Below are 144,179 nucleotides of genomic sequence, written 5' to 3'. Positions count from 1 at the left end.
GGATAATTCTTATTGGGTGGGCGTCTACGTCCCTCCCTCTACATCACACATGATAGACATCACTGCAAGTACGACTTCTCATTGGTTCTATGATATATAGGACCCCAGATAACTTGGTCCATTGTGATTGGGCAGGTTACACCCCTAGACATACATTTCCACTTTTAATTAGCAGCATGCAGAATGGACACCCAGGTGCCTGGTGTCCCAATTTTCACTCTGCTTCCCTTCAATCAATCAGTATCTTGGGCTATGTGTCAATTAGTTGGCTGGGTATGGCCTCGAAACTGTAGCCTCTTATCAAGAAAAGTTATGGCATCCTCGGGTTCTGGGTGACATCAGGCGGTGGTACCTCTTCGCGCCTGGTTGATCACGTGCTAGTTCGCCATTAATCTGCTTCAGTTTCCAGCTTTTAGTGTATTTAATTCTGTTTCGGCCTTGCCACCTGCATGGGCCTCTCTTATCTTGACCTTCACGGGGCAGGCTGGTATGCTTTGAAGTTTGAGTCTTGTTAGCTGACGCTCTCCTCCCTTTCTCTGGATGACCTCGAGTTCCTGGGCATGAGCCGCTCTTTGTTGAGTTTCGATTCCGCTCCTTCTCTTGCCTTTGGCTGGGTTATGAAACTTGGCCTATTAGGCCTCTGGCAGCCTGGGTACATTTCTGCTTTTGCAAAATGGAGTCACACTTGTGTCATTTCCACTGGCCTTCCATTAAGGCTCTTTGGGTCTCTTCATGGACCGTCTGTAGGTACATTTCGTTTCGTATCAGCGGCTGGTACGGCTGTCTGATAGGGTACCGTGCTGCCCAGGGTTGTCTGGTTATGGGCCCAGATATTCAGGGGTGCAATCCGTGAGTGGAAATATCTTGGATTTGCAAAGGTTGATCGTAAACCCGGAAAACTATCCAATATGGACTGCATCCTGCAGTATGGCGTCTAAGTTAATGTGAGGGTCACAGACAAATAACAGAACGTCATCGGCATGACAGAGACACTATCTCCGGTTGGCCAGTCAGCCGGATCCTGCGCTGCCCTTGGCTCTCTCTGATAAAGTCTGCCATGGGCTCGATAGCCAGGGCAAACAAAATAGGGGAGAAGGGGCAGCCCTTGCCGGTGCCTCTACCCAGCTGAAACTGTTCAGATAAACAGGAGTTAACCACCACGCTAGCAACTGGTTGCGTATATAGTAACTGAATGTAACGTATCATGTCTGGGCCTATCACCATTTTCCTCAGGACCACCCAAAATATTCCCAGGACACCATGTCAAAGGCTTTTAATATTGAGTGATGTGGACCTCCCAGAGATTAACCCAGCTTGGTCAGGGTGAATTAGGTGTGGCATCAAGGAAAGTAGGCAGTTGGCAAGCACTATGGCAAATATTTTCGTGTCGCAATTCATGAGTGATAGGGGTCTGTAGGAGCCACACAGGTCGCTAATCTTATACTGTTTAAGGAGTACTGTAATCACAGCCTGCCGCAGTGAAGTGGGTAGCAGCCCTTCCCGCAGGGATTCCTCCCATACATCGTGTAGAATGGGGGCTAATGCTGATGCATATTCCCGGTAGGATTCAGCTGTTAGGCCGTCTGGACCCAAAGCCTTCCCCTTGGGCAAGTTCAATATTACCCCCATAATTTCTTCCAGTGTAATGGGGCCATCGAGTGCCTCTTTGCTCTGGGCATTAAGGCGTGACATCGGTATGCCCTCCAGAAGAGCATGTACAGCCTGGCAGTCTTGGAGTGGTCCCGCAGTATATAAGTCCCTGTAGAACTCCCGGAAAACCCCCACCACCATAGCATCCACCCACACAAGCTCCCCATTTCCCATTAGGAATAGAATCTATATGGGATCGCCCTCTTTACGTACAGTCTAGCCAGGGTCTAGCCAGGGTCCTCATAGGCCTGTCTCCTTCCCCGTATTTCCCTGTACTTTCTAGCTACCATAGGGTGGGCGAAGTAGCGGACCTCGCGCGTTGCATGTGATTCAAACGTTTCTAGTTCAAATTTGATTTGCTGCAGTAACTGGGGGTGGGGGAAAGGACATATTCTATCTAGAGTTTCTTGAGGGACTTTTCAGATTTCTCAAGATCTCTGCGTATGCATTTGAGTACCCCGACTTTCCTGGATATCGCCATCCCTCTAATGAACACCTTAAAGGCCTGCCATATTGTGCCGTGAGATGTATCGCCTGCCCCATTGCTAGCAAAGAAATTATCAATGTCTGCCTTAATGTCTGCAGGGAAGACTATGTCGTCTAAGGCCACCGACTTGAATCTCCAGGAACATCCCCTACGGCTGCCATCCATCTGCAGTGTCCGGGATATCGGGGAATAGTCGGATAGCGTGCGGGGTCTAATGTCTGTGTCCGTAACCCTGCCTATCAGTGAACCAGAGATCAAAAACATGTCAATTCGGGAAGACATATCGTGCACAGATGAGTAGAAGGTAAAGTTCCTAGTGAGTGGGTGCATGATGCGCCAAGGATCACAGAGATCGTTGCGATTTCATGAGAGAGTGTAGCTGGCGGACGGCTCTTGTTTGGGGTCTAAGGGATGTCTAGGACACTTTCCACTTTTCACTCAAAGGCCTACAGTACATGAAAAGAAACAGCAGGCAAGACACACAATGAAATGTCACTGGGAAGTGAGAAGGCAAACATTTTAACCAAAAACAGAGTACTAAAAAGTAATATAATATGATCTTTCTAGGATCACTGGGTCGCCAAATGGCAAAGGGAATACGAGCCTCATCACTTTGGTTCTGCTGTTATGAATTTGGCTAACTAATCTCCTCTATTGACCAGTGCATTATGGTCTACATTGGTGTAGTTGGCCAGTTCATGCAACACTCATTTGGATGAATTGGCTCTAAATCGGCTCTACTATTGTTAAGTTAATCTTTTAATCTAGCGCTACTGGTGCCGTAGCATTGTTTTGTTGCACAGTAGATGTTACTATTATGAAAGGTTATATATTCATGTTTATCAATATCCATCAATCTCAGATAGAGGAAAGGCTCAGTCTCCCATGCTTGCATTTGGCACTGCTATCTGGCACATTAGCATAGTTCTCTGGAAGAAGCCCTTAATACACTGAGCTATGGTATGATGTGGCATTTATAACGCGCCTGTACTCAAGTGTTTCTAGGCACAACAAAACAAGGGGGGGAAAACAAGGGAGGACAAAATAACAATCTTATTGGGGCTTGTGTCATTCAGATCACGCAGTTGCGGAGAAGAGGGAAGGGGAGAAGTGGCAGGGGGGAGAGGAAAGGGGAAGTGCAGTTAACTCACAAGTGCAGCCCACGGGTTGCTCATAAGTGCAGAGAGAAGGGACTGTAGGGTTGCAGATACAGACCCTTAAGTGCTGGAGAGCCTGGAGGCAGTGCGAAGACAACTGGACATATAGGAGCCTGGGCCTGAGTTCAGAGGGTGACCAGGTGACCATTGTGCAGAGCAGTCAGGTGCATCAGCAGGGGAGAGGAAGAGAGAATGCGGAAGTGAAAAGGAAGGTCTTGAGTTGCTTCCGGAACCAGAGGTGTTTCTGCTCAAGTTTGAGAGAAGTAGGGAGGCTGTTCCAGAGGGAGGCCCCAGCAGAGGAGATAGAAATGCCCCAACTCGTTCCTCAGAGACATGGAGGTGGATGAGCGGAGAGCTCGAAAAGGAAGATGTTTTTGAAACAAAAGTTGGAGTTAGAGCGTTCCCCGGAGAAGAAAGCCTTGTGGACAATGCAGAGTGTCTTGAAGTTGATCCTTGCAGCCACGGGAAGACAGTGAACAGATTTCAGAGCTGGAGAGATATGATCCCTGGGCTTCTGAATCATCATGGCGCCCAAACGTACTAATATGCATTTCAGAATCAGTTATTGCACGTGATCTCCAAAAAAGGTGAATATATTACACATGTTGTCGTATCGTATGCACACAAACTGCATGTACTAAAATGAAAAGGTGAACACATAATGCATTACAAGACTTATTGATCAGATAGGAAATCATTTGTCAATATCAGCCAGCCAACAGAGTCCGAGCATCTGTTGCAAATTGTACGGTATCATGTTGGGTGTTATTGTGTTTTGTAAAATATGTGCACTGACTTCTTTGCATCAGGCAGCCAAGTGTAGGCCCCTCCCAGTGTGGGGCATCAGCCCACGTTCCCCTTTAGCCCTTCAATATAGATATCCCTGTGATCGGATGTCCACCAAGTCTTGGGATGCTGCAGGGCTTGATGTACATTGTAAAGGGGATCCTAGAACTTTTAAATTTGAAATAATTCAGTAGAGAGGTTGCTGGTTTGAGCGGTGCAGTCATGCAGGAAGGCTTTTGTTTCCTGCAGCAGCATTGTGATATGGTAGCCTTTCAGTTGCCTATGGCATGTTTGCTTTCTTCTACACCGTTTTGTTTTGCACTTGTACCTTTGGCTTTCAAGGATCTGTTTTTCCTCTTGAAGAGAGAAAGCTGGGTGTCAAGCTAGTAATTCATATTTGAAGGAGGGTTGATCTGCTGATAACTGCAGTAAGGACATGCAAAGTAAGATCTGTTGAGTTCATTCTACAGGTTGGAACGAAGGACTTCAGGAGACCCTGATCACTAGCTTGTAGTGGTATTCTGGATGGTCTCTGGCTCAGAAGTAGGCCAGGGGATGAGTAACGTCTTTGATCTTACCAGACTTGTAAGTAGTACATAGGGGTCTGTCTAAGGCAAGGGACTGCCTTGCCTGCTTTATTGCATGATTTATTGGTATAGGTGGTGTGAAGACATCTGCTGCCTGCTTCTGAGTACAGATACCTGTTACGTAATTCGACAAGCTATGGGGTTATGGACCTGCAGGAAGTATAAGTTGGATCCCCTGGTTACCCCCACTTAGCACCTGCTGCGTGTCAGGAGAGAGTCACAAGGGCTGATCTGTGTGATCAATTCCAAAATAAAATTCTGGATACAAAAATACCGATTTGTGTTTTCAAACTCCACAGCCCCGCCCCCATACTCCCCTTGTATTACCCTAAACCCCCACCCCTACATATTATTGCAGGGAAATATGCTTTTCACAATTCAGTATTTTTGTATTTGGCATTTTCATTGCCGCAGTAATTGACTGATACCATGAGATCTTAGCCTTTTAAGGAAAATCACAAGAGCCTCTCGGGTGGCCCAAAAGCATCCATTCATTCAGCCCCACCAGTCCTATACCTTCATGGACAAGCAAGAACCCCCTTCTGTCAAACTATAGCTCTGAAACAGAGATATGTTGAACCCGTTCCCACTGTTACCAACAGCATGCAGTACAGAAAATCCCACCAACACGTCTTGAATTCCTGTGAGTGATTCAATGTTGCTAATTCATTGTTTGCACATACATTAGAGAGGGACCCAAACCGACCTAGAGATGGGATTTCCGATTATCGCATGTTATACTACATGTCAACCCTTATGGTCTTTTTAATTAAGGTAACACATCGTATGATGGATGGGATGGAGAATAACTCTCACACCAAACATGAAGACTGACTCAGGAAGTTGGCAAAATGTCTGTTTTATTCTCAATTGTCTAAAACAGGGAGTACAACGGACATCAACGGATGTCGCACAGCACGATTTCAATACATTTCATAAAAATTATACTTTTATAATAAAACCCTGTCATGCGTGACATCATACTACGTGGCAAACTACAAAAACCTATGCAGGGTTGTGATTGGTTCAAAGGGAGTATCTAAGTATACTTTCTATATGGGATAGGATTGTGATTGGGTGTCTACAGTCAGGTGGGCAACTTATGCTCTCCCTTAGTGCAAGTTATCTTCAACAGTTATTAGCTACATGGCACACCATTGGCTATTAAACTATAAGGCCCTTTGCTATATGGCCTTCTACAATTTTTTGGCTCACTTGTACCCTTCTGTAACATTCGATTCTCTAGCAGCACACAAGCTGGCACCCCAGGTGCTGGTAGGTGGACTTGACTGTACCTCCCCACCCAATTAGCACGCCATCTATCATCACTCATGCCTTCTGCCATTCAAATTGTCTTTGACCTTGGCCTTGTAGTTGTTTCTCATCTCTGGGAATATAAGGAAGTGTGAGCACGTTCTTATCAAGGTTCAGGCTTGCATGCCTACATCTATTTCCATCTTGGACTCACGTGACAGAAGACCGTGACTTGGCACCATTTTATAGCATTTAATTGTCTTAAATGAAGAAACATGGCCCTCATGGTGTTCTCCCCTAGCAACTTAACAAGGGATGCCTCAGCGTCTCACATTCATTGTTTTTCAGGGACTGATAACCATGTTTTGCTGCTCTTAGCCTTTGACACCAGGCCAAGCAGTCTTCCTTTGGTCCATCTTCGAGCTTCGGCTTATTCTTTGCTGTGACACACGAGCAGCTATCAATCCTTCTTCCTCCATGGCTTGAGCTTACTAAAATTGTGGCCTTGAATGTCCAGATTCTACATATATATATATATATATATATAGGCGGCACCGCCTGCAGTCTATTCACTACGTATACCCAGCCTTATGATTACTTAGTCTACTTGCTTTATGGCATCTGTACAGTTATAAAATGACTTGTATTTTCTGCAGTTTTTCTTCACACATGCAACCTTCATTCTGCACATGAACGTCCTCTCGATTCTTTACTTCGCCATCAGATTCTATATTGTCTGTGCATCCTCTTCCTTGGTCATCCTTCTCAGTGTGTCACTCTCATTTCTTGTGACGTCACAAGCCTCTCCTTTTCAAATCGTCACACTTCTTCAGGGATCTCCCTCAGGGGACCGTCATTTCTTCGGGGATACATCATGTAGGGTTTTCTCAGTGGATACCTTGTTTCAAATGCTCTTCGTGGTATAGGTATCATTACTGGCGTTGCACATGTCCCAACTTCCGGTTTCCAACATATTGACAGAACAGGGGTGGGACTTCCTGCAGAGGTATTCGGCTGCTTCTTTACACGTGCATAGAACAAAATAGATCACCCTTCGTTACACGCATCTTGGTTTGCATATTCAATTACTAAAACATTATTTATTTAATACATATGACATATAAAATCATTTTATATTAGCAGAGAAAGCAGGACAAATTTACAGTATGAGTATATATTTTCAATGTATGCTGATCATATTGACTGCTTGATAACTATCTTCTTTTTCGCAGAATCCAACAGAAAAAGAAATGAGTAAATACATTAAGTGTATCAATTACCACAAAACTATTAACCCAGTCAGACAATCAATTACTACACTTCCAAACCTGTACACTTAACACAATAAACAATGATAACTAAATTTCCATTTAGATTTATTTGGTGAACCTGTATGGCTCAAAATGTTTTACATCCCAATAGTCAGAACTTTCTTCAGGGGAATCTTATTCAGGGGCAAGTTACATAGGCTACTGTGCTTTGGCATTGTTCTTTTTGATTATTGCGCCATTTGCCATATTCTAGCATTGCCTCTTTGCTGCTTAAAATTAGATAACAATATGAGACTACTACTCGATCTGGAGATGATGCCATAGTTAACATTTTTCAATCATGAATTTAAGCTAATTTTAATAGGTCAGTTACCTTATAGTCTGGATTTCTTTATCGCTAAACACATTGTAAAATAAGGCCACTGCTCCTGAATATTAAAGGACGTAAACAAATGTAAGGGTGAAAAGATTTGAAAGAACCTTTTCAGAATCTCTAAAAGAGAATGTTTGTCTTACTTGTGAGAGAAATCCATGGGCAATGGGTCCATGCTCCCTTCTGCTTTTAGGAGCTGTGCAAAGAGACATAAAGTTTCAACGCGCATGGGTCCTATGGTGATGTGTTTAACTAAATTAATTAAACTGTTGCAATCACGGTAGAGTGATGCACTATCTAGAAAAAGATGGATTGTGGGATAATATTGATAACTTTGCGGTTGTGGCCCTCCAGGAAACCTGGGCTACAGTTTCCTTGATATGTGATGGTCATAATCATATTGAGTCCTTGGCAATGCTTTGCTCTAGCGGTAGACCAAGGGAGGTCTTCTGCTGAGTGTCTCAAATCAACTGGATATTTGTAAAGATGATCTTGACTCAAAATTGGTCTTAGCAGAGATCATCATGGGGCGGTTGTTGGGCAACTCTCATAGAGTCTTAATGATTAATATTTATGATCCCTTTGGGATGGGAAATGCTCAGGAAATCATGGAAACCAATGAATAGCTAGTGGAGGAGACTCCCTGGAAAGGCATCTTTCCCATAATTATTTTGGGGGACTTAAATGCAAAACACCTTTATCACATGCAAGTTGATACTGGACCCTCATAGGTATCCCCAATGCCCTACTCAAAGGCTGGAGATATAACGCCAAAGGTCATAAATGGTTTTTATTCTTGAAGACTCATGGAATAACCATGTTGAATGGGAGAGTTAGAGGAGACAGACCGGGAGGATACTCCAGGGTCTCGGACAGGAGTGTGTTGACTCTGAATCATAGCTCTATTCAATCCTGCTGTTACTCCCTTATTGCAGGTTTAGAAATACTAAGTAGGGAAGAAAAGAAAGTGATAATTTCCCATTACTTCTTAGGTACCATTCCAGCAATGAGATAGGTTTAAGATCATCCCCAAAAGAAGGAATTGTCAACTTAGATATTAACTTTGGTGGTAACCATACTATATGGAAACCACCTAAGATGGTCCAGGCGAATAATTACTTCTTGTTTGTAGCAGAAATTCTTATAAACCAGACTGAACCTAATAGACCATTGTGGGTTAATTACCATCAAAGAAGGGATGTTGGCAATTCACTAACCCCATAAGAGTTAACAGAGAATTATCAAACCACGGTTAGTACAGTTGTCAAATTTTCCTTTCCCTCAGTGCCCCGTACTAACAGGGCTCACTCAAACACACTTATTCAGAGAAAGTTTCATAAACATCATTTTGACAGGTCTATACATACATGTGCTCTGAGAAAATAAATAAGACAGGCAATTACACAAGGTAATGACCCTCTTTTGATTAGTACTCGTTGCAACTCACAATAACGTTGCTACCAGCATTGGCTATGTGCCCATCAAAATGAGTTAAAACTAGAGCGCTTGAGAAACCTCAATGAAATAGTAGGGTAAAGGCATGAGTGAGCATTTTGGAGGGTTGTTAATAATCAACCAAGCAACTCTAACTTATTAGTGGGGGCATCTAAGGATACGTGGGAAGCCCACATACTTAACACCTTGGGGATTACCTCAATTGAAGTAACACTTATTAACAGGGTGATTGATAAATTCGTTTTTAAAAATGGATCAGCACAGTTTGCTAATTAAAATGGACTTGATTAGCAAACACAAATATTTGATTAGCAAATTTGTACTAATATTTTAAATGCCACCAGAAGTTATTGGTATCCAAGACATAAATTAAGCAACAATAAAGCATATTTGTATACTGCTGAAGTAAGACATTAGTGAGATGAGTATCTCTAAAATGTAAACAATTAGCTGCATGAAGGAACAGAAATAAATAAATATGATAAAAAGGCTCTGAAAACAATGTCCAGTGCAAGGCTCTGTGCAGCTGGGCGCAGTGTTGCACATGGCAATGTGTATATCGTATGCTTGACCCATTATTTGTTGTGTAAGGAGAAGTTCAGAGGTTTCCTAAATCAAAAGGTTCACAATGTTAAAGCAAAGTTATAGCCTGCAACGTGCGTAGTATGGTTTTGCAGAAGGCAGGATAATTGTCAGCTTCAGGTGTACAGGATGGTCCTTGCCTGTCATTGATATCAACTGTCCTCAATGTAGTGTTAAGTACCACTTTCGGGGGAGGGGGGGTGGAGCAGTGCTGCTAACGGTCCTCAAACCCGAGTCAGGTAAACACAAGCACGGTATTCCAGACCTGTGCCATGAAAGTCGTATTTATTGCTAATAGCAGTCAGAGCTGCCATCTGGAGCACTGACACATTTGTGTGTTGTTAAGGGAACAAGACTTTGTGCAATTTCTGTTTCCCTTAAAAAAGAAATTACCCACATGTCCACAATTGAAAATGACTATTTGCAGGATATGCAGGTGAGCAAGGTGGTGTGAGGGCAGGGTTTTGAGGTGTGGCTCGCCAGTGGAGACTATGCCTGGAGCACCACCTCCAAGGACAGGGTGAAGGCTGGGCAAATTTGCAGCTGCCCGGTATGAAATACAGTTAGCTACTTGAAGATTTTGCTTGCATTCCCAGCCTCTGGATTGGCCAGCTCTCTCCCACTTGTGCTAATATATAATGCAATCATAATCATAGAGTAATGCAAGCTAAGGAGGCTAACTACAATGTATGGTACTGCAGTAGATTTCTAGATGTACCGATTGGATGAAACTATTGATCACAACTTTGCATAAACATCTAATTAGCTTTGTGTATTCATTATGTAAGAGGAAAGAAAGTAAGAGACTAATCAGAGTGGATGGCATAGCAAGCAGAGAACTGGGCAAACTAGGTGGAATAGTTTTGCAACCATCTCACTATCAGGGTATCTAGTATAAAGCAAAAGGGTGATAAGATAGAATGTCAAGTTTTTTGGGATAAGCTCATGGGTTTTGCGCCAGTTGCACAGATTTATGTAATCAGCATGTCATAGAACTAGGATTGATATCAAAAGCATTTGGCTGTGTGATTATGTACATTTTCAAAAGTGTTCACTCATCAACATAATGAATCTTCCCAACAAAATTAAATATAGCTTACACTATGAGATTTAGATAACTAACCTAAACTTTACTCACAAAACATGGAGACAATGCCGTGTTTTAAAGTCGCAAAAATGTAATTATGCATTATGTAATAACTAAAGTTTTTTAAATGGATTTGAACGACTGTCTTTTAAAAAAAGAAAGTTAACACATACTGGTCTTGGCCAGATAGGATATAGTTAGCTTATGAAAAGTATCATACCAATTATTTCTGGTTTGCAATTATTTCAAAAAGAAAGAACCTTTCTTCCCTGTCACTCCCACAGAGGGTTTTGGCGCTTTTAAGAATGGAGGAGATGATCACTGCTGCGTTCTCTCTCCATTAGCCCCTTTGTATTTGCAGTGAAGAGATTAAAGAAGGTGGAATGAGCCCTGAGGGTAAGAGAGGAATAAAGGGTGAGCTCTGCTTTCATTGAGCAATGACATTTAAATAGCTAGCTGTGCTACAAAACCGTCCTTTATTTAATAAAACTACAGAATTGCGTAGCAAATTACTATACAACACTGCTTATTTTATACTTTGCAGGGTATATGATAAATGGCAGTATAAATACAAAGTTGAAGACGTTGCCTCATTTATCCACCATTTTAAGAATTCGAGCACGCTGGGCCCAGATGGGGACTGTAATTCTCTTATGAAATTTAATCCAGCGAAATGGAGTGCCGTATTGCACCTCCTGTTTAAGTCTATGGGCCTCATTACAAGTCTGGCGGTGGTAGCCGTGCCATTAAAAATGGCACGGCTGCCGCCGGAGTCGCATTTTTTCCACCACCTGTGAATGGGAAAGAACCAGGTCATGCAGAGTTAGGCGGACCCGGTACTTGCCCATTTTCGGGTGCCGGAATCAAGGGCCTCCTCATCGCTATTCTACCCCATAGGGCTGTATGGGGATGGGGACGTGGATGCACCGGCACATGCAGAGTTGTGCCGGTGCATTCGACGTGCTGTGCTTGCGGGTGCCGGTCAGCCCACCAGGAAAAACCTGGCGGGCTGTCAGGCACCCACGAGCACAGCCTGTAGCATGGCGGCCCGGGAACTACGGTACTGGCATGCTTAATGGTACCGTAGTTCCCAGAACGCCATGCTTGTAATGAGGCCCTATCAGTTTTACTGGATAATTACCAAAAACATGGTTAACAGAGTATAGTGCTACCTGTATACAAGAGAGATCCCAATAACTGTGCCATCAACTACCGCATCTTAGCAATGCTGGATACGCCAGCTGAGATATTCGCTAGAGTATTGTTAGAAGAAATGACTATTGGCTCTAAAATGAATCAGGTACTACCCTATCAACCAGCTTGGCTTCCGGAAATATTGTTCTACCATTGATAAAATCCTGCAACTAACTACCATGATTGAGACCACATGGTGCTTTAGATAGCATCCTCTATATGTGGCTTATGTGGACTTTAGTGCTGCAACTGTCTGGTGGAAACTGGAAGCTTGGGGGATTCCTTTGGGGCTCCTTGATATGGTACGTAAGCCAAATGAAGATACCTTTGTGTCCGTTAGATTAAACATGAGGAGTGACCTTGCAGATAGCATAACGACTACCACTGGACTGAAGCAGGGGTGCATCCTGGCCGGTCTTTATTCAACCTTTACTTGTTATGTTATGTTAAAGGATATTTATACCTGACACTATCACCACCTGAGTGGTCCCCTTGCGCTCTGATGGATCTGAAAGGCAAAAGGGTAGGGTAAGTAAGTAGGACTGAACGGGGGAAAATACAAGAGAGCTGTGATGTGCTGTTGGCAGCTTCAGATCGGTTTACACCGTTCGCTGAGCGTTGATTGGTAGTCATCATGTGCTGTTGTGCGAGGCTATGTGTGGTGTGTTTCGTTGTTGCGGGGATTGGCTGATTTATCCAATTATTTGGATGTAGCAGAACCCTGTCCTCCTAAACTGGTTTATATTAAAATCGCCTGGCTTAGTTATACTGATGATCTCATCTTGATGAATTTTAATCCTAACGGCCTACCAGGTCTGCTTACTTAACTGTCCACCTTTGCAGGAACAGGAATTCCACCAAGAAATATGAATGATGGTTACAAGGTACCTCACTCAAACAAGTCCAACGATATAACTATTTGGGAGATACAATAGGCCCCCTGAATAAATTGAGAGACCCATCTTGAAAAACTAGTTGTTGAAAGCAAACAGCAAGTAGGTGCAATTAAGCACTTTGAAACCAGTTATTCAAGGTTCTCCCTCTCGTCCCTGATTAAGGTATAGAAATGAAAATCTTACCTAAATTGATATATGGGGCAGTAGTGTGGGAAAGGAGGAGAGCAGAAGACCTGCTGCATATGGAGAGCCGTTCTAATAAGACATTACTGAATTTACCTGCTAGTCTTCTAAAAGAGTACCCAATGAGTGAGTTTAACATTAAATCTTCCTTGACAATGGTTGGAGTCCAGAAAGCCAAGTGCTATTGGAACTTAGGTATACTATACTATAGGTATACTGATGCTATCACTATGAGGCGTGTCCTTGACAATGCAATACACACCAATAAAGTGCGCACACAACGGTATGCATATTTGCTAAGGTCCCTTAGCAACCATAATAACATAGCCCACCATGGCGTTGGATCTAGCGAGTATGTTAGTCACAGCATTGGTCATTCCGGTTGCCCTATATTTATAGGATACACTATTAAGAGTCATATGACTCTCAGAGAGAATGAATAATGCCCTTTACATCTCTGTGTGATGAATTTGGTTGTATTGACCACACCGTGTTCCCTAGGCAACGCACCTTTATGGAAGCTGCCTGTTACATGCACAACTGTATATATATATATATATATATATATATATATATATATATATATATATACAGTGCAGTGACATTTATCACTTATGCTCCCCCAGCTCTTATATCTTCGGCAATATGACCGGGCTGCTTATGGGCTGCTGGTACTCTAACCACTGACGGTTAAGGACTTTGTACCCTACTAAGCCTCATCTCATCGAGCCAAGTCATCTGTTACTCCTCTTACAGCCGCCATCAGCTGAATACTGTAGCCAAGTATCTTTAAGGCGAAGCAAGGTTAGTCAATTCAAGTTAATTTAAATGTATTATAATTTAGTGCTATTTGAGCCTAATAGGATCTATTGGTAAAACATATTCTCTATGTGTGGTCTACAGATACACATCTGGAGTTGGAAATTGAAATTATAGCAAGGCAGCATCAGCCCTGAAGAAGGATTTATTCCGAAACGCGTTGGCATCTTTTTTATAACATCTTTGATACAGCCTACATATTTGGATCAAGTTGAGGCAGGACCACATGATATCTGACAGTGTGGAATCGAGCACATTACTCTTTGATGTTATATTGAGATGTGATACACTGGACTCTGTTGATGAATCTGATTTAACCTGTATGAACAAACCATTCGTTCTTACATGCACTTTGGTGTTTTTTGGTTAATTCAGAGAACACTGCTAAGAAGTTGATCTATGACATTGTTTTTACGAACCTGTGTATGATTTGTAACAAAATATTTTTTTGCCTGAAAATCATTCTTTAAAATCATCCTTTTGAATTGAAAACTTTAGTCTCATGTTTGACTGATTTCATTTAAATGTATTGAAAGTTGAATTGCCCATTTGGGGCACTGATTGAAACACATTGTAATCCTAAGAACCTACGTGAAACAACACCTGCGATTTATATATATCCCTCACGAGTGCACATAGGGACCACCCTTCAGCATATGACAGGTCTTGTTTTATTTGGTTTCCCTTTTTTGTCTATAGTGGTCTTGAGACAAACTTTGTCCTTCTGCAGCTGAAATGTTTTTACACACTCAACATAAGATATTAATTTCATATTAAGAAATGCAGACCACAGCCAGAATACTATAACATTTTCTGAAAAGTTAGTGCCCCTCTCCCCCCCGTGATATTTTGCATCAACTTCAGGCAGGACACAGGAACCACTCCAGAGCCAGGTATGTAGAAAAGGTAAGTTGCTTTATTGTTACAGTATCAGATAGGGAGGTAAGTAAGGAGAGCAGGTCTCTAGCTTCTACTCCCATTGGCTCTCTCTCCATCTCTCCCCAACAGTCATCTCTAGAACCCTTATGTCCCCAGATTCCAGGCCTCACACCAACATTCCAAGCTCCACTATTCACACACACACACACTCACACACAGCTCATCCTGCCAGGTGCAAATCTAGGTGCTAGGCCACAACACATCTCCTTCCTCAAAAGAAGAAAACAGAAAACCCTCCACATGTGCACAAGGAAACTAACAAACCAAGGAACAATACTCCTTCTGCCCTGGTCTTACCCCCAGGACCTTAGGGCTGCCACCCACAAGTACAGCCTGCTCCCCATGAGCAATAGACTTCACTAACTCACATCAACCACCTATAAAGAACCTTGCTTGGTCCGTAAGAGCCTGCCATGGCCAAACCCTAGACTTGCCACGTCCAGGCACAACCTCACCCACAGTACAGAGCACCCAGTCTCTGCAGTGCGAGTCCCCACTCTATCATCCATATTCTTTAATGTTTCTTCTCAAAGAACTATATACAACACATGGAGGTTCACATGGAGGTCTAAACGTATCTAACCCCTTGGGTCTCAATGTATCTAACTCCTTATGTAAGACCAATAGCACCAACAACTCTCGCCACTAACAACACCTCGCCACTAACACCACCACCTCTCTCCAACACAGAACAGTAATGAAAATGTATAGGAAAGTGACTCCTTAAAAAAGAGCACAAAAAACACAATGACACAACCACAAAAGGCATGGTGCATAAGGTATGCACAGACAAATCCTATGCAAAGACTGCACCCAAGCACCAAAGATGAAAAAAATGAGTGCTCGCTAAAATAAATTCATTGCAGAATTTATAAATAAATATATAATCCACAAAATCACTTGCCAGTGTCTGAAGGTTCAACTTGTCACAACATGACCACAATGTAACATAACACAACTCAAATAAAGACACTCAACTACACTGGCCTCATTCTGTGTGCCAAAAACTTCCTTCAATTACATTTCTATTAAGGTGTGCCCAGGAATCATTATCTCACTACTCAAAATGCACAACATGGCAACACAGAGCTCAAGTAGGAGTTAGAACCATCACTCCTACAACAACACTATATCCAACAACTGACAATGGAGACAGATACAGGCACCTACCACACATCTTTCCTACTGCACGGGGCCCAACCCCAAACATGACATGTCAAAATACTCTTGATCAGTCTGAACGGCCTCTTGAACTTGAAGCTTCATTATTATTACCCAAATTGATTGTACACACACATGTTATCCAACTCCTAAAGATGAAATGCTGTGTCACCTCTGTTGGGTTTCCGCTCTATAACCTTCAAGTTACACACCCTGTAGCTGGCACACAGGGCTCATTATACACCTTCCACACGCTGCATTCAGAAACAGCTGGCACGCTGGCCAATTTTTCAACAGTGGAGATCGTTTTTGCAACATTTTCACCAACTAACTAGTGCAGGAATGGCATTTGCAACGACTGGTACAAAGATAACATTTTGCATGTGTGGGTCTTTGCAAATTGCTGCGAAATTGCCTGTCAAGGTGTTAGGGAGAATTCTCTCTTTAGGCTGAATTTCCTAACCTAGTGAGTCCCCCAGCAGCTTTGCTGGATTTCTGGAGTTTGTTTTTTTCCTCCTGCCAAGAGTGAGAATCTTTTTCTCCCACTCTTGGACATGATAAATGGTATTCCTTTGACTGGTAATGTGTTTTATGGGCTATGGGGTCCTTTACTCCATAGGGTCTCATGTGTGTTTACTGGTGTCCAGACATTTGGTCGACCTAAAACTGGTCGAATGACATTTGGTCGACGCAATTTGGTCGAAAACCAAATGGTCGAATGTTTTTTTTAAATTATATATTTATTTTTCGGGTTTTCGTTTTTTACAAAAATGGGTTTTTAGAAAAAAAAGGGGGTTGGGGGGGACCCCCCCAAAAAAAAAAAAAAGGGGTGAAAATAAAAAAATAAAAAATTCGACCATTTGGTTTTCGACCAAATTGGTTCGACCATTTGTCTGGTCGACCAATTTTTTTCGACCAAATGTCTGGTAACCGTGTTTACTATGTGTGTTACACAGCACCCTCCGTGCAGTAACACAGGGGCGTCATAGTGACCCCCCACCCTAGACTCCATACCCTGGGACTGACTACTGTCTCCCAGGGCATGTAAAGTCACCATTGGCTTTACTAGTCCCAAATTATTAACACAAACCAGTACAAACCATCATATTGAGGACGTACTGGTCGGGGCAATTCGATTGCCCTGGGGTCTGTTAGTCGAGGGGGCACGTCTCCGTCCCCCCTGATCGAGTTTTGGCTGGTGGCAGTGGAAACTACTTTTTACATTCAACCTCAAATATTCTCCTATGGGATCTTCCCATTGTTCGAGGCTACCAACTTTAATTATTTAATTCTCATAGCCTCGAATATACCGCTGGTTTATTTAATTAATATTAATTCTCCGGTTGGTATTTTTTGCCAAGACTCGATTCTAAAATGGCGTCTGTGTTCTCTTCTGTGACTCCAACCCAAGTCGAGCCCTTTGTTCCACTTTTTGGCGGGCTTCTCCACAGAAGCCTCCAAATGTGGTGCCACTCTGTCTGGGTACCATAGGGGTGTGGGAGGGGGTTTAGGCACCCTGGAGCGAGTTACCCTGGTAACTCAGGTCGCACTCTTGTGTGATTGGACCAAGTGGTGAGCCGGCCGGCTCACCACTTAGCATGTTTGATTGACAGCTAGGCTGAGTGAATGGGGGTATGCTGCATAAAAGCAGGGCTTTGGGGACTGGAACTTTAGAAGTCGCCACAGGACCTGAGAATCCGATGAGGGAGAAGCTGAGCCGACCTACCACGACGATACACCACCGGTGGAGCCCTGCAGAACCGACTCACCACTTCCCGATGACAGAGAAGATCTCCCGGCTGGAGAGGCTTCTTCCCCTGACTCGTGGGCACAACCAGTTTACCTTTCTTTCTTCGCACCCCAACCCGGTTTGTGGTCGAACTGCCGGTGCCAAGCACCCCGTAAGCCGGATAGCCACTCACCACTGAACCGCAAATCAACGGACCACTCCTTGTACCTGAGAAACTCCGTGGCTGGTTTCTTCCCTGGCAGTGCAACGGACTCCTGTCTTCCTCCCCGACGAGATCCTCTCTTCCCCCGGACGAAGCACTGACTTGCATCCGCTGCCAGGAACAACTGCCCCCGCTGGAGCGTTCTCACTACTTTAAGGTACCATGTCCGCCAGGCCTCCCTTTCTAAAGATTGCTACAAGGTAATAATAACTCCTTAACCTTATGGACTGGGCTGGCCGCCTTGACCCTCTAACTGGTCCCTTTCTGTGGTCCAACTCCTTTTTGAACCCTTACAAGACTTTTGTGCACTGCAACCGTGTGACCTTGGACACATTTCGTTTGGATCCTCTGAAAGTTGATCCGGCCTCTTGAACTCTAACTTCACGGTTTTACTTTGCCTTCCTCTCTTGTTGTGTTCGTGAAAAAGTGTTGGGATCTGTTTCAATTTGTTCTCTGCTTTTCTCTCCCTTTTTAAAACGAACTATTAGAGTGCCATCTACGTTAAGCGCTCACCGCTGTCTGAAAATAAGTGGGGCTTTACTTAAGACTTGTCTAATATTCTTTTAAGGGAGTGTATATCTTTTAGTGACCGTGTTTCTGAATTGCTTATTATTAGTGCCTGTGTCTTTTTCTAGATGTGGTTTTAAATAAATAATTATATCTCTTTTACACCAAGCCCTGGTCAGTGTTTACTTGTTGTATTGTGCGCTCTTGACCTATTGTGAATACTCTGTATACTGCCTAACTCTTCTTGAGGGAAGTCTGACTGCTCAGCCACAGCTACCAAGTGAATCTGTGTGGTACAGACTGCTACTAAGTGGGTTTACTGCCAAATACCTGTAGTCCTAAATCTTTTGCAGTGGTCCCAGAGGGAACTGCACAGGTTTCTGCCTAACACTGGTGTACGGCGGTGGGATCTGTATTGAGTATACACTTTAGAGTGCTTGTTGAACACTTTAGGACAACTAACCACAGAGCTTTGCACTAAAAAGCTGATTTTCTAACTATGTCTGCTATGGAGAGTTATACCCTAGAATCATTGTCTGCCAAAACTGCTGATTGCTTAAAAGTATTGTGTAGACATAAGAATCTCTCTGAGAAGGGCAAGAAAATGGAACTTATAGAAAGATTGTTAGAAAACCAAAGTCTGGGTGGTACAGAGGAATCTACCCCCCCCCACCAGCAAATGTAGAAAACAGTGATGGTATTGATCTAAATCAAAGTCTTGAGAATGAGTCAGAAGAGGAAAGTGAACCTAATGAAGTTAGCCACTCTGAGCCTCTGTCTGCCTTACCTACTGTACCTACTGGGCCTATACCAGGTCCCACATGTAACCCTGCGTATTTTGAACTTGAAAAGATGAAGCTTGAATTAGAGTACAAACGTTTTTTAGCTCAATCTGAAAGAAACCAAGAGCTAGAGTTCAGAAGAATGAATGCCCAGGCTGAGCAGAAGCAAGCTGAGTTAAGACTCAGAGAAATAGAGCTTAATCATGAGTTAGAAATGAAAAAGTTGTCTGTGGAAAATGCTTCTCTCTCCTCTGGTTCTTCTAGGAGTTCCAGTCCCAAAAGACCCCGGATGCCTAAGGAATTAGTGGGTATGTATGAACCTAGATTGGATGTGTTGGATTGGTTGAAAATGTTTGAGTATAATCATGGGCTCCAGGACATCACAGGGAATGAGTAACTTCCCTGGTTGTTCTCTAGGCTTCCCCCTGTTGCAACTGATGTGGCAATGGAGTTGTGGGAGGTGGATAAGACGGATTATGAATGTGTGAAGCTAGCTTTGATAGCTAGATTTGGGAAGACCCCTTCCCAGTACCTTAAGAGGTTTAGGATCCTCAAAAAGCATGATGGTACCCCTTGGGCTACCTGGGTGAGTGAAAGTTTGAAAAACTTAGATGGATGGATTAAGGGTTACAGAGTTACCACTTATGAAGGAATGAAGAATCTTGTAATGTTGAAGTCAATTTATGATGCCTGTTCTCCTGAGCTCAGACAGCACTTGACTGATTCAAAGGAATTAGATTCCAGGAAGTTAGCTAAGGCTGCTGACTTGTGGGTTGCCAACAGGGCCACTCACAAGGATTCTGGGGCTACTCAGAAAAAGGATGAGGGGAAACCGCCGAAAAAGGACTCCAAAGAGAATTCCAATAATTCCAATTCCAAAGAGGGCCCCAAACAGAACCAAAAGGGTAAGCCACCAGGGAAACCAAACCAGGCTAGTGTACCTCCTGGTGCCAAACCAGAAGGAGGTAAGAACAAGCCACCATTCCAGAAAGCATTTGGTAAATGCTTTGTTTGTGGCTCTACTGACCATGTGAAAGGAGATCCCAGATGTAAGGGTAAACCTTCAGGTGTCCAGCTTGTCTCCTTAGCCTTCGCTCCAGAGGAGGAAGTTCAAATGGCAAGTGGAAACTTTCTATTACTGGCTGATGAACCCATTGGAGTCTCAGCCAGTGTTTCTTTAGTGTCTCTGGGCCTGTGGGAACAACAGAACTTAGATGTCTATAATTCTATCCCAGATAATACTAAAGAGTATTATAAGGACAGTGTCCAGGTGAATGGTCAGGAGACCCCTGCCATCAGGGACACTGGGACCAGCATAACTGTGGTGGACAAATCTTTTTTCAGGCTGAGGATGTTGCTAAGGCACTCAAACGCCTCACCAAGTTAGCTGGAGGGCCTGTGCAGATGCTTCCCCAATTACCAGTTCTCATCCAGTGTAATGCCATGACTGTGAAGATACATGTCAGCATACAAAATTAGGTTTTATAGGAAGGGTTCTGCTGGGTAATGACTTGAAAACTCTTGGAGTAGTGTCACATACCCCCAGACCTCCTAGTAAAAGGTTACAGGAGCTCACCAGACCTGCAAGGGAGAGAACCATGAGAGTTACTCCCAAGGAGATGATGAAGAAAGAGATCACTCCTGCACCACTAGAGATGTCAGCTGCTGTCTCTAAGAAACCAGAAGCAAAGGGGAAACCTAAAACATCTAACCAGAAACCAGCAGTCAGCACTCCAGTGCAGCCAACAAGGACTTCCCCTAGGTTGTCCAAAGTTACACCTGTAACTCCCCCTCCAGCTGAGGCGGAGAGGGAGGTACAACCCTTTGTGGTTGAACTAGACTCTGAAGAAGAGCTAGTGGAAGGCCAGGAACGCATTGGAGATCTGGATCCTGTTGACCATCCTGAGCTGCAGTTTTTACTGGCAGAAGGTGGACCCAACAGGGCAGACTTCAGTAAGGGACAGAGAGAATGTCCAACTCTGGAAGTTCTTCGCCACCAGGCAGATGCTCAGGCTGAAGGGCAAGAGCCTGGAAAGTATAGGTTACACTGGGAAGATGGCCTCTTCTACAGTGAACCAACCGAGTCTGCACCTGGGGACCACAAACGACTTGTAGTACCCCAAGAGAACAGACCACAGTTCTTGCAGTTAGCCCATGAGATTCCTTTGGCTGGTCACTTGAGTTTCATGAATACTAAGGAAAGGCTCTCACTCTACTTCTATTGGGCAAAGATGGAGGCCGAAGTAGATAAATACTGCAGGAGCTGCCACACCTGCCAGACTTCTGGTAAGGTTTGCTCCAAGAATGTGGCACCTTTAGTGCCTCTCCCAGTTGTGGGAGTCCCATTTGAGAGAGTAGGGATTGACATTGTTGGTCCCCTTGATCCTCCAACTTCCTCAGGCAACAGGTTTATACTTGTTGTAGTAGACCATGCTAGAGGCAACTCCTATGAGGACTGTTACAGCCCCGGCTGTGGCTAAGGCCCTCCTTGGTATTTTTACCAGGGTTGGGTTTCCTAAGGAAGCAATCTCTGACAGGGGATCAAATTTTATCTCCCACTACATGAAAGCCATGTGGAAAACCTGTGGAGTTACTTTCAAGTTCTCAACCGCATACCACCCTCAGACAAATTGGTTGGAAGGTTCAACAGAACCATGAAGAGCATGATAGGTGCTTTAGAGGACCACCTTAAAAGAAAGTGGGACCTTCTACTGCCATGCCTTCTCTTTGCTTATAGAGAAGTCCCTAAGGAGGGAGTAGGTTATTCTCCCTTTGAACTTCTCTATGGTCATCCGGTCAGAGGTCCATTGGCCCTGATCAAGGAGGGGTTGGAGAGTGCTCCTTCCCCCAAGCCAGTCAGAGTGACTGACTATGTGATAGGTATCCGCAGGAGAATGTCACAGATGATGGCAGGAGCAAGTGATAACTTGAAAGCTGGACAAGCATTGGTCAAGCACTGGCACGACCAAAAGGCTAACATGGTTGAGTTTACTCAAGACCAGCTAGTTCGCGTTATGATTCCCACAAGGCAGAGGGCCTTGCAAGACAAATGGATGGGACACTTCAAAGTTGTGGGTAAATTTGGAGAGGTCAACTATCTGGTGGACTTGGGCAACCCCAATGTAACGCTCACCTGATTCCCACGGAGGTGCTGATCCCGGCTGGGCTGCTATAGTTTCTTCAATTGAGAAGCGTAGAGCTCGGACGACTCTCAGGACTGGGCTTCCTCTTATCGAATGTCTGACTTGCAGGGTAGGTTTTCTGCAGGTGGAAGAAAAAGGGTTAACCACCGTTTGATGGGATTCCTTCTCCCACCAATCGCCAGTTTCTCCCACAGCCTAGCTTTCTACTTGTCTCGGCGAGCTCTCACCTTAGGCGTATAAATGCTGAGCTCTCCATCCTGCGTCTGGTGCAGGGGTGCGTGGATTCCAGTTACGTCACTGGATGAGTTCAGTGTTGAGGCTCAAGTCTTTTGCGGCCTTAGTTGTGGCACTTGTGCTGGGATGCCGAAGAGCGATGCCGCCGTTACTGCACGAGCGGATGCCTGTAAGTATACTGTAGTCTTTAGGCTTTAAAAGATGGGCACCTCAATAATGTCCCTTTTCCTTTGTTTCAGGCCTCGGGATGCTGTGGGCGTAGTTTTCCGTTGCCGCTGCACGTGCCGATGCACGTAAGTATAATGATCGTTGGCTGCTTTTAATGGCACCTTAAATAATGTCTTTTTCCTGTTTTTCAGGTGCCGGGATGCTGAGGTTGATGCGGCCGCTACTGCGCGTGCAAAAACTGGTAAGTTAAGATGAATGCGACTGCCTTCACCCGAACCCCTTTTTAATTATGTCCTTTGCCTTTCAGGTGCAGAGAAGCTGCCGAAGAGAAGGCCGCGGTTAGCTCTGTTGCAATCACGGATGGATCAGGTAAGCGGGCGCGGCTGCGAGCGAGTTGCACTTTTCTAACCTTATGTTTATTCTTTGCAGGATTTGCTGGTGACTGGATTCCGGGATCTGGTAAGTATTGTTCTGTGTCTTTCTTCATCCACAGGTTGCTGCGCGGAAGCCGAAGATGACTCTGGACCTGGAATGCAGGAGCCGACTCGGTGAGCGTCCTGCTGCTGCTGCAGAATAACGCGAAGCACGTGTTTTCCATCGGGCGTGGTTTAAATAGCAGAGAAGTGCTTCCAGTGTGTGTTCTTCCACCGGTTCCACCCAGGTAATAAAAGAGTTCCTGTATGGAGGGAATAGTTCCTCCCAGCCCTGATGGCTGGGGACTTCAACCAGACTGGTTTGTTCTGGGTAAATATGCAGCATGGTCTGCCTCAGGTAAGTCCACCCAAGCATTATTACACTGTTTATCAATATGAGCCCGGCGCCTATGGCGCCGGGACTGAAACCCTTCATGAGCCTGGCGCCAAAAGGCGCCAGGACACGGTCCAAAGGGCCCCTGTAGGGGTCTGCTGGGTCCGGAGTAGTGGAAGACGGGTCTGCTTCCGAGGGCGCTGGGCCAGTCCTGGCCCCTCGGGAGTAGCGCCCATGACACCCAAGGAGGCTCCAACAGTCTTCCACACCAACAGACTAAAAACGTATGTCTCCAGACCTGAGGTAGGAGCTTTGCTTCTAGCATCATCAGAGGAAGAAGAAGAGAGTGAAGCTCTTCCTGATCTCCTCAGCGGCTTACCTTTGGACGAAAAGATTGAAGGAGTAAATCTCTCTTCAAATCTGACACCTGAGCAACAGGAAGAGTGCAAATCTATGTTGAATCAGTTTGCCTCCCTGTTCTCACTTTCACCAGGCTTGACCCCCTGGGGACAGCATGACATACTCACTAGTGACTGCCAGTCAAAAGCAGAGGATATCAAATGTCAGAAAATGTAAGAACCCACCTCAAAGGTGAGGTCAACAAGATGCTTGATCTCGGGGTAATAGAGCCCTCTACCAGTCTATGGTCTAGCCCAGTTGTGTTGGTACCAAAGGCAGGATCTAAAGAACTTAGATTCTGTGTGGTCTATAGAGCTCTTAATGCAATCACCAAGACTGATGCCCACCCTTTGCCAAGGACAGATGAGTTGGTGGATAGACTTGGTGCAGCCAGGTTCCTCAGCACATTTCACTTGACGTCAGGCAATTGGCAAATAGCCCTGACAGACCATGCCAAGGAGAAAACTGCATTTTCTACCCCAGTTGGCTTATACCAGTTTAAGGTTATGCCTTTTGGATTGAAAAATGCACCTGCTATGTTTCAAAGGATGGTAAACCAGGTTCTGAATGGGATGGAGGACTTCTGCATGGCATACTTGGATGACATAGCAGTGTTCAGCAATTCCTGGGAGGAACATGTGGACCACCTAAGATATGTTTTGCAGTCTCTTGGAAAGGCCAATCTGACCATAAAGGCAAGTAAATGTCAGATTGGACAGAGTAAAGTGGTCTGCCTTGGACATGAGGTAGGAGGTGGAGAAATAAGGCCTTTGCCCAGTAAGATTGAAGCTGTGCTAAATTGGACAACACCTACTACTCAGACCCAGGTGAGAGCCTTCTTAGGTCTCACTGGGTATTACAGGAATCTCATTGAGAACTATGGGTCCATAGCTTCTCCACTGAATGTAATCTCCTCTCCTAAATTCACTAAAAAGGTTAGATGGAATGAGGAATGCAATCAGGCCTTTCAAACCCTGAAAAAGGCTCTTTGCCAAGCCCCAGTACTCAGAGCTCCTGACTACCACCAAACTTTCATTGTGCAAACAGATGCTTCCAATTTAGGAATAGGTGCAGTCCTCAGTCAACTGGATGGGAAAGGTAGGGAGCACCCCATTTGCTTCATCAGCCGAAAGCTGAAGGATCCTGAGACAAGGTGGGCAACAATCGAAAGAGAATGCTTTGCTATTGTGTGGGTACTGAAGAAGTTTAGACCATACTTGTATGGATCTCTTTTGTCATTCAGACTGACCACCAACCCTTGAGATGGTTAATGCAAATGAAAGGGGAAAATCCAAAACTATTGAGACGGTCAATCTGCCTTCCGGGGTTTGATTTCACCATTGAGCACAGGTCAGGGTGTCACCATCAAAATGCTGATGGACTCTCTAGGATGTATGTCATCGACTAGAGGTATGAGGTTCATCCAGGAGTGGATTAAATCCTACTGTCCCTTAGTCTGGGGGGGTGAATGTTAGGGAGAATTCTCTCTTTAGGCTGAATTTCCTAACCTAGTGAGTCCCCCAGCACCTTTGCTGGATTTCTGGAGTTTTTTTTTTCCTCCTGCCAACAGTGAGACTCTTTTTCTCCCACTCTTGGACATGATAAATGGTATTCCTTTGACTGGTAATGTGTTTTATGGACTATGGGGTCCTTTACTCCATAGGGTCTCATGTGTTTTTACTATGTGTGTTACACAGCACCCTCCGTGCAGTAACACAGGGGCGTCATAGTGACCCCCCACCCTAGACTCCATACCCTGGGACTGACTACTGTCTCCCAGGGCATGTAAAGTCACCATTGGCTTTACTAGTCCCAAATTATTAACAGAAAACAGTACAAACCATCATATTGTGGACGTACTGGTTGGGGCAATTTGATTGCCCCGAGGTCTGTTAGTCGAGGGGGCACGTCTCCGTCCCCCCTGATCGGGTTTTGGCTGGTGGCAGTGGAAACTACTTTTTATATTCGACCGCGAATATTCTCCTATGGGATTTTCCCATTGTTCGAGGCTACCAACTTTAATTATTTAATTCTCATAGCCTCGAACATACCGCCGGTTTATTTAATTAATATTAATTCTCCGGTTGGTATTTTTTGGCAAGACTCGATTCTAATATGGCGTCTGTGTTCTCTTCTGTGACTCCAACCCAAGTCCAGCCCTTTTGTTCCACTTTTTGGTGGGCTTCTCCACAGAAGCCTCCAAAAGTTCGGCCACTCTGTCTGGGTACCACAGGTTGTGTTGGAGGGGGTTTAGGCACCCTGGACCGAGTTACCCTGGTAACTCAGGTCGCACTCTTGTGTGATTGGCCCAAGTGGTGAGCCGGCCGGCTCACCACTTAGCATGTTTGATTGACAGCTAGGCTGAGTGAATGGGGGTATGCTGCATAAAAGCAGGGCTTTGGGGACTGGAACTTCAGAAGTCGCCACAGGACCTGAGAATCCGACGAGGGAGAAGCTGAGCCGACCTACCATGACGACACCACCGGTGGAGCCCCGCAGAACCGACTCACCACTTCCCGACGACAGAGAAGATCTCCCGGCTGGAGAGGCTTCTTCCCCTGACTGGTGGGCACAACCAGTTTACCTTTCTTTCTTCGCACCCCAGCCCGGTTTGTGGTCGAACTGCCTGTGATAAGCACCCCGGCAGCCGGATAGCCACTCACCTCTGAACCGCGAATCAACGGACCACTCCTTGTACCTGAGAAACTCTGCGGCTGGTTTCTTCCCTGGCAGTGCAACAGACTTCTGTCTTCCTCCCCTACGAGATCCTCTCTTCCCCCGGACGAAGCACCGACTTTCATCCGCTGCCAGGAACAACTGCCCCGCTGGAGCGTTCTCACTACTTTAAGGTACCGTGTCCGCCAGGCCTCCCTTTCTAAACATTTCTACAAGGTAATAATAACTCCTTAACCTTCTGGACTGGGCTGGCCGCCTTGACCCTCTAACTGGTCCCTTTCTGTGGTCCAACTCCTTTTTGAACCCTTACAAGACTTTTGTGCACTGCAACCGTGTGACCTTGGATACATTTCGTTTGGATCCTCTGAAAGTGGATCCGGCCTCTTGAACTCTAACTTCACGGTTTTACTTTGCCTTCCTCTCTTGTTGTGTTCATGAAAAAGTGTTGGGATCTGTTTCAATTTGTTCTCTGCTTTTCTCTCCCTTTTTAAAACGAACTATTAGAGTGCCTTCTACGTTAAGCGCTCACAGCTGTCTGAAAATAAGTGGGGCTTTACTTAAGACTTGTCTAATATTCTTTTAAGGGAGTGTATATCTTTTAGTGACCGTGTTTCTGAATTGCTTATTATTAGTGCCTGTGTCTTTTTCTAGATGTGGTTTTAAATAAATAATTATATCTCTTTTACACCAAGCCCTGGTCAGTGTTTACTTGTTCTATTGTGTGCTCTTGACCTATTGTGAATACTCTGTATACTGCCTAACTCTTCTTGAGGGGAGTCTGACTGCTCAGCCACAGCTACCAAGTGAATATGTGTGGTACAGACTGCTACCAAGTGGGTTTACTGCCAAACACCTGTAGTCCTAAATCTTTTGCAGTGGTCCCAGAGGGAACTGCACAGGTTTCTGCCTAACACAAGGGAGCATCTTCTCCCAGATAAGTAACACACTGTGCAAAAGGGTGCTCACTGGCATGAAGAGGTGTAGCTGCGTAAATATTGTACAGAAGTATATTGCTACCACTCCAGAAAGCCATTTCTGTCTGATCTAGCAATTAACATTTGCACTTTTTTTTTACTCCGTGCACTGGTTGGATCTCACGATCATCTTCTTACCACTGCAAGCTTTTCTTACTCAACTAATGAACATTTAGGAGATGGCCTTCATAAACCACCACTCTTTTATTTGAACAAACAAGGGAGCACTTGCTTATTCAAACTGTCCCTTGTGACAAATAAAATGGTGGAAACTGCCCACATGTCACAGCTTCTCTCTGCAACGAATTAATGGTTGTGGAATCGTGCACAAACCAGAAAACATTCCCAGCGGTCTCAAGACACATTTACCACATATGGGATGTACCCAGGAACTTTGGTCCAGCTCAACGATGGTTCTGACTGTGCAAGCATCCAACACAATCTATGACGGGTTTGCATCTTGGAGTGGCCAGGAACACAGTTCAGATGATGGTAGATTATTGACTCATAAACAAAATTTATACCTGTACGTATTCTCCAACATTTCCCTTATTCTCATGAAAATAAAATACATAGCACAGAATTGGTTTGTTATCGGGATGATGTTCTCCATGAGTCAACGCAGTTCATCCATTTACAAATGTTTATGCACTACATACATCCCTTAAAAAGAAACAGGGAGACTTTGGAGCACAACGTAATTTCACTGTTTGATTTCCAGTGACATGAAACAGCAAACATGACACTGTATATTGAATGGTACAGACATCTCCTGCCTGAGTGTGGGAGTGCTGGTGGACACAGATAACAGCACAGGGCCATGCCACCACACCTTTGTCCATTCTGTCTCTTATTTAGCACTATTTGATTTAATTTACTAGAGGTGTCATTACCCCTTTTGGCACTGGAGATTTACTCACTCCATCTTCATGTGCCATTCTGCATCTTTGAATTGTCCACTACTTGGCATTCGCAATGTTCTCTCTTGTACCTACTCTAAGAGGAATGTGTCCTACACACATGAGCTATCCTTCGGCGACTTCCTTGACTCCAAGTCAAGCAGCCCATCTTGTGCCTTGCAAGAATATGTATTCCTGTGTCTAGTCAGTTCTGCAGCTTCCAGCCTTTCTCCTCCACGTTTCAGGCTTACAATATCTTCTAATAAGGGCAGTGTTATATGGTGACTGCCTGTGATGATGTGTGTGAGCTGATGATGTCAGGTGGAATGGTGATGTGTGAATGTGAGAATGTTTAGGTTGAGGGTTCCACGCACAGGCAGTTAGAGCTTCCCCGGCATGGTGATAGGTGCCAGTGTTATGTACTATCCATTTAACTTAATGTAACTGTAATTTAAGCACTTTTAATAAACTACACAAGTGACCATAAGAATCCTGGAGGTCACTTTTTTACAATGGCGATGAGGAGGGTCTTAAGAAGAAGAAACTGTGTGCAAGAAACTGAAGGAACTGAAGAAAGTTGATGAAGCCTGCTGTGGGGGGCGGGGGTCCAGGTAAAAGAAGGACAAGAAGAAAGGACAACACTGCCCCCAAGACAAGCAAGATCCATCACCCAGGGCATTATAGAGGGATAAGGAGAGCCCCTTTGACAGGAGGGATTAGCTGCCCATAAGGAGGAAGGAGAGCTAAATCCAGGGGCTGAAGTGAGAAACTGTGCGATATGGTGAAAGGGAAAGCTGTGCCCCATAAATTGAGAGGGGAAGATGCGCCCTTGTGGTAGAAAGGGAAGCTGGAGAAGTGTGCCATGGGCAAGAGGAGCTAGCAGAGCCTGTGAGCAGCAGGGACTGGCTGTAGAACAAAATGTGTCCCTGGGGTACAGCGTGAATGGGAAGTTAATGACGCATACCAGTGTATGTGTTGAGTGGAGCTATGCCACCAGCGAGAGACTGATATGCCATTTAGGACTGCTGAAATGTGCTCCCAGCGTGAGCCTGGAAGGCGATGCAGTGTGTGACAGGAGCGTATGGCCCTTGGGGCTGCGGAGCTCCGTGAGGTGCGGCACTCAAAGAAGAAATGATGACGTCATGTTGGGCGTACAGGGGTTGGCGATTTAATAGAGCACTGACCGTTGCTCAACGAATTTGGCTTCATCCAAAGGGTGACCCTGCCCACACACAATAAAGGCAGAATGCTAGATTGGGTGGCAGAACTTAATTGCAATGCCTCAATCACCTCCATAACTCCCCAACTATGGACGGACCATTACCTCCTATCCTTCAACCTTGCAGTCAAAAATCTCACCCCAAAAAACAACCTAGTAGTTCCACCGACCCTCACCAGGAATAAAAAGCATATAACGGTGGATAAACTCATACCACTCATAATACCCATCCTTAACTCATTGCCAGATACTAATGACCCTGCTACCTTAGTAGACGAATACAACAATACCATGACTAAAGCTCTAGACTTGATCGCTCCATTAAAAATGAGGAAAAGTAAACCCAGAGTTCACCTAAACTCTTGCTTTACTCCACACCTCAAAACCCTTAGAGCTAAAAAAAGAAAATGCAAAGTTGCCTGGAGACACCTACCTAACGATGAAAGCAAAACTAACCTCATTAACATTTTAGCCTTACATAAGAAAGAAATAATTCAAACTAGACAGGAAACCGATAACAACAGGATTCTCTAAGCAAACTCAATTACCAGGGAACATTTGTAATTTTAAAAGAATTGGAAGCCCCCATTCCCCCCACAGAAAACTGCTCGAAGGACAAACTCTGGTGCTCTAATATACAGAATGCCTTAACTAATAAAATCACCCTTCTGCAGAATAAGATAGCTGAGAAAAAAAAGCAAATATTCCTAATGTAGACACACCTGCTAATACCCCCACGCATACCACTAAACCGACTCAACGCTTTAGTTTCTCAAGAGTCTCAATCCATGAGGTTGAAAAAATCATTCTATAACTAAAACCTTCAAACTGCCAGGGAGACAAATGCCCAGACCAAATCATCAAAGATGCGGCGAGAGACCTCTCACCTTTCATATCCAAACTAATGAATACCTCTTTTCAATCTGGTACCATCCCAAGCAACTTGAAAGAGTCTTGGGTCCTCCCCCCCTCAAAAAACAATCATTAGACCCATCCATACCTACCAACTACAGGCCAATCACAACACAACTGTGCTATTCTTTAAATATTAGACTGAGTGGCCTACTTGCAGATTCAGGAGTACTTAGAATCTAATCAGCTCTTGGGAATCCGACAGTCTAGTTTTAGGCCCCAACAAGGTACTGAAACGGCACTGATTGATCTTAAAACCCAGATTGACGAACTTAAGGACAAGTGGAAAACAGCGTGCTACTCCTCCTTGCCTTTTCGGCCACCTTCGATCTGATGGACCATAAAGTACTATGCAATCACCTGGACTCAGCGGCTCACTTTGCTCAGGATGCCATAGTATTGATTTAATCATTTTTGAGCAACAGGACTATGAGAGTCTTCTCGCCATCTGCAGCGACTGATCCTATTCCTATTACATGTGGTGTGCCGCAAGGTTCATGCGTTTCACCCACAATGTGCAATATATTTACTAAGCTGCTATGTGATGATTTGGATCGTCTGGGTGTCACCTACACTAATTATGCAAATAATACCCAGATTCTCATACCATTTACGGGAGATTATGACAAGGATATGGCCTTAGTAAATAAAATATACCTCATTAGCCAAGCATGGATGGCGGCCCATGGACTATGATTGAATGATGACAAAACGGAGAACCTCATTCTAGGGACAGCCCTCAACCTCAACAAACTTGGCCCAAAATATGCCTCATTTAATATTGATGGCAACCTTATCAAAGTTGCCAAAGACGTAAAAACTCTTGGTTTTTACCTGGACTCCACCCTCACCTTTGCTAAACAGGTCAATGCCATGGCTTCGGCATACACTTGTAAGTTGATCAGAGCGGGTAAATGTTTTCTATCCAAAGTTAGCTGCATCATACTTGCCAGAGCCCTAATTCTATCCAAGTTGAACTACTGCAACTCTCTGTACTTGGGTTCCAGTAAATACACTGTTAATAAGATCAAGATTCTTCAGAACAATGCCCTGAGAATGGCACAGGGAATTGCTAGAAGAGAACACATTTCTGAGACAATGAGACTGAACAACAGGTTGTCTATCAGTGACAAAATCCTGCTCAGAACTGCCTCTTTGACTCACAAATGCCTCAACAATGCTTCCCCTCGCTATCTTATGGATAGAATTAACAAAAGAATGACCAGCTGACCTACCGAGTCTGCTAACTCAGATTGCTTAGTAGTTCCAAGGTTTAAACTGACAAAACCTGGGGGATCAATTTCCTGGTCAAATCAGCGCAGTTAAGGAACTCCCTCCCCCCTACTTGAGAGCAGATCAACCCTTTCTTAACTTCAGATGCAACATTATTAAATGGCTCAGAGAAAATGACCATTAACCTATCACACTGATTGTCCCTCACATGCTTGTACCAAAGCTTTACCTGTAGATCTGACTGTATAAAGTATCTGCAGACGTTTGAATATGTTCTACCTTAACACTGTAAAATATGTAATTTTAGAACATTTTTATCTTTTTCTGTATGTATTTATTGCATATATTTGTTTCAAATTCACCAGTGGCACCATGGGACCGCTGCACACTTACCTCTATAGCGCTGGTAACTTTAAGTCTTGCATTTTGCGCCCTGATACCAGGTCAGGTCTGGTGCGCATTACAAATGAATAATCAAACAAACAATAAGAAATGAGAGTTCGGCCTTCGGTGCAGGAATAAAGTACTCGCAGTGCGTACTGGCAAAATAATAAGGAGCGGCTTGGGCCAGAGTAAAGGACCCAAAGAAACGGGCTGATGTGATCAGGATGTCATTGTAATGTGAAACCAAGCCTGTGTCCCGTTAAAAGTCAGTGTTTAACTTTAGCAAGCACATCGAGCGCCACGGATATTTAGGAACATGGAAAGGTTTTGTGTAGTGCGGATACAAAAGAGAGAAGATGTCAATGTGCAAACAAGCATACAGCATTAAGGAAGACTTTTTGACATGGTGAAAGTCCTACTGAGAAAATAAGTAGAACTGAACTATATCTTCATTGACCATAAACGGAACGGAAGTGAGGAAGGAGGATTCGGTTTGTGTCGGCGATTTCCAAAAGCAATACAGGTATCCTTTAAAAGTTATGGAGTTAATAAATATATTTATTTTGTTTTATGCTCTTATGGAAAGCCATTGAGATATCATGCATGTAAGGTATAAGTGCTAGAGTTGCAAGTTGGAGTTGAAGCAGGATGGAGGTAAATGTTTGCTGCAATAAAGATTGTAACTTTTTGAGGTTTTACAGCTTAGGGGTGCAAAGCACCCATGGACTTTTAGCAGCAATGTCAAAGATGTCAAGGTGCAAATAGTGCAGGGTGAATGTTATGAGCATGAGTGTGATGTAGACTTAACCTTTTGAGGATTTGCAGAAGTTAGGTTGCTACAATGCAGCATGGACTTTTAGGTCTAGTGCGAGCTTTACAGCCATTAATTGGCTATTGACTTATAGGAAAAATAAGCATAAAGTAAACTTAGATGTGTATGGTCATTATTAGGGTTAACTAAGTATAGCCATGGTGTGACAGTATGTGGATTTGGGTTAGTTTAAAAAAAGTCTGGAAAATGTTTTGAAGTTTCTCATATTGTGATGTGTTTGCAAATGTATGTAAATTTAGAGATGGTCAATGTGAGTGATGTTTGTGTGAGGTCGCGCCTCCAGTATTGTGTATGAGTGTGGTAGTGTGTGCCACAGCGATCTGGGTGGTAGCGCCTCCAGTATAGAGCATGAGTGTGGTAGAGTGTGCCACAGCGGTTTGGGTGGTAGCACTGCCTCCACTATTGTGTATGAGTGTGATAGTGTGTGCCACAGAGGCCTGGATGGTAGCTCCTCCAGTATTGTGTATGAGTGTGTTAGTGTGTGCCACAGCGGTGTGGGTGGTAGCGCCCCTGTTATGCAGTAGTTGAGTGTGATTGAGAGAGATCCAATGTATGTGTGGTAGTGGAGTATTGTGAGAATGTTTTCTGGGTAGTAGCACCCCAGTTGTGGCGTTTAGTGCAGGAATTGTGAGAGTGGCTTAAGGTACCACAAGGAGGTTGGGTTGTAGTGCCCCAGTGTTGGCATGTATGCTAGAAATTTTTGATGTGAGTTGCATCTCTCCGTAAAAAGATGCACCATTTGTTCCCCATGTTTGCGTGTAATCCTTTGTATGTAGGATGGGAGATGTGTGGTGTTGTGCTTTGTGATGTGTCGTGTGTGTATATTGTGCATTAGTAAGGGAACGAGATGTGTTATATAGTGCCTGTCTGTGATGATGTGAGCTGGTGATGTCAGGTGGAATGGTGATGTGTGAATGTGAGAATGTTTAGGTTGAGGGTTGCACATTCAGGCAGTTAGAGCTTCCCTGCCTGGATGATGGGTGCCAGTGTTATGTCCTGTCCATTTAACTTAATATAACTGTAATTTAAGTACTGTTAATAAACTACACAAGTGACCATAAGAAGCCTGGAGGTCACTTTACTACAGGCAGCTTTACCTACTTCCTATTTTCAGTCTCAGCAAGCCTACATGTCTTCTTATCTACTTGCATTTCAGCGTATGTACAACATTTAAACGTCTTTACATTTGCATATTCAACTACTTTGAGATAATTCTTCATATTTTCAGGTTATTCAGATATCTCATCATGCCGCTCACAGGGTCATACCACAGAGACTCCTCCACCCTCAGCTCTACCTACGCCATGATCCAAGCCTGGGTGGCAACCCATGGCCTCTGTCTTAATGACGAGAAGACAGAGCTCCTCATTGTCAGTGCAGCAGCTGCCTTAAAAACTCTTGACTCCCAATATTCCACTTTCAATATTGATGGATCTGTGGTACCGGTCTCCGCTTTGGTACAAACACTGGGAGGCCACCTCAATGCCACTCTCTCCATGACCCAACAAGTAAATGCCATCTCCTCTGCAGCAGCATACTCAACTAAACTGCTCAATGCAGCCAGGCTGTTCTTATACAGAGACAATTGCCTAACTATCTCCCGGGCAGTGATTGGATCCAGGCTCGATTACTGCAATGTCCTCTTTGCCGGCACATCCACTCACAACTTAAAAAGACTTCAAACCATCCAGAACAATGCCTTATGTGCTGCCCTCAATATCCCACATTCTGAACACATCTTAGCCACCCGAAGAGTTGCCCACTGGTTAGCCATCAAGGATAGAATCCTATTCAAGACTCTCTCAATCACCCGCAAGTGCATCTCCAATGCAGCCCCCCCTTACCTAGTTGAGAACATGAATAAAGTACACTCCAGTAGACCTACCAGAGCCCAACATTCCCACAGACTGGTCCAACCTAAGTTCAAACGAACAGAAACAGGAGGGTCCACTTTCCCAGTGCTGGTTGCCAAACACTGGAACTCACTCCCACCTGCCATCAGAGTGGAAGAATCATACTGGGTATTCCATCCTGGTCATTCACATAATTTTACATAATAGTCCTCTACTGCAGCCTGCCGGCACTTATAATATGTATGTGCTGCTTTGTCTGGCTCAAACCTGTGAATCTGACTCTGGCGATCTGCAGTTGTGTTACCATGCCTGTAACTTTATCTCTGCAACCATGCCTATGTCTTAATCCTGTCACCACATAACTGACTGAAATGCCTGTAACTCTGTATCTGCACCTATGCCTATGCCCAACCTGGGCCCATGTAACTGGTAAAAGCACCCTGATGCCCACAGGTTTGTGTGTGCTATACAAATGTCAAAAATAAAGAAATAAAAAAAAATCATCTTATTCTACCAGTGCGTCCTCATGTTGTCTCTTCATGATGTCACTTTGGCCTTGCTTCTGTTCACAAGACATCTTCATGTAGTGGTTCCTGCAGGCCTATGTCTCTAGTATCGATTCAGAGATACATTCCACATGGTTGTCTGAGCGGAAAATGGCTCACAAACACTCTCTGCAGTATTGGCATTACAGCAGGTGTCAGACACGGCATGACTTTGGTCTTCTCATATGGCGGAGGAGAGGGGTGGAGCTTGCTGATGACATAGAAAGCTCCTCCTCCACATTTGTATGGGATACATTACTCACCGTAATCGTATTTCGGATGCTTGTATCTGCTTAGATTCACATGCTGTGCATAGGCCGACATCTAGTGGCAGCTGCAGAGTATTACAGTTTGTTTTTTGAAACTCGAAAATGAGCGTCAACATAGGGTGTGCCAGTAATACTATCCCTAATGTGACGTCCACTGTACCCATGATCCCTCACGCGTGTAGGACCCTCAGATTGTATTTTTTCTGACATGAGGTAGCATGAGGAGTAGCGTGAGTACAGATTTTCCAAACAGATAGATAGATAGATAGATAGATAGATAGATAGATAGATAGATAGATAGATAGATAGATAGATAAGACTACAAGCCTCCATGCGCCTTCTCTCAGAGGGGAGGAAGGGCGGGCGCATGTGAATCTAAGCAGATACAGGCATCTGAAATAAGATTACGGTGAGTAATGTATCCCTTCTGAGGCTTGTGGAATCTGCTTAGATCACATGCTGTGCATAGATTAGCGAGCAGTGTTAGAAGAAGGAGTTGGGATGTGAGAAGGGTCATGAGCAAACAGGTGTCTTAGAACCGCTTGTCCTACTTGAGTATCCATCTTGGAATGAGTGTCAATGCAGTAGTGCTGAGTAAAAGTGTGAATAGAGCTCCATGTAGCTGCTTTGCAAATGGTGTCAAGGGGTACATTTGCAATGAAAGCCAGAGTGGCCCCAGTGCCTCTTGTAGAGAGGGCTCTTGGCGTAAAAGACAGAGTTTTTTCAGAAAGGGAGTAACATAGCTGGATACAATTGACTATCCACTTCGAGATGGCACCTTTAGAGATGCAATCTCTCTCTCTGCCTGTAGCTACGGAGACAAACAGTTGGTCTGTTTTTCTTAGCGGCCTGGTCTTGTCTTCATAGTAGAGGACCGCTCATCGCACATCTAGAGTGTGTCGTTTCACCTCAGCAGAGCTTTTGGGTTCTTGGAAGAAGGCCGGAAGCTCAATGGACTGGTTAACGTGGAATTCTGAAATTAACTTAGGTGAGAACCTAGGGTGTGTTCGTAGAACCAGGTTATCCTTATGAACAGTAAAGAAAGGATCCTGCACTGACAGAGCCTGAATTTCACTGACCCTTCTTATGGATGTAATGGCTACTAAGAAGGCAGTTTTATAGGTCAGGTGTTTCAGACTGGCTTTATGCATGGGTTCAAAGGGTGGGCCGATGAGCTTAGCAAGCACCACATTAAGGTCCCATCCTGGTGGTGGGTTTGAAATTGGAAGGTGGAGTCTCTTTACCCCTTCCATGAAGGCTTTAACCACTGGTACTTTCCACCATGAAACCTTGTTATGGGAGGTGGTGTAGGCTGACAGCGCCGCCAGGTGTACCTTGAGTGAATTAAATACCAATCCTGCATCTAGCAGGTGGAGCATGTGGGTGACAATATTGGAAGGAGTGCAATGAACCGGGTTGATTTGCTTATTCTGGCACCAGATAACAAATCTTTTCCATTTATCAAAGTAACAGTGCCTCGTGTTTGGTTTCCTAGATTCCTTTAGGATGTCCATGCACCTCTGTGGTAGGTTGAGATGTCCAAACTCTATGACTTCAGGAGCCATGCTGCCAGGTTGATTGAGCTGTGTTGAGGATGCACTGTTTGACCTTGGTGCTGGGATAGTAGGTTGTGCTAGCACGGGAGTCTGACTGGTTTGCACACTGCTAGTCTGCGTAGGTGTGGGAACCATGGTTGCCTCGCCCACATGGGAGCAACTAGGATGAGCATCATCGATTCCCTGTGCATCTTGTTGACAACCTTCCTCATGAGAGGGGTTGGTGGAAAAGCGTAGGCAAACATCCCTGACCAGTTCATCCACAGGGCGTTCCCCTTGGAGTCTGGCTGGGGGAACCTGGATGCGAATCCTGGGCATTGCCTGTTTTCGCTTGCAGCGAATAGGTCTGTAGTGGGGAAACCCTACTTGAGAAGATCTCTTCTACGACTTCTCTGTGTAAACACCATTCGTGTTCTTCTGGGAGGGGATCTCTGCTTAAAGCATCTGCTAGTGAATTGATATCCCCTGGAACATGTTGAGATGACAGGTAAATGTTCCGTCTGAGTGCCCATGTCCAAATTCTCTGGGCAAGCCTGGACAGATTTGGCGAATGAGTCCCTCCCTGTTTGTTTATGTAAAACATCGCTTTCGTACTGTCTGTTAAGACCTGTACTGACAGGTTCAACAGATGGGGTTTGAACGCTCAAAGCGCTCTGAAGACTGCCAGAAGTTCTAGCAGATTGATGTGATTTTTGGCCACTGTGTGAGACCAGAGACCCTGAGCTGTGTGGTGAAGGAGGTGAGCTCCCCACCCCGGCAGGGACGCGTGTGAAGTGACTACAGCTTGAATTTCCAGATCGTAAAAGGGTTTCCCCTTTGACAGGTTCTCTCTTGTCCACAAGTGAAGACTGTGTACAAGTGTTGCCGAAACGACCACTCGATCGTCCCACTGACCACGTGCCTGAGACCACTATTTCGCCAACCATTCTTGCATGGGTCGCATGCGCAGGCACGCATGGGGGACCAGGTAAATACATGACGCCATCATGCCTAGCAAACGCATTGCTTTGGGCACCTTTAACTGGCGACTAGACTGATATTGAGGAATTTGCAGTAGTAAATTCTGAATTCTTTCCTCTGATGGAAAGGCCAACCCCTCTTGAGTGTTTAGGACAGCTCCTAGGAACTGTTTGGAGGTGCTTGGCACCAGCCTTGATTTTTGCTCGTTGATAGAGAAATCCAATTCGAAGAGGAGGTTGATCGTTCTTTGGGTGTTGGATCTGCAAATTGCTGGGGTTTTCCCCGTGATGAGCCAGTCGTCCAGGTAAGGGTACACTGGGATTGCCTCCCTGCGTAGGTGTGCAGCCGCCACCGCCAGTACTTTGGTGAATACCCTTGGAGCCGAGGCTATACCGAAGGGCAGCACCTTGAACTGGTAGTGCTGACTGTCCACCTTGAAGCGCAAGAATCTTCTGTGCGCTGGGAACATGGAAATATGAAAATAAGCATCTTTCATGTCCAATGTTGCCATGTAGTCTCCTCTTTTTAGGAGTGGGATTACCTCTTGAAGAGTAGTCATGCGAAATGTTTGGGGTTTGCAGGACGTAAGTCTAATACTGTGCGCATTCTTAAATCGTTTTTGGCACAAGGAAGTAAGTTGAATAAATACCCTTGCTTACCTGGTTGCCCGGGACGAGTTCTATCGCGTCCTTTGTGAGAAGATTGACAATTTCCTCGAGGAGGATCTTTTGGTGGTTGAGGGAATGTATCTTTTGACGTGGAGGGTGGTTGCGGGGGCGCTCCAGTAGCTCGATGCAGTATCCTGCGGACACTGTGGACAGCACCCATCTGTCCGATGTGATCCCTTCCCATGCTTGGGTGAACTTGGAAATGCGCCCCCCTACTGAGGATGCGTGGGAAGGGACCCTGAGCGGAATGTGACTGCTTTGCGGGAGGCGTACCGCCTCTGCCTGGGCTGCCTCTCCCTCTACCACGGCTCCTCTTATTACCTCTGCCGTAACTTTGGATAGTCTGTTGGTTGCCACCCCATGATGTACCCTGTCCCGGTGTGTATTTGGAGCCCCTTTGGGAATTTTGGCTGCGTGAGCGACGAAAATTACTATTCCCTCTTTGATTCGTGGGCTTATTAGTCAATTTTCCCAGGGATTTAAGGGTATCGTACTAGTCTTTGGCAGTTTTGAGTGCGTCCTCTACTGCTTTACCAAACAAGACATTCGGTTCCACCGGCATGTCGATAAGGGTAGCTTGGGTCTCGGGTTTAAACCCTGACTGTCTAAGCCAAGCGTGCCTCTTAATGATGGTGCTCTCTGCTATGAGCCAGCATGCATTATCTGCGGCATCAAAGCTTGTTTTTAGGCTGCATCCAGACACGGCTCTACCCTCCGACGCGATCTGGCTAACTGGCCCTTTAGTGGTTCCGGTGGGGAGTCAATGAGAGCAGCTACCTGCTCCCACTGGTGACAATTATAACTCGCCAGCAGATGGTGGTATTGGCGATTCTTGCCTGGTAAGCGGAAGTGGAGGCAACTTTCCTTCCTAACCCGTAAATTCTTTTGCTCTCCTTGTCTGGGGGAGCCTCATATGATGACAGAGGTGTTTCCGCTCTTTTTCTGGTGTTAGTGATTACCAAGGAGTCGGGCTTAAATTGACCCCTTATGTAAAGTGGGTCGGACTGGGCAGCCCTGAACATCTTCTCAATTCGGGGGTTTACAGCCCTGGTGAGATTAGGGGTGCGAAGGGAAGGATCAATTCTGCGTTGTATGGACTTGAGAATTGGAATGGCTTGAGCAATGGGTTTTTTGTCTGAAAGTACGGCGTCGCTGCCATCTCTGAAGGCACCCACCGCTTCCATGGCCTTGAGCTGCCTGCCGTGGTGGGCCCAACGTTTAGTGGAGCGGTCCTTTAGTGTTTTTGATTTAAACAGGCTACACGCTCTGCAGTTAGCCTCAGGGTGGTCCCTAGGCAAACAGAGATTACAGGTGACGTGTTTGTCAACCCAAGGGTACTTGCGGTTGCACTTGGGGCAAAATTTAAATGGAGTACTCTCCATATGTCACCTTAAGGTAGCGGGCTAATGTAAGTAGGAAATAATAATAAGTGTGAGCATGTTTCCACCCCCCACTCTCCCTACTTGCAGGGCCGAGGCCAGAGGCCTTCCAAGGCCGGGCCGAGGCCAGAGGCCTTCTGAGGCCCAAAGACTGTTGTGCAGTCTCGACGGTTGTTTGTTCTTCGGACCGGCGTCGATCTTCGTATCTCGACGTGGGAGTAAAAGAACGGGGAAATGATATGATTTTTTTGCAAAATGGCTGAAAGCCAGGGAACTCCGCAACAATGCTTCTGACAAGTATGGTGGAAAAAACAATCTGAGGGTCCTACACGTGTGATGAATCATGGGTACAGTGGACGTCATATTAGGGATAGTATTACTGGCACGCCCTATGTCGACGCCCATTTTCGAGTTTCGAAAAACAAACTGTAATACTCCGCAGCTTCCACTAGATGTCGGCCTATGCACAGTATGTGATCTAAGCAGATTCCACAAGCCTCAGATATATTCAGATATATATATATATATATATATATATATATATATATATATATATATATATATGTATGTATAAGTTTGGCATTGCACGCCTGTTTTTGTTTCATGGTTATTCAGAAGCTGAGGAATACCCATTTCAGGATGGCATGACTGGTCCCATTCTGGCTGAGGAGGTTTTCAATTTCTCTGGACCTTTTGCGAGAGACCCAACAAAGGTTTCCCAAATTGCCACGCCAGAAGTTCTCCAGACCTCACTTCAAACCATTCACTAGATCACAGGACTAAGAGAATGGGGCCAGGTTTTGTTATTGGTTCCTTGTTAAGGCTACTAACCCAATCACAACATCTTCAGACAATGTGCATTTTTGTATTGATCTTCTGGCTATAGAAGGGATTCAGTTTGAAACATAGAGACCTTATTAAAATTCGAGGATCATACGGTTTCCATATTGAACCCCAGTTAGTAGACAACAACACTGATTACTTCCTCTGTATCACCAACCTATAAAGCCCTCTCCTATTATGGGGCTTGTTTATCACAAGCTCCTTGAACCCATAGATATATCTGATAGCAAGCTGGTGACTTGAAAGTTGGCCTCCTTGGTCCCTTTAACATTGGCCGGAATGTAGACATTAGGCATTTTTGAGGACTCACCCGTGCTTCCCAAAGTCCTTTCTGAATTTCATGTTCATCAGGACATCTGTCTTTGACCATTGTTCCTGATCCGCTATGGATGCAGGGCACTTAAGGTTTGCTAGGTAGATCAACGTCTTTGAGATTTTCTTCTCAGGCTTTTTGTTTCCCTCCAAGGTCCCAAGTCTTACAAAAGACCCCTAGGTACATGGGTGGCTTCCTGGTTTCATGAATACTACAAGGTCCGCAGTCATTCTACCCCTGATGTCAGACATGCGCATATGGTGAGGGCAAAGACAGCCTCTGTGGTCCTTGTAAGAATGTTCTGTTAGGTGATATATGCAAACTGGCAACCTGGGCTACTAACCATGCATTCTTAAGGCACCACTCTCTAGACATTAGTTTAAGAACAGATGCTGAATTTGGTCAACCAGTACTTGAGAACATATTTTGGCAAATAATGTGATTTACATTCATCACTGGCACATTGAAAATCTTGCTGTTGAGTCTAGGGAACATGTACCAGGACATGGAGGAAGTATACGTTACTCACCTAGTCCATGTACTTTTTTCCCATATTGACGATTCATCTCCATTCTCTAAAAGATTAAATATCTTATTTATTTATTATATTTGTTATACGCCCAGACCCTGAGGTATCATGGCGTAGTTACAGACAGTTTGGTTATTACAATTTTAACAATAAAACACAACACAAAGAGACAAGGCAGGCCCATAGCCGCGCACGTGCGCGGGCGCGTGTGTGTGCATGCGCGTGTGTGTATGTGCGCATGCTTAATATGTTTCTCTGGTCTCTACTCAGGGGAGTCCAGAATCCATGCAGTATAAGAAAAGAGGGACTATGGACTGCAACGTTGCATACTTACACTACACACAGAGAGACACATACGTAGAGTAAGAATCATGACTCAAGTTAATGTGAAATGCTTTATTAAGCATTGATCTAAAATCAGCATTTGCAGAGCATGCATGCAGTGTAGGGTACCAGTGAATAACACGTGGCACATGGATGGGGCTAAACTTGTGTGAGCACACATGAGAACAATTTAAAAGCCATTTAGAAACCGGCCACATGACTTGCGTAATGATGGAGAAATCCCCCTAAGTGATCTGGGGACATTTCTGAGAACTCCAGGGTTTCAGATGAAATGAACATAGACAAAGCCAATAGATTTGACCTTTTAGGGCAGATGTGTTGCATCTCCTGCAAATACAGTGTCGTGGCCTGAAAAAAGCACCCTAGCCCTGCCCTGTTCTGAGACCAAGAACAGTTCTCCTGGTGCTTCTCAATGGTGGTACATGGCAGGAGCCCCTCTACTGTAGCATGTGGACCCATCACATCTCGGCTGCTGTGACCCGCAACAACCCCTAGAGGGCACCAGAGAACGTTCTACCCAGAGACACCCCCATCTTTTACCACAGAACCCTTTACTAGTTCAGTTCTGCCCACACACAACTCTGACTATACAGTCCAGCCTGATCCTTAAGCACCCGTGACCTTCCAGGATTGAGTGTATGAAGCTAAACCAGAGCATATGCATTGTGAAGTGCAGCATCCTAAATGTCACTACTGTGTGCCCAACGACTCTGCCAATGCGCCTCAATCCTGAAATTCAGCCGCCCCTTCTCCCCCGATACTGTACTATTGATCCACAAATCGGGATCATTGAGGACTACGATCAAAAAAATCACGTGTAATACTTCCAGGCATTTATTTTACATTACTCTTCATTTTTATATCTGTATGGTGGACAGGGGGCACAGATCCATCTCTCCCTTCCTCTCCGCCATACAAATGTGGTAGCATTTATGCCTGCATTTAATGTTCATGCTGGTGTAAATGTTGTGGATTGCTTTGGAATCTGCCTGCTTTTTACACCAGCAAAAAATAAACAGGCGGATTCCAAAGGGATTATAATTATTCTTTTACAATGCGCTTAATACCAGCATGTGGTTTTTAAGCGCGGGATCGCAGCATTGCCTTGCTTCCAAGACGCCCCTGAGCTATGCTTCCTCCCCGTTGTGAACGCTGCTTGCCATGCCTAAATGGCAGGCGGAACAACCAGCAACGCCACCACTAGTGGCAGAAGAGCGCTAATCAAGAGCACTCACATTACATAACATTATATTTACGCAATTTGCACCAGAAAGTTCGAAAATGAGCCCTGAAGGTGATTTATTTTTTGCTTTACAACTCCCTTTTGCACTCTAAAGTGCAAGTGTTGAAAGTTACGGGTAGGGGACCTGTTTGCACGTAAGTGCCAGCCTAACAGTTCCCCTCTGCATAATTTACAGGGACTAGGAAAATGAGCCCCTTAGAGTTTGTTCAATGCCCTTGAATTCTGGCCTACAACACCACCTGCTATTCCAATATTTGGACTCTCAGGCAGCTCCTCTCCTGAACATGGATCCTAGCCCACAGCGCCCTCTGCATTTGTATTACTGCCACACACATTCAGCCCAGCAGCTGTACCTCTGTGCTCTTGCCTCCCCCAGGCTTGTTCCCAGGACTGGAAACCAAGAGAAGTTGGACTAAGGCAGGCTTACTTGGATGTGCAGTTACTGGGGCTGACCATTTAAATGCCATGTTTGGAAGTGTGAACGCTGTCCCTTTAAGAGCCCCTGCTAGCCTCTATAGACTTCGAACGCTCTTCGACCAAGTATGGATGTGCTGCCAAAGCCCCTTTAAGAGCACCAATAGGCCTGCACAGAAATCAGAGGCACTTCCATCTTACAAGCCTCTGCACCAACTTCAGAAGCACTCCTCCTATCAATTAAAGGGCGACTGCTGCAAAAGAGGGCCCTCTTTTGGCAGATTTATTTGGCGAGACAGAACAGGCACATCTTGGGTGTGCAAAGGTAATGTAAACTAAGGTGTAGCTGTGCTACGTAGAATGTACCCAATGTGTAGCATAGACCGTGTAATCTGAAGCTAGGTCTGTGGCCTGAGATATGGTATAGAGAAAGTTACACGAGGCATGGCACAAGGCGTGACAGTGGAAAGTGGTATGGAGAATATGAAATGAGGTCATTTATTTAGATATTTACTTGTTTGGCGATTTGTATAGCGCCCCAAGCCCGATGGCTTCTACGCACTTTTCTTGACAGACAACAAACAGTACGAGTTGCCTTAGTTTGATGTGGAAAGTGACCTGGGATACATATATGGGATGTGACCTGAGGCGTGCATAGCTCCGAAACAGGGTTAGTGGAATGTGCCTGATGTCTGGCATGGGGAATTTCAAGCTAAGCACGCTACCAGGACTAGTACGTGGAACGTGTGCACAGAGTGTGAACTAAGATCAGGATGTGTAATGCCATCTGAGGCAGAGAATGTCACCTGAATCCGGCACAATTCATGTGACCTGAGGCATGGGATGTGTTTAGCACCGGTCCCGCTCAGAACTTTGATAATGGACTTCTGTTGGCATTTTACAAGCAACTAACACCCCATAACATCCTGTTGTCCGCTCTTTCATGCCCCCTCCTCTTTCGTGTACACTTGACCTTTCTTCTATTCACCCTGGGCACTTCTAGTCAGCGTCAAGTGCAAGGAAGTGCAAGTGGAGCAACCGACGTCACATAACATCACATAACGACTAGCAGGGGCTATTGTCAACTAGTACATAGTATAGGCGGGGAATGTGAAATGAGGCAGGGCACGTGACTGCGCGTGTGGAGAGAAAAAGCAAAGCGGCCGTGGTCTCCAGAGTGTAGGAGCCAGCGCAGAGGCAGCTCAGTCGGCGCTTTTCAGGGTACTCTGGATCCATTCTATGTATTTGGCGATGCGGGTGTAAATCCCGGGAGGTGACTTCTCAGTCCCAACGCTAACGATACCTTCAGCCACGCCGTCGCACACCAGGGCACCTCCGGAGTCATACTGAAAAATAAAGCGTGTTAGACCTTTTATACAGAACTTGTTTCCACAAGACTGCGAACATTGTGATTGTGATGGCCCCATCCCTCCAAAGTGCACGCTCCAGTGTCTCATTCATATATACAGCACTTGATAGGCTCGCTTACAGGCTGTGACAAGCATGGCCTTTCCATGTCTCTCAGCTGTACAGAGTGAGGGACGGCCACAGTCTGTACAGGTGAGTAAAAGAGCCAGGACGGTCACAAATTCATGCATGTTGGGCTAATTTACTCAGTTGCAGTGACCGTTCCTGGCCTGCACCATTCACTGTCTTTGGCGAAGGGGTTGGGGCAAACTTGCACAATAGCGCAGCAGGCTGAAAAACGATCATTTGAAGGGTTGCTGGTGCGAGTGGTTATGATTGATTCAACACGATCCACCAATCACTCTTCACCGTCCCTAAGCAGTACAGCCTTATGGCTGGATTATACCACTGATATGATATGATACGTTATTTATAATGCGCTTAATACCCAGAGGTTTCTAAGCATGCACCCGGGGATCGAACCTGTGGTTCTCTGTGTCGTCTTGCTTCCAAAGTGAGCACGTTGCTCCTGAGCTAGCCTCCCGAGACTCTCAACAATAAAGAGGTGTTTTGTAATGTCATGTACAGTGCTATTAAATACAAGCAACGTTAGCCATTTTGGTGGCTCCTTGGCAGAAGGTTCTGGAAGAAAGGGGAGGGGGAGGAGTTGGTTGGAGGAGGATATGCAAGATGCGAAACCACAAGTGTTAATGAAGACACATTTGGAGAAGCTGTTCACTGTCCGGTGATGTGTTTCTTGGTGATTTGTGCTGATGGCTCTTGTGGCAAGTGTATCAGCCAGATGTGTATGTATCCTGCTCAGTTTGCTACTGACAAGGGCTCTGTCCCCACAGCAAGGATGGCTGGATGAGTGCTGCTCGAGGGCTGTGTGTGATAAGCTGGTGGATGTGGGGAAGGGGTTGGATGCTGTTAGTGTGAGCAGGGCAGGCAATACTGGTGGGTGTCGTCCGAATATGTCGAAAACAAATGCTGAATGAGCGTTTACTGTGCATTCCGTTGGATCGAAAATATCCAATCCTAAAATAACCAACAAGGGGAGCGGGGGTTGCGGTGTTGTCCATCGCTCCCCTTGTACGGTAGAATGGGTTCCGGGACTGCGGGGGTGTCCCCCACTTCCAAGAGAAGGATTGCTGTGCCGGCATGCAAGAAAGTGAAGAAATAAAAGGACCATGCGACAGAAGCCCCTAGCCACTTTTGGGATGGGAGACTTACGTCGCAGTGACACTGGAAAGACGCGGATCGGCTCGGAGGAGGAGACAAAGGTAAGTAGGGAGCGGGGGTCGCAGGTAGGGGTTACGCGGCACAGTGAGATCCATGGGCTCACTGCGCGGCGCCGTTTTCAGATTCGACATTTCTAGATGTGGTAAAATGGGGCGTGCCATGATCACATAGATCCATACTGGTAGGCGTTCACCTGCAGTGCTCCAGAGACTAGTGGATGCTTGTACTGTGAGGTGGACAATAGACTGGGAAGAAGGCAAGTGAAGGGTGTAATCAAGAAGCCATAATATGAAGAAACGATCGATCATACAGCACTATATATAACTCATTAATCAATCAAGGAGCAATATAACCTGTGGTGCTGATTTGACAAACTATTGGTGGCACTGAGTACCACATTGCAGAAGGGTCGGGATTTGACACATATGTAATTTGCAAATGAATATTAACACAACATACCAAATCAGAAGAATATCATGGGATCTCCCTTACCATTTCCTGCCAGCGTGGTTATACTGTGGGTCTGATGTGGTCATTGGTTGGCTGCGCCAGTTGCTAGTGCATAGTGTGTGTGTGTGTGTGTGTGTGTCTGGCTGTGTTATTTCAGGTTTTAAAAAGCAATGCGGGTCCATTGGCATTAAACTGCTAAAAGGAAAGTGGAATGCATCAGATAAAACTTAATTCATCAATTGCTAGCCAAGGAATAGATGAAACAGATGAGTTCTTAATTGTATTTTAAACAGAATAAAATCTGGTTAAGGCCTCAACTGGAGTGCTTATTCCATATATTAGCACCTTGAACCAACATGGTTCTGGAAACCACTGATTTCAAGTTCAATCTGTACCTTTCATGAAGATGGTCCTCAGAGCATCTCAAAGTTCGTCCAAACTTCTAGATTGCAAGTTGGCAGGAGAGTGCTGATGGAGGCCATTGTGTAATGTGGTGGTCACTTTAAAGAGAAAACGCGCTTGAACTGGAAGCCGCCAGATTGTTCATAGTGCCCTGGTCACGTGAGAGAAAGGAGCAAGAATAGCAACAGTTCTGGCAGTGTGGTTTGGAGGACTTGCCGTTTCCTCATTGGCTTCTGATTTTTTTAAACATTATATTAAATTGATGTAGTTTCATTTGCAAAACATTTCATTTATGCTTTAGGGTATCTAAATTGGACAATCCAGTCTTCAGAGATAAAAATAAAATAATATTACACAAAACCAATAATATATCATATGGTCGTGGTTCAGTCATTTTAAATGTCTTCTTAAGGAATCCTTTCATGCAATATTTGGTTGTCCCATGACCTTTTTCTCTGGGTCAAGTGTTGCAATTATATTATTCCAGAACTGGATGATTGTAATAATTAAGTTTTTGTTTTTTTCCAGAAAGTACTGGCTTCTGATTACATTCCAAGGACACTGCATAGTCAAGATGACGCAGATGTGACTCAGAACGGTAGGGCCTCAGCTTTTTGTAGAGATGGATATAGTAATTGTTTGACCTTGTGATATATGTGTCCTAAGTGAGCGTATCTAAGGTAGGGTTGAAAAACACTCCCAGGGCTTTCCCGGAGTGAGATTAGGAACTATGGCATGGCCGGTTGCGAACGTGGAGAGATGTTACTTGTACTTTTTAAGTCTTATTTGAATGTCAACAATTTCTATCCATCCATCATTTTTATAACAGTGAAGATGACAGTGAGTGTGGAGCTCTTGTAAAGTGTAAAGTATAATTGAGTGTCATCGGGGTAGCACTGGTGTACTACATCTAAGGTGGCCAACAGTCCTTGGAGCGGTTTTAAGTAATTGCAGGAGAGAGAGGGCGGACACTCCACAGGTTGTTTGCAGTGTTGAGGTTTCAGATGGCTGGACTATTTAATGACAGGCAAGAATAACATTTGGTAAGAGAGATGTGAACTAGTCTATAGCAGAATCTGACACATTGGCCACCGACTTCAATACTTCCAGATTGATTTAGTGTTGCAGGGTCTTAAAAGGCACAGATAAGAGCAACATAACCAGAAGAGAATCTTGACGATTAGGCTTTCCCTAAAATCATTTAAAGCCAGATTGATGACTGAATAAATCTGAAGACTGTATTGTCTCCCAGTCAATTTTAATATTCAAGAATAATCTGTATTTGCAGTGTGATCACCCCATCTGAATTTGATGTCAAGAAGAAGCGTTGGCGATAGGTGTAGATTTCAATAGTCTGTCAAGGTCTGATGTCTATGCTATTAATGATGGGATTATTATTAAGAGAACCAGGCATAAATGACCTTGAAGAAGAGATCTGTTAATGAAGCCTACCAGAAAGGAAAGGACCTAATTTAGGCGATCCTTCAGAACATGCGAGGGACATGTGTCACTGGGACAGGACTTAGGTTTCATTGTTTCAATAATAGATCTCACTTCTTTTACTAGAAATGGTTTGAACTCAAATTTGGGATCAACAGGGGACTCCATCATAGGATTTTCCTTGGGTGGAGACAGTGTATTCGAAATGGCAGACTCTGTGGTCTTAGCCTTAGTTGTGCTGATTTTGGCATATAATGTATTCTGGACCAGCTGTACGCCTGCCAGATCAATATGTTTATTGGAATTATTTGAAGGCTTATTCTCCAGGTGCTTTCTTTGAAGAAGATTTGTTTCAAGGAATTTGTGGCTTGTTTCATAACACTAGAGACAAAGGATGTATTTTTCGATGCAATATTTGCCAGTTTATATTCTTTTGTAACATTCATAAATTATACTTATTTTTCAGAGTGTTTCTGACTTTTTGGCCAATTTGTCAGTTTTCCAAAGTCTTATTGAGGTGATTCTCAAGTCAGGAGTATACTAGATTTGAATAGGTGTACTGTAAGCTTCTTTTATTTATTATTTTTTATTTTACATTTATAAAGCGCACATGCAGCCCAGGGGCATCAAGGCGCTGTTACAGAAAGTGGAAGCTTAGTTGCAAGGAACATACAGAGCATTGTTACAGATTAATACAGGACAAACCTCTTGGCTGAGACAAACAACCAGGTTTTGAGTGCTTTGCGAAATGCAAGGTATGAGGGTTCTGCTCTGAGGGTAAGTGGCAGAGAGTTCCATTGCCTAGCAGCATTGAATGGGAAACTCGCTCCGCCTGCTCTGGCTCGTTTGACTCTGGGGACTTCGAGTCGGTTGGAGTGGGGTGTTCTGGTAGGTCTGGAAGTGCAGGTCCTACTCAGTCTCTGAGAGAGGTTTGGTGGGGCTGCGTGGTTCATACATTTGTAGGTGATAGCAAATGTTTTGAACAGGATGCATTCTTTAATGGGGAGCCAAGGTGCCTGCTTCCTTGTGGAGGAAATGTGTTCCCTTTTAGGGGTGCCTATGGCTGCTCAGAGAGCATTATTCTGAATGGTTTGGAGTTTCTTTAGTTTTTTTCCTGATGTGCCGGCGAAGACAACATTGCAGTAGTCCAGTCTTAACCCAATCATATCTCTTGCAATAGAAAGGCTGTTTCCAGTGGTCAGAAAGGGTCTGGCTGTGTTTAGCAATTTTGTGTGGACATGGAGAGGGAGGTGTCTAAGTAGACTCCTAGGGTTTTCACACACTGTGAGACTGGGATTTGGATGTCTGAGTATTGGTTGTTGCGTTTAGGGTTTCCTTAGGTCCTACCAGTAGCAGTTCAGTGTTATCCCCATTGAGGCAGAGCCAGTTTGCTGCCATCCAAGCCTGGATGGTGGAATAGGCAAAGTTGAGGAACGTGGCATCTGCCTCATAGTTACCAGATAGGGGGGAGAGGCCTTGGGTATCATCAGCATAGTTGGTGTATGCTATGCCGAGTGAGTCCAGAATGTCGTACAGTAGTCTGGTAAAGATGTTATAGAACATGGCAGAGATGCAGGATGCATGCGGAACACCGCACTGAATGGTGGCTGGGGCGGCACATGAGTGGTCAGAGAACACTCTCATAGCTCTGCCTTGGAGGAATGAGGTGATCCAGGCTGTCACGTTCGGGGAGAAATTAGCTGAGGAGAAGAGATGGTGGCAGAGAATGTTGTGATCCACAAGGTCAAAAGCCGCCGATATGTCTAGGAGGAGGAGTAGAGCAGGTTTACCTTCATCCTTGATGTCGTCCATCTGTTTTTTTAAATCGAGCAGGGCTGATTCCGTGCCATGACCATGGCAGAAGCCAGACTGTCTCAGGCCTAGGATTCGAGGAATTGTTGGACCTGTAGGTAGGCTGCTTTGTCTAAGAGTTTTAGTAGGAATGGGACTGTGGTTATAGGTCTGTAGTTATTGGGGGAGGAAGCGTTGTTTGAGGTTTTTTCAGAAGTGGGCGTTCCCATGCTTCCTTGAGGCTGGAGGGGACGAGCCCTGAGGAGAAGGAGGCATTTATGAAGGCAGTACAGAATGGTGCAAGGGTGCCTGTACAGTCCTTGATGAGTGTGGCAGGGCAAATATCACCATGGCAGTTAGAGGTTATGATGTTTTTTATAAGAGCGAGAACTTCAGGTTCTGTGGCATCTTTGAATGTGAAGAGTGGAGTGTTGTGTGTGTTGTGACTAGAAGTGCTTGTGGAGGACTGGTGAGGTGGGTTCAGTGTAAGCTGGTTGGTCTAGATCTTGTTATGTAGAAGGTCGAGTTTACTGAGGATGGCGGATTATATATCAGAGCACCAAGCTACATCCTTGGTCAGGGCCTGTGGGGGGGAGTGGGAGTTTCAAGTTCCCTGAAAATTGCAAAGATCTCTTTCACTGTCATGATTCCTGCCCCTCATATCCCCAGCCCTCCAAGATGTCAGGCTGGAGCTAGGCCACGATCACCTACATGGCCCTCAAGGGCCTCTCCATCCCTCCAAAGACCCACTTGGAGTCAGACTTGGCGCTTGTGGCACCAGACTCACTCACTCCCATAGGATAACATTGGGGATTGGAATTGTAGTGCATTGATGGGGACAAGACAAGATTTGGGTGTGGTTCAGCCCAGAGGCACCTGGGATACCCAGAGACTATTTAAGCCACGCCCAGGCTAAGAAACATGCTTTCTGTTTTCTGCACCTGCAGCGTGACACTCACCGTGTTCGGATCGGTCTCCAGCAGGCCTGCATCTTTCTTCTGCGCTCATCTCCTGCAAGAACAAGAACACCGTTAGGAACAGCCTTACCTTGCGGCGCTTCTGCCCATCATTCATCGCTCCTTCTGTTCTGCGGGCATCTTCGGCGGTGTCATTCCCATCCGGCACGTCGCCTCCTAAGGAAAAGGGAAAAGAACAGAAAAAAGGCATTAGTAAGCATTCTGCAAATCTTCGCTTATTTTTAAATACTGTACGAGCTTCAAACGCTTACCTGAATCCCAGCCGCTCTGGGGGAACTCTGTCTCTGGAACTTCTCATCCATCTGCAAGAGAGAAAAGACACTCCAGGTTAGCGTGGAAACATCTAGAGGTGCCGCATGCCGCGCTTACTCACCGCATTTGTTCTTCATAACCGGCATCCACGCTGAAAACGTCGCGGCACATAAAAGACGCAGGAAAGAAACCCAGTTCAATACAAATACGAAAGGGGTGCATCGCGCATTGCGCTCTCACTCAACTTCAGCGCTACTCATCTCAGCAGCACGCCGCCATCCCCGGACGCCGGCCATCATCTAAGAAAGGAAAGGAACGAAGTTAGAGAACTGTTCAAAAGACTCATTATACTTACCTGTCGGACTCTTGCCAGTGAAGTAACTAGGCAGCAATGAGCCCGCATCAATCAACGCGCCTCTGTGCTGAAAGCAGGACGGAGAGCACACTATCCAAGAAAACATGGTGAGCTGTGGATCAAAGGGAAGGGTTGGACCCCGGGGAAGAAGGGGTTCAAGCATACAGAGACAATAGGGAGTTAAACTCTACCAATCCTGTGTTTCAGGCCCAGTCTCCAGTCGAATAGCCTCCAGGGAAGGGTTTGAGGCCGTAAAAAAAGTCACAACAGGCTGAGCGACATCCCCGTGGATACCAGGTGAGCGTTACAGAACACAAAGTCTCACATCAAAATCCACCTGGGCGTCATGGAAACATCAGAAACCAACTAGCTAGCCCACATGTTGGGGCAGCTATGTTCCGAAGTACATGCGGCGAGGCAGGAGACCAACACCCTGAGGAGAGAGATGATAGTAGCCAAAGAACGCACTGATGATTTAAGCCGGCAACTTCTCCAGTCACAAGCAGGGCATGCACCATTGCCGGGAAGCGTGTCCTCGATGCCAGCACCATCAGCCAATCCCATTCAGATAACCCTTCCTGGGGCAGTTCTCTTGGCCCTGCCCGAACGATTTACGGGGGATCCCAAGAGGTTTGCCACGTTCATGAACCAGTGCCACCTGCACTTCCTTTGTAGGCCAGGAGCCTTGCCGAATGACCAATCACGGGTCGCTTTTGTGCTATCCTACCTGAGTGGTAGCGCCATGGACTGGTCTGTACCCTTTGTGGCCCAAAACAATCCTTTGCTGCATGACTTCAGGGGCTTTCAGCAGGAGATTGAAAAGCTGTTCGCCCGTCGTACTATGGGCAGGCATTAGACAACGAACTTCTGTCCCTACGCCAAGGGAATCAAGACCTATTAACATACATAGCCACGTTCAATAGACTCGTAGTTGAAGCAGAATGGCCAGTGGAGAAGAGAACCACGTTATTTCATCAGGGGTTGTGGGAGGAGCTCAAGGATGTTCTCGCACAAGTAGTGAACCCCCCGAAAGACTGCTCAGAATTCATTGACCTTGCTGTTCAGCTGGATCATAGGTTGCAGGACCAAAGAGCAGATCGAACCAAACTGGACCCTTGCCCTATGTATGTGCGTTCAAAGGATAATACTGCCCGAACAACGGAAGGTTCAGGAGAACCAATGCAATTCGGGCGGGTCAGATCCTCCTTGACTAAAGCGGAAAGGGATAATTGGAGACAGCAGCAGATATGTCTGTACTGTGGACGGTCAGGTCATTTCCTTAAAGAGTGCCCTGTGAAGCCACCGAGGAGGACGGCAGGGGCCATGGACAAGGAAGATACCATCAAGGAATTGGAAAGCTCCCCAGCCCGGCAAGTGTAGGGGTCCACTTGTCGAGCAAAGAAAGTGAACTACAGACCTCCCATTTTGCACTATCTGTGGTCTTGATCAATCACCAACAACCATCTCGGATGCACGCAGTAAGAGCGTACATAGACAGTGGAGCAGTTGGGAATTACATTGACCAGGATATTGCGGCAAAGATGGGGCTTCCGTTACGCCCTAAATCAACCACCGACACTGTTACCACTGTCGACGGCACAGAAATAGCTTCTGGTCCAGTATCCCAATGCACTGCAGCTTTAACCCTTCTGTGCCAGGATGGACACCAAGAATCTATCGTTTTCGACCTCATTAAGGCACCACAGTTCCGGTTGATTTTGGGAATGCCATGGTTGGTAGCTCACAATCCTCGAATCGATTGGCGAGCAAAAGAATTGGCCATTCCCGACACTTGCGCCCACACATGTTATCGCCAAGAGAAACAACCAATAGACACCAGAACCTCCATGCTTGCGACTGTGGCAATCGGCACCCTACCAAGTGAATACCAGGACTTTCAAGATGTCTTTCAGAAAGAACAGGCTAATGCCCTGCCACCGCATAGACCATACGATTGCCAAATCGACCTGATACCCGGCGCACAAATCCCTTGTGGGTGAATTTACGCACTCACGGAACCAGAAAACCAGCACCTGAAGGCCTATCTTGACCAATACCTGGCCAACGGGTTCATCCGTCCCTCGAAGTCTCCAGCAGCCAGTCCTCTATTCTTCGTACCGAAAAAGGAGGGGGACTTGAGAACGTGCATCGACTATCTTGCACTGAACCAGATTACTGTAAAAAACCGCTACCCCCTGCCACTGATCCCTGAATTGCTTGATCAAGTCAAAGATGCCCAAATCTACACAAAACTGGACCTGAGGGGGGCATATCACCTTGTTCGCGCCAAACAGGGGGACGAATGGAAAACCGCTTTTCGCACCAAATACGGCTTGTACGAATATCAAGTAATGCCCTTTGGCCTTTGCAACGCGCTTGCTGCATTTCAATACTTCATGAACGATGTCCTACGGGAATTGATTGATGTCTGTGCTCTAGTGTACATCGACGATATCCTAGTATATTCCGCATCAAAGCATGACCACGTTAAATACGTCCGATCCGTATTGGAGAAACTTCGTCAACACCAGCTCTACGCCAAGCTCGAAAAGTGCTCATTCCAAGTTTCCGAGGTGGAATTCCTGGGCTTTATTCTCAGCCCGAATGGAATCCAAATGGATGTACACAAGGTAGATGCTATCATGAACTGGCCATCCCCAAATTCATTCAAGGGGGTTCAAAGTATGCTGGGTTTTGCAAACTTCTACCGCCGGTTCATCCCAGGATTTTCGCAAATCGTGCATCCCATCACGTCATTACAAAGGAAAAGCAACAAAAGGTTCCAGTGGACAACAGAAGCCGAAGAAGCTTTCCAGGAACTCAAAGCAAGATTCACATCTGCCCCAATCTTAAGCCACCCTCGCCCTGATCTCCCATACCTGGTGGATACGGACACCTCGAGCATGGCTATGGGAGCCGTCCTCTCACAAAAGGACCTCGAAACGGGCCAGTTACACCCTTTTGCCTTCTGGTTGCGTAAATTCACACCCCCTGAACTCAATTACGCTATCACAGACAAAGAACTCCTGGCCATTAAGTCAGCCTTTAAGGCATGGCGGCACTACCTCTTGGGCGCCAGACACACAATCACCATAATATCTGACCACCGGAACCTCCAGTACCTAAAAACGGCAAAGGCCCAATCCTCACAACAACTACGTTGGGCTTTTTTTTTTTCTGAATATGACTACGTGATTACATTTCGACCAGGGGTGAAAAACGGGAAGGCTGATGCCCTTTCCCGTATGGGGGTGGAAGGGCAAGGGTATCAGACCCCTGACCCAATAGCAATCATCCCGAGTGACAAGCTCTTAGGAATCACAGCAACCATAACTCAGAAAGAATTACATGAAGAAATCCAAAACCTGATGAATCTGGAGCAATTACAAGCGTGGAGTGCACAAGGAGAACATTACATGATAAAAGATCAGTTGCCCTACTTCAGGAATCGTTTTATCTTACCAAACCAAGAACTACGAGAACAAGTCATGTCCGGTTATCATGATTCCTTGATCGAGGGCCACCCCGGAATCGCTAAAACCCTAGCCAAGGTAAAATGAAATTATTGGTGGCCCACGTGGCGTAAAGACATTATCCAATTCATCTTATCTTGTGGAGTGTGTGCTCAAAACAAGTCATCCAAGCATAAACCGGCTGGGCTATTACAACCATTGGAAATCCCACCAGCACCCTGGCACACGTTGTCCCTCAATTTTATTACTGACTTACCACCCAGTCAAGGGTTTAACACTATTCCTGTGGTTGTGGACCTATTTTCAAAAATGGCACATTTCATTCCTCTTAAGGGGCTCCCAAATGCTTCCACTCTGGCAAAGGTATTTCTTGAAGGCATCGTACGGCTCCATGGGTTTCCTTCAGTTTTGGTCTCAGGCTGAGGTACTCAATTCGTATCTAACTTCTGGAGAAAATGCTGCTCTATGGCCCATTCGACATCCGGCTATCCACCAGTCACCATCCCCAAATGGATGGTCAAACTGAGAGGACAAATCAGACGCTCGAGCAGTATCTGCGTTGCATGTTACACCAAGCTGAAGGAAGCTGGTTCGACCTATTATGGATAGCTGAATATGCTTATAATAATTCCCTACACACCAGCACTGGGCAGACACCCTTTTATACCATGTATGGCAGGCACCCACATACTTCTGAGTTGGACGTTCCTACAACCCTGGAAATGCCAGCAGTCAAAACCTTGCACACGACCATTTCTCAAACCTTTAAAAGGGCAGCTGAACACCTACTTCAAGCTAAGAATAGCCAAAAAGAAGTTTGCTGATCAACACTGAGCAAAGGCCCCCAACTACTAAGTGGGAGACAAAGTCTGGCTGGCGTCTAAACACGTGTCCATTAAAGGAACCCAAACTTTCCGTCCAAGATACCAGTTTGTCCATTCACCGTCACCTCCGTGATAAATCCTGTGGCGGTCAGACTAGCTTTCCCGTCAAACATGCAGATTCAACCTGTGTTCCATGTGTCTCTCTTTAAACTTATTCAACCTGGGACCCAGGTAGCAACGCCACCGCAGCCAGTAGTAGTCGCCGGGGAGCCAGAATTCGAAGTCAAGGACATCCTAGATTCAAAGTACGTCAGATCCAAATTATACTACTTAGTAGACTGGAAGGGGTATGGTCCACAAGACAGGACATGGGAGCCTTGTGAGTACATCCATGCACCTCGCTTGCTTAGACGATTTCATCAAAACCATCCAACCAAACCAGGTCCAGACAGAAGAGTCACCTTTAGAGGGGCCTTGGGGCGGAGTGCTGTCATGATTCCTGCCCCTCATGTCCCCAGCCCTCCAAGATGTCAGGCTGGAGCCAGGCCACGATCACCTACATGGCCCTCAAGGGTCTCTCCATCCCTCCAAAGACCCACTTGGAGTCAGACTTGGCGCTTGTGGCACCAGACTCACTCATTCCCATAGGATAACATTGGGGATTGGACTTGTAGTGCATTGATGGGGACAAGATGGATGCCCCCACATATTTCGGTTCCCAGAACTGCATGTGCAGTCTAGTCTTTTGGGTGTGGTTCAGCCCAGAGACACCTGGGATACCCAGAGACTTTTTAAGCCAAACCCAGGCTGAGAAACATGCTTTTGTGTTTTCTGCACCTGCAGCGTGACACTCACCGTGTTCGGATCGGTCTCCAGTAGGCCTGCATCTTTCTTCTGCGCTCAGCTCCTGCAAAAACAAGAACACCGTTAGGAACAGCCTTACCTTGTGGCGCTTCTGCCCGTCATTCATCGCTCCTTCTGTTCTGCGGGCATCTTCGGCGGTGTCATTCCCATCCCGGCACGCCGCTTCCTAAGGAAAAGGGAAAAGAACAGAAAAAATGCATTAGTAAGCATTCTGCAAATTTTCGCTTATTTTTAAATACTGTACGAGCTTCAAACGCTTACCTGAATCCCAGCCAATCTGGGGGAACTCTGTCTCCGGAACCTCTCATCCATCTGCAAGAGGGAAAAGACACTCCAGGTTAGCGTGGAAACATCTAGAGGTTCCGCATACCGCGCTTACTCACCGCATTTGTTCTTCATAACCAGCATCCACTCAGAAAACGTTGCGGCACCTAAAAGACACAGGCAAAGAACTCAGTTCAATACAAATACAAAAGGGGTGCATCGCGCATCGTGCTCTCACTCACCTTGAGCGCTACTCATCTCTGCAGCATGCCACCATCCCCGGACGCCGGCCATCATCTAAGGAAGGAAAGGAATGAAGTTAGAGAACTGTTCAAAAGACTCATTATACTTACCTGTTAGACTCTTGCCAGTGAAGTAACTAGGCAGTAACAAGCTTGCATCAATCAACGCGCCCCTGCGCTGAAAGCAGGATGGAGAGCACACTATCCAAGAAAACAAGGTGAGCTGTGGATCAAAGAGAAGGGTTGGACCCCGGGGAACAAGGGGTTCAAGCACACAGAGACAATAGGGAGTTAAACTCTACCAATCCTGTGTTTCAGGCCTAGTCTCCAGTCGAATGGCCTCCAGGGAAGGGTTTGAGGTCGTAAGAGGTCAGACCAGGCTGAGTGACGTCCCCGTGGATACCAGGTGAGCGTTACATTCACGTCCGATTTGGTGTTGGCAATCCTGGTGTTAAAGGATGTAGCTTTAGCCTGGATGATTGCTTTTTTTATAATGCTAGGAAATTTTGTTAAACTCAATTTTGGAGGAGTCTTGGCGTTTGGTTTGCCAGATGGAGAGGGCAGTCTGTTTTTTTGAGCTGGGTTCTAGTAGCTCGGGGGTGAACCAGGCATTCATGTGCTTTTTTTATTTTTTTAATTTTTTATTGGCATTTCATTGTTAGCATATTACAAACGTTTTTGTCATTACAGCATCAAGTATACACATTCCAAAAAAACACACACAACATTTAGAAGTACATAATAATAAGATTACAGTTCATTTGTTAAAGCTTCATGAGTCTGTTAAGAACTAATTGCTTTGTTGTGCTCCATTTGGTGAGGCCAGCGACTGTTGATTATTATTTTTCTTTGATAAGTTCTTAAGTTTCTTGCAGATTACCAGTATTAATTTGACAGGGCTATTGTGAGTCGCAATCGTGGACCTTTTAGTAGCTCCAGCCACCAGTCTTCAGCTGTCCGAAAGGTGTTGTACATTATGAACTCTGTCATTAATCAAGATATGATATTTCATTTCGATTGCTGCAATGTAATACCAGATGTTTCATTGTTTCTGCGGTGTCCTCTAGGAGACACAATCTATAGTTTGGTTTCTTAGTAGCTCGTTTTGCTAGTATTTCACCAGTGGGAAACATATTTAGCCTAAACCTCAAATATTGGTCTCTAAACAAGGCATTTGGAAAAATGTCCAAATATCGAGGAATAGCATGCAGAACTCTTGTCGCTTCCTGGAATGGCCTTCCATATAGCTTAAGCTTCTGCCTGTCTTTTTGTGTGATGATCCAGTCAATCCTGTAGAGCTTGCGCTTGATCTTGTCTGGATTCTCTATCAAGGTCTGGTCAGATTCATCTAGATCGGCTATTATCGCCATACAAATACTCCTCCATTCTTGTAAAGTCTTTTTTAGATTTTTCATAAGCACTTCATTTAGTACCTCAAAATCAGAATTCCTTGGTGGATCTAGACATTTGCGATAGAGCGCCAGTGACTTCCAAGTTAAAATAGCCTTCAAGGACGTCAGTCCCAGTTCCATGCGCACAGCTTGAATCAGCGTACCCAAAGCTAGTCTCAGAACTTTTTTCCAAAAGAGGCCTTCGATCACATTCCAACTTTCAGATTTGAATGTAAAGATGGTTTCGGAAACCATAGCTAAGTATCAGAATCACTTTCAATCTATAAAACTCTAATAGTGGTGTTATTGAAAACTCACCATAGCTTTTCAAAAGGATTCTTCCATGATGTGCCAAGATGATAATTTTAGCTTTTAAGGCTTCCAATCTTGGTTTATCAACTTTGCTGTCGTTTAGGCAGACTCCCAGATCAGTAAATGCTCTAACTTGCAATATTTTTTCACCATTTATATGCCATACATTCACTTTTATACCTTTGAGCTGGTTTTTCGTCTCACCGAAAGCCAAAACTCTAGATTTTATAGGATTGATTTTCAGACCATTCAATTGAACATAGGCTTGCAGGTCATTTAGTTGGCGCCGAAGTCCCACCGGTGTCTGGTCCAATAGGATCACGTTATCAGCATATATCAGACGTGCTATTTGGGTTTCGCCAATTTTTGGTGGAAAGCTTCACGTGTTTGTGAATGCTTGCTCGATATCAGAGGTGAAAAGATTGAAGTGTTCCGCTGCTAATCTACAGCCTTGTTTGAGTCCTTTATTCATTCCGATGGATTTGGTAAGTAAGCCTCGGCGACACAAACGGATCTGATTTGTGGTGTTTGTATACAGCTTTTGAATTACTTGGCATTTGCATTCGGGCATCCCCACTGTTTTAATTTTTGCCAACGTTTGGATCTGTTGACTGAATCAAAAGCTTCACTAAGATCGATAAAAGCCGCAAAGATGTTTTTATCTTTGCATCGTTCGGTTTGTGACTTTAAGATGTTAATTATGAATAGGTTTAGTGACGTACCAATACCTTTAACAAAGCCACTTTGCCAGCGATCGCGATGGCTGGTTTCTATGCTCCATTTGCCTAGTTGTTTCATGACAAAGGAGGCATATACTTTACCAATTAAATCGAGTAAGGTAATTTGCCTGTAGTTCGAAGGTTTGGATCTTAAGCCTTTTTTGAAAATCGGTATTATAATTGCTGATTTCCAAGATGTTGGTACTTCTTTGTTTTTGATTACCTGTGCAAATCAGCGTTATGATCACGGCCCATTGCTCTAGATGTTGTTTCAAATGAGCATTTGTGAGGCCGTCAGGGCTCGGGGCTCTGGAACTGTTTAATTATTTTAGTTCTTCTCTTAGGGAATCCACATCAATTTCAAATATGTCCCAGCTTGCTTGAGGTTCATTCTGCTCTACTTTCTCAATCAAATTTACATCAAAGAACTTTAGGAAGTGTTTGGTCCACTCTTACGGTGTGATTGAGGTTGGTATTAGAGCCTATTGAGATGTATCCAAGATGTTGATCAGCGACCCAATTTCAGCAACATTTTTGGTTTTGATATGATGGAGCATTTGTTGAGCATCTCGTCGGATGGTGGATTGATGATGCGTTTTTCGCCAATTACGATATCTTTGTTTTAGTTTCTTAACTTGAATTTGATATGTAACTGGTTTTTCAAAATTCAATATGCGCAACTCTTTGTTCATTTGTTTTTTCACCACTGCCACTGCGGGATCAAAACAATGCTGGTGCACCATTCTTGCTTTTAGTAAGCTACGATCTTTAATTTCAAACAATTGCAGGAGTACTCCAAATTCTATACGATTTTTAGGTGTATTCAAAGAAGTTGAGTCAATCTGTGCTTGGAGATTGATGTGTAGTTGTCGCAGCTTTGATACCGTTGTTCGTAACCGATTACATCCAGGCATCACTTCAATCTGTGCATTGTATAGATCAATTCTAGACTCTGGTCGACAATGCCAAGTCAGCTCCAATAGATTGTGGTCACTTTCTATTTTTGTATTACCTCACAAATGTTACATTCTCTGAGACACATATATAGTCCAAGATTTGCTCACTTTTTGCTCCCCTCCAGGTTGCTTCTCCTGGTTTATCGCCAGCTGTATTGTCAGTCAAGATACAGATCTTTCTTTGTGTCATCCCTCTTCTCCAATGTATGCCTCTCTTTCTAGCTGGGGTTATGTTAACTGGATCGTCATCCGTTTCATAGCCTTCTTTGTTCGAACAGATGGCATTTAAATCACCACATATCAAAATATGTGGGTATTCTAAGGGTTCTCCAAACTTATCGAGGGACAAAGTTATTTTGTCCACAAAACCACTCAAAGACTTCACTGCTGGGTTCCAGTAAAGATTTAAAATATTTAGAATTAGTGGTTTATCAACTGAATTAATCAAGATCATTCCCACTATCCGTTGAATGTGGGCATTTGGATGATCTGTTTCCAATACCTCGAAGTGTAGTGTATTTTTAATAGCGATGAGCAGGCCAGATGTTGGTCTGCCTCGGGGAACTTTCTCAGCTTGATTTAGGGTTACTGAATATCCATCAATAATTGGAGGAGATTGAAGCCATATTTCTTGAGGGAGTTTATATCATGATTTAGGGCCGCTGCACTATCATTTGAAGTCAAGTGCGCAAAGCCCCTAGCTGGCAATTTTCAAGCAGGGCCTGATATTAACCTGTGTATTCTATGCGTTGGATATTTCAGAAGCAAACATACTTGCAAGCAATTTCCAATTCTCTGTTGTGCCTTGTTGCAATATTTGTGGTTCTGTTATAACATAATGTGGTTTAGGTAGATGAAAGCATTGCTCTGATGATTTTTGGATGTGCTTTTTGGGTTGGGCTTTCCATGCAGCTAGTGGGGCTATTGCATCTACTGCCTGTTTTATTGTGGAGTTCTAGATTTCAGCAAGTATTTCTGGGTCGTTGGAAATGGGTGGCCTGAGAGCAGGGATCTGTAGGTGAGGTAAAAGCCTTTCTTTGGTAAGCTTACGGGAGCTCCTGGCAAATGTTGGTGGAAGTGGTGAGGTGCATGGTTTCTCTTTCTGGGGATGGTGGAGAATAGGATGACATGGTGGTCTGTCCAGGGGCTTGGGGAATTAGAGTTGATGGAATGTGGGCAGTTGTGGTCTACTAGCCAGTCTAAGGTGCAGCCTTTGATGTGTGTGGGTTCAGTAATAGATTGTTTGAAGCCTAGAGTGTGTAGCGCTTTAGCAAGTGATTTTGCTTGTGGATCTCCCGGGTCCTTGAGTCCTAGAGTCAAGTCACCTAAGAGGATGGCCTTGGATGGTATCTTAAGGTTGTCAGATAGGAGGTGGATGAGGACTTTTAGAAAATCTGCCATGGGGCCAGGGGACCTGTAGACAATGTTGAACGTTATGGTGCAGTTGTGGGATGTGCTGAGTTTAAGGACTAGAGGTCGCTGTTACCTTCAGTGCAAGTGTTGATCTTTCTAATGGGGTTGGACTCTTTTGCTATGAGGGCTACCCTGCCCCCTTTAAGGTGAGGGTGATCTTGTCTGAATATGGTATACCCTGGAGGGAGTGCAAGTGAGATGGCGGGGCCTGAGGCTTCATGGAGCCAGGTTTACGAGATTGCTAGGAGGTCGAGGTTATGGGCCGTGAGGAAGTCTTGTATGTTTAAGGTGTGGTCTGGGAGGGAGGGTGCGTTAATGAAGGAGCAGCTGAGCGTGGTATGTGAGAGGGAGGGATATGGAGCAGTCATAGATGTGGCAACTAATGCAGTGGCACCATTGGAGGCAGTTGGAGTGTTAACATGGGCAACATTTGGCATGGTAGCATGGGCAACATTGGAAATAGCACCTCTAGCAGCATTTGGGATGTAGCATGGGCAACATTTGGCATGGTATCATGGGCAACATTGGAAATAGCACCACTTGCAGCATTTGGGATGGTATCATGGGAAACATTTGGCATGGCAGCATGGGCAACATTGGAAAAGGCACCTCTAGCATCTTTTGGGATGGTAGCATGGGCAGCATTTGGCATGGTAGCATGGGTAACATTTAGTATGGTAGCAAGGGCGACATAAGTAACAACAGAGTTTGCAGAAGTTGGGGTAGCAGTAGAAGTGTGTGCTTTGGCAACGTTATACTCTGATGGTATGACATTTTCATTCCTCCATGGGGCATTGGGGTTGGCAGCAATGTTCACCTCTGGTGCGGTTTCTTTGAGTGCAGGGGCCCTTGGTTTGGGATCAAAGTACTGGGCAATGTGCAGGGTTGTGCTGAGAGTTCCTGTCCTGATGTAGATTGGTGCAGAGCAGAGTCTGTGGTAGGCACCGGGAACCCCTTGCTGGAGGTGGAGTTATGCAAGGGGAGTAGTATGCTTATGAAGGAGAAAGGGGGGATGCGGTGTGACAAGCTGTTATTTCCCCTTAGCTCTGGGAGAGATACCACATTGGGTCAGCATGGTGGGGTAAGGGTGCCGGGCGCAGTGAGGAGGGTGGAGGTTGGGCATGGGCGGTTAGTGCCAACCGGGCTGGGATTGGGTGTTTGGCCTAGAGTTAGTGATTTTTTGCTGAGATGGGTTGGTAGATTCTTGGATTGGTGCTGCATCTTCGAGGTGAGCGCAGCGCTCAAGGGTAAATAGGGAGTGGAGGCTGCAGCGGCATCTCAAGGCAGAGCTGTGAGGGGGTGCGTTGGCTCTGATTGGGAGGTTTGGATCAGGCTAAGGGCATAGGGCCTGCATGTGGATGCGGTTGTGGGGGCAGTTTGGGGGTGCCTAGTGGTGTTGGGGTGGGGTTGGAGGCAGATGCCTAGCAGGCGGTTTCTGGTTGCAGCATCTCTGGGCTGAGAGCGGTGGAATTGTGGATTGGTGCATGAACAGAGATGCTGGAGTCTGCGGGTGAGGAGTGGGTGTGAGTGTGGAGTGGGCTGATGGGATCATATACTGTGGTGACGGGCACATGCTTGACACACTAGCAGGGGCTAAGCCATGACCGTGCAAACTTGCAGGTGGCTTACCGTCAGTGGCTGTCGGCAGAGGCAAGGGTGCGTTGGGCTAGCATGCTGGCATCAGCATCGCTGAGCAGCGGAGAGCTGCAGAGAGGCAAATGTGGCTTTGCTTCGTGCCATCGCTGAATGGCTTCGCCAGCCGGTTAAGGTGGGAGTTCCTTATTGGTTCGGGTTGCAGTCAATCGAGTTCTTTCTGGCTGTGCGGTCCATCGGCTGGGACCTTGTCATCGTGGGTGGTGGCCATGTTGATGCAGGAGCGTGCTGCTTGTTTTTGATGGTGTGGCTGATATGGGGTACACTCCAGTGTCCGTCGGGGGGTCGGCACCCTCGATACTCTGAGCGGAGCTGCAGAGAGGCAAATGTGCCTTTGCTTCGTGCCTTCGCTGCATGGCTTTGTCTGGTGGTTAAGGTGGGAGTCCCTTATTGGTCCTGGTTACGGCCTATCAAGTGCTTTCTGGCAGTGGGGTCCATTGGCTGGGACATTGTCATTCTGGGTGGAAGCCATGTTGATGCAGGAGTGTCCTGCGTGTTTCTGATGGTGTGGCTGATAGGGGGTACACTCCAGTGTCCCTTAAGGGGTCGCCTCCCTCGATACTCGCAGCAGAGCTGCAGAGAGGCAAATGTGCTTTTGCTTTGTGCATTCGCTACACGGCTTTGCCTGGCATTTAAGGTGGGAGCCCCTTATTGGTCCTGGTTGCAGCCAATCGAGTGCTTTCTGGCTGTGGGGTCCATCGGCTAGGACCTTGTCGTCGCGGGTGTTGGCCATGTTGATGCAGGAGGGTCCTGCTTGTTTCTGATGGTGTGGCTGATATGGGGTACACTCCAGTGTCTCCCGGGAGGTCGGCTACCTCGATACTCGCGGAGCTGCAGAGAGGCAAATGTTTTTGGGTGCGTTGTGTTGTATCCTTGCTCTATTTAGGGCAGAGTAGCATTGCAGTTGGAATAGCTGTGAGGAGTGAGCAGGCAGTCTGAAGAGAAACCCCGGCAAATTTACTACAATTTACCGGCTTTGAGTTAATGCCCTGGCATAGCATGCCCTGACATAACGTGGCAGTGATCAGCTTAAAGTCTTGGGCAATTCAACACCGCTGAACTCTACAGACTGAAACGCCTGCACTACTTTTATTGTCTATTGACTCTACAGACTGCAACAGACCTGCACAATTCCTTATTGTTCAGGTCCTTATGATTACTCAGCGGGTTGAGCGCTCACTGTTGTAATCTCTGTGATCTGCAGGTCGCAGGATTCAACCCCTGCAAGGCCTTTCATCCTTCCGAGGTCGATTAGTGAGTACCAACTTCGGTTGGGTTGTAATCGTATCCAAATATGTAGTATGCACGGACCAGCAAGCGTCTGCTCTAGTGACTAAGCTGGTGACATTGGCCTCAACTCATCTTGGTTCTATTCTAAACGTGGGTGCCCGCTTGTTCTTATTTTGTGGCACTAAGCAACTCTCTTCACCTAGCCACCTGCATGAAAGGATTGCACATCAACGAACAGACAATGGAATCAAGGCGTCATTGTTTTCTTACAGGCGCGCTGGTGAGTTGGGCATGTAGTGCGCCTTATGCTGTTGTATGGCTTTGATGAAGGCATAACATTCAGCCAAACCTGAAATAAACTGATCTTAGTGAAGACGCTAATGGGTAATGTGCCATTAAGCTGTGCCCTCAAGTGAATGGCAGCCTGAGAGGCGCAGAAAAAGCAATACACATCCAAGATTTACCTGTTTCAGCATTAGTCCAGACTTTACCACCAACCTGACACAGCACTACTGCTGCTTTTATCACCTGCACCACCTCTCATGTCCCGCCTCCCCGCCTACGCGTACTCCACTCTTTTTTCATCTGCTTGCGTCCAGCCGTGTTTACATGCATAGGTAATGTATTCTCTTTTTTTCTCTTTTTAAATAGTCCATCGAATGTACTGGAAGACCCTGGTGACCACTTTAATAACCTGCTTCAAGGGATGCTGATCGGGTGACTGTTGACCGAAATTAATCAGCTTTGCCTCTGCCTTCATTGCCTGAGCCCAATCACCTCTGCCTTCCTTCTGTCTGGGGGCGCTCTTCCTTCAAGAAGGAAGGCCATGATATCTCTTGGGAGTCTTATTCTACTCCTCCTTGGACTCGGCTCTTACTCTAGAAATGTATTCCACTGCTGCGCTTTTAGTATTACAGCTTGACCTTGAAGCAAAGTACAGAATCCTCCCAGTTGCTCACAACTCCTATGCTTCTGGCACAAGTAGCATCTGCCTTGAAGTTGGTTCTTACCCAGGTTCGGACCTGACAAACTCCTAAACTCCTGTGCCTCAGGTTAAGGCAAGTGCTTCTCCTGGAGGCTCTGACGAAGAGCTTCTTGCCTGCACACATGCTAGGACTTGCACTCTAAGGGCATGCTAAGAACATATGAGGGTTTGCATTTTTAGTAGTCTCAATGACCTATCCACCACCACCACGGTAGAGATGCTTTTGTGACATAGGAGACTATGAGGCTCTACTTTATAGACTTTCTGAAACAGGCCCCTTGTCTGCCACCATCTCCAGAACTACTGACCCCTACAGTGCTGGCCGCAGTGCTGCTGCTTCATTCTCCTCTCCTCCTTACTTACAAGTTGCCATTCTCCAAGCTACATGTTCACATCTGTACAAAGCAAGACTGACCCAGACAAAGTCCTGCATCACTCCATTCAGGACAACATGATGGTGTGGACACAGCTTCGTCCACTGACCTGGGTCGTGAAGCCTACTTGCATGTTAGTGGCATCAGAGTCAAGGGAGGACTGAGAAGGGCGGCAACGGGGCAATTGGGCCCCATGCTGGCAGGGCTGTTGCCCCCTAGGCCCGGACTGAAATACGAAAAAACAGACAAAATCATTCAGAATCTAGTCTGGAGACTAGAGTTTTGTAGAACAGTTACTAGTAAATGTATGATTTTTCTGAATGTTGAGGAGGTTAATAGGAGCAGCAGAGGCAGTGGTTGTGATTAATTCTTGCAGCTGAAGTTCCCTTTCAAATAGGACCCCAATATTGTGAGCCTTGGGTGATGGAGCAAGAAAGTCAGGCAGTGATGAATTTCAGAGAGGCAGTTGGTAATCGGTTGCGAGATGGCTGCAGTGAAGGAGAGAAAGGAGAAAAAGGTTTGAGTGTCATCAGCAAAAAGGTGAAAGTGAAAGCCAAAGAACAAGATAAGTTTTCCTCGGACAGAAGTCGAGAGGGTGACGAGTAGTGGTCCAATGGCCAATCCTTGGGAATGCTGACAGGTAGAGACCTTGAAGTGGTGAGCATTAGGGAGAAGATTTGAGGCATGCATGAGTGTGGCCTCAGTGGAGTGTTTATGATGGAAGCCAGATTGAAGCGGATCAAGGGACTTAGTGATCTGGTTGAAGGCAACCTGCTTAAGGACGTTTGAATAACGGGGAAGGACAGAATCTGGGCAATACTTTGCTGGGATGTTTGTGTCAGCAGAAGGTTTCATCAACAGAGGTATTACAGTTGCAGATTTGAAGGGGGCCGGGGACAGTCCAGTGGAGAGAGCGAGGTTGAAGACCTCAGAGAGATGAGGGCAAATGATTGAAACTAAGTCTTTGACCATTTGGGAAGCAAAAGGGTCGATGGGAACAAAAAGAGGCCCTGGAAATAATTTTTAAAGTGCCCCCATTGTACACATTTTCGACAAGCCCAACCCTTTTCCTATGAGAAATAAAATAGTCGACCACACAAAAGAGGCCCAGGGTGCAGAGGCCTACCAGGACATCTCCAGAGTTCCTTATAGGCCAGTCCAACCCTGGTTGGCACTGTGAAGGATGGGTGCTAATTCAGATGGGGAGAATTATCCAAGTGCAGAAGAGGTAGGGGGAGAGATGGTGGACAGAAGGAAGTTTGGGAGGGGAGAAAGAGAGAGACTGTGAGGGTGTCACATTTTCTTTTAGAGAGTTTAGAGGAATGACAGTGAGTGAAAGTCATTAGCAGAAAGGGTAGAGGTGATGGTTATTGGCTTCGGAGGTGTGAGCAAGGAATGGAGAATAGGTGATTGTGAAGGGAGGTGATTAGGTTTGTGAAGGAGAGGATTTGGCAGAGTTCAGTGCAGAGGTTACCACAGCAAGAGAATATTTGTAGTCTAGGAGTAGGGAAGGTGTCTGTAATTTGTGCCTGTGCCATAGGTCACGGTGCATGTTTGCTTTGAGGGTCTGTATTTTAGAAGTGATCGAAGGCTGAGGACGGGGACAGGAAGGTGTGAATGTGTGAGCAGATTAGTGTTCGTCAAATGGATTCATAAGTGAATAGACAAAGTCAAAGAAAGCACAGTCAATGGGAGAGGCATGAATAGGGAAAAGAGACAGGTCCTCACATCATCAAGATAAAGGGCAAAAGAGTCCTGCCTGAACTTCCTGTTGTCCTTGAAGAGGGGAGATGATGTGCAGAAGGATCGAGATTTTAAAGTTAGCAATGGAGTGATCAGACAGACAGGGGTCAATGAAAAGCTCAGAGGAGGAAAGTGAATTATAGAGAAAAACAAGGCCAAGAGAGTTTCCACCAGTGTTGATGGGCTGGTTGTGAAGGGAGTAGAGGGTCAGATAGAAGGGATTTAAGTTCAAGGCAGGGTGCTGCAGAGTGGTTGGGAACTTTAAAGTCTTCCAGCAAGACAATGTGAATGTCGCTAGGTGGATCAGGTCAGGAAAGAAGGAGATGAGAGGAGTAGGGGTTCAATAGAGAGCCAAAACAGTCAGAGGAGTAGGAGAGAGGAGTTGAATAGTCGCATATTCATAAGAGGAAGAGTTGATGGCAGAGGTGGATGGATGAGCATTGTGGAGGGCCTTATTGTTACTGCGCCTTACTGCGCACCCATCCGCTCCCCGCACTCTTCCGCTCCCCGCACTCATCCGCTCTATGCACTCATTCTTTCCAGGCTCACATCTGCTATATGCACTCATCTGCTCTACAAAGTAGTTCGCTCATATGCATCCGCTCTATACATTCATCCGCTCTATACACTCATCTGCTCTATACACTCATCAACTCTATACTTTCCTCTGCTCTATACACTCATCCGTTCTGCACATTCATCTGCTCTATGCACTCCTGCGTTCTACACATTCCTCTGACATTTACGCACTCATCTGCTCTATACACCCGTCTGCTCTACACACTCATCCACTCTACACTCATCCCCTCTGCACATTCATCTGCTCTATGCACTCCTGCGTTCTATATACTCCTCCGCACTTACGCACTCATCCGCTCTGCACACTCGTCCGCTCTACACACTCATCCGCTCTACACCCCGTCCGCTCTACACACTCATCCGCTCAACACACTCATCCGCTCAATCATACTCATCCCCTCAACATACTCATCCGCCTTTGTTGCGATTGGTGTGTGCACGAGGGTGGGGGGGCAGAGGGGGAGAGGGAGGAGGCTTCTGTTCTTGCTAGGGCTAGGCGTGCGGTTTTTAGGGAGGGGAAGGGGTGAGGTTGGTGGGGGATGATGGTGGGGGTTAGTGGGAAAAGCGGGGAGTGCATGATTGCAGGACAGGGTGTGTCCAGTATGATAGTGTGGGGAGCAGGCATGATCAACGTAGACTGGTTGGTGGTGGGGTTTGGGGGAGCAATGGTCTTAGGGTGGTTGGCTCGCCATCATGCCCCTCTGGCTTGGTGTTTGGAAAGGGGATGGGTAGGAGATGTGAAGGAGGGTGGGATGATTTGGGAAGGGGGGACGGGTGGCAAGGCTGATGGGAGAGTGGAGGCGGTCCACGGTAGTCGTTTCCGGCGACCCTGGTGGATTGGGTGCACTCATGGTTAGTACGTGCTATTAGGTGTAGTTTCAGGTGCAATTTACACTTTATGTTGGACTTTATGAGTTTGGCTATATCACTGGGTGTGATTAGTCTTGGTTTCTGGGTTCCACTAAGCAGGGTGATATTATTCACTTATTCTAGGTTTTAGTCTACTAATTGTAACTAGGCTGCAGACCGTTTTGAAGTGTAGGTACACCTTAGGATATGCTGTAAGGTGGCCTATTTAGTTGCAACTACAGCACAGTTACGCTGTTGGGTAGACTTTCATCTAGCACGCTGGAATACAGGTAAGCTATTAGGGAGAAATTGACTGTAGCAACGCCACAGGTATGCTTTTTAGGTGGACTTTTATGTGCAATTTAGGAGGACTTTCTAATTGTAGTTCTAAATTCAATCGGGCACGCTATTAGGCACACTTCTAGATTCAAGCAAGGGGCGCTATTAGGCCCACTTCTAAATTTGAGTTTTGTACAGATAGGATATTAGGGATGCTTCTATATTTAACTAATAACTCAACGCTAATGGGCCGCCTTTTGCACAGAGAGGGATATTATGTACACAGAGAGGATATTAGGTGCACTACCAAGTTCAGTTTGCACAGAGAGGGTATTAGGGACACTTCTGAATTCAACTAGGGCACGTTATTAGGTACACTTCTAAATTTGGGCAAGGAGCGCTATTAGGTCTACTTCTAAATTTAGCTTTGCACAGAGAGGATATTAGGGAAACTTCTAAATTCAACTTTGAACACAGAGGATATTTAGGCACACTTCTAGTTTCAATTTTGCACAGCGGGGATAATAGATTATTAGGTACACTTCTAAATTCTATATTACACAGAGATGATATTAGGCATACTTCTAAATTAAACTTTGCACAGAAGGGATATTTACATCAAGTTTTGCACAGAGAGGCTATTAGGTACACTTTTAAATTCAACTTTACCCAGAGCGGAAATTAGGCACTGTTCTAAATTCAACCAGGGTGGACTATTGGGCGCCCTTCTAAATTCAGCCAGGGCACGCTATTAGACACACTTATAAATTCAACTTTGTACAGAGAGGCTATTAGGCAAAATTCTAAATTCACACTTCTAACTTCAAATCTTGCACAGAGAGGATATTAGGAACAATTCTAAATTCACCAGGACATGCTATTGGGCACACTTCTAAATTAAACTATGCACAGAGAGGCTATTAGGGAATACTAGTCAGTTCAACTAGGGCACGCTATTGATAAGGAAACCCATACCTCTGCCCTTCCCAATACATCATAAGGAGTGTGAGAAGGTAGCAGGGTCAGTGTGGAGAGCTGCTAGTGTAGCAGATTCATGAGTGGACATACTGTTTTCTGTGACAGCAGGAAGTGAAAGTTGAGGGTTATAAGAAGTCATTGATGTAGTAAGGGATTGTGCATTCCAGGGGCCACGTGAACAAGTAATAGGAGGTGGGGGAAAGGAGCAGGTTTTGTGCAATTGGTGAGGGGGGTGGATGAGAGTGGAGATCCTAGGAGCACAGGAACATCTTATTTGAGAGGTGAGTGTGCATGGGGAGGAGGAGGATGATGTGGAAGGCTGGCCACTGACACAGAAGTTACAACAAGTTGAGGCTGAAGGCTATCAGTGAGGGGAAGGCGAAGAATGTGTAGAAGGAGGAATGGAGCAAAATGAAGATGCATGAGCATGATGTAGGTTAGAAGAAATAGACAAGTGAAGAAAATGAAGAAAGGGTGCAGCCTAAGAGCGAGGGAGGGTAGGTGGATGAGTGGAAAGGGAAGTGGTAGTGGCTGGCCAAGACAAAGCTGTGTACCTTCTGAGTTGGGCTACAATGGGGGTACAGGTACCCCAATGATAGTTACTAGGCCCAAAACAGCAATGTTCCCTGGTCCTCTAAGGTAACAGAAGCTCCACAGTGAATGGATAATCAATGAGCTATAATTAGATCCCACAATCATAGTGCTATCCAAAGCACTGGCAGTTCTGGCCAGGAGCATGCACAGGGGAGGTGCACACACAGTTTGTCTACACCTGCATGTCAGGCAATAGCTGGGTATGTTACCAAAATAAAATGCAGCTTCACATCATGCCCTAGTCTTGAAACCGTTCTGAGAATGACATCACCAGATGTAGGGAGGAAAGGGGACTTTGGACAGTAGTTACTGTGGTGAGTAACGTGATCTGTTCTCTGCAAGCAACCAACATGACATACTAATATCATGTCCCTTCTTGCATCTTCTCCACACCCTCCAATCCTCTTTCCATGTTCCCTCCTTCCAGTGCAAGGCCTCTGGCTATCGCTTTTGTTTGCTTGCAGCATCTTAAAGATGTCTTAATGTGGACAGCAGCACTATGGAAGCACCTATCATGACAAATCCTCAGTAGGCATGGAAAACAACTAGCATATTGTCATCTTCAGAGGAAATTGGTTTAGAGTAACCTGTTCAGACATAATATAAAGTTGTCTGTTAGTTATGCGGTGACTGCTAGAAGACAGGATTGAAGACACTATAAAGAGATCTGACTCATTCCTACGTCCCTGGATCCGATGCATCAGTTATAAAATTATATAAACATATAGTACAAATACCTTTAGATGCCCTAACTGGCTAGCTACCTGGATGTGAAAAAATGTCTTTAGCAATAAAAAGCTCACACATGGGCCCTCATTAGGACTCTGGCGCTAATCCATGGTGCTATTAGCACCATTGTCTATGCCGGAGTCCGCCATGGAGAAAGGGGGAATTACCACCCCATTCCAAGGGTTGGCGGGGTGGTAATTCCCCCTTTCTCCATGGCCCTTCCCCATTCCCATTTTTGCCCCATAGGGCTCAATGGGAATGGGGAAGGCGGCAATTATGGTACCGCAAATTGCGGTACCATAATTGCCATCAGGGTCCCTTTGGGGGTCCCTACTTTAACGGCTGGTCCAGACCAGCCGTTCAGGTCGGGAGCCGCAAAGGGACCTCGTAGTAAGGCGTTAAGGGGTTAATGGAGCCACAGCCTTTTACGGCGCCGTTAACCCCTTAACGCCAGGGTCCTAATGAGGGCCATGGTCTAGTTTGTAAGGTAGCTGACACAGGCTGTCCCCCTATAAAGCGATCCGTGTGTTCCAGCAGTCCTGAAAACTGAAAAAGGACAACCCTATGTTGCACCATAGAGGAAAGGTTCTCTTACCTCGTAGGCATCTTTTGCTTTCCCCTTGAGTCCAGCGCACAGCCTGGTCTTGGCGATGTGATTCAGTTCCAGGGCGCTTGCACAGTGCTCATTGCTCAGGATGGTCACATTCACTTCCCTTAGATCAGAAGACTGTTTTCCGTTCAGTGTGGTTTTTCCCCAGCCAGCCACATTACACACAGTACCCTCGGGAATGTCCCAGTCGTTACCCGGAAGAGGGAGGAGCTTTACGTTCTTGTCCAGTGTAGCCGAGCGATGCAGCTGTGGGTAAGAAAGAACACTAAATTCTGGCCATCCTCACCCCTTCCTGCACCAGAGTTAGGGTTCAAGAATTTCTTTTTGCACCCAGCCCCACCCTCCCACAGAGAAATGATCTGTTGCAAAACATCAGCCCAGGAAAAAATTGGTTGTAGTCCCAATATCGATTTTAGTACTGTCAGCAGTGGTGGCTGGTCTATGTCAGGCAATGGAGCATTGATCCACCCATTTTGGACGAGCCGACACTACGAGCTCCCTCACCTGCTTGTTGCACCTGAGGGAACTCTTCCTGCGCTTGCTCGAACAGTCAAAGGGAAACACGGTTTTCATTTAACAGTTCTTATCCCAGCGTGCATGCCCCATGGGGATGGAGGATGGGGTACATGCGGTACTGCATCCCTAAAGGTGGGTGGGGGAGCTCCTGTGTCTCCCCACACATTCAGAGCTGTCGGACGTCCTCCAGAGGATTCTCTGGCTCCCGCATGCATGTGCAGGAACCAGGAAGTGCACCTCGCTTCTTGGTTCTTTATATTGCGTGGGAGAAGGATAGCATCCTGGGACTTGCTGGAGCAGATTCGGAACCGTGGCTGGTGGTAATAAAAACATTGTGTGCATGGATGCGTGAATGAAAGTTTGTTGAGTTGGCACGCACTTGGAGAATGAATGTGTATGGTAGAATGCATGAATGCATATGAAAAATGCCCCCACGCACTCATACATCAGGGGCCTCTAATTTAGGGGTGCAGAGGGATGGTGTGCCCTCAAATCAGAGGGCGGTGAGACGGCCTTTGCTTTGGTGAGCATGGTGAGTGACAGTCACTGTGCTGGTGAGTTGGCCTTTGATTTCGGGGTGAATGAGAGGCCCGCTACCTTTTCATACTGGGCATCAATGTTAAAGCAAACGTGTTTGCTTTAACATTGATGCTTAGGAAAAAATGCCATGCCAAAGTCAACCTGATGCTTGCTTTAACGTTGATGCCCAGTAAAAAATATTTGGCCAGAGTCAGAAAACGTAACCAGACTGGCTGCAGCAATGCAGTCCAGAGTAGCCACGTTACAAAACTTCTCATGCATAATACGTGTTACTACGTGGCTAGACTGACATTTTGGCATAGCCAGTCTAGCCATTTCTTTCTGTGGCATGACATTTTTTACTGGGCACCAATGTTAAAACAAACACAGTGTTTGCTGTAACATTGTTGCCCAGTAAAACATGCCATGCCAGAGTCAGAAAACGTAACCAGACTGGCTGCAGCAATGCATTATTGTGACATGGCATTTTTAATAGCAACGTCAACATGAGTGTGTTTGTACGTGTAAGCATTGGTATGTCTTGGCAGAGCCAGCTTGGACATGTTTCTTACAGTATCATTACTGGCATAATGCACAAAGCAAACATGAGCGTGTCCTTATGTGGGAATACTGGCATGCAGCTAGCATGGAAATGTATGTGCACAGCCAGCACGAAAATGTTTGTATACAGGCATATATTGCGGGGAAAGGTAACATGAAAATGCTCCTATTGGATTGTTTTCATATGTGACCCTTTAAAAACGGATGCAAACTGTCTGGCTTTTTACCCAATTATTCCAAAGCTTTTGCCAGGGGGAGAAACCCCCTCCCCCATGACTCTACCTTTGATTGGTTTGGCCTCTCTCACTATGCTAGGTCGGATGACAGCATTTGTAGTGATAAACACAAGAGTACATTCTATATAATCATCATTTAAAACCTACAATGGTACAGTAAACTATAAAGTTCACATGCTGGCAGGTAAGAGTTTATTTCCTGAGCTCGATTGAGTCCGCACTTGACCTTCAGTAAAGGAGTCTAACTTTTGCCCTCTACCTGGCCCTCCACTGCCACATACCAACCACATATATACAACCACACATACCATTGTATATAGCCCGCACTTTCCAGCCACCCGAGGGCCTACCCCAGGTGGCGCCATCTTTTTTGTATGGAAAGTACTCACAGTTACAAATGCACATGGCATAATAGGCAAGTTTCAAATCCCCAGTAACAAGCATGGTCAGTTTCCACATAATCAGTTCACAAAGCATGTGAAGTTGGCAACAATGTAACTGTCCTGCCAGTGTCAATTGCTCATTGTCCTCTAACCCAGGAAGGCCTGTTTCACAAGCACATTGACAGATATACCTAGTTACCAGCAACCCAGTCACAGGTCTCTTGCTCATTTCATTGCAGTCATGCTTTCCCTTTGAGGGAGCCAGCCTCACTTGTGTGGGAGCAAGGGCTTGAAACACACACACAAAGAGGCAGAGGATGAATCACAGGTGAAATGCTGGTGCTAGGGGCACAGGGATTAGCACTACAAGGACAGCGCTGACAGAACTGGACAAATGGGCACCTTTCCACAGTGTGTAGGTCAGCGTTGCACATATTTTGTGTTGATAAAGTCCAAGAGTATGGTGTTATACCTTAAATATGCTCTCCAAGATTCACCAGACAGGAGTCTCAGATTCTTGGTTACTTCATATACAATATTCACAGGATGCAGTCACTCTTAAGGTTGTGTTGACACTTAGAGACAACCACCAGCAATCACTCTCACTACATCTCAGGCTTAAACTGACACACTCAGAACTCTCATTCACACCAGGGGAAGGGTGCCCAGCCAATCAGGTGGCTGGAAGAGCCGGTGAGGATACATTATATATCACCCGCTCTTTCCAGCCACCACGAGGACCTATCCCGGATGGCGCAATCATTTTCTTTCTCTCTGTTGCCTCCACACCCTCTCTCCACCCCCAAAACAAAACATACCCTTTCCCCACCACCTTCCTTCCTCCTCACTTACCTGCTGGACCGGAGCTTTGTGCTCCGGTCCCAGTGCTCTTCCCGCCTGCAGTCGCCATAGAAATGGAAACGGGACTTTGTCTCTTTTCCTATTGCAGTGACCATCTTTATTTTCTTTTCTTCTTTTCTTTTTTCGAGTGATTGGTGTGGCTCAATACGTGCAGCCAATCTCCTGGAAAAAAGAATACACCATTCGCACCCTGGATAAAATCCAGGGTGCAAATGACTATCACCCCCTTGTCAGGGGGACAGACATGGCTGGGCCTGCCTAAGCTCCGGCTGGCAGGCTGTTACCGGCCATGTCTGTCCACCCCTCCTTCACGGTGTTGTTTGCCATATTCATACCGTGCACCCAACATTCGACAAAGCTACTCATTCACCCTGTATTAAGCCACTATTCTAGACCCATGTGCAGACGGCCAGCAGGACAAGAGACAATACATTGATTATCACCAACCAAGTGGACCATCGAGCTTCGCCTCACATGTACTGGTCCATTTTTGTTCCCTCATACCCCTTTCCTTGCACAGCTTACCCAGTACCCCTTCTCACCCCTCCACTTCCTCTACACCCTATCTTTATATCTGTTTGCTCGCAGCAATCAAATTGTCACGGCCAAACAGTCCCCTTTTAAAACGTTGTAGGCCAATAAATTGCAGTCCAAGAGTCATACCTCTGCCCACATAACAGAGGGATGAAAGGTACATTTCTCCTAAAGGTCAGCGTGAGCTTTGCACGCCCATCTTTTTCTCATAAACTGCATAATCCTACCAAGAATATGTCCATGTATTGGGCAGAACGGATTTTTGTCCTGACGAAGGAACACTACAGCTACCCAGACAGGCCAAGAGCCAATGAATCGACGTTTGGCTCGCCCATAAAACACGTATAGGTTGAATCTGTGCACCAGATACAGGGCGACGTATCTATCGATGAGACGTTTAATGGCTGGGTTAGATATGGGCGTTAAATAAAGTTCCCCTTTTTTTTAGATTGTTTTGAATTTGAAAAACATGTCATACTATGAAGAAAAATAACAAACATATGTTCCTTATCACACCCACTAACATCGCACTAAGAAACTTTTAGTGTTTTTCACCGTGTGCTGTGATACTAGTTTGTAATTAAATATCGTTTTGAATTGAGGTGATCACAGTGCCGCCTCCTTAGCAACTTGACTAATGATCAAACATGACTGATGTGTGGGGCCACTGCCCCACTGAATCAAGTCCCCAGAATTTGTCCTTTTTGAACTACTACAACCATAAAGCCCTTTTCCAGAAAAACAATTAGCAAAGGGGTTCCCAACAAATAATTGGTGCTTTTAATATGGGATGATGTATCCCGAACATCAACACTGCTTTACATGGACGCAATCTCACAAGGAGGCAAAACGCTCCCCCACAATTATCGTATTGCCAAATGTGTGCTAAATATTGCATGTTACGGTATTTAAATCAAGGAGCAGTGACCAAAGCTTAACAACCTGAATTTTGTTTTTAGAAATGGTTGAGTCGTATATCTTAAAGACATTAGCTGACCAACCTCCATTTAAGAATATTATGGGTTGAAGACCCATGCACTTGGGTTTGTATCTGCAACCCTAGAGTCCCCTTTCTGCACTTATTAGACACCGCTTGTCTGCGCCTTATTATTGCACTTGTGCCACCAGCTGGCCGCACTACCTGTTGTTGCTTAGATCAGGTGTTCAGCACTTTCCACTCCCCGTTCCCCTGCACTTTCCTCCTTCCCTCTCCCCTGCACTTGCGCGTTCGCAATGTCACTGGGCCTAGTAAGATCGTTGTTTTGTTCTCCCTTGCCTCTTTGCGCCCTGAAACACTTGTGTATGGGCGCGATATAAATAAAATATCATATCACATCATATCATATGGTGATTGCACATTGCCCATTAAGCACATAGTGCCATCCTCTGCATGGCCAGTGACAGCAGGTATTACTAGCAGTTGCCTTATTCCCTTGACCCACAAGTCTGGCCATTTCCAAATGACTAGTTACAGGTTACAGATATCACCAGGTTATTTCCCTCTAAATGTACTTATTTATTGATAATGTATAAGGTGCCCACTTTGAAACATTTTTTGAGACACCGCAAGGGGAGGTGGGTGATGTGGAGGGAACAAGAGGGAATACAATGGGGGCACAGGAAGGGTAAGACCATCCGCAGCCTGGGCACATTCCACATCGATTAAGTGCAAGGGTTGGGCACAGGGAAAGTGCATAAGTACTAAATGATAAGTGCAATGATTCCATAGGCCTCCAAATCTCACATGGCAATGAGAGCTTTTCCATGATACCAATGACTAGTGACAGGTGCTGGCAGTTTTCACATGTTCAGTCACACGTTTTGCAAGCTCCAGCATATCCAGCTACAGGTATGGGCTGTTTCCACATGTACAGTCGCAGGAACAACTAGTGTCCAAATGCTCATTAACAGGTATTGTCAATTTTGTCATGGGCAGGAATAGTGCTGTAATCTTCAAATGCCCAGTAAGAGTACTGCCAGCTTCACATGTTTTTTTTACAGTACTGGCCGCGTCACATTCCTATTAAAAGTACTGACATCTTTACAATGCCCAATGGCGTACTATGCAAGTTTCAAATCCCCAGTAACAAGTATGTCAAAGTTGGCAAGAATGTTACAGTCCTGCCAGCGTCAGCGGCACAGAAGTAGGTATTGCCCATTTCCTGTGTCTAGTGACATGGCAAAGCCGGTTTCAAAAGCACTCTGACAGATATAGCTAGTAGCAGGCCTCTTGCTCATTTTATTGTAGCCATACTCTCTTTAAGGTATCCAGCCTTATTTATTTATTTATTTATTTATTTATTTATTTATTTATTTGATTGATTTGATTTGATTTGATTTGATTTGATTTGATTTGATTTGATTTGATTTGATTAGATTTGATTTGTATAGCGCACACAAACCCAGAGGCATCTATGGGCTGTTAGAGGAAACCAGTTACATGTGGCCGGGAGGCAGTGTGCAGGAGTAATCAAGTACAAAGACAGTTACATACAGAGTGTACAAAGCAACAGATCCTGATGGGACAAATGACATGGTAAGCAAGGATTTAGGTAAACAGCCACGTTTTGAGGGCTCTGCGGAAGGCCCAGAAGGATTCCGCTACCCTTAGCGTGTGTCGGAGAAAGTTCCATTGTTTTTCAGCAATGACTGGAAAGTTTGTCCCTCCCGCTTTGGTGCGTTTAAACTTGGGTTGAGCAAGTCTATGGGTGTATGGAGTTCTAGTAGGCCTGGACGAGTGAGTCTGCGCAATATTTTGGGCCGAGTACGTCGGGGCAGATTTGGATATACACCTATGTGTGATTGTGAGTGTCTTGAATGTGATTCTTATCGGATGGGTAGCCAGTGTGCAGTTTTGCTGGCGGCCAAGATGTGTTCAGATCTGGGAATGTTCAGGGCAGCACGCAGGGCATTATTTTGGATGGTATGGAGTTTTTGTATGTTGTGAGCTGAGGTAGCGGCGAAGAGAACATTGCAACAGTGCAACCAAGTGCCTACCACTGCTTGTGCGATCGTTAGGCAGCTGTCTGTTGAGAGGAAGGGTCTGGCGGCATTTAACAGTTTGGATGAGTAAAACGCTGAGGAGATCGCCTTTGCTTGATGGGTTAAGGAAAATGTTGCATCAAGGTAGACCCTTAGGGCTTTGACGGCTGGGGAGACAGAGATCAGGGTGCAATCGATGTTGTAGCTGAATGATCCGGGTTAAGTTTTTTTAGCACGGATGCAGATCAGACTATGAGAAGTTCGGTCTTCTCATCATCCACACAGAGGCCATGGGTCACCATCCAGGCTTGGGACTCAGCGTGGGAGTGTCATGGTGTAATTGCCAGAGAGGGGGAAGGAGAATGTGTGTATCGTCGGCATAGTTTGCAGTAGAGCTTAACGTACTTTTCCCGATAACCATGGCAGAATGGTGGGATTTGACCCTACTCTTTCCTGTGGGAGAAGCATTGGAAACTTTAGACTCCTTCTAAGTGACTTTCTAAGGTACTTACATGAGCTGAGACATTTTCCTGTGACGTCCATAGGGCCCGAGGATTTGAAGGGCAAAGACTGGGCATTTCGAAAGTGTCAATGAGTTTTCATAGATTTTAATATAATAAATCATTCCATATTACTATGTACTAAGTAATAGTGTTACACAAGTGGTTACATTAGGCTTCATTACGAGTTTGGTAGTACATCCATTACCAACAACTTGTTGGTGGCAACGACAGATAGTTTGTATATTCAAAGACGCAGGATAAAAGTTTGAGGATTTTATTGGGTTTCCAACAGAGGTTCCATTGGCTGGGATGAAGATAATGCAATAAAGACAAGCAGATGGTACAAGGACTACACTGCTATATTTGCGAGAGTTATCGGTTTGTGCACAAATGAGGCCAGAAATGCAACTGTTTTTTAATTAATATTAATATTCTCATAGGGCTTTACCAGCAGGAATAGCCAGGAATCGGCGTAGGTTTATATAAAAAAACTGAAGGCTCAAACATTGGAGTTTTGTGACCCATCGATGTCAAATATTTATGAGAGTTTAGGAACATCAACAAATCGCTAAGCATATCTTGAGAAAGATAGTCTTTGGTCTGCTGGAAGCAGTTTAATTTAATTATTCCTTTCATCTGCATGGTTAGTTCCAAGAGCATTGTGCTGAGCCAGTGGGACAGCAGATTGTTGAGTATTTTGACCCTCAAACTCATCTGGGTGCACTGTAGCTTCAGAATTTAATTGGCCTGGACCATAGGATTCATTACTATACAAGTTTGTGATTTTCCTCCGTAGTTCTTTCTAAGGGGGGATGGAGGATCGTTTAGGAGGGAAGATGTAATCCCGCCTTCAGCTTCCAAGAGCGTACTTGTTTGAATTGAAGGCATAGACTTGTTGCTTTACTTCTAAGGGCATATATTGTAAACAAGCTACGTGCTCAATGTAGGCACAGCAAGGGGGGAGAAGTGAAATGGTGGAAGCCAAATGCTTGAGGGAATACAAGGTTGAGGGGGAGAGCAGGTTATATTATATTCTGACTCACCAAACTGAAGTAGAAGGTCTTCACCAAGCGCCGCCAAATGCTGCCAACTGCACTTGTCGCAGCATTTCCATGCTCTACAGGTGAGCTCCCTGTAATATGCTGACGCGCTTGAGGCTTGGACACACGAGTCATAAACTCCATAAACTCTCTGCACACGGAGGCCACAATGAGGAGCTCAGGAAGGGGTGTGTTAAGCCTCGCCCAATCTCGCCTCACCCAGCAACCCTGTGCCCTCTGAGGTCTGTACACCACGGAAGGTAGGGAGCATGGACATTAGCGAAATGGAAAAAACACAGGAAAACACATGAACTTCGATTCTGATGTGGCGGCAGTGTTACATGGTATTACACTCGAGGAAAGGACCTTCAACCGCGTCCTGTGCTGTCAAGCCGCATCGTAACTCACAGCTGCTTCTGATAGCAATCTCACCAGCAATTCCTCATAGTCTATAATTTTTGAGCATGTAAAATAGATACCCAGTCCACCTAGAGAAACAAATAGAAACTCTGGATCTCACACAAATGTGGTGGTCTTTTTCCATTACCACCACTCCGTCCTGTGTATTTACCACATGATTACTAGTGATAGTAAGGCAGTGTTAAGTCCCATTTTCCATGCAGGTTTTGCAGATTTATCAGAAGCTGTATTCCACTGTGATAAATCCCGTCTTTTTGAGGGTAAAGTGGAGGATTTACATCCAGAAACATTATGGATGTTGTGACAGAGTGAAAGTCATAAACCTGTCAAAGGAAACGGGGTGGTCACTGGTCCCCAAAAATGTTGTACGCTGTAGCAACATTTTCTCAATTCCTCTCAATGCAGTCGCTTGCCACAGTTATCTCTTTTTTATTTCAACACTGCAACTCCCAGAATTCCCATGGGAGCTACAGAGAAAACCTGAAACAAACTCCTCCAAAGTGAAAAACAACAGTTAGCAGTTTTAAAACAAAAAAGTAATGTAATTTGTTCAAATGTCACTATAATATGCTTTTCTTTTTAACAGTACATAGGGGTGATGTGATGAGGAACCCAGGGCCCAATTCCATTTGAGAGAACCTGAAGATTTACACAGAGAGCCCCAACCCCAAACGTACATAATGATCTAATAAAGTTATCATCATAAATGGATGAACTGAATAATAATGTAATGCAGTTGCTCACATTTGTGAAAAATGAAGTCAAGGAAAATGTTCGCTTTCACTGCCCTACTTGTACCTGTACCTGTTCACCTTGTCCCAACCAAAAAACGCTATAATGATACCGCACTCCCTTCCTACCCTTATGAACATCGTATAGCAAATCCCAATTCTCCCGTTTAAGTTTCCCATTCTGATTCCCCATCTCTTTGTTAATTGAACGTATGTTTTTTTCAATAAATATGTGTGTGTTTAGTCTTGCTGACAGTTTTTTTTTTTAAAACCCAATTATGAATCCGCAGACTACGCTACTGTCCGGGATGGCCATAACCGAAATGGAGGTGCCCCTGGACACCAGCAATGTCCGGACATGTACGTCTTCTCATGACCAACTTTCAATTAGTCCGGGGACCCTGCGCCTGTCCTGCGAACACTGGCACGCATGCGCAGCTTGTCTCCAAGTAATCCCGGACACCGCGCCTTTCCGTACATGTTCTCTCTCGTGTGGCATACTTTTAATTAGTTTGGGGACTCTATCCCTGTCCTACGGACACTGGCGCATATGTGCACCTTGTCTCCCAGTGGTCCCGGACACTGCACCTGTCTGTACATGTCCACTCTCGTGTGGTGCACTTTTAATTAGTTCGGGGACTCTGTCCCTGTCCTACAGACACTGGCCACCTGCGCCCCTTGTCTCCCAGTGGTCCCAGACATCGCACATCTCCGTACCTGTCCGCACTGTGGCACACTTCTAATTGGTTCAGGGACTCTGCCCCTGTCCTGTGGACACTGGCGTGCATGCGCACCTCATCTCACTGTGCACCCGGACATCGCGCCTGTCTGGACATGACCACTCTCACATGGCACACTTTTAATTAGTTCAGGGACTCCGCCCCTGCCCTGCGGACACTGGCACGTATGCGTACATCGTCTTCCGCCCAATAGGTGTTTGCAGGACAGCCATCATGTCCCTGGATGTCCAGTGACATCATCATGTGACCACACCCGTGTGGCATGACAGAGGTGTTTGTGATAAGTGTCTGTAACCCCGGACAGTTTAAAACTGCATTTTTGGCCAATCTAGGGTGTTTCAAGCTGAAACTTTACCCTTGCATAGCTCCTAGACCTTTTCTTAGTTGATCTGGAAACTTTTTATAACTTGTTAAGCCCTATTTGTGGCTCGATGGTCCGCGGACAGTTGTGTGTTCCCCAGACAGCCCGCCTGAAGGCACCCACCCATTACTGTTCCTCATTCTCAATCTGGCCGTTCATGAGAGAGCACGTGTTGTTTTTCTGTGCAGATCTTTGCAGAAAATGTATTGGAGACAAGAATGGCATCTGTTATGGCCACTTTAGCTCCCCAACCACCACCACCACCATCTTGTGCCTTGAAACACTTGAGTATAGGCGCGTTATAAATGCCATATCATATCATCTGGAGAGCCTGGAGAGGGGAACAGGCATGGAGATAAAGAGGAGGATCAAGAGGAAGATGAAGATGAGGTACACAAAGTCCCTCTGTCCATCTCCCGTCCTGAGTACTGGGTGTGGCAGCTGTTTACCACCGTAGGGGGTGTACCAAAGGCTCAAGCAGACAAGATGTAATGCACTGAGTGCAAGGTTGCACTCAGTCATGTAAAACCAGGTCTGTACTCCTATGGGACAACTTCCATGCGGCGCCACCTCAAGTCAAACCATAAGGGAGCAGTGCGAAAGGTGATACCTTTCGAAGGGAAGAGTAGGCTGACACCCTCTACCTCATCTTCAGCGTCTGCTCCTGTCACCACAAGGGGTACTCCTGTGGGGTAGAGGATCCTAGAGGAAGCCTCGCAACTCATACATAACACATCCCTTACCTTTCGAGGGTCACAGTACTTTGTATGTACTTCGACACACCGCTCTGTAGGGGGGAGCAGTTTCAGAGTGCTTTTGAGGCCGCGGTCAAGGAACATGAGAAACACTTCCCCCTACCTGATTAAGGTCCACCCAACATCTATCTCTCTCCACCTGCCCCATCTTCCCTCTGGTTGGTGCCCCTTCCCTCTCCTCCCTTCCCTACCTTGCCGCTCCTGCAAAAAAGGCAAAAAAAGCGCGAGTGAAGAGCTGAATCAAATCTAATTGCTACTTCCCATACTGCACTGATTCACAATATCTCGAAACGAAAGCTAAATAGCAACAGCTCGTCTGCCAATCCTTTGGATATCGGCCAGTGCTGGAATAGCATTTTATATGGAATAATACCAGAATCTAAATTTAAGACCTACACTAAAGTCATATGAACTTCATTCAATTCACGAAGAGCAATTATGGTGAGTATATGTTGTTGTCAGGGTCCCAAATTGAATGCTAAACAGATGCAGAATGTGCTTGGTTGGGGAAATCAGACCAAACCTCAAAATCACCTTAGCCAACCATATAGACTATAATAGCATAGTGAATATTCAACAACCATAAGAAACCTGGACAGAGGAGCAGCGATTATCACTCCAGTCTCACAAAAGTTAACTTAGAAAATTGCTCATTTCATGGTCGGTGTTAAGACCTCTCTCGATGCAACGAAAAAAACAGATACATTTGCTTTCCATTTTCCTGAGTTTAAGTTGTAAATTCTTGCCTCTCCAGGCTGCCTTAGCTTTCATGAGTCCCACAAATGTAATGTCCATTTTATTGTTGAACTAGTGCTGCTTTTGCCAATGTACTGCCAGCGGGACTTGTGAATCCAATGGGTATGTAACTTTGTTTAGTACTATTTATGTTTAAACTTATGTTAATCATACTTTGGCAAATGATTTGAATGTTCAATCCAACTTTCTGTTTAAATGTTTGCCCAATATTAGCTTTGAGGATGACCAAGTGGTGGTTGAAACATGCGTCGGCTGTACTAATCATATTATTAAAGGACTCTTTACACAATGGAATATTGATTCTATACTTGAAACAACTTTGTATCTGCAGAACTATTGCATAGGTAGAGTGCTTACACCATAAGACCTAATGTGCTGATGTTTCTTGACTTACCTTTTTGAGGTTATACGGGTGGCCTTGTGGGTCATTTGGTAATCACTGCCTCCCACACTAGATGACCTCTTATTAATACATAGCGCCTTCTAATCCATGGATCGTACCCGTAATTCATTTTCTATATACTCATCCACCTCCAGCAGAATTTACAGCAAATATTCAAACAAAACTGTGAATAGACTCAGTCAACAAAACTAAACCAGCAACCCTCTTCCAAAAAATAAAAATTAAAAAAATGTATAAACAAGAAGAAAATCGCTAATGATCCTCTCACTATATCTAACAATATTAACGTAACCACAGTAAAGAATTCCCAAAAATCTATTTTACAAAAAAATGTTCCACTGTAAAGTACTACAGAATTTTATGAGAACAGCTTAAAAGTAATGCCCTATCCTTAAATATTACTGCAGAAGACTAATCCTTGAAGCTCTTATTGACAGCGCAATTCTGCTGAAAAGAAAATTGTTTATATTAATTTTAAACAGAAGGAAACCACTAACAAAATTAATCACTAAAGTACTTCTAAATAGGTGCAATGTCAACATAGACACCTTGTAAAACTTCTGTGAAAGTGAATGGATTCACAGAAGCAGCACAGAACTATATTTCAATGAAGAGGCTTATAAACAAGAACAAAGAAAAAAACAATCACCATACATAGTGATTGAAACTATCAAATGGTAGAAAACACCATTATGGCACAAGAAACCTTTATCGAATAAACCTCCCCAACAAACTTTCAACCAACTGTTCCTTGCACCCAGCCAATCCGTCCAGTCTACAAATGGTCATGCAGCTCAATGTGTAACGTCCACCGACAATCCTTCAAATCTTTATGACAATTCCTCAATCACTATGAGAAAGTAAAAGACAAAATTATAATAAAAACTTTACAAACCATGGACTCCTGTCCAGTGCACAATTACACTGGACAGAGAGGACATTCATTAGCCTGCATTTTGGGAACTGCTTGCAAAAGGACCTTCCACCACATCAAAATGTTAGGAACACACCATTCCACTATACAGAATCTTCTGCAGAGATTGCACTATGCAAAAAGTCCTTCTTTACAACTGCAACATTTTAATAACATGTTCCTACGTTGAACAGCCAAAGAATTCCTTCAACAAATAGAACACATCCAAAGTAAATATTTTGGAAGTAAAGATGCCTTAGAAAATTCAGTAACTTTAGAAAACATTTGTTTGTTTTTTGGTTTATTCGTATTTATATAGCGCACAACAGCCCGAGGACATTGTGGCACTTGTTACAGTACAAAGCTTAGTTACTTAGTTACATGATCATTAGCAATATATATACAGGTTGCAATATAGTTACATAGTCATTAGCAGTATATATACAGGTTCCAATATAGTTATATTACATTTGTGTTATATTACAATATACATGGCAGAAGTAGAGGAGGCAGTCCTCCACTTGCTAGTTGAGGAGAGTGGCCTTGAGGTTGTTGCGGAAGACATAGATGGAAGTTTCAGCTCTAAGAGTGGCAGGGAGTGAGTTCCAGAGTTTCGGTGCAATATAGGAGAAGCCTAGACCTCCCGCTGTGGCTCTCGTTATGCGTGGTATGTGTAGCTGGTTGGCGTACTAAGCTCTGGTGGGGCGAGTGGATGTGGTCCTTGATATTGCTTCAGATAGGTACGCTGGAGCGGTTTTGTTGATGCAACTGTGAGTGATGGTGAGGATTTTCAGAGTAATACAGTCTTTGACTGGAGCCACTGTGCTTCACGTCTGGCGTGGGATATATCGTCTCTTCTAGGGATGCTCATGGCGGCTCTGAGGGCATTGTTTTGTGTGGTTTGCAGTCTGTGAATGTTTTTGGCGGAGGTGCCAGCTAGAAGGGCCTTGCAATAATCGAGTTTGGCTCCTGTAGTTGCACTAGATATGGGCAAGCGGTTGGGGGTGGATAAGTAGGGTTTAATGGCATTGATGAGTTCGGTGCTGAACGCTGATGCAGGGGCTATGGCGCTGACTTGTTTGTTCATCGATAGATTTGCATCAATGTGAACACCTAGAGTCTTGACAGAGGATGATACGGAGATGGTTGAGTTGTCTATGTTGAAGTTGTTGTATTGGGGCTTAGTTTCGATAATGTGTTTGTCTGGCCCAGGATGAGAATTTCAGTCTTCTCCCCGTTAAGACAGAGGCCATTGATTGCCATCCAAGCTTGGATAGTGGGATAGATGTTGTGAAGGGCTGTGGCGTCTTGGTGATAGAGTCCAGATAGGGGTAAAAGTACTTGAGTGTCGTCTGCATAGTTTGTATATGCAACACCCATGGAGTCAAGTAGGTTGAAGAGAGGTTTTGTGAAGAGGTTATAGAGGGTGGGGGCAGTACAAGATCCTTGGGGGACACCGCAGTTTATAGTGGTAGGATCTGCGTTAGCTTTGTCGGAGTAGACCTTCATGGCTCTTCCTTCAAGGAAGGAAGTGATCCAGGATGCTGCTTGATTAGAGAAATGGGCTGCATGGGTGAGGTGGGTGGTGAGTGTTTGGTGATCTACCAGGTCAAAAGCAGCTGATAGATCGAGGAGGAGGAGCGAGGCAGGTTTGCCTTTGTCCATGATCTGTGAGATTTGATTTTTTAGGTCTAATAAGGCGGATTCTGTTCCATGCCCGATACGGAAGCCAGATTGTCTTTTGCCTAGTATGGAGTTAGCTTCTATGTATGATTGGATCTGGATGTGAGCTGCTTTGTCCAGGATTTTTAGGAGGAACAGGATGGTCGTTATCGGTCTGTAGTTGTTGGGTTGCACTGGGTCAAGTGTGGCCTTTTTTAGAAGTGGCCGCACCGAGGCTTCCTTGAGATTGTTTGGGACAGTTCCTGTTTGGAAAGATGCGTTAATGAAGGCAGTAATCAGGGGTGCTAGGTCATTGGCGCATTCCTTGATGATTTTGGATTTTGGGAGGGCAAATATCTGCTTTGCAGAGGGATGGTTTGAGGTTTTTGATGAGATTAAGCACCTCAGGTTCAGTGACGTTTCTGAAGGAGAATTGAGCGTGATTGAGATTACTACACTTTGTTCTGGAGGAGTTTTATTTTGTTGAGCATGGCGGACTGAATGCTGGCACACCAGGCTTTGCCTTTAGTTATCTGGTCAGCGGTAGCCGGAGGAGTGACTAATTCATTAAAGATTGCGAATAGTTCTTTAGCTTGGGAGTTGGCCTTTGAGATCCTATCATTGAAGGAGTTGGATTTTGCTGCTAAAATGGCTTTTTTAGTTTGGAGGGCTATTTGTTTGAAGAGGCTCTTATTTAGATCACTCGGATCCATTTGGCAGTTTTTAAGCGACTGGCGCTTTTGGGCTCAGAGGGTTTGGAGTTTGTCCGAGAACCAAGAGTTGCAATGAAATTATTTTTTTTCCTTCTTGCTTTCAAGTGGGGCTATAGAGTTTATGGCATTGGTGAGAGTATCATTGAAGATAGCTGATAGTATATTTGGGTCCTGAGAGAAAGGTGGTGTTAGGCAGGGGCTTTTAAGGTGGGGACGCAAGTTGTCTGCATTGAGTTTTTTAGAACGTCTTATTGTGGCAGGTGGTGCGTGGGAGTCTTAGGTTTAGGGTTGGTGGGGATGAGGAATTCGATGCATGTGTGATCCGTCCAAGGAAGGGCAGTGTTTGAGGTAATGTTGGATGTACAGTTCTGATCCATGACCCAGTCAAGGGTGCGGCCTTTGGAGTGAGTAGGGGTGAGGACTCTTTGGGAGAAACCTAAGTTATTAGTGAGAACCTTACAAACACCAACCTTCTAACAAACGCATACAAAAAAGAAATAACAAAGTTAAAAAACACATCTGCTGAAATACCAAACCGAGTATGTGTCTGTTGTCACAGAACATTTTATAAAAAGAGCACACACATTATAGATATGACTTACAAAATAGAGGACAATGAGGAATCCCAATGGTCCCAATTAGCTTTATATCTTACAACAGAAAATCAATACAAAATAAGTGACCCTTCAATACTTTGCACATACTGCAATACAAAGCTTCATAATAACCAAGTGCCACCATGTGCTGTCACTAAATATTCCGACTCCCAAAAGCTCTCAACTTAATTTGTATGAGAGCATTATAATCCAAACAGTACACCCATGTCAAGCTACAATACACCTTCAACACAAAACAGCCAAATTGCCTCCTTCTGAATTATTAAAAGGCATCTGGGGTAAAGTAGTATATTTGCCATTAGATCTTAATGAACATGTAGAAACTCTAGGTGTGCAACAGCCAATAGCTCAATCTTTGATTATCCTAGTTAATGGTGTACCAACAAAAGACGAAAATAATTTGGCAACAACTAGTAGACTTAAACAAAGTTAGAAACGCCCTACAATATCTAAAAGAAAACAATGAATACGACAAAGAAATAAACATAGAAGAGAAACCACAAGAATAATTCAGGATTCATCACCAACTGGCCAATTTGAATGTGTAGATCCAATTACTGCAGGATGCAGGAAATATTTTGGACCAGTATACCAGTATATTCACCCACTACACTCCAAAGACACCATAGACGATGCATTAGAAACATATGAAATGTGTCAAGCCAAAGGATCTCCAATCAGCATATGCAAGAAAAGTGTAGAAGCACGTTCATTTCCTCTACTCTTTCCTACAGCAAAAGGAGGAAGATATGATGAAAGATCCACAAAAATAACAGCATCAGAATATCACTCTTTGTGAATGTATCCTGAAGACCCCGTATTCAGACAAAATGTAGAATACATGTTCCACCTCCTGCTCGAAAGTGAACAAGCAACTCTGTTACAGAGTTACACACACATTAAAAACAGGCACACATTTTTTAAACATGTCTGCTACTCAACTGCTTCAGAAGATAAAAGAAAAAGATGAAGTTGTGCAGTCAAGTATCACAAATCTTTTGACAAACATGCATGGTACAAAATAAAACTGGTTGTGACGTCATGCTGATGTACATTGTATGCTACGGTACCTCGGCCCACCCACACTGTTTGTTACTTTAAGTTGTGCAAAATATCCATAGGATGACTTGCATGACTTCTTACGCATAGCAAACCAAAATAAAAAAGGAATAGACATAAAAACAACAGGAGAACTCTGTTCTCTTGAACCTGTAAATGTATTAAAATACTTTCATCATTGCTGTATTGTCATGCTGCACTTCATCTGCAATAAAAGTACCCCTCCCCTTGGAAAAGTGGAACACTACTTTTGGACAAAAGGATATCATCCCAGCGGAGTAGATACTCCTAAATTTGATCATGATGGTGATGCCACTGTTTTTCAGTTGATTCACAAATACATATCCTGTGCCACCCTGTGAGAAACCACACATATTGACCTATGTACACGGATTTAACTCTTCCCAAAAATTATTTTTGGCAAATACTGACAACGTAGACATGAACACAAAGGTTAATACTACACCAAATGATGCTTTGGTTTCCCTAGAACAGTTTCAGCAAAAGGACAAGTAAACAGCTTGATGTCTTCTGTTAGACACAGTGTGAAACGCAAATCGCCTAAAATCACATACAACATTAAAAGAAACAGAGCTTCAAAGTACATCAACGATTACAATGCCATCATTGCCCTCTTTTCGAATGCAAATATAGAAAATCAAATCACGGTCACAATAATTGTACAGCTTTGGCATAAAAATGCTCTCCCATAGAGAATGCGGATCCTACGGAGCTGCAGACCGTTTAACAGGCACAGCCTTATATGGTAAATTTGAACACGTAGTCTGGATAAGCCTTGGTCCAGCTGCATCCAGAAAAAGAGTGCTGAAATCCTACCAACACTTAGAAACGATACTCACAAATGATCCCAACAGCCATGACATTTAAAAAAAAACAATTTATTAGACACATAATACCCAAACAGAAGTACTTTGGAAAACCCAGCCTAATTAATCATATAAAATTATCATTTAAAACTCCTCAACATAGAGAACTTTATTACATGGCCCTACTGCAACTTAAACAATGGAGAAAAGAAGATTAATTATTAGGTAACCATGACTCATTCGAAGCTGCATTCAATGCAAATGAAAGCAGTATAACAAATGTCAATTTCAAGCAATACAGAAAAATGTTGGACAATGAACGCCAACAAGAGGAAGCAGTTCAAGCTCAACTAGATGAAGACACTCCTGAGGGCAGTCAACCTTCTCTTACAGGAAGACAAGAACCACTTGGAGAACTACTCATTCTAAATGAAGCAGAAATAGCCATGACTGAATTAGAAAATACCATGCATCATTATAAACAATCAGAAGAAGACTTGTTAGTGCTGAAATCACAGCTAAATGATGAGCAATTTACCATTTACCTAGAAGTGACTGAAGAAATAAAAACATGGTTTGAAACATGAAAGTAAAATTTGTAGCTGTCAACATTATAAACCTCTGCTCCTCTATATAAGTGGTGAAGCTGGTTCTGGAAAACAATTCTTAATTAGAATCATCAGAAAATTCCTACACAAAGTAACAAACAACAACCTTTCAGCTGTTGTAACAGCCCCCACAGGTTTAGCTGCATGCAACATAGGAGGTGTTACTTTACACCGACTACTGCTCCTTCCGGTAGAACACCAAAACTGATTAGAATACTAAGTACGCAGAATTCTGAAACAAATGTAAATACTCCTAATAGATGAGGTAAGCATGGTTTCCAAACTTATGTTGGCTTTAATTCACCTCACATTGCAAGAAGTCCTAAAAACGGACTGCAAACAAATCTTTAGAAGAAAACAAGTTATTGTTTTTGGAGATCACCTACATTTAACACCAATGAAAGGTGAACCTATTTTTAAAACCTTAGGGCACAAACAGTGCCTCCACACACTTGGCAGCATAGGAAATGTAAATCTCTGACAACATTTCCAATACAGAGAACTAACTCAAAACATGTGTCAGTCTGCCGACCTCATATATGTTAACATTTTAAAAAGCATTAAAACTAGTCTTCTTTCTAAATATGCACAATCCATCTTAAATAGTAGACTCATCCGTGAGCTATATCGGCGTAACACATCTGCTCCTGATGACATGGGACAATTAGCACAAAAAAATGTTAAATGCATGTTCTTAATGCCAACCCTACCAAGCTGTAGTCAATTCAATGAGACAATGTGGCTCATTATGAGTCCGGCGGTAGCCATGCCAGAAAAACTGGCAGGCAGCCACCGGACTCGTAGGGATTTACTGGCTCTGGACTTCCTCGATTTACCAGAGCATTACAGGTCCAGTGATCCGGTAATTCCAGAGCCGGCATTCTGTAATTCCCCATTCGCTTGGAGTCCAAAAGGACTCCAAAGGAATGGGGAAGTGGAAACACCAGCATCATGAAATAATGGTGCTTGTGTTTCTGCGTCCGTCTGCAGGCAGGTGGCGTTACACCAACCAGGTCAGACCTGGCGGCTGTAACGCCACCCGCCTACAGAACTCATAGTTAGCCGGTCCAGAAAACGGTGTCGGTACGGTTTTACTGTTAAATCTGGACTGGCTAACTCATAATGAGGGCCAATATTAAAAAAAAGAAAAGCAACCAATATTGCATATTAGCTCCACAGAAATACTGGAAGTGTATGGCATGACACTCCCTATGTGTCAACAAGCAACAGCACGAATAAATAGCTTAGAAAAATCTATCTCCAACACAGCTGGATTGAAGAAAATGTTAATATGTGTCTAAACTGCAGAATAATTCTTAAACGTAACCTTGACGTAGAGCAAGGTTTAGTCAATGGGGCAACTGTACAGTTGTTGGCTTCCAGACTTATCCACATCACAGCAACATTCAGTTTGTCAACATCCACTTTGACAAACTTTCAGAAGTTGGATAGGATGCTCAACAGCACGAGTCCTTCTTTTCAAAGACATGTATGTACATAGAGAACAATTCTCTCTGTCTCTTGCATATGCAGTCACTATTCACAAATCGCAAGGTCTAACCCTAGATCGGGCATTGATTGACATTGGCAGCACAGTCTTTAAAGAAAGTATAACTTATGTTGCACTTTCACGTCTGCATACACTGGAAGGACTATTCCTAGTCAATGTTGATGCAAACAAAGTCAAGGATGACATTCCTTGCATCCTAGAGTACAGCAGACTATGTGCACTCTACACACCCCATCTATATATAAAGGTAAAGGTTTAAAAAGAAATTGAATGCAAACAGAACTTATAATAGATGTCCCAACAATACCAACAAAGAAACAAAAAACAACTGCTTTTCTACCAAGCAATACAACCACACAACTATATAGTGCAAACAAAACTGCACATCCATCAGCAGATATAAAGAGAAATATTTCATCTAAGAAAACAAGTGGAGGTCCAGCAAATGACATAGAGACAAAACTATCTGGTCCATTTACATTTTCCCACACAACCGGTGTAAATTGCTATGCAAATGTAGCTATCAATCTTTTGTTTCAATTGCCATCAATTGTTCAACACATTTACTTGAATGACTCAGACCAGTTGTGTTTGCAATTCTCATCCTTCATATAAATGCCACAAATAATCTGAACGACACTTACAGTGTCTCAGGAATAAGGCAAGAGTTGGACTGCTGTACAGGAATAGTAGAATTCACCATGAACACACAGGAAGCTCAACTTACCTACTCCAAGCACTGGAAACCAAACACATACCTATAATTAAATCTCCCAAATTTCATACATGTGGAAGCATACATGCACTCTGTGTGACCATGTTTTACAAGAACACATTCATAAGGAACGATTTGTGGATATATCTATACCAAATTGTGAATCCATTCCATTTCATCAGCTATTGCAAAATGCAAATCATGGCATATTATGCACTTTTTGCAATTCAGACAATCATTCCACCATGCACATAAACTGACATAGCCAATGTCTGATGCTAATGATTTTACGGTATAATGCAGATGGTGCTAAAAACAACTGCATGTTTACTAGCTTCACACATGGGCAAGTATCTCTTGGCAAGAAAGCCTTCACAACCGTAGGCATAACCTACCACACTGGTGCCACAACCAATGTAGGTCACTATACTACATACATTAAAAAAACTAAGTGGTTGGTTTGAATACAATGACATTCTGTTTATCTAAAACAGAGATTACCAGCAAATCGAACAAATGCCTACTTGATATTCCTTAAACCTAAATTTAGTCACTGACCTGTAAAACTATCAACAGTTAGAATACGCCAACTGGTATCTAGCTGCATCGATAATGCTGCAATACTACTTTTGAATAGCAAAATTGTTGGAATACGCCAACAGGTATCTAACTACTTCAAAAAATACCATTCAGAACTATTAAACTATAAAAGTATCAACAGTTAGAATACACCAATTCGTATCCAACTACATCTATACTACTGCAATGCTGTTTCTAAAATGCAAAACAGTTTCAATACGCCAACCGATGTCTAAGTACTTCAAAAATATCTTTAAAAAAGAAGAGTACAACAGTACTTTTGAAAAGCAAAACAGTTAGTATACGCCAACAGGTATATAACTACTTCAAAAATACCCTTCGTTACACTTCATTGCAAATACACCATCACGTTTCTTCTTACTCCAACACTGCTTGTAATAACACATACACTTATTTGTGCACTTTAAACATTGCCTTAAGTACTGCACACTTCAAACAAACATACTGTCAAACTTAAACTCACTTAAATGTGGTAGTTTTTAAAAATCCTGTATGGAGTTTTTTTTTTCCCAATAACCCAATTATTATGCAAAAAGAAACAGCAACTGTGCAGAACACACATTAATGTTGTTCCACGCATACTACTTATAATTTACTGATTATAAGGGTCTAAAAAGTACATGAAAATGTGAGATTGTCTGCAAAGAAACATTTTAAACTATCCTGCCTTAGATATTATACTGTGTTTTTTTCACATAGAAAGAAGCAATGATTTCTCCTTCAATACCATGTATATACCCTCAATGGCACAGAAATCATAAGTACTATTAGCACTTCAATTGTATTATGTCACCATGTTACAAATACTGTATAGTGCCCCTACACTATCTATAATTACTATACACATATTATTATCATGGTTGTATCCAGTGGCCAGATCCAATATCTATACATATATTAGTATAATGCTTGTTGCCAGTGTCCAGATTCTTGGCTGCATGGGCGTATTATGCTGTGGAGGTTGTGGCCAGTTGCCAGATTCTTGGGTGCATGGCTATAGGCATAATTAAACCATACATAACAAGGACATACAATACATATTGGAATAACACAACTCTCCCTTAACCTCCCTCTCCCAATTCAAATGACGTCTGCAGACATTGAAATGGACAGCAAACCCTATTTCTCACCTATGAAAACATCCCCATATCATCTTTATTTCACTCCCCTACCCTTACCAAGCCCACTGTCAGCCACCAAATAACCCCAAATGTGTTTCCCAAGCTGCCCGCTCCTGTGCTACCTGTGGACTACCGTGGTTTCAGGGGACTGCAGCACCAACTGCACGCTCTTTTTCCACTCACAAATAGCCCCATATTATCTATTTTCCACTCCCTTACCATACCAAGTCCCACCACCAAATAACCCCAAATGTGTTTTCCAGACTTTTCCCCCACTGCTATGTCCGCAGGCAGCAGCGCCCTTCCGCGGCTACAACATGGCAGACATATTGGAAATATGATGCACCTCATGCTCTTCACCGCCCAATCAGTGGGCTCGTCTGGTGTCCGCAGACATAATGTCACACCCTGGACCAATCAGAGCTCAGTCCGTGGAGTGAACAGGGTACTGGGTCCATGGAGCGAACCTAGATATCACACATTTTTTTACCTACATTTGTGATGTCATCTTTGATGTCCTGGGTATTAGTCTTAGCAGTGCACGGTGATGGTGCGAGTTATGGTTGCTTAGCTTACCATAACTGGTTAATTTCTGAGGTTTTTCGGCTTTACCTATAACCATAATGTCCCTGTAACAATGTTTTTCCATTGAATTTCATAGGTTTTTATTAGTGCAACTTAGCCATAACCTCCCTTTAGCAAAGTTTTTTCATTGAATTCCATAGGAGTTTATTAGTGTAACTTAACCATAACGTCCCTTTAACAACGTTTTTTCATTGAATTTCATAGGATTTTAGTAATGCAACTTAACCATAACGTCCCTCAACAATGTTTATTCAGTGAATTTCATGGGTTTTTACCAGCAAATGCTATTTTCCTACAACTTACTAATATCATACTTAGCCAATAAGCAATATGTTTGTCCAATTTACAAAGTTTCACCTTAAAATTCTGCCTTTTCCCACCTTGTAGCATCATTTTTAACACATCTATACACTTTTTGAAATAATTTTGCATCCGTAGATGTCAGGGAATGTCTGACTTAATCGCAGACCTTCTGGACAGTGCCACGTGACCATACGCTTGCGCGTGACATGGTGACGTGTTCGCGAAGGTGTCTGCAATTCGTGATCGGATCCGTGTTTCGGAGACAGTTTGGAACTGCATTTTCTACTTATCTAGGAACTTTCAACTTCAAAATTTCCCTTGCACACCTCCTACACCTTTTCATACTCATTATCCATTACCAATCTAGTACACAGTACATACTTGGAAGAATTTTATCAAAACTGCTATTTATCTTAAAAATGGCATCAGTTATTGCCAACCTTCCTCCCCAAGAGCCACCACCACCACCAGCTGGAGGACCTTCAGAACAGAAAAAGTGCAGTACTTTCAAAGACAACGAAGAGGACCAAGAAGATTAGGGAGAGGAAGTGCCTACTTCTAGCACCAAGATCGAATCATGGGTGTGCCAGTTCTTTGATACTGTTGGGAGTGTACCAAAGGCTAAAGCTACCAAAGTGAAATGCACTGAGTGCAATTTTGTACTCAGTCGCAGACTACCTGGACAGTAAACCTACGGGACCACCTCCATGCACCGCCACACCAAATCCAATGGGGGATAAAGGACATTAGCACCCCTGGTTCCCAAAGCGGGAACCTAGGATGCTAAAACATAGATTATCCTTCGTACAGCGGGACACCTACGGCGTCCCCCTGTAGGAAGGAAAATCTGTTTCCAAGACAGCCAACATGGAAACAGAGGGCGGGGCTCCGTACACAGCCCCTCTTCCCTTGCCATGGCAGCCTGCAAAACCCTATGAACATATTACCACAAGCACTTTTTTCACTTTCAAACCTATCCTACCTTCGAATACCTTTACCACATAGCCGGTCCCAGGTAGATATAGCCACTTTAACACAATTCTTTGTTCCTAGCGGTAATAACCAGTAGCCAGATTGTCCTCGTCATGGCCTTATGCCATGACCCAGACAATCTGGCTACTGCCCACGGCCACAGGCTATACCTCAGTCACCAAATGTATATGACTAGTTTTTGTACCTACATTATGACACTTGTCAAAAAATAAAACACAGGCACATTTGCAAACCCATGCTTTAATGTCCTTGCCAGTGCTCCTCACTAGTTTGCTTGAAATCCGCCCATGTTTTATTTTTTATAAAGCATCAAAATGTATGTACATACAATAGTCATATAACCTAGCCCCCACTTCACAAAATCCATTCAGTCTTAACACAAACATTGAAGGTTGGCTCTATAATCTTTCTCAAAATGTTTGTCTACATTCGTCAAATAGCAACAAAGTTATAAGCCATCGACAAATGTTGGGGACCCTACCTCTAATTTAGCCCTCTCGAGAAAATCCCACCAAACTTTAGAAAACCATTTATATCTAGATCCAAAATTGTTTTGCCAAATGTTTTGCAGATTTGTCAAATGACACCACATGTATATGCCTTTACAATATTTTGGGACCCCCCCTCTAATTTTGCCCCCTCTTGATAGAATCCCACAAAACTTTGCAAAACCATTCAGGATTAGTTCTAGAATAAAATTGCAAAATTACATGCAGTTTCATTGAGAGGCGCAAAAGATATAAGCCATCCAAAACCTGCTTTTCCCCAACCCTGTAATGCAGAAATAGGTACAGATGTCCCGGGACATCTGAAGTGTCCGCGAACACCACAGGACTGCCCCAGGACATCTGGAGTGTTTGCGGACATTCAGGGGTGAAACAACCCGTTTTTTGGCTTCTTATGGCCATATCGAATCCAATCCTCATCCCCCACATCCCCAGAGATTGTTTGTTGAGTTTGACAAGGGCAATGCTGCTTTTTTTTATGCTTTCAACGTGCTGTCCGCGGACCCCATTTTCTCATCATCCAATCAGCAGCTGCATCCCGATGTCCGCGGACCACACAAAAGTCAGTGAATTTTTCTGGCCAATCAGAGGCTTGTCTGCAGACCGAACAGCCAATCAGAGGCCAGTCCGTGTACCAAACAGGGAAGTGAGTCTGCGGAGCGGAAACAGATATCACACATGTTTTTGCCTTAAGTTTTGGTCGTTTAAAAAAAACTACTGGACGGATTTACACCAAATTAACAAAAGCATGCTGGGAAAAAAATTAATTTTGGGCCCCCGCTTATAACTTTGCCCCCCCTTGACCAAACCTCACCAAACTCTGCAAAGAAAATCAGAGTGGGCCATATACTTTTTTTTGCAAGGTTTGGTGAGGATTCGTCCAGGGGGAGCAAAGTTATAAGCCACCCAAAAAGTGCTCTTCCTATGGGTTTAGCAACTTAACCATAACTGCATGGCCGCTACCGCAGGCCATGTAATATATATGTATTATAGTATATTATGTGTGGTGTATTTTATTGTATATGGACATTATTGTTCTGCGATACTTGGCCATCTCCTTCTAAGAGTGAAGCCTGGCTGCTCTGCCTCATTAGCAATTGAGATGGTGTTGGTCTAACTTGGTGGACACCCTTCTTTCCACATAAGATAGGTCTCGTCACACCTATTTAATGGGAACGAAACTCCCTAACAAGTGGGATGTACAGTCCAAAGCCTCAATAAGCCCCCATATATGTGTCAATGAACTATCTACTATATGTATTATATACACATTAAAATAATACATTTCTTACCATTTGTGAGTTACTCCTAGCTACTTATCTGTGTTTTCACTAGATTTGCAGCAATATACACCTACCTACGAGTAAGTGTACTAGTGCTTTAGTCATTTATCATTCCATGTCGTACGTTATGCCTAATGCAAATAGTTATTTGAGTGTGAATTGTTGAATATGTTGGATAATTTAACTTGCTTTTCTGTAGGAGAGTGTGAGCAGAAACTGTTGCACCTACCAATGGCTGGGCTGTTGTGTTGATTACATTAAACGTTACTTGTGTGGTTTGCTTACAGATTTTTAGGTAACTCACTTGAATATGTGTAGATATAGAAAATGTACCAATGAGTCCATGAACAAACTAATGCTGAAAGGTTGTCAGCACTTTGTGCTGCTAGTGGTCGCAATGTTGCAGGCACTAGGGATGAGCTTAGCACAACTGTTTTTGACTTCCAATCTGCCAGTGTTTGCACTAAAGATGGATTGATGAGTCACCCTCCCTCCACTGCTGTTTCTACCTCTTCCACTGAGGATCCGTTTTCACTAGAGAAAGAGTCATCCAGAATTAAGACTATGAAATTGGATCGGATCATGTCCACTCAAAAACTTGCCCTCAAAGAGGCAGACAGAGCCCACCAGATGGGCCTCAAGATATTCGAGTTATAGAATGCTCAGGTGGTTAGTGCCCATAGGTCTGGTTCGTAGGATAACTCTGCGCCTCTCTCTTGTCCTAAGTTAGAACCTGGTCATTATGCATGTGGAAGTGAGTGAAATTGTCTTTTTGTTATGAAAATGTTTATTAGGTTTTAAACCTATCATGAAATTAAAACAATAACAATACAGAATTCTTTGGAGACATAAAATGAACTATTGCCAATACAGCACTATCATTCATTCACTCTACAAGAGAATCGTATTTCTGGCTTCGTTTTTCCTTCAGCACAGTTTCTCATTCATTCTTTCCCTCATCTAATAAAGCGTCACTGGGTCCCTAGACTCCCTTAAACTGGCATTACACCTTCTGTTGTTAAAGATACTTTTTTACAACTGCGTGACTATCTGCACTCTCCCTCGCTTTGTAGGTTTTTCAGTGCCACAAAGCACCGTCCACAACATGACGTTTAGCTACGGTGGAACCTGTGCCCAACCACATCTTGGCAGGGCTTTGGGCCTGGTTGCCTCCCCACATACCCAGCAAGGTAAGCCTGGGCTCAGGAGCCACTGTTATGTCTAATAGCCAAACACTTCTAGACAATATGAAAAACGTCTCATGGGGAATGTGTGCATTTTAGACACCATCTTGGCTCCTCCCCATCTTTGCATCGAGGAGGCAGGTATTTCTATGGAGTCGAATGAGGCCTGCAGTTCAAGGAGACCTCTCTCTGGGATTGAAGTCCTTCCCTCCAGCCGTCGTGAAGTGGCGATGGGCCCCTAGCAGCGGGGATGGGCTCCTTGTAACCCTTTCTGCTTGCTTGACTGGGAATTGTACCGATTTATTGCAGTGGATTTTGAGGACTGCCTGCTTCCAAAACTCAATCATTATGGCCATTACACTATAGCTGTATTTTATATACCACAGTGAGTCATTTGCATAAAGGGAGACATGATCTTGAGCAACCCAGTGTTAGGAATAGCCATTTTGAAAGAATGTAGATCCCTGGCATTTTTAATTTGTATTCATTAATAGCATAATGTGGTTATTTCCATCTCTGAAAGGGTAATCTTCCAATCAGATTAGCTTTTCATAAGCTCCATGCAAAAAACATAGTGTAAACCTGTGTTCTACTGCATCAGTAGTCTGATCTGCAGCGTCTACTCTTCAGGGGCACAGAGGAGGTTCAGGCTCACACAGGTGCCGACATAACAGCTGCAGTGACAGCTAAATCTCTGCAGCACAGGGGCTGCCACTAAGACATGCACCCTTATACCAAAAACCATAATTATGAGTCTACTGTACTGGTGGCAGAATAATCTATAAATATAAGCCAACTCTCAACTATGGTATGGTGCATGGTATCCTCATAATTATTATAGCCCCAACAGTGTTTATATAACACATGTGTCAGCCCTGTGCCCCAGCTCCGCTGTGATGGGACTATGTGTTCTCCCCAGACAAGACTGCCTCTGCTACTGCTAGCAAGACCATAGCCTTGGGGATTACCTCTCTTTGTTCCTTTTGTGATGGCAGGTTACACCCTTCCCAGGAGCTAGTCCCGCCACAGGAAGGTAACCTGGGAACAGGAATCAAAGGAACACACCCAATCACACAGAAGTAGCCTCACACCAGGATACTCCATATGTTAAGACCTTTGACTCTATTGAGAAACATTGAGGTTAGTGTAGCCACCGGGAGCTCTGAACAGTTGGTGGAAGTTTCCTGCCTCTACCTTTCCTTTCTGTCCCCCCACTTCCTGTAGCAGGAAGTACTTTGGGTGTGATGTCAAAAGGCAAGGCCCACTGGTTCCAAGAGTAGGGATCGGACCTCTAAAGCAGACTAGCGTTAGTCCAATCACATGTGGGCTTTTCCCTTTAGAAGAAGTGGTCTCTGACCACTTCTCAGATTCACTTTGGAACAAATACCTAACAAGAATTTCATTGGACCTCTGTTCGAAGAGTTGACATTCTAGAGCCCTCCACCAGTGAGGTGACGACTGAGAGTTCAGGGCAGAGGTGTGCTCTGTTCCCTCCACATCCCCAGGGCAAATTGGGGGGGGGGTGCCAACTGCTGAAACAAGACCTGCATCTCTGCCAGCCACACTTCTGCCATGACTTCAACTTGCTGGAGACCCCTGAAGGTGTGCCCCAGCTTCCCATGCTAGAAGCCAGAGAACAAGGATTGAACTTGTCCCTAATACCCCTAAGTGGGATTCACAGTATCCTGAGAGCCAAGCCAGCCCAGCACCCTTTGTTTCATCGCATCTAACTGTTGTGAAACTGAGTTCTTCCAACTCGAACTGCAGGTTTGAACCTGTTCTCTGCTGCACCGCGCTGGCTGAGCACGTTGTTGCCTTGGCTCGAACTACAAAATCTATGTTGCACATGCCGCCTTTGAACCGCCAATCGCCCTCGCCAGCAACTTCGCTGCTGATCGTCATCACCAGTCAAACCGACCCAGGTGGATCCTCGAGTTCCGATCATCAACGCTGCATTGACACTCCTGAGTGGAAGAAATACCACAGAACGGGTTATTTGAACCATTCTCTTTCTCAGTACAGAGCTCCCACATTCTTCTTACATTTTTAAAACTTGGGATTTCACCCTAAGTAACCCGAGGTAATCCAGATGTGGAGCGCTTGCTCACTTTGCCTTAGAGAGAGGGTCAGCTTCACCTCACTGAGGATGCCCAACAAGGCTGAAACATGTGTCTGTGGTTTCTGATGGTACTCTTGTTCAGAGGAGAATTGCCTACCAAATCAGTGCTGGACTGCCCTTGTTGATGGGACAGACTGTTATTCAAATGGTTATTATTTCTCTGTAAAGGGTCAGTGAGCTAAAATGTGGTTATAGATCCTCTGGAATGGAAGGCGTTACATAGAATAGTTTTTTTTTTTTTTTTTTTATGTTTGTTCTCAGTTGAGGGGCTCCCACACTCTTGTTAAATTTTTGAAGGAAATACCAAATAGCTTTGACATTTTCCTGCTGAAATCTTTGCATGAGCATGAGCACCCCACCTTCGGGTCTGGCGCGCGCTATAAATAAATAAAAAATAAAAATAAATAAATTAAATAAATAAAAACCTACAAACCCATAGTGCACAATGTCTGATTTCTCTGTCTTTTTACTTACAGCATTGTGCCAGCAGTTATTTTATTAGTTGCATTCATTTTTGCTAGTTTAATTAAAGATCATACTTTTTCACGAACCTTGGTTGGACATACATTTATCTAGCAGGTGCGCTCAAAGGTGGAGCAAAAAGTGCCTAATACCAGAAAAATGTGCATCACGTGATTTGCGGATAAAATGAGTGCAACTCACCCCAGAAACTAGTGCAAAGCAGGAAGAAGCAGGAAGTAATCCAGGAAAACCAGTAGGACAACTGACAGGCCATCAACCTTCATCCAGAAACATCCACAGTCTCAAAATGCAAAGGCCAATGTGCACCAAACTTCTCCCAGGAAGAGCGGGATGCAATGACAGCCTATATTGCAGACCATGAGGCTACCCTTTACAATCAGCAAGGGCAATGGGCAAACATTGGTGTAAAAAATGACCTCTGGGCAGAACACACAAGCAACATCAATGCCTTGGGAGTGGCGCTCCGGACCAAAAAAAGAGTTGAAGAAAAGATGGGGAGACCTGAAATGGCAAACGAAGGAGAAGTTGACGGACCAGCATGACCATGAAAGGGGCAAAAGAGGCGACCCACCAGCAGACACCATCCTCAGTCCAGCAGAAGAGGCATTGGCAGGCATGATCAATCTGGTGGCAGTAGGTGGCCTGGGTGGACCTGACACAGCCGCAGAAGTTGAAGGTGAATAAAGCAATATCATGGCAGTCTGTATTCAATGTTCCTTTATGAGGCCAAAACATCCACGTAAGCAAACATACAACCTAATACCAGAGTGCCTGCACATAGTGAAGCCAATACTGCAACGTCACAAAAAATGCTAGTACCAGTGTAGTAGCGCATGTCAGTGGATTTGCATACTGCAATAGTAAATAAATGAGGAGAGGTGAGACGATGATAAAGAATGTAATACATGCAAAGACCACGAGAAGCGAGGGATGCAGTGAGAAGCGAGGACACCTGGGAACCCAATGATGACATTTGAAACAAGCAGTGTCACAACACCCCCAAAATGGGCAATGCATGTCTGCCCTCCCAGGACCACAGCTATAGAGCAGCATACGTAAAGGTGGTTCCTACAACCTGTACAGGCGCCTTAACATACCTAGGCACAAAGTAAATGGGCGATCTAAGAAGGGTAGTGCCCGGGAATACCTGTATAGATTCCACCTTGCACCTAAACATCTGACTAGATCTCCTATCCAAAACGTAAGACACACACTCATGTTCGTCATCAACATTTTCCTTCCAGGATGCGGATGAATGTTCAGACTCTGAAATGCCACCACTTGCGTGGGTGAAGAGGGGTAAGAAGAGGAGCTGCCCACCACACTTTGAGAAGGCCAGCAGCAAGGTGATCCAACCATGGTGCCAACCGCTGTCCAATAAGCACCACAGGTTCAAACAGAGGACCATATCCCGACACACAGGCTGCACAGCGAAACACGCCAACCCCAGAAGCAACCACACCACGGCGTGCGACCAAAAGAGAAAGAACCAACATGCCGCGCAATACCCCGTACATCGCATGGGAAGAAGAGCTTTTCGGCAGCATCTGCCTGCATCAGCAGCATCAGCTCACAGTGTGCATCCAACTAACATCGATATGTAGCACAGTGGGAGAAGGCCAATTTGGGTTGGCAAGAGAGCTTGCTGACTGCCACAATTGTGTCACACAGGAAGCAAGGACAACTAGAGATGAGAGGAGGGCAATAAGTGAGGTGTTGGGAGTGACATTGAACGCCATGCAGTGCACCACCCAAAGGCCAATGAGGCTGCAGATAAAGGACAATTCTTCTGTAGTTAAGATGATCAAATACAACAAACACTTGTTTAAGATTTGTCTCCAGCGCGTGACGCATGCTGGACTGTCTTTGCACAATGTCGGTTCTAGGTCCACCCGCAACCCACGCACTCTTCTTCTTACTGATAGATTGTATCCATCAGCTGTGATTTTTGGATACCGAGGCTTGAGCCTCATTTCTCCATCTTCTCTGGTTGAGTGTATAGTCGTGGGTTAGAATTCTTCTTGGTCTGTTTTGACTTGTCACAGTAGGGCTGGTTTCACAGGGTCTTCGCAGGTATGCGCTGAGCTTTATAGTATTGCACCAACGTAGTGACGTGCATTTTCAGAGTGATTTCTCTTGATATTATTTTTACAAAGGTAGCGGGCGCCCCTCTCTCGCAAGAACAGACATGATAACCTGTTCAGTGGTTATTAACCACTTGAGAGTTCGCAGCCACTGCTTTTACTCACTGTGCCTTTCACAGATGGGAAATGTCCATTTGCATATCAGTCTTTGTCCTGCCCAGGGGCAGTCCAGCACCGAAATACAATGGCAATTCCAATCTGAACGAGAGTACCACCAGCAACCCCATACACGTGTTTCACCCTTGTTGGGGATCATCAGTGAGGTGAAGCTGATGCCTCTCTAAGCACAGTGAGAGGGAGACCACGTCTGGTGGCCCCCAGGAGACCTAGGGTTACCAATCCCAGGTTCCTTAAAAAATAGTTTTACAAAGGTAGCGGGCGCCCCTCTCTCGCAAGAACAGACATGATAACCTGTTCAGTGGTTATTAACCACTTGAGAGTTCGCAGCCACTGCTTTTACTCACTGTGCCTTTCACAGATGGGAAATATCCATTTGCATATCAGTCTTTGTCCTGCCCAGGGGCAGTCCAGCACCGAAATACAATGGCAATTCCAATCTGAACGAGAGTACCACCAGCAACCCCATACACGTGTTTCACCCTTGTTGGGGATCATCAGTGAGGTGAAGCTGATGCCTCTCTAAGCACAGTGAGAGGGAGACCACGTCTGGTTGCCCCCAGGAGACCTAGGGTTACCAATCCCAGGTTCCTTAAAAAATAGTTTTACAAAGGTAGCGGGCGCCCCTCTCTCGCAAGAACAGACATGATAACCTGTTCAGTGGTTATTAACCAATTGAGAGTTCACAGCCACTGCTTTTACTCACTGTGCCTTTCACAGATGGGAAATATCCATTTGCATATCAGTCTTTGTCCTGCCCAGGGGCAGTCCAGCACCGAAATACAATGGCAATTCCAATCTGAACGAGAGTACCACCAGCAACCCCATACACGTGTTTCACCCTTGTTGGGGATCATCAGTGAGGTGAAGCTGATGCCTCTCTAAGCACAGTGAGAGGGAGACCACGTCTGGTTGCCCCCAGGAGACCTAGGGTTACCAATCCCAGGTTCCTTAAAAAATAGTTTTACAAAGGTAGCGGGCGCCCCTCTCTCGCAAGAACAGACATGATAACCTGTTCAGTTGTTATTAACCACTTGAGAGTTTGCAGCCACTGCTTTTACTCACTGTGCCTTTCACAGATGGGAAATATCCATTTGCATATCAGTCTTTGTCCTGCCCAGGGGCAGTCCAGCACCGAAATACAATGGCAATTCCAATCTGAACGAGAGTACCACCAGCAACCCCATACACGTGTTTCACCCTTGTTGGGGATCATCAGTGAGGTGAAGCTGATGCCTCTCTAAGCACAGTGAGAGGGAGACCACGTCTGGTTGCCCCCAGGAGACCTAGGGTTACCAATCCCAGGTTCCTTAAAAAATAGTTTTACAAAGGTAGCAGGCGCCCCTCTCTCGCAAGAACAGACATGATAACCTGTTCAGTGGTTATTAACCACTTGAGAGTTCGCAGCCACTGCTTTTACTCACTGTGCCTTTCACAGATGGGAAATATCCATTTGCATATCAGTCTTTGTCCTGCCCAGGGGCAGTCCAGCACCGAAATACAATGGCAATTCCAATCTGAACGAGAGTACCACCGGCAACCCCATACACGTGTTTCACCCTTGTTGGGGATCATATTTCCCATCTGTGAAAGGCACAGTGAGTAAAAGCAGTGGCTGCAAACTCTCAAGTGGTTAATAACCACTGAACAGGTTATCATGTCTGTTCTTGCGAGAGAGGGGCGCCCGCTACCTTTGTAAAACTATTTGTTAAGGAACCTGGGATTGGTAACCCTAGGTCTCCTGGGGGCAACCAGACGTGGTCTCCCTCTCACTGTGCTTAGAGAGGCATCAGCTTCACCTCACTGATGATCCCCAACAAGGGTGAAACACGTGTATGGGGTTGCTGGTGGTACTCTCGTTCAGATTGGAGTTGCCATTGTATTTCGGTGCTGGACTGCCCCTGGGCAGGACAAAGACTGATATGCAAATGGATATTTCCCATCTGTGAAAGGCACAGTGAGTAAAAGCAGTGGCTGCGAACTCTCAAGTGGTTAATAACCACTGAACAGGTTATCATGTCTGTTCTTGCGAGAGAGGGGCGCCCGCTACCTTTGTAAAACTATTTGTTAAGGAACCTGGGATTGGTAACCCTAGGTCTCCTGGGGGCAACCAGACGTGGTCTCCCTCTCACTGTGCTTAGAGAGGCATCAGCTTCACCTCACTGATGATCCCCAACAAGGGTGAAACACGTGTATGGGGTTGCTGGTGGTACTCTCGTTCAGATTGGAGTTGCCATTGTATTTCGGTGCTGGACTGCCCCTGGGCAGGACAAAGACTGATATGCAAATGGATATTTCCCATCTGTGAAAGGCACAGTGAGTAAAAGCAGTGGCTGAGAACTCTCAAGTGATTGATAACCACTGAACAGGTTATCATGTCTGTTCTTGCGAGAGAGGGGCGCCCGCTACCTTTGTAAAACTATTTGTTAAGGAACCTGGGATTGGTAACCCTAGGTCTCCTGGGGGCAACCAGACGTGGTCTCCCTCTCACTGTGCTTAGAGAGGCATCAGCTTCACCTCACTGATGATCCCCAACAAGGGTGAAACACGTGTATGGGGTTGCTGGTGGTACTCTCGTTCAGATTGGAGTTGCCATTGTGTTTCGGTGCTGGACTGCCCCTGGGCAGGACAAAGACTGATATGCAAATGGATATTTCCCATCTGTGAAAGGCACAGTGAGTAAAAGCAGTGGCTGCGAACTCTCAAGTGGTTAATAACCACTGAACAGGTTATCATGTCTGTTCTTGCGAGAGAGGGGCGCCCGCTACCTTTGTAAAACTATTTGTTAAGGAACCTGGGATTGGTAACCCTAGGTCTCCTGGGGGCAACCAGACGTGGTCTCCCTCTCACTGTGCTTAGAGAGGCATCAGCTTCACCTCACTGATGATCCCCAACAAGGGTGAAACACGTGTATGGGGTTGCTGGTGGTACTCTCGTTCAGATTGGAGTTGCCATTGTATTTCGGTGCTGGACTGCCCCTGGGCAGGACAAAGACTGATATGCAAATGGATATTTCCCATCTGTGAAAGGCACAGTGAGTAAAAGCAGTGGCTGCGAACTCTCAAGTGGTTAATAACCACTGAACAGGTTATCATGTCTGTTCTTGCGAGAGAGGGGCGCCTGCTACCTTTGTAAAACTATTCTCTTGATATTAGCTGTTCTAACTGGCTAATAATGTCTTCCGTTTTCCCAGTATTGATTGATTCTCTTTCTGTGAGTTCAATCAAGTTAAGTTTTCTAGAGGCTTCCTCCTCTGAGATCCCCAGAGTTTCTGCCCGATTGGTGCTACTAATATTGAAATTTAATAGAGGTTTATTTCTTATTGCATTTATTTGCTTATTGCAGAAAGACAGTATATATACACCTGATGAAGGAATATAAAGATTCCATAACGTGTATTGACCATGGGAGTAACATTAGAAGATCCATCTTGTTAGATGTCCATTTGTCTAATCTTTTTACCTTAAAATACTGTTTAATTGAGTTTTAATTATTTCTTGATGTGTTCGTTTTTTCATTTTTTTTTATTTTGTGTGTAAATTGATGACCACATTTTGGGTGCAACATTGTGATGAGTATCTCATTGAGCATGAAAAGCATATAAATCATTTTTCAGAACAAATACATAATTATGGTGAATGCAACTATATTAAAGAAGATTCATGATGCCATGAACAATGTTTTGGTTATGGTAGTTGAAATATTTTCAGAGGTTTCTTTGTGATTGACTGGACATCTCATCGATTTTTCAACGAGCTTGTTTCCCTAAGTTGCTCCTAAGGCCATGCGCTGAGTAGTGCATAATGTAGCCTATTATTCATTGCCCCGTTCAAACACTGCATCTGCATGGCCCCTCAGCCCATAAAGAGCACAATGTTGTGACGTTGCCAGCGCTATTTGCATTAAAAATGGCGCCTGACGCTTTTCTTATGTTTTTGTTTTTCAATCATTTCAGTTGTATCGTGTTATCTGCATGATGTTCATAATGTCTGCTGTGAAGACGAATACATTTTATTTACTCGGTTATGTGAACTGAGTCATCATTTCACCTTCTGTGTGCATTGCAAATGGTCCCTTGATAATGAGTATGTTGGCCTCAGGGGATTTCCTCCCTGCTGGCCTGTTGAATGTGTGTGTTGGGGTGGGGCATCACTTGCATGCCCATTAGGGCCTCCTAGTGTACATAGATTCTGTTGTCTAGTGCTTGTCACTTATGACTGCCCTGGTAACCTGCCCATCTGGTCATCGTACATGCATGGTGTGTTGCCCTTGACTGCAAGGAATGGTAGCTCCCTGGGTGATGCCATTGGACCGCCCATAAGTGCTTGTGGCGAGTATATGCAAGTCTGATAGTACCTTAACTAATGGGGTATGGCATGGCCTCGCCTTGTGAGTGCTGTAAGGGGCCCCTACTACGGACTCAGCATCTCTAGTATGATGTGGGGTGGGAAGCATTACCACCAGGTGACCTTGACATCATCCATTTGGAAGAGAGTGTTGCACCTCCAATAGATCCTTGCCCTTCTCATTCTCCTCATCCTCATCAGTTCGCGCAGTAGCATACCAAGTGCATTCAGCATTTTGGGGACGTGGGGGTGTATACCTGTGACTCAGCGCTGGGCCTTTATACTGTGTTGAAATCATGTCTAGCTCTCCGCTTTTGAACCCCAATTTCTGTGATTGACAATGTCGCCCATTTAAAATGCATGTGCTGCCATCTAGGGTTGGAATGCGGACAACATATGCCATCAGGTGTTTGAGAAACTTTATATCTGCTGCCTACACTCAAAAGTGCATTTAGAAAGGGCAGAATGCGTGAAACCCATTGGTATATAGCGTTAACGTGAGCACAGCTGGAATTGTTCACTAACAGGCTTATTAGAGCAGGTGCTTAACTCTGTGAGTAGCCTGGTCTGAATGCCATCGGCAAATGACGGCAGGGAGCAGTTACGTTTGCACAGCCAAGTAAATGGCAACCCGCCACCAAATGCTCATCATTTGCACTGCGGGGTGCAAATGTAAAGGGCAACATGGCACCATGCAAGCGTGTACACAACCGTTTGCCCTTCACATTTGCACTCCGCAGTACAAAGGGACTAAAGGCTCATTTATTTTTTTATTGTGCGCGCTGATTGCCATGCTTACATGGCAAGTGGTGCCAGTGCTGGATTAAACCCTGTGGAGGCCCCTATGCACTTGAAATGTCTGCACCCTCTCACAAATTATCTCCTAATACGTTTTTCATTTTATGCAATGCTCTAATTTGATCTGTTGTCGGGGGCCCCAAAAAGGAGTGGGGTCCAGAGGCCGTTACCTACTTGGCCTAATGCATATACCGGCACTGAGTGGCCCTCACAGTTACAAATAAACGTTCTGCGAGATGCTCAAATGTCAGAGTGCACTCATGGTAAGCAAAGTTCACAAATACAATCAAACCCTCATCAACAAGCGAGCATGTGGGGAAGGGTTTCATTTTAATTGTACACGCTCCATGCCATACTCGCGTGGCGGGGAGCATGTGCAATGGATCCCTATGGGGTCTGTCTGCTTTTTGCTGGTACATAAAGCAGGCGGACTTCATACGGATCTCCAGCACTTGCGCCACAATGAAAATCCATGCCGGTGCAGATGCTGGAGCATTTGTATGATGGAGGGGAAGGGAGCCGCGGAAACACAAGTTGTGTTGCGCACCTCCTCTCTGCCAAACAAATGTTTGAAAATGACCCGTGACTCGACGGCAAGGTGTTAAAGCCTTACTCAGGACAATTTTTACGCCTTGCATTCATGCTACAGTTCAGTACAGCATGAGCTCCATTCTGTAAACATTATGGAGCTCATCATGTTCTTGGCGGTGTAACATGAATGAAAGGTGTAAATGCCTTGAGTAAGGCTTTAACGCCTTTCATTTAGGACACGCCCCATTTTCAAGCATTTGTATGACGGAGAGGAGAGACAGAACGCAACTTGCTTTTCTGCCACCCCCTTCCTGTCCGCCACATGACCCCAGACCCCAGATGACCCCACATGTCCTGCTTCAGCATCTGCACCAGCATTGGATTGTCATGCTACCACAGATGCTGGAGATCCCTATGGGGTCTGCATACTTTATACAGCAGCATAAAGAAGGCGGACCCCATAATGATCTATTGCACATGCTCCCTGCCATGCAAGCATGGCATGGAGCGTGTCCATTTACAATTAAAGGAGGGTTCAATTTCAATTGGGAACACTGATTGTCGGCGCTCATATACAAAAGTAAACAATAGCCTGGCATGCCTTCATGCCAGGCAGCGTTCACTCATTTTGCACTGCAGAGTGCAAATGTGAAGGGAAAAAAGGCGGCATAGATGCTTCTACGGTGGCTTTTGCCCTTTCCATTTGCACCCCACAGTGCAAAGGATGAAAATGTGGTGGTGGGGAGCCGCTGACGTCACGGTGTAAATGTAACAGCTCCCAGCCATCAAATGACAATTTTTGGCAACATGAGCCCCTATGTCTTGGATGTCAATTCCAGCTCTAATTCATTTGGCTAAGTTTCTTCCCAATGTAAGTTTTCAGAGGCTTGAACAATCTTCACATATACCTGGTGAAGGAGCAAGGCTGATATCTGTCCCTAAGGAATGGGAGGATAGAGAAGACCTCGGGTATGGAAAATTGGTGCATGGCCCCGAATAGAGAGGGGCCTTTGCCCACGCATGGCCACATATGTGCGTGGAATTCCTTTTTTATCATTTACTTCCTAATAGTTCAAAAAAGCTCTACTCTCCAACCCAGTGGCACAGACACATCCCTCTAGTCTGGACCGGAGAAAAGGGGCTTAAGGCCAGATTCATGGAATATTTGCGTGGTTCAAAGTGAAGCCGACACAAACCCTGATTCATGGAGCCGTGCAAAGTGTATTGAAGCAGAGCAAAGTCCGGGCAAAGTCAGCGCAGTCATTTTTGCAGCATGCGCCAAAAATACACTTCGCACGGTTGCATGAATCAGGGTTCGTGTCGGCAGTGCAAAATCACTTTTCAGCAGTGCAAATTCACTTTGAACCGGGCAAATATTCCATGAATCGGGCCGGTCTAGGAGTACAGGACTCACTAGCTTGGGCAACTTGCACTGTCGCTGTAATGCTCTGATGCTGTGCATGCTTAGTCGCAGTGGCATAACAGGGGCCCCCGCAGCTCCCGCGGTGCGGGGGGCACCCACACCCCAGCAGCAACATCAGTGCACAGTGTGCATTCAGACTTCAGCCAGGGAGAGAGCCGGCGACACCGTATAACCCAGAGAGACAGTGGCTGGCCCTCTGTCTCAGCTGGGTCTCACAGTGCCGTCGGGGTGCAGCACTAGTCCTCTGCACTAGTGGCAATGCTGTACAGCAGTTGCCCATGGAGCCGCCTGGGCTGGCAGCAGGTGAAGTTAGGCAGGCCGGCGCAGTGCACTCATACAGTTGCCTAATGCCTTCTCTTTCACTGCGCACGCGCAGCTATGGGAAGCCCTGACTCGGCACGAGCTCTTAGAGTAGAGAGTGTGCTGCACCCTGACACCACGCACCAGCTGACCACAGACAGAGGGTTATTTGTCGGACATTCGAATTTGCCGCGAATCATCTAAGGCTTCAGTTCGGGAGGTTGTGAGTGACTCGGTACTTCGCAAGGTAAGTTGTTTTTATTTTAAATTGTGCTTGTGTTGTGTAAGTAACTTTTTGTGCGCACACGCCCTCTGTGCGGCCAGGGCCCTAGGGGCATGCCACAACATGGGCCATAAACACGCCTAAGGCCATCCACGGATGCAGACCAGACGCACCTTTAGGGAGATGTGTGTCCCCAAGTGGCCAGGTTGCCTGATGCTGCTAGCCATCCAGTATCTCTCCAAACCACCATAGCACTTTCCCCACAGGACTTTTAAACGCCTTTTATCCAGTACTTTTTGGCTGGCCGTGGAGTTGTAGAATTTATGGGGTATGGGGTTGCGGGGGTTGGTAGAACTTGGGGCTTAATGGGCCGACCTCATATGAAAATGTCGTAAAACTGATGAAAGTTCCATCGCAATGGAATGCCATAGATCGAGGTATCTGGAGGCATCATCCCAGCAGCATGCGTGCGCGCGCGCATGCACAGGCCTTACTTGGTGTGATGAGCACCGTGCATCGTACGAAGGGGCAGCCTCCTGAGGACTGTGTGATCTCTGCTGACTGCGATGCGTTCGGAATATGCAAAGAAAGGAATGCATATTCCAAATGCATGCAACAAGACGCGCTGGCGTCACACACCCACATATTTCCCCTCATGCTTTGTGGTGACAGCCTTTCAAGTGGGGCAATTCATAAGCAATGGCTCACTTAACAAGCCATAGTATTATACAGTATGTGCCTAACATTTCATTGTTAAGAAATGAAAGTTACGTGAGGAATTTCTATTCACCAGGCCTGCACAAGTGTCAGTTAGCTGATCAAACCTATGCAAAAGAGAATTAACGTGCCACACAGAAAAGTTGAAAACTATTTTCTTTATTTTCATGTCTCTTTATTTGACACGCCAAAACTTTTTTTGTATATCACTTTTAGTTACATATGACCCATCCCTGTGATGGTTAACTGTCATTTTCTTGCTTAAGTATTCTAGTAGCTGCTTTGGGACATGGACTAAATGCATCAGTTTAGCAACAAAGGTCTTTTAATTTCCTAAACAAGCCAGCCACTGCCGAGTGCACACCAGATGTCACCTCGATACGGCTTGGCACCTTGATTAGGAAAGCAGAGTTCACCATGCAGAAAGTAGTCTACGGCAAATCAATGCAGGCATAGCAAATTTGGCAGCGATGATTTGTGCGCTGCCCAAGCCACCACCCTGTTGCTTAATGGTGTCTATGTGGTACTGCTCCCTTATGTAACAGTACACATACCTGTTTTCTGATGTGCCCAATGTCCATACAATAGCACACTGGAATGTTTTGTGTATGTGGCTCTGACGAGCATGCCATACTGTGCCCACACTTAAACACATAAAGCAATCATAGAAGTGCCTCACATTGAACATCCACTAGGCCAAACGCCCATCTACACTGCCACACCATGATTTTCACTAGCTGCAGGCCAGCACTAATAAGAGATGCTAATGCCAGCTCTGTAAGAGCATGGGCCTGCTCTTTTTTGCTGAAATATCCCCTGATGCCTGCAGTAGTGGCTGAGGGACGGTGGACCCTTTACCATGCATTAGAAGGCTTTACCATGAAGCCGGTTTTGTTTAAAACGCTTCATCAGCTTATTACTGGTAAGGCTAAAGTTTGTAAGAGGTACAATCCTTTCTGTGTAGCCTTTCTGTGCATTGTTTATTGGGTCTCTTATGCGGTATCCTGTCCTGTCTGTAGATATATTTTTCTAAAGATGTTTCTTTGTTGGGGTTGGACATGCTCACACTGAGACCCAGCACTTCGTCCTCTAAAGTTCTTCAGAAACAAGAAGCAAAAGAGCCCTTGTACCCCATTTGAGTCGCTGATGTTGCAGCCATTTAATACTCGCATCCAAAAACGTAAGCTGTCTAAATGAGCATGTATGGTTCATGGTTACAAACATTTTAATGTTAGGGTGAGTATTGTGAACCATGATGAGAGCACCAAGCCATGCATCGGTTATGAATTTAGAGATTCACACATGCAATCCTTTTATCACAGACTTGTTTATCCAATATAAAGATCTCTGATCACTGTTATAGTCCTGAAATGTTCTGTGATTTAATGCAACGCATACATGAATCCTCATTGGTCCTATTTGTTCCATTTCCCACTCTCAGATAGGTATTTTGAAAGAGTACAATAATAGTGTGCCAGACTGTCCATCTTGGAATAACCTACTATCATAATTCATATGGTTAGTCTAATATTGCCCCTTGCAAAACACAAGTGAGGTGGTACGAATAGAACACCTGCAACACAGGGCCAGTGGTCAGTGGGCCCTCAGACCCCGGTAGACTGCTCACACCGCAGTGTGCCAGTACTGACAGTTTGAAAATGCATTCAGGCAAGGCCTTCCCTAAAAACAGGTGACAGAAAAAAAACATTTACTTGGGCAGCAACAGCTGTGTTTTCACATTACAATTCTTCTGTAAAGTACTGGAATTACAATGTAATGAAACCAGCTTCATTTATATTAAAATGATTAATTCATATTGAGGAGGGGTTTTTTGTCACACAACAGGTGTATGTAGTTTGGGAGTGATGTGAGCCAGTCAGGGCGCATTCTGATGTTTTGCCATGGGCACCAAGTTGGCTAGAAACTGCCCTGGATAAGATGGAGAGGTTTATGTGCACACATCCCTCGTATAGGGGCCCTTCGTCTATTTGGTGGTATTCAGTGTTCTCTTCTTATCACCTGCCTTTTACCCTGCTGCAGGGGAATAGGCAGGTTACGGCTGGCAGCCTTGGTGTGTGAGGGATGGAGCCTCGGGCTATCCTCACAGAGCCTAACGGGGGAGCACGGTTTGCTTGGGAGAAAAAAGGGAACAGCCTTTCAGCTTTGCTGCTTTGTCTACAAAGCAACAGCCTGGCTGTAGCATGAGAGCCACTAAGGGATGGCGCAGACTGAAAAGTTATCAGTTGCATGCAAATCCCTTATGTCTCAAAGCACAGTGAGGGATCCGGCGAGGGAGGGGTGATATGAAAGGAAAGTGGGAGCAGAGAAGAAGGAAGTGTTAAAGACGTTTTTATTACAACAGCAGCACATGCAAAGTTCCAATTAAACCTTTCAGATAACTTGTTTGAAGTTGGTGGGAATGGCCATAGTCATTATCATGGGCAATTGCAGTGAATGGGTGGGTACAATAAAAAGAAACACCTACCAGCGTTGTGTCCCTCATATCTCACCTCCCACCTATGTATTCAAATTCAATAGTTTGGGCTTGTAGATGTCTCTTTGGCACAACCGGATAGTGAAAAATAAAAATGGGCCTCACATTTACATAGCTTACTACTGCCATACACATTGGATATTTGCAAAGCGAATTGGTCAGGTTGTGTAAAGGAAGAGGGCATTTTTTTATAAAGTCCCACAGAAAAAAAAAATGTTATCCTTTACATTTGCAAAACAAGGCTTATTGACTTTACCAATTCTTGCTATATATATGGGGTACTGAAGTGAATTCCCACTGCTTCCATCACGGCCCGATTGCAATTCCAAATGTCCAATACTTGATTTGGGATAATTACTATATTGTGTTACTGACAAGCAGAAACATATATTTTATAATATTTGACTTCGATCACTATACTCTGATTTGGGGCTTGTTATCTTTATCACTTCTTTATATATATTTGCTTAGTTTGTATAGGTCGTAGGATAACATAAGTATTGCATTATATTCTGACTGTGCTATGCATTAGATACAATACATTGTACATTAATTGAGAGCAATGTTTACGAAATAAAAGTAAGAATGTTGTACTTGAGTGCAGATGCTCGTCAAGGTATGAGTGGGAGGAATGGCTATGAGTGGAGCATAAATATACAAGTGGAGCAAATGTGTATGGGTGGGGCATAGGGTGATGGACGTGGTCTAAATCAGTGGGCGGGGCATACCCGTGTCAGGCGGAGGTTAGGGGGGCCCCCATTGGGAGGTCTCGCAGGGGGGGACCCCACATTTTGTGTTACGCCACCGCGTAGTCGCTGATGTTTTATGAATAGCTAGCGTTAAAGAACACCATTTTCCTCTTATCTTAGGAAAGATATTCATGAAGGGGAAGAAATAGTTTGCAATCACTCTCTGTCCAGAGGTGCTTCTTAAACAGTGCATCGTTCAGCCCCTCCACACTGTGCATGGAACATGTCCTGCAAAATGATTTTGAGCAGCTGGTCGCCCAAATACTGGCTTAGCCTTGCTGGACCCCACCACTCCCATTTCCCTGGTAGTGCTCCCTCTCACACACTGTAGGCGGACGTCTGTACCTTCAACAGCACAATGTCATTCTCGTAGCTTCTTTTATTGTAGTTGCTGAAGTAAGGCGTGACTTTCTCGAATGTCTGCCAACATGGCTCCGGCTTCTTCCAGTTCTGCACTCCAAGGACCACACGTATGTCGCTGAGGCTGAGGGGGCAAACACAGTGGAGGATCATGACAGTGGCAAATCCATTTTGAGCACAAGCGCACAGCAGAAGGGCTTCATGGCGTGAGTCATGTGTGCCTGCATTGACCTCACCAGCACCCGGGTTCAGCAATGCGCAACGGGAGCCTTGACCACAGAATTGGGGTGTTGAAATGCTGACAAAGTATTTCTATGTCTTTTCTCTCACTGCTTTTGTAACATAGGACTTCAGCAGAAGTCTCAACCAATGTTGAATGACATATGTGACAGACTCTATTCTATGACCAGTTGCAGCTTCTAACAGGTGTTAATGTTTGGTAATTTGCGCTGTAATGTGACTTGTCCATTTGAAAACCCATTGTCCCCTTTTCAATCTGTGCCTACATCAAAGTATGGTGCAAGCTGTTGTCAAGCAATGACTGAAAACAGGTGACTATTGCACTTTTGCCGGTGTGTGTCTTTATATCTTAAAGTAGGACAACCCATTGGGAAATGTACGGTAATGCCATGTTATCCCATGTCATGTGTGACATAACCAGCCACTCCTCGTTTCGGCTCTCTTCATTTTGCATTTAGGTGCTTTTAGGTCTGCGTTCATAATGCATCCCAACTCCTCTCTTTCCTTCCCATGTTCCCTCCCTGTTGCCCTGTGGGTGCTTTGAAACACAATGTACTTGCTGTATAAGCGCCTTGCAAATGCGCAATAAATAAATAAATGAAGGAAAAAAATGCAGGTACTGTGCAAGAATGCAAAATGATATGTGCTGAAAAATATGGCTTGACAGCTGTTTCGCCACTGCTGCTTCTCACTGGTGGTGTGAGGTGAGAACTGTGGGCAGTGGCTTGCTGGCGTTACAAGCTTTCATTGGACGTTTGAAATCCTATACTCAGGAGTCATGCCATGCTACCTCACAGGCGGATTATTGGTGTGCAGCAAAACATACTGCCAATGAAGTGGGGTTATCGCATAGGACCAGTGGACCTCCCAAGAACTCCAGAGATATGCAGAGATCTGTGCGCACCCTGAACATGTCTAATTGAATTACGGCAGAGCTGCAGCGGAGTGAGTCTAAGATGGCTATATGCAATGATGTGAAACAGCAGCACTATTGTCTACATTGTGTCTCAGGAGGATAGCTCAGTGGCAATGCGCCCGCCTTGGAAACAAGACATCCGAAGCAACACAGGTTCCATCCCCGGGTCCGCGCTTAGGAACTATATGCAACTAAGACATATTTCTGTAACAGCGCCTCGATGCCCCTGGGCTGTGTTCGCGCTTTAAACATGCGAATAAATAAATACACGGAGGGGGTTCCTGGCATCTAATGGCTGTACATTGGAATGTAAGGCTGGACCTGGGAATATGAAGGTGTTCCGGGCATATTTGTTAAAGTGTCAGCTGCGGGTATGGTGGTGCATTGGAATAGGGGACTAGTAAATGATAGTTTGTCATGAAAACCAAGGGGCACAGGGTGATCACTCAGAATGCCCTTTGTTGTTGTCCTTTGGGCCCACATAAACACAATGGTGTTTATCTCATAATTGGCCATGGCACTTACAGTAGCTCCCGGTCTCAGTGTGGCAATGGCTTTCGTTTAGAAGGGAGCTGACAATAAGGAAAGGGTAGACCATTGGCTACACCCCTGGAGGCGGCTGCAGAGAGCAGTGGAATTGACACCTGGTTGCCAGTGAAAGTTTGGGCCTAATAGTGGCTGTTGCTACTGTGAAAGGAGACCCAGGGGCACGTGATGGGCAATGTAATTGAAGGGGCTCATTTTCAATCAAATAGACACAGACAATTGGTGTAAATGAGTCCTGTGTCTACAAAGGTGACCTTAACTTCTGAGGCCCTTCCAGCTCAGGCAGTGATCAAGCAAGTGGCGCGATCTAGCTCAGGAATCTGCAAGCTTTGGCTCTCCAGAATGTAATGTAGGGTAATCGGGTGATTATCTTTGACATGTCATTTCCTTTGAATGCATGGTAGCGCTGGGGCAGATTAGGACCCCCATAATAATGAATGGGAGTGGAAGAGAAGCCCCCACGTGGTCTTAAAAACAAAGTCTTACTCCGAAATGCAATGTGCAGCGGTCATCACAAATCTTTTGTGCACGAGGAATCCACCGCAGACCTGTTTGTTCTCTTCTTTAGACCACAGGCAGGCCATCCAGGGTTTGGAGTGGGGGGGTGCAATGTGCCCCCCAACGATCTCTCCTTGGTGCACTCCTAAACGCGAGAGACAGAGAGAGAGAGAGAGAGAGAGAGGGGAGAGGGGTGATATTGCATGATACATCCATGCTGACTCAGGCATCATAAAGGCTCACCACTCTTGCTTGCTTTTTTGCTTCCCGCCAGGGTAGGATCCAGCTTGGAAGTAGTGGCGGGAGAACTATGGACTAAGTCCTGTTTGCTTTCTGTTTTTTTGATGGAGCAATTGGATTCGGCCAATCTGTGGTCAAAAGAAAGGATCAAGCCCTAACCAGACAACTCCACACACAACTCTGGCAATACCAGCACAGTCTAGAGCAGTGGCAGCTGATGAATCTGTAAAGTAAATGCTTGTAAAAGATGCCTCTGACAAGGCCCAAGCTAGCACTCCTGAACTAATACAGCAACGGTTTGGAGACATTTCCCCTGGTTTCAGAATAATAAGTTGAAATCATGCATTTTGCAGCAAATAATTCAGAAAATAATGGGCAATAATCCATAGAACGTAAAACTGGTTCTGCAGGGCAATACATGAAACATTCCAGTAAATGTCAGTTCGCCTTCAGTGCACAGAGGTATTTTACAACACATGGTAATGCTGATTGTTGCCAAAGAAAAGCCATGAGGCCTATCTGAACAATTTTTGCAAGCATTGCCCTAATTCCCAAATCAGATCGAGGCCTGTACCCATTTCATGGCATTTCTGTCCAAGGATAGTAATACGTACGGCTGGTTTCAGAAATACTTGCATTTCCACTGTAAACCCCGTTGTTATTCTGCTATTGCCCACACAAAACTTGAGGTATGTCTCAACATTATGTGACTGCGCTGAACCACATTCATGCTGCTAGTTCCCAAATAAAATCCTGCAATCTGTCTCGCGCCCCCAGAAATGCATCAAGTCACTGTCAGTGCTAACAAAGTGTGACTTTTCCCCGACACACACGCACAGATATGCATGCACATATGTTATTTGCTGAAAGCACGCATGCCAACAAACACATTTTTTTAACATACGTTTTTCTTTTTTACGAGTCTATGCGGCAGAATGGTTAATAATTTGACACCTGAAATTGGAAAACCTGAGAGCTCCTTAAAATGTCCTGTGTGTCTTGCATAGTTCAAGATTTAGACGAAAGCACTTACCTTCTTGTTTTGCAATTTTCACATCAATCAGGCACTAGATTTAAAAAGAGCTGAGACCTTTGCGATCAAAGAGTGACCCCTACATTGTTTGCCATGTCTGTTGTGGTCATTAAACTTCTTCCTCTTAGAGGTGCTTCACTAAACACAAAGTGAGTGGTCAGGCTTCCTATCTTGGCTCTCCTGCTTTTCTGACCTGAGAACTCTTCCTGGTACTGTTATTTTTTTTTATTTTTCGTGTGCGCATTGAGGCCTGTGGGCCTGATGCGCTATATAAGAAATACATAATAATGAAAAAGACAAGTCTGAAAAAAAGGATTTGCCACCCAGGAGCCCTGATGCAGGAGCCGCTTGGGCGCTTCTTGCCATCCACAGGGCCTCCTGATGGATATTGCAAAGGCAGCATCTGGAGAAGAAAATTCTGAACTGCCCCAAAACTTTGTGTTTCTCTCTAAGGTGGAGCCTGGGTTTGGGCCAGCTGCCCCCCACTCCACCTCCCTGCACTCCCATTTGGTACGCCATTGCATCCAGTCTTGCACATTCCTGGATTCAAGACAAAAGTAAACCCTTCCAGAAAGTAAGACATAGATGAACCCCACCTGGAAGTAAGACACAAGTGACCTGCACCTCAAAGGTCAGACACAAGCGACACCCACCAGGAAGGAGGACACAACCCCCCCCCACTTAGAAGTAAGACATAAGTGACCTCAAAAGGTTGTTTATTAGAGGAAATCCAGTCCATAATGATCAAATGGACCACTTATTGCCCTGAAGTCCACAAAGTAACATTCAAGTTGCATGAAATGTATGGACTGAGTCACACCTGTTTGTTAAGCCCAATTTATGTTTGTCTTTAATGCATTTTAATGATTTTTGTTTTCGCTTTCGATTAATAATTAAAAAAGGCACTGTAATATATTGTGCAGCAGTACCGTGAATAAAGCATAGGACATACACAGGTCATTAAAGTCCCCAGAATGTTATGAAATATCTACGTTGGAGGTTGGGGGTGAGGAACAGTGAAGGAAAAGAAACTGATATAAGGACCTTTATATCTCACATGGATGGAGGTGACCCCAACTTTCCCTTAAATTGGTACATTGTCCTAAAATCTCTCTCAAATGGAGAGCATTGACTTCAAAATACTCCTTAAATTGATAGATCAAAGATCTAACTCGCCCTCAATCTACCAGAAAAGGACCCCATAAATACATGTATAGGGCATGGAAGCAATTGACCCAGAAACCTCCCTGCAATGACTATTGCAGAGTCACGTCCTTTCATCTGTGCTATTTTCTTCAGTCTACTTTTTCTGTTTAAGGTTTCTTTCCTTTAATATTTTTTTCTGAGTGAAGATCTCCACGCCCCATAGCCACCAACCTGCTTACCTCTACCTCTCCATCAAAGAAACACTGATGCAAAGACACGTAACCCCATTTTACCTCCTTCCCTCTCCCAAGTCCCAATCCTTATATTATGAGGACATAAAAAGCAGTGCACCAGACATTGCCAAAACAGTCCGACTACCTTTCCAGTGCACACATGTATTCATCATATAACGTCCTTTCATCGACGGTCCGAATGTCAATGTTTTTTTACGAGTATTTTTTACTGAAAAAACTCATCGAAATATATACGGGGTTGGGAAAGTGTATATAAGGGGTTTGGGTTTGGAAAAAGTTTAAAAAAAACAATAGGGGATGAAGGCTGGGGGGGACCCCCCAAAAATAAAAAATAAAAAAGAAACAATTTTGATGAGTTTTTTCGGGAAAAAATACTCGTACCAAGACCATTGAAATTCCAACCATCGGTGAAATGACATAGAACCGTATTCATTTATTCACTAGACAAAAAATATAAATTGTTGTAGGAGAGAAAGACAAACAAACATAGATTCTCCACCATATAAACATTCTAGTCATTGCGGGTCATTTATACCAAGGACGTTTCTTTATCTCTTTCTTATTCGTCACACCAGCATGAAAATCTCAAGCTGGAGTAAAACCAACTCGTTTTTTAAGCTGGAGGGCAAAGGGGAGACGGAAACATAACTCATGCTTCCATATCTTCATCTACACAAGACTGCAGCAACCTGGACTGCAATCATGGCTCTCCTTCAATATCGGGAGATGATCACTGCTCACCACAACATCAAGGATGCAAGGTAAGCCCCCTTGGGTTTCCTCAGCTGTGTGCACGATCGCTCTGTTAATTTCGAGAAACATGCTAATCCTGCCCACTGATTGTGTGTTTTCAGTGTTGTGTATTGCCAAAATACTTCTTTCCCTGTGTGCACCTGTTTCTGGTGCATATTCACTCTACCTGCTATGCCTGTTGGTACGAGCAGGTCACTGCAAGATGGCCGCCCGCACCTTTTCGCACATCAGAGTCCCTGGTCTCTATACCTGCTTCCCTAATTGGGTGAGCCCTACCTTTACATGGGCCTATCCAGAAGCTGGCAGGCTTGGCCGGCCTTCCTATCAAGGCCCACTCCTGGCCCCAGCCTCTATCAGCAATCTTCACTGCCTATTTCCATAAGACTGCAGCACCATGGACAGCAATCACTGCTCTCCCTCGACATCGGGAGATGATCACTGCTCGCTGCCACATCAAGGATGCAAGGTAAGCCCCCTTGGTCTTCCTCAGCTGTGCGCACGATCGTGCTGTTAATTTCGAGAAAAAATGCTCATCCTGCCCACTGAGCGTGTGTTTTCAGTGCTGTGTATTGCCAAAATACTTCTTTCCCTGTGAGCCGCCTGCAACTTTTCGCACACCAGAGTCCATGGTCTCTGTACCTGCTTCCCTGATTGGGTGAGCCCTATCTTCACATGGGCCTATCCAGAAGCCGGCAGGCTTGGCCAGCCCTCCTATGAAGGCCCACTCCTAAGGCCCCTGTCTGCTCCCTGTCTGCTACAGGTATGCAATGGTCGCCTGTGTCTGAATCCTCCCCCCATCCCCTCTATGGTTTGCCTGTGTCTGAATGCTCCCCCCAGAAACCCCTATGGTCACCTATGTTTGAATGCTCACCCCACCCCCTATGGTTGCCTGTGTCTGAATGCTCCCCCCAGGCTCCCTATGGTCACCTGTGCTGAATGCTCAGGCGACCATAGGGTCTGAATGCTCCCCCATCTCCCCCCTATGATCGCCTGTGTCTGAATGTTCCCCCCACCCCCCTATGGTCACCTGTGTCTGAATGCTCCCCCAAGCCCCCTAAGGTCGCCTGTGTCTGAATGCTCCCCCACCCCCTCATGGTCGCTTGTAGCTGAATGCTCCACCCACTCTTTGGTCGCCTGTGTCTGAATGCCCCCCCCACACCCCCTATGGTCACCTGTGGCTGCTGCCGTCCTTCAAGACGGGGCTGTGCATCATGTCTGTGCCACTTATATTGACCTTCTGCACTGTATGCTGATGCCGCCCTTCTAGATGGGGCTGTGCATCATGTCTGTGCCACATATATTGACTTTCTTCATTGTTCGCTGATGCCGCCCTTCAAGATGCAGCTCTGCATCATATCTGTGACACATATATTTACTTTCTGCATTGTGTGCAGATGCCGCTCTTCAAGATGGGGCTGTGCATCATGTCTGTGCCACTTATTTTGACTTTCTGCATTGTATGCTGATGCCGCCCTTCAAGATGTGGCTGTGCATCATTTCTGTGCCACTTATTTTGACTTTCTGCATTGTATGCTGATGCCACCCTTCAAGATGGGGCTGTGCATCATGTCTGTGCCACTTATTTTGACTTTCTGCATTGTATGCTGATGCCGCCCTTCAAGATGGGGCTGTGCATCATGTCTGTCCACATATATTGACTTTCTGCATTGTATGCTGATGCCACCCTTCAAGATGGGGCTTTGCATCATGTCTGTTCCATATATATTGACTTTCTGCATTATATGTCGATGCCGCCCTTCAAAGGGGGTCAGGCAAACTGTATGTCTTTGCTAGCAATTCCGTAACCAAGATTTCTCACAAGCACTTCTGTAACTAAGTAAGCCTTCTTAACAGTGCTACGATGCCCCAAGGGAGTTGTGCGCTTTACAAATGCAAATAAATAAATAGATAAATAAATAAAATAAGTATGGGACAGGGAGGTTTTATTGCAGGAGATTTTGTCGAAGCCAAATCCTTTGAATTATTTTGGCCGAATTTGGCTGTAAACATAAGTGGGCAGTGGGTAAGGTAATAATTAAGGTGGGTGGGGACAAGGAGATTTGCTGGGGGTGTCTCCGCTGCACACATTTGCAGCCATGCCTTTTAAAGTTCTAGAGCTCGGAGTATTTTAGAAACTTCCATTCAGGGGCGCAAACATGTACACATGCGTATGAAACACGACGACTCAGATATTCACAATCAGGTACATTATTTAACATAAATAGTTTTGTTTAATATAACCCACTCTCTTTACATAGTCCAGTAGCTTCAGCGGACTGTTTAGATTATGTCTTATTATTAAACGAGCCAATAAACCTAATTTTCTCCATCTCTAAAGGATGAGATGCTGAGTGAAGCCTGTCGTTATTCTTGTACCTATAAATTGTACATTGCTCACAGAAGGTGCATAGAAGTCATGTGTATTGTCAGGGGGTTTAAGTGGGCTGGGGCTGGCTGGGGCCAAGACCCGGCAGTCTCCATGGCCCAGCCCTGACTAGCCCCAGCCATAAAGACCCCTCAGGCAGGCTGTGTAACGGAAATGCTGCACGGTTACACAGCAAGGGGGCCTCTTGTTGGGAGCGTGGCCTAAGTATGCACTTAGGCTACGAGCCCTAACGAGAGCCCACCCTCAGTTAAGTATGCCACTTAAGGCGCTGTATTGCCCTAGGTATCTAAACAAATCTCCTTAGCTGTGAAACGATCTCACTTCCTACTCCTTCCTCCTTCCTACTTCCTCTCCTGCCTCCCACCACCAATGTATGTATTTATGCATTTATAGCAGCGCACGTAGCCCGGGAGCATCTATGTGCTAGCTATAGAAAACCGGCAGACAATGATGATAGGAAAGTAGCAGGTTAGATGAAAAAGTGGCTTTTCAGTTTCTTTCTGAATGTCTGGTAGGAAGGTTCAGCCCGCAGGTGGGGGACCTGCAGGAGGGGGGGGGGGGCGGGAGAGCTTGTTCCAGAGGCTGGTAGCCCGGACTGGGAAACTGCCAATCACCAAGCCTGCCCACTTCTCTGTCAGCACTTTGAGGCAGCCTTATAGTGGTAGTTCAATCCAGCATGATTATGTCCTCAATCGTTTATTCTCATTATAGGGTCATACAGATGAATGTGGAAACCGGGTGGTGCACACAGATCTCTACGGCAGGTGCACTCACCCACTGAATGATCTTATTGCAATTGGCATTTTACTGTATCGCTGAACCCTTCAGTGCTGCAGGTTACAGGGGATAACATTTGCCTCGAAAGATGGTTTTGTGAAATGGAGGTTAAAGAAAAGCATCTGCTGCTGGTACATTAAACCGCAGAAGGGGTGATAACAAGTTTACAGGCAGTGGAAAACATACAGGAGCTCATTTTGGAGACCCCAAGAGCGTAAATGGAGAGTCTATGGCACTCAATCTAGGTTTGCTGGTATCCTGGCATTAAATCTGCCAGAATACCGGCAAACGGATTTACCGATACCGCCACTCGGTGCAGTGGAAGGTCCACCAGATTATGAGTGGCGGCAGCAGGTGTGACTCCCCATTGGATGGAGTCCCATTGGACTCCATGGGGGATTTTGCTGGGCAGGTGGGCGGAATGACCTCCAACTCTTAGCTGGAGGTCATTCCGCGACTCCACCAGCAAACTCAGTTGGTCAACTTTTATTAAGCCCCATGTCCTAACACCTCCATTCACGCTCTGGGGGATTTTCATTGTTTTTGAAGGTGGAGGGTGGGCACGTAACGGGAGTTAGGTTTCCGCCTTCCCTTTCTTGGCGTGAAACCAACGATTTCCCATTTAAACTGCCTGCTTTTTAAAAGCAGGCGACTTCCATAGGAAATGATTGTAAACGCTGCCTACCACTTGTACAGGGCAAGTGGCGTCTCCTCTATTTTCACTGCTGAGTGCAAATAGAGAAGTGTAAAGGGGCTTCCACTATCTCTCGACACTTATATAAGACTGCCCCAAAGTGCCTACAGAGAAGAAGAGGGCAAAGTATGAAAATTACTCGGAGGGGGCCTGTTTGCACGTAAGTGCTCACTTTTGGCAATTTACGAATTTTACAAAATGAGCTCCTTATTTCTGAATACCACAAATTTTACCACTTTGCCAAACTAAGAGTTTCGTTATTGAATGCAATGCCACATACGATTACAAGGAATTTCCAGCTGAGTAACTGAAGGTCTGCATGGCTCAGAATCTTGTGGACGCTTCACGTTACTGTATGCCTAAAGCATGTTTATGGCATGTGGTAATGCTAATTCCGTGTAAAGAGAAACTTGGGGTCCCGCCCCAAGCTTTCTCCCCGGCTTTGCTTGTCAGTGTCTTGTCTGCTGCGACTGTACAAGTCTCGGTTTATCCAATGTCACCACAGGATGACTTGTGTTTCCAGCTCCAAGAACTTGGCTGCAAGCTCCAGGTTGAGGTGACTTCTAGAGCACCCACCCCCTTTGGAAGTGTTAGTGAGAGTCCCATGACCCGTCACTCATGGAGTACTCACCTGCCTGCACCCCTACGAGGACTGTCATCAGGAGCAGCGCCCACATTTCGTCTTCTTGCGGTAGTTCACTCTTGTTCCACCAGCCGGCTGCTTTCCTACCCCCTGAGAGGATCCTTGCCCCAGCCCTGCTACTTTTATACCCACGTCGAGGTGGGAAGGCGCTGCTGTGTACGAACGCTTCAACCTCGGGGGCGGTCCACATTGTTGGAAATGCTTTCTTTGACAGTCAGCATAATTTCAACTTTTTTTCCTCTTCCTATAAATCGCGTTTGCGCTGTTATCTGATGTTGCCGATCACAGCTGATGAGTGATATGTGGTGTGCACTAGGAGCCCAGGCCCCTTTCATTCTAACGCTGCGTGCTCCTGTGTTTTTTGCGCTTTTGGAATAAGTTGTGTCAATTTTCCTACATTGTGAAAAACATCAAAATGGACCGTACTTTAGGAAACAGTTTGAGTTTAAAAAAAGCCTTATCATGTTAACGGAAATACTTATTTTGAAATATTGCTTGATAAGTACATTTTGTAACCAAGGGCTCATTACAAGTATTGCGGTGGGTGAACAATTGGCGGTAAATAAGCAGTAATTTGCCTGTGGAATTTCCACCAAAAATGCCCCATTGAGTCCAATGGACAAAAAAAAACTGCGGTTAGCTCCGCCACCTGTAATCTGGCGGTAATTCCGCCAGACAAAGTGGCAGTTGGACGGTATTCCGTCGGATTTACCGCCACAATACTGCCCAACTCCTAATGAGGGCCTCACCAACATGACGAATACAAAGATGAAATTGTGATTTGCCTTTGCGCACTACATTGGTTCTGAAATAAATGATGTTCCCAGAACTAGAGAATGTTTCCACCTCTGCTTGCTCTTGGGCAGGAGCGTGGGGAGGATTACACAGACAACATTTTGTCGCCAGCAAAAAACAAAATCGCACAGTACAGTACTAAATGCTGACATGTTACTGTGAGTTATGCACAGGCCTCTTTGGTGGATGGTCAATACCCAGAGAATCTTCTCTGGACTGAAACCCGTGTCCTTCATCTCACTACAGAACTCTGCAACTGCCGCTGAACCCACAGAGCTGTCCTGTTCAAATCCCACACGAAACCTGCAGATTACGCCCAGCTCAGTACCCAATGAACAGACTGAAGAAACCTGTTTGTAACCTGCAGGCCACACGTTATAATGTTTGTCAGATAGCTCAGTGTCTTGCATGCCCGTTTCAGAGATCTATGCGCAACCTGCAAGTAACTCAAACCGTATAAGATTGCTCTGTGGGTTGAGTGTCACTTGCACTTATACACGAGGATAATTCAAGTATAGAATTCAAGCACTTCACGTCTTTTGCAGTGGTCGAAGTGTACGAAAAGAAGTAGTTGAACTATGGCCTGCCCCCGTGCCCTCAAACCCCATCACCACGCCCTCTTGCACGCACCATACAAACCCCTAAACAAATGCTCGTCCTGTTTAAGGGAGCGTTCAGTGGTTTCAACTTCTTCCACAGAACGGTTTCTTTTTAAAATAAGAAGAACGGTTTCTTTTTAAAATAAAAGTATAGGAACAGTAAAACCTAATTTTAAAAAGTACAGGAGCTCCGCTCCCACCCACTTCGACCACTGGTCTTTTGCAGAAAAAAAACTGGGGGACTGATGCTAGGAAGCATTGGCCCGAGAAAGCCACTGGCAGAAGGCATGAACTGTAGTTACGGCAATCCTCATATCTAGTTTGCGCTTGATGGTGTGCATGTGGTGGGATTTTGGCAAACAGGCAGCACATGTCCGCTCTATGAGTGTATGTTACGCACATGCAACATACATCGAAGTGAATACGCCAAGGAACATACAGAGAAACTGGGTCTGAAAAGGGAAAGAATCACGCAAAACAGTGAAAAATACATGCACAAGAAGTCCAAACACCACAAAAGTTAACGTAGGCCGAGGGCAGGTTATATTTTCAGGACAAACAACAATAGTTTGGTGTTTGGTACCAAAATAAAAGACAAACATTGAAGCTTTTACACAAACTAACAATGCACACAACTAATTAAAAACACTAAAGCCCTGCCTATGTTAAGGAAACTCAGATAATGTAGACTTTGAAAGCAACTTTGCCCTTTTGGTGAAGACATAGGTTCAGACAATTGATTTTAGCAGCAAATGTCAAAATTACTTACACATGTCTTGGAAAGGAAAAGAGTGGAAGCTTATAAGACATTAGGGTGCTTTATGGTGGGCCGAGTTAGTCACATTGTTCCAGTGGCAAGTCGGCATCACGTCGGCTTCAAGATGGGCCTCAGTGCGGATCAAGTCTGTGCTCGACATGGGTCGAGTGGAAGGGTCCCAACAGTTTGAGTCAGGACGAAACGATGCATCCGCTGGGTCCAGTTGGCATTTGAGATGGGTGAGTAGATGGGTTTCAATGAGTCGAGGTGACTTTCGAGTCACCTCAAGACAATGCTTCTGTTGGCTTGAGTTGGTGCTTGGAATGAGACGAGTCGGGTGTTTACACAGCAATGAACTGGTGGTTGACTCACAGCAGTGATCCGTTTCACTGGTTCAAGTAGGCGTCGAGACAGCTTGACAAAGCAGGTTTGCAATTTGAAGTTCTTAGCGTGCCTAAAGCAGCACCACGGGTCCTGTAGAGTCGAAGTGAGTCGCGCGCAGTCAAGCCAAATCAAAGATATTTTGAGGCAGTAAACGGGGCTCTGAGCTGCTTCTGGACTTCAGAGCTGCTAAGAGGGTCCAACTAAGGTTCTCCAGGGAAATTATGAGTCCTTTGTTCCACACTTCCACTCCAGGAAGATTGTATGGCACCTACAGGGATCTTTCACCTCCAGTGAGCATGATCCTGGTTCCAGCGCACAGGCAGCAGAGAGGCCTTGGTCCACAGCAGTATCACCCCGAATGTGCCCGTGAGGTGGGTAGGGAGAAGAGCATTCCTATTCCTTCAAAGCTCCCCTTTTCACTTCTATGGCAGATGGCTTTGGAATAGACTGTATCCTCAACAGAGTTCCAGGCCAATTCTTCTTGTCTATAAATTCTGAATCCTCTAAGGGCTGGCCCTCCCCTTTCTTAAAGGTAAAATGCTATAGCAGATTAGATCAAAGCAAGCCAGTTGTCAGGTATCCAACCAAGCCTGCTATAATGTGTCTTTTGCCTTTTAATGTCATACAGAGTATTTTGTATGCAGGAGATCGGGCAGGAGCAGGAGGTTTTGGGAGCCCTAGTAGAATCCAAGATGGTGGAAGCCCTCTCTTGGTCTAAGCCACTCCTCCGGTCTAATCTGACTCCACCCATTTCCCAGGTCTTTCTACTTCTACTTAAAAAGGACTCCATTAATCAGTACCCTGGCGTGAGAGTGTCTATGTTATGTTAGGTCTGTCTGTGAAGCATCCGTTCCAAGGGCCCCTCCTGAGGAGGATTCCTGTGCCCTGGAGAAAGGAGCAGCCTCCGGTGCAGGGTCCCCTATGGCTGTTGTAGATACAGCAAGGCCAGACTGCTAGTACACATCAGCCCTGTCATGACTGAGAACCCCTCGTCACTAAGCTGACAGCAACATGACATCGAGGTTGCTGTGCCAGAATAATTGTGTTATCCCAGTAGCAACTATGTCATGACCAGCCATTGCTAATTATTATTATTACTATTATTAGCGTATTTATAGAGCATAGACCTAGCTCCAGGAAGCAACAGAAGGTGAAGTGCACATTGAGGAAAACAGAGACACGAGGGAGCTGGGGGCTACCAATGGGGGAGAGTGAGGGAGGACAATTTGAGAGGAAGGGATCTATCTACAAGCAACCAGGGGAGGAAACGGGGGAGCAGATCTCCCAGTCTCAGATGTGTTGGGGAGTGGAGGGTGTGTAGATTTAGCTGCTAGGAAACAGCACTGCCTTAAAGAGAAGTGTTTTGGTCTCCTTCCATAAATGTGGAAGCGAAAGGCAGAGTCTCGCGTTGATGGGGAGGAGGTTCCAGTGTCTGGAGCATAGACAGAGAAGGCCTGCCTACTGGTTCTTTCTTTCCTGACCTGGTGGAGTTCACGTCTTCACATTGCTTTACCTCTGGTCCATCATAGTCCTCTGGAGAAACTGAGCTTCTCAGCAAGGTGTTATGGGGATTTGAGGGCAATGGCCTGCTCAATGATGCAGTAGGATTTAAAGGTGATACATGTTTACAGAGGAAGTCAGTGCAGTTTGCTGAAGGTTGGGTGATCTGATCGAATTTGTATAGTCGTTTCATGAGTCATGCTTCAGCATGTAGATCACATCTTCGGGCTACTAGGGTGGTCGCCCAGAAGGCCTTCCAGGTGTGCACTGCCACCATCCGGGTGGGAGAAGACCATGACATGGACAGTAGATCTGAAGATGATTTTTGTGATGAAGGGCTTGATTTTGTACAAGTTGGTACCATGCCATTTGTGTCTTCCTTGCTATGTGCTCCTTGAGGTTCAAGTGTCTGTAGATGCAGAACCCAAGGGAGGTTCATAGCAGGGAGACAGGTCTGGATGTCAGGGTGTTCGGCATTGATGGTCAGCAGTAGGAATTTGCTCTTGAAGGGATTGAGCTTTAGATAAGCACGGGCTTATATTTACAGGTTATAATATCACCACGCTTACTAGGGAAGACAATTATTATGTTATGAGCCAGCTGTGTAGATGGTTAAGAAGCTACCTCTGCCTCCTGGAACTTTTTGTTCCAGCAACTGTCAGGAATACACCTGTGAACTTTGAAAGTGCCATGTTGCCACTTCAGGACAGTTGCTGAAGATGTCAGGAGACTGTCACATCAACGGTACATGAGTGAACTATGGTTTTTGCATGTTGTATTATGATATGATATGATAGGTTATTTATAACATGCTTAATACCTAGAGGTTTCTAAGCGTGGATCCGGGGATCGAACCTGTGTTGCTCCGTGTCGTCTTTCTTCCAATGCAAGCACGTTGCCCCTGAGATATCCTCCCGAGACTTGGGTCAAGCAGGCCTCCATCATAGAAACAATGGGTACATCATTTTATTTCTAAAGATCAATGTCAGGCTATCCCGCCCTCACCAGATGGCATTCTGTCACACACATTGCACGATGGACACATTCCTGTGAACATAGACATACTATTCAAGAAGTATGGTATCAAGGATTTTATTAAACCTGATATTAATTTAATATATCAACCAAATCGTGATTAAATCTGCACTTGTGAAAACAATTTACATAGCAGGAAACAACTTTTATTCAAAAGAACACATCTATATAATAAAATTCATCTTATTCACTCATCCAAGCATACAACCTCATCCATCCATTAGACAAACCACTCATACTAAACACCAATCAATATACAATGTAAAATCTATAAGAAATTCATCACAGTTAATTCATCTGAAATATTTATAGAAAAGAGTATGAAATCAGAGCCACAACAGGTAACATCAGTGGCATAAGTGATTGAGATGGGTCCCAGAATTTTTTGACCACGACCTCATCTTAGTCCAAACTCAACCGGTTTCGACGTATATACTTTAGTGTAGTGACGTCTTCATCAGGAGTACAAAAGTATATTCTAACATAAAGAAAAGAAAGAAACACAGATGGGACACATCAATATATGAAACCCCTAAACTTGGAAAGAGAACATATAACATCAATAATAAAATTGATATATATAATGAAAAAATAAAAAATTAAATAAAACAATGGGTAATCATGTACAAGAGCCTGCTACCACCCCGGTGTCTCTGGGAGGTAGATACGATGTAAAACCAGGTATGTGACTTTTGAAATCTTAATCTTAAGTATGTGACTTTTGTGTTCTATTCACGGGCCGCAATAGTGAAGGTTTTATACATTGGCCTTGTCATTTGTGTGTATATCTGTGACTCTGCTTATGACCTGGTTTTACATCGTATCTACCTCCCAGAGACACCAATATAAGAGGGTAGCACTACTTTCTACCAGACACCTCAGGCCCATCCCAGAGTTACCACGGGGTGGTAGCAGGCTCTTGTACATGATTACCCATTGTTTTATTTAATTTTTTATTTTTTCATTATATATATCAATTTTATTATTGATGTTATATGTTCTCTTTCCAAGTTTAGGGGTTTCATATATTGATGTGTCCCATCTGTGTTTCTTTCTTTTCTTTATGTTAGAATATACTTTTGTACTCCTGATGAAGACGTCACTACACTAAAGTATATACGTCGAAACCGGTTGAGTTTGGACTAAGATGAGGTCGTGGTCAAAAAATTCTGGGACCCATCTCAATCACTTATGCCACTGATGTTACCTGTTGTGGCTCTGATTTCATACTCTTTTCTATAAATATTTCAGATGAATTAACTGTGATGAATTTCTTATAGATTTTACATTGTATATTGATTGGTGTTTAGTATGAGTGGTTTGTCTAATGGATGGATGAGGTTGTATGCTTGGATGAGTGAATAAGATGAATTTTATTATATAGATGTGTTCTTTTGAATAAAAGTTGTTTCCTGCTATGTAAATTGTTTTCACAAGTGCAGATTTAATCACGATTTGGTTGATATATTAAATTAATATCAGGTTTAATAAAATCCTTGATACCATACTTCTTGAATCGTTTCCTTTGGATGTCTTTCCGTTATCCAAATCTAAAGTAATACTCCCATCCAAAGTGTGGGGTCCCCTGTGTCTTTCAGAGAAACACAAAACATAGACATACTGACATCCTTTCACTTCCTCATTACTGGGCGGCCTTCCCCATGGATGAGTGGCACTGTGACAGGAATCTCATAACAACCAAGCCAATCTCAGTGCCTAAGTCAGACAATACACATCAGCATATATGTATGCATGGCAATCGGGAGAAAACCTGCCACATAACTGCAGATTTCTACAAAATGTCACACATCTGTTGGTGGTGGGTACAGTAGACTACACAGATGTGGCCCTCCATCTACCCCACCACACAGAACATCTGTTCTCCAGAGGCATAGCTGGTACTCCATCAATGTATAGGGCATCTGCAGTGGCAGCAAACTGATCCGATACTGAGTGTGTTTGCTTGCTTCTGAGGAGCAACCTACGGTAATCTTCTTTATCCAGGTGCTGTTGTTTCACAAGTGGAGACAGCACAGTATGCTGACATGTGGCTCATAGGTAGGTCTAACTATTACCCTACCCACACACATCTGTGCAAATGTCCATGGCCATATCATGCACATCTGTCAACGCACACATCAACACCATTAACACATACATATGCAATATACACACAATGCACACAATGCACCGATTGCCATTACAGAGTGTTCAAATGATGCCAAACCATGTGAGCACTGCCTAACAGTTGATCCTCGATATCCCTTGGGTGTTTACCTGTTGACAACCATCTGATGGACAACCACCCCAGCCCAGATGAGGGACAACATAGCACACAGCCGAATGCATGCAGAGACTTAATGCATATTTGGGGTATTCAAATCCGGGTTCTGGTGCATAGAACACAGTGGTTGGGTCCTGGTGATGAAATATAAAAAAGTGTTCCTGATAATATGAGACTGCTGTGTCTTGTCACATTGACTGCAAAAGCATGTACACATCTGATGACTACACAACCACAGTCTGTGACGGCAAGAGCAGCTGGCCTGAGGGAAGACGGAACAACTGTAAGGGGCAGTTGGGTCCTGGTACCTTTCCACCAGTACAATCATATGAATGAATGGGCTGAGGACTTGCTCCATATGTGTCAATGATGTCATGCTATCTACATGGATCCACAACTCCCACAGCCAAAGACATGCACATGCCCATCTTACACGCCAATTATCCTTGCGCGCATATCACTAACCCAACCAGTTTGCCACACAGCTCTACTGATAAACGGCGTATCACCCCCTTTTACTCCCTAAAAATTGGCAATTACTCCCAAAAAAGAAAGAGTAAAAATACTCACAACAAAATATAGGAAACCGACATGTAGTTGATTGTCCCGCTGCTTTCATGCTCACAGATCCATGGATCATTTTGGACTAGTAATGCCACAGTAAGAAACTAACTATTATTGTTACTGCCTGATCAGAAGAGGTAAGCATTTATAGTTTAATGCCTATGAATGGATAGGTGAAAAACAAATTACAGTAAAATATCTATTTTATAATTAAAACATATTTTTACTCGCTTGTAAAATGCTGCGAAAAATGTAATAGTACTCCCAACTTTAAAAACACAGGGAGTACAATACACTTCAAAATCTAATGTGGAGCACTGCTGCCACGTATACGACAGAGATGCCACACGAACCTGATGTGTCAAGACATGCAGGCAACATACAAGCTGTCTGGATAGACTTCCTAGCTCTATGACCTCGCGACTGCGCACACACAAACACACACACACACACACACACACACGTAGATAACATGAAATGTCAAAACACGTGCACACTACCTCATGCTAGTAGACTTATGCCACTGGTGCAAAGGGTCACAACAGACATGGGCAAGCTGCTCCGCGTGTTGGCTTGGAGAGGAGAAGACATACACATACACATATGTCGTAACACTTGTGTGTGCATGCGGAATGCATGCAGCGACATGCTGCATTACGTGTGACAAAGGATTTGCCAAACAGTGCATCCAACACCCCGTCCCTACACGAACAATGCGAGTCTCAGCAGCCAGTTTGGCCCCCAACTTTCATGTCAAGACAAGTTGCCAAAAATAGAAAAAGTGTCTGCCCCAACTTTAAACATCTCTATGGACTCGTAGAAGACATGGACGAGACCAATGACAAGGCCAAAATCTGCCCAGCCATTACTGATGACCTCATCCGTGAAAAGGTCCATCGCTACACAGCAGAACCTGTGAAAGTGGTGCGAGTATTGGAAGCACTGTTGCCATCAGAGGACTGATCCCAACCAGGGCAGTTTCTAGGCACCTTGGAGCCCAGCCGAAACACTATTTTGCCCTGCCTCCTCCCGACTGGCACACGTCATTCCCAAATCACACCTCTGTGTCGTGCGACAAAGCCCCTCCTCAATATCAATAAATAATTGCTCAATAAATTCATCTGGTTGTATTAAGTACTTTACAGAACAAATCTAATGTGAAAACACAGCTGTTGCTGCCCAAGTAAATGGGTTTCCTGTCACCTGCTCTTAGGGAAGCACTTGCCTGAATGCAGGTTCAAACTGCCCGTACTGGCACACTTCAGTGTGACCAGCCAGACGCAGTCTGAGGGCCCACTGACCACTGGCCCTGTGTTGCAGGTGTACTGTTCGTAACACCTCACTTGTATTTCGCAGGGGGCAATACTAGACTAACCATATGATTTATTTTCTGATAGAAGTTATCATTCCAAGATGGACAGTCTTGTGCACTCTTACTGTACTCTTACAAAATATGTCTATGAGAGTGGGAAAGGGGACAAATAGAACCAATGAAGGTTCCTGTATGCTTTACATTAAATCACAGAGTATTTCAGGAATATAACAGTGATCAGAGATATCTATATTTGACAAACAAGTTTGTGATAAAAGGATTGTATGTGTGAATCTCTCGTTCATATCAGATGCACGGTGTACAACACTGACCCTAGCATTAACATGTTTGTAACCATGAACGATACATACTTATTCGAACAGCTTAGGTTTGTGGATGTGAGTATGAAATGACTGCAACATCAGCCACTCAAAAGGGGTACAAGGGCTCTTTTGCGTCTTGTTTCTGGAGAATCTTAGATGCGGAAGGGCTTGGTCTCAGTGTGCGCATGACCCCAACACAGAAACATATTTAGGGAATTTTATTTATAGACAGGACAGTATACCGTAAAAGAGACACCCAATAAACAATGCACAGAAAGGCTGCGCAGAAAGGATTGTACCTATTACAAACTTTAGCCTGACCAGTAATAAGCTGATCAAGCGTTTTAAACAAAACCGGCTTCTAATGCATGGTAAAGGGTCCACAGTACCTTCTCACCATTACGCAGGCATCAGGAGTTATTTCTGCAAAAAAGAGCAGGCCCATGCTTTATCTAACAGAGCTGGCATTCGCATCTATTATTAGTGTTGGCCTGCAGCTAGTGAAAATCATGGTGTGGCAGTGAAGAAAGGGTGTTTGGCCTAGTGGATGTACAATTTGAGCCAACTTCTTTGATTGCTTAATGTGTTTAAGTGTGGGCACAGTATGGCATACTCTTCAGTGCCACATACAAAAAAAGTTTCAGTGTGCTATTGTATGGACATTGGACACATCAGACAAAAACAGTCATACGTGCTGTTACATACGGGAACACCACATTTTATTTTTATTTATTTATTTTTATTTTTATATTTTTATAGCACCAAAGCCCATAGGCAGAAGGGAGCTGTACACAAACAAACCAGGACAACAAAAATAACAGGAAAAGAAGAGTCGGATGATATTAAGGATTCATTTGAACAAGAGGGTCTTCAGTTTTTTACAGAAGGGCAGTAAGGCTTCTTCTTGACAAAGAACTAATGGAAAAGCGTTCGAAGCTGAGGTGGTGAGAAAAGGGAAGGATCGGCTGTTTCCTCGAACACGCTTGTGCTTGGGACACATCAATAGGCGACCATTGCTCGATCGAAGCGTTCTTCTATGATGGCATTTGGTATGTTTCTCTTTCAGATACTGAGGAGCATGGCCATAAAAACATTTGTTAACCAGGGTGAGGATCTTAGAACGGACTCTAGAAATGACCGGGAGCCAGCGAAGACCCTTCATATGGCCAGAGAGGTGCTCACCATGGTCCACTTTCTTATAATGCGAATGGCATTATTCTGAACTTTTTGAAGTTTGAAAATGTTGCCTTTGCGGGCACCTCCGACAAGAGCGTTACAGTAATCAAGATGAGAGAGGATTGCAGCTCTGGCGAGAGTTTCACAGTTTTTCTCAGATACAAACAGCTTTACTTTTCTAAGCAGATGTAATTGATATTGCGAGGAGTTAACTATGGCATCCACTATGGTGTCAGAGTTCAGGGAAGAGTTTAGATAAGAGCCCAGAGTTTTAACGTTACTAAGAATAGGAATTGGGAAGCCACTGATTACAATTTCTGAATATCAGGGATTCCGTTTAGATCTTAGAGCTTGGGGGCCAAAGATTAGCAGCTCTGTCTTCGAGTTCTTCTGGCACATTTGATGGGTATTCATCCACAGTTTAACCTCCTGAAAGATGTGATTAAGATTGGAGGAATCTGAGACATAGCCACCAGTCAGAGGAAGTAGAAGCTGGGCATCATCTGCATAGTTTGAAAACAGAATGTTGGCTTCTTCCAGATGATCGCACAGGGGCTTAATATAAATGTTGAAAAGTGCAGGGGACAGGCACGCCCCCTGAGGGACTCCATAGAGAATCAGAGGCATTGGATCTAAAGGATTTGAATCTCCATTGTTAAACCTTGCTGGTGGCGGCAAATACTGAAGAATGTTAATTAGCAGGCCTCAGGGAAGGCCTGCAGGGAGTGACAATGGAGACCAAACGCCAGACAATTCTTTGTAATGCAATGTGTCAACTTGTTACTAACGACCCTTCTTGGTATGAAAGGGCAGTGAATGTCCTGTCTGGAACCACTCCTTTCAGAGCACGGAAGTATGTGAATTGTAGGAGATGAAAGTCTGCATGCAACCCCCTACTTCAAAGGAGGCCCATGTTGTGATCAAGCACCGCATAGGGCTCAGTTAATTATGGTATGGAGACACTTTGATGTACAGCAGATGGGAAGATGGGTGGGACCTAGAAGTATATGGTGTCATCCTTGCCCTGTCTGTTGCCAAGTGCCCTGGTTCTGACGTGAAGCATCACTGAAGATTGTTGGTGGGAACCCAGGATTGGTTTATTAAGGTGGGCTTAGCCTACACCAATCGCTGGGGCAAATTTGGCTTTAAAAGAGGGCTGAACCCCTCACTTAGCAGATCATCTGACTACTTTGCAAGGAGTAAGAAAAAGGACTAATTTGTACCCGAGCTGAAGGTGCAGTCTACCGTAGATCTTCTGCTAGTGAAAGAAGGCCAGGAGTTTCAAGAGGGAATCAAGATCCCTCCCCTAAACATCTCCCAGAGGGAGATACCGGACTCAGAGGACCCGTCCAGCTGCTCCAGAACTGGTAGCAAGCCAGCACATAGCGTGCCCTGCTAGGTTCTGACAGCAAGCTTCCTAGGTGGGAAGTGCCGGAGAGTCTCTGGACAAAGGACAAGGCCGTTGCCTGCTAACACCCTCCTGAGCTTTGGGCCATCACCTTGTAAGGACCCAAGCCCTGCAAAGAACCTAAGAGGAGTGCCACACAAGCATCATCCAGCGTCCATCTTTTTAAGGACAATTTCGAGACAGTCGAGCCTTGCTTGCTGAAAGGCATGCCGCCTGGTACCCGCAGCTGTCTCCTGCCACCAACTCTGTCTCACAGGCTGTGAAGAGCCTTGGAACTGCCTCAACGCTGTCGAGCACCATGAACTTCTTCAGCGCCAGGTACATTGTAGTTCTGCCCCCATGGTCCTTCTCTTAGTTATGAACCCTTATGGTCCTTTTAATTGAGGTAACACATCGTACAATGGAGGGGATGCAGTATATCTCTTACACCAAATGATAAGACTGACTCAGGAAGTTTGCAAAAAAAGTCTCAACAGACTGTTTTATTTTAAATTGTCTAAAACAGGGAGTTACAACGGACGTCAACGGACAAGCTCGCTCCACGAATTTCATAAAAAACACTTCTTATATAGCAAAAACTTGTAATTCGTGACATCATACTACGTGACAAACTAAGGAAACCTACTTGAGATTGTGGTTGGTTTAAGGGGAACATCTAAGTATACTTTCTATAAGGGATTGTATTGTGATTGGGTCTCTATAATCAGGTGGACAACTTATGCCCACCCCTAGTGCAAGTCATCTTCAACATTTATTAGATACACAGTACATTTTTGGCTCTCAAACTATAAGGCCCTTCATGATATGGCCTTCTACAATTGGTTGGCACGCTTGTACTCTTCTGGAATATTTGACTCGCAGCACGTAAGCTGGTACCCAGGTGTCAGTGGGTGGACTTGACCATGCCTCCCCATCCAATTGGTCCAACATCCATCATCACTCATGCCTTCTGTTGTGCAAATTGTCTTTGTACTTGTCCTTGCAAAGTATCCTTTCTTCTGAGAATACAAGGGAGTGTGAGCACGTTCTTATCTTCAAGTCTGGTGCTACATGCCCAGTTTCTATTTCTATCTAACCCATGTGACAGGAGAATGTGCTTTGACTCCTTTCTCTTATTTAATACTATTAAATGAATAAAACTTGGCACTCGTGGTGTCTTTTCTTCGCACCTTAACAAGGGCTCATTCTGGTTCTCACATTTACTTTTCTTCAAGGATAGATAACCAGTTCTTGGCCGCTCCAGCCTTTGACACCAGGCCAGACAGCCTTCTCGCTGCTTCTTCGATCTTCAGCTGTTTTCTTGCTGCAACACACTCATAGCTAATAATCCTTCTTTCTCCATGGGTTTGAGCTTACTAAAACTGTGACATCGAATAACCAGATTCTATGTATAGTGGCGGCATCACCTGCAGTCTATTCACTACGTATAGCCAGCCTCATGATTACTTAGTCTACTTGCGTTGCTGCATGTATACAGTTATAAAACGGCTTGCATTTTCTGCAATGCTCTTCACAAGTGCCATCTTCATTTTGCACATGAAAGCATACTCGATTCTTTACCTCATCATCAGTTTCTATAAGATTCATGCATTCTTTTCTTTGACCACTCTTCTGAGTGCATCACGCTTACTTCTTGTGACATCACTAATCTTCTCTTTCATTCATCTTGATTTACCTTCGGGGATCTCCTCCAGGAGATTGTCATCTCTTCGAGGATACATCCGATAGGGTTTTCTGAAGGGGTACCTTTTCTTAAAGGCTCTTCGTGGCATAGGTACCATTACTGGTGTTGTGCATGTTGCAATTTCTGGTTTCCAACATAATGCCAAATGGGGGTGGGACTCCCTGCAGAGGCATTCAGCTGCGCCTCTACACCACCCACTCTGGTTGATTCACCGACCACTTCTTCACCAGTCTTCACATCTTGATTTCTTCTCTTGAAGAAATGTTTCTTCGGGGTCTAGATCTTCACTACTCCCTTCAGGGAGCCTGCTGATTTTACATGTTCATCAATACTCCAGGTCATGTGGCTGCATTGTCCATTCGGACTACAGTATATCCATCCTCTCACATACTTCTTGTGATTTCTTGGATACAGGAACTTCGTTCCCTCAGGTGCTAGGATGCTGTCCTCTACATATTTTCTGATTTCTTCATCTGTCAACTCCTTGGGTCCAAACCCTGATTTGATATCAATCATTATCTTCATTCCAACTTCCTTCATTGCTGTCTTCTTACCCTGTGTGATTATTATCCTGATCACACAGAATCCAAACATTATCATCACCAATATTGCTCCCAGGAACTTGAAGATGTTCCCCATCCATTGTGGAAACCATGAGAAGAGAGACACGAGCCAGCCGTCATTTGCAATATCCTCTGTCCCATCTTCCATCTTGTGCAAGTTTGTCAGCAACGGTATGGCCTCTGTCAAGATCCCATTCTCGTCATTGTGAGAAGGTATGAACTTGCAACATGATTCTTTGATTTTGGCGCCAACGCCTCCATCCATTGCTGTGATCATGTCCAGGACATATCTATTCTGGAGAGTAATCAGCCTTACGGCTCTCAATTCTTCCTTGATCGCATTAAATCCCTTTATTGTAGTGTTTATTGTCTGCAGGAGCTTCCAGCGAGTGATTTGCAACCACTTCGCATTCGATATTGTCTGGATCTCTGGCATAAAGATAGTAGTAAATATTATTGAAATCTGGCTGAACAACCTGTGCTCATTTGGAATAGAATCAAAAGCCTCAATCGATTTAGCGGAGAAATAGTTTCCCCTCTTCGTGCAATTCAGAAATTCGTGTGATCTTCTCTCCCTTAAATGGGCATCTGCTTTTGGGGATTCTCCAGTGTTCAGGTCACTTTTCAGAATTACTAATGCTGGAACATAAATAAGTACTATGGAGCTCATCCCTCCCCAATCTTTGGGCAACTTCATGTAAGCTCTGGACCCACAGGCCCAGTAGTGGTCCATCCGAACTACTGTTCCATCCTTCATACCTGGTATATTTAAAATTCGGCCACACTGATGATTTACTCCAATGTTTCTTGTGCTATTATTTCTGAAACATAGGGCTGCACTAGTTAGAGGTAATATTTATTATGGTTCTCCGTTATCATCAACCCATGTCAGCAACTTTGTGATGTTTGTCCAGTGGTGTTTGCATTCATTCTCTGCAGTATCTATAACTGGCTCAAAATACCCCGTTATTGTTGGTGCTTTACACACAATCAGGCCTTTAGCCCATCCTTCTGGGGTTAACACTGTTCCTTTAATCTGCAATTTGCCTCTTTTGCAGCATCTCCGTAAATCTTCTTTATCTTGACAATTTAGCATCTTATTTTCTTCCCTTCTAATTCCTGCTCCGATCATTCCAGGCTGTTCATATCTTATTACTAGATTCCTTTGTTTCTGGTTTCTCTCTTGTCTTCAAATCTTGCACATAGTTATCTTCTCTTTGAGATGTCTTTTCATTCACCCATACCAAGGATGCTGTTTGGTCCTGAAACTGTCCTCTTGTCTGGCAGAGTCAAATGTGACAGGCAGTGAGCTCTTTGCACTGGTACTTCTGTAGCTATGAATATCTTAGAGGTTCTCATAGCATACGGTATGAGACCGCAAACATAGCAACTGTTTTTAGACATACTCTCTCAGACCTTTTTCATATGCTAAAACCACATGTTATTACCCAAGTATACTGTACTATCTAGATATGCATTTATCCCATTATCGTCTTCCTCTGCACTCTTCCTGTATCACCCTCTTAACTTGTCAGCAACCCATGGAAGTAGCTCTAATGCGGCTCTGCTGTGTGGGGATAGCAAAAAGGGTCTTGACTCATTAAAAAGTGGCAAGTCAACATGAGTTACTGAGTAGGGCGAATCAAGGGGACTTCTGCCTCCTTTAGATCAATAAAATAATAAATCAGAAGGAGCAAAAAGGAACAAAGCAGAATAGTGTATATGTACATCGCAAACCAACATATTAATCCCCACCACGTGTGCCATTCTGGTGTCTCTTGAGTCTGTTCATTTTCCAAAACTGTACAATTTTCAACATTCCTCATGTTTACTGTACTCAATTAAGGAAGGTAAAACACCTTTTAATCAGACAATTGTAACGTATTTGGCAGCTGCAGCAATTCCTCTACTATTGCTATGAGCAGCCTTCTAATCACTGGCCCATTTTTAGGATCCTGCAAATAAGTGTGAATGTCCACGTCTCTTCTGACAAGAGCAGGATAAGCTTGAAGAATAAATACAAAGATAGCAAGCACAAGACGATGCATATTGCTTTCTGAGACGCCAAAAGCTTAGCCAAACAAATACGTTGTACGAAACGATTCGGGGTACTGCTCACGTTTCCAATT

At 44.9% G+C, this 144,179-nt stretch overlaps 1 protein-coding gene across 1 annotated transcript; it reads right to left on the bottom strand.

The window, feature by feature from the left end:
* Positions 1-42,238: 42,238 nt before the first annotated feature.
* LOC138577383 (mast cell protease 1A-like) lies at positions 42,239-127,787 on the bottom strand. Its single transcript, XM_069649623.1, has 5 exons — positions 127,655-127,787; positions 119,729-119,885; positions 117,526-117,664; positions 73,222-73,482; positions 42,239-45,205 (listed from the first exon to the last, which is right to left on the bottom strand). Exons 1-5 carry the CDS (start codon positions 127,698-127,700, stop codon positions 45,062-45,064), a joined length of 747 nt encoding a protein of 248 aa, XP_069505724.1. The 5' UTR covers positions 127,701-127,787; the 3' UTR covers positions 42,239-45,061.
* Between the last annotated feature and the right edge of the window lie 16,392 nt (positions 127,788-144,179).

The sequence above is a fragment of the Ambystoma mexicanum genome, chromosome 1p (genome assembly GCF_040938575.1).
Source record: "Ambystoma mexicanum isolate Mex_15411 chromosome 1p, UKY_AmexF1_1, whole genome shotgun sequence".
Classification (NCBI taxonomy): domain Eukaryota; kingdom Metazoa; phylum Chordata; class Amphibia; order Caudata; family Ambystomatidae; genus Ambystoma; species Ambystoma mexicanum.
This window is presented reverse-complemented; position numbering and strand designations above follow the sequence as displayed.

What these genes read in the sequence shown, in the direction of transcription:
- LOC138577383 (XM_069649623.1), bottom strand. Translation starts at nt 127,700, where the DNA reads ATGTGGGCGCTGCTCCTGATGACAGTCCTCGTAGGGGTGCAGGCAG. An exon ending in ATGACATTGTGCTGTTGAAG is followed by an intron (nt 73,483 to 117,525) that starts GTACAGACGTCC and finishes TCTTACCCACAG; the next exon opens with CTGCATCGCTCGGCTACACT. An exon ending in AAGCAAAAGATGCCTACGAG is followed by an intron (nt 45,206 to 73,221) that starts GTAAGAGAACCT and finishes TTTATTTTTCAG; the next exon opens with TATGACTCCGGAGGTGCCCT.